We start from the raw sequence: 115,870 nt of genomic DNA, 5'->3' as shown, positions 1-115,870 counted from the left end.
GTCTTCGCTGCTGCTTTACCACAGCATCGAGACCCTCGTCGAGCGTAGTGTGTGTACCGTGCGATACACCCACGCACACGTACGAGAGCAAGCGAGAGGGAGAGAGAGAGAGAAGAGACTCGATCGATCGCACGGCGGACTGACCCACATCCGCGCGGCGGCGGCGGCGACGGCGGTGGTAGTGGTAGTGGCAGCGGCTTGCGCGATCGCTAAAGAAAGAGAGAGAGAGAGAGAAGCGCGCAAGCTCTCTCGGCCGAAAGCACCCCTCCACCAAAGGGGGGACAGAGACAGCAGCAGCAGCAGTATAGCAGTAGTAGCATTAGAGCAGTATAGCACAGGATAGGCTCGAGTCGTCGAGTGTGTGTGCCTGAGGTAGTGCACGTATCGTTATATAGGTATAGTCGTGCTTTTTGCCGTCGACAAAACGAGCGTCGAGGAAGCTGGCGCCCTCGCGCGGCCCAACCAACACCACCACCACCACCAGCGGACTCGCAAAGAGTAGCAGTAGTAGTAGTAGTAGAATACGCGAGTACAAGAGAGAGAAAGAAGGCACACATACACACACGAGCAAAAAGTCGACCCCCCCGAGCTAGTAGCAGCAGCAGCAGCCCCGTCTCTCTCTCTCTGCGCCGAGTCGAGAGATCGACGACGCGACTCTCACTTACTCACGCGCGCGACTCTTGTGTGTGTGTGCGGCATATATACAGACACAGACTGGTTATATGTATACATAGGTACGCGAGAGGGTGAGAGAACACGGCCGAGTGCGAGAATGCAGTGTGCACCGAACCTATTCGCAAGAAAGAGAGAAGCGAAGCGAAGCTAGAGATACGCTCTCTCGCGACGAGAGAAGAGAGATATATAGCTCTCTCTGCTAGGCGCTAGCCCTAGCTCGAGCGCGTATGTAGTGAAACCGCCCTTGTGACTAAACTCGAACGACGACGACCAAACACACACACACGTACGCGCGCGAATATATACAGTATATAGTATCAAGTTAGTCGAGTCGAGAGAGAAGCGCTTTTGGATCGGGCCAGCTGCAGCAGCGAGCAGACACACACACAGTTCGCGCGTATTGTAACGCGAGGAGCGCAGTGCATATAGTGTAATATAATGTGTGTGCGTCCGTGTGCAGTACTACTGCTGCACATGTATACACACGTACACACGTCCTAACGTAGAGTTTAATAATGCGAGCAGCATCAGCATCGGCAGTAGCTATGGAGCAGCAGCAGCAGCATCGGATGGTGCATGAGCAGCAGCAACGTCGTCGTCACGGCTGCGTGTGCTCGTCGTCGTTTTCGTCGTTGTCGTCAACGTCGCGATAGTGCAAGAAAAGGTGCTGGTGGTTGCTGGTGTCGCAGACGTGTCTAAACGCCAAGTGTGCAGTGTGTTACGGATATAAGATACCGAGTTTCGAGCACGATGCAGCGTATCTACGATATTTCCTTCGTCTGCTCGTAATATAAATAAATAAAATAACGAGTGCTCTCTCTCTCTTGGCGCTCCGCAAGCTCGCTCCGAGCTTGTGAGTGCGTGTGCAAGTGTGTGTGTGCAAGTGTGTGCGTGTCTCCCTATATATATATACGTGCGCGCGTGTACATCATCGCATACATGTGTCGACGACGATGATGAGCAGCAGCAGCACATCGACGTGATAGAGAGAAGTAATACAATATATATAATGTCGTGGCCATGTACGCGCTGCCGCACGAGCTACAGCGACACACTTATTATCATTGTACCACGAGTGCTGCAGCTAGCGATATAATACGAGTACGATGGTAGTGCGTGCGCGACGACGACCGTAGGAAATAATAATAAAGGTGCAGTTACGACGACGATAATAACGAGATCGTCGTCCAGTGCTAGTGGTGCTGGTGGTGGTATAAGGTGCCCGTCGAGGCCAGCCTACAACTACTCCTCGAGCTGCAGAGGCCAAGTGGCGCCGTCGCCAACACGCCAACCTGGCCTGCCACAATCCCTTCGACTCGGTCATCGTAAGTCTCACCCTACTTTCTTTTCTTTTTTCTTTTTTATCCGAGCGCCTATCGTGTACGTCACGTTGTAATGCGTGTGTGTCGTGTACACGTATATACATATATACCAGAGCTCCGCTGTCATAGTTATATACGTTATATATAAGGCGCGTGTTTTCTCTCGCACGATACGCGCGAATGTCTGGCCGGTGGTTATATATACACGTATATATAAAATACAGCAGTAGCAGTAGCAGTAGCAGCAGCAGCCGTGGTGGTGGCCCTCCCCCCAACCGACAGAGTGTATACGTAGCGTCAGTTGGAGCGAGTCGATCCGCTCTCTGCTGCTGCTGCTGCTGCTGCGAGCTAGACGAAAGATTGATCGATATGAAATACAAAACGTGACCCATGCTGCGGCTGCTCTCTCTCTCTCTCTCTCGGCAGGACGCTGCTTCTTATAACGAAGGAAAAAATTGATGTATCATAGGGGGCTGGAGTATACTGGGCAATTGGGAAGCGCGTGTGCGACGAGGACAGAGAGCGCCATTTTGGGTCCTCTCTCTCTCTCGCTCTCTCTTGGTTTGGCATAGTTTTCAAATGTAGCAGCAGCAACTCGTGCACGCGCGCCTCTCGCAAGCTCGCAAGCTCGCGAAGAGTAATAGAGAGAGAGAGAGACCGTATAGCACAGGTGAGTGCCGCTCGACTCTCTCTCTCTCTCTCTCTCGTCGTCATTTATCCGTGTGTGTGTGTGTGTGTAGAGTCGGGGTGCGGGCGGTACAGTTTACACACATACACACACTCGTACACACAGGCTCTGGCTGTGCCTCGTATCTATATTTATACTGATCCGACTGGAGCGAGCTACGCACGCGGGTTACGTTTCATACGTATAAACACACGTACGTATACGCGCGTAGTGGGTACACACGCTCGCGCCTCGTACGCCTCTCCGTGCAAACGTCAGATTATACGTGTATGTGAGCGAGCTTGCGATCAGCAGCAGCAGCAGCCAGTCCAGAGCTTGCGGCGATGACGCACGTACAGATGTGCGAGCTGGCAGTGCTCGTGTTGTGGAGCACGATGCAGGATTCGCAACTGGCTATAGTGGCTATCTGCTGCTGCCTACTGCGCTGATGTGTGTACGAACGCGCGCGCGTGCTAACTTTTATCTATTCCGCAGTATTACATATATATATGTGACGTATACACAGCATGTGTGAGTTACGTGTGTGACATTAGAGCGAGAGAAAGACATGGACTCGATGCAGACCGGCTGTGCGCTGCTGCATAAGCCTGCAGTGTATACGTCGAGCGATCGATATATTACCCGAGCGACGAGCTATATCATATGCTCGCGCGCGCGCTACCTTATGTACGCGTGACGGTTACGCGCTAGATTTATAATGCATATATAGCTAGTACGTGTAGCGCATCAAGCGGCGTATATAAACACGTCGTGGACCGCGCGCGATTATTTTATCCAGTTCGTAGTCGTCGTCGTCGTCGTCGTCGCAGCCAAAGATACGTAACTCGCGGCTGTCCAGGTGTGCGCCTAGGCTATATCTCGTGATTTCTCGTATCATACTGCATATCGTCGCAAGCGCCAGCCCGACGATAATGATGCGTATCGATTAAAGTCCGTCCAAAGCGAGAGCTAGAGAGCTCGCACAGCCGCAAGCAGGTCGGAAGCGGAGCAGTGCGGGGCCGCGTTACGCACAGCCAGCTGCAGCTTTCAATGGACCATCGATATGCTTGCGAGCGTAGTAATGAGTAGTATACGTACGCGAATACTACGATTACTATTACTACTACTACGCCTGCTACTACTACTACTACTACTTTTACTACTACTGCTGCTCTTGATCAAAACTTTTTTTCCTCGCTCTACCCTCGGCATATTAACCCTCGAGAGTCGAGCTTTTTTTTCTCATTTCAACGCGTAACTCGAGTGAGCTTGCGTCGTCGTCGGCAATGTGATTGACGCACGAACAGCAGCTCAGGCGGGGGATGATGTTGTAGGCGTCGAAAAGCTCGCGCGTGGCCCCCCGACCAACCGAGACAATCTCGAGATATTATATACGAGGAAACCAAATACGGCTATTATTATATTATATCATTATATATAGTGCGATTCTGCATAGCTCGCACTCGACGACGCCGAGAGTAATACTTGTATTACTTCAAACGATTTCGTAATATAATTACGAAATCTCGAGGTCGTCGCAATTATACCGTACTTCGATTAATTTTTCGGACAAGTGAAACTCTCTGGTGCAGCTGCAGCGCGGTGTACGTATTATAATATGCGCTATATACAGGTACTGCACGAGAGCAGAGCGAGAGAACAACGTGCTTTCCCTTTAATTGAAACAATTTGGCAACTGCGCTGCCAAAGAGAACGAGAGAGAGAACGAGAGAGAAAATGAAAAAAAAAAAAAAACGAGAGAGAGAGAGAAAGAGATCAACACTCGTGCATGCGGCCGTGAATGAAGGCGCTTCGTCCGTGAGCCGCTTTTCCGAGGCTAAATAAACGCTCCGTTCTCTCTCTCCGCTGTATACGACTTTTCAACTCAATGCAGCAGCGTTTTGACTTTTTCCAATCGTTTTGTGCTGCTGCTGTACAGCGCTCGCGTACGTGCACACGCGTTGGGAAATTGTTCAACGAGTCGAGCGATTTTCTCTATATATACACGCGGCAACCGATTTTGCGATGGATTAATTTTTTTCGTTTTGTTTTTTTTGTATCGTTTTGTTTTGCTTTTTTCGTTCTTTCATTCTCGCCGATCGATCGCAATATATGATGCGCGCGCTCGCGCGAGTATAAAAGTTCTTAATAGGTTCATTGACTCGTTTTCTCCTCTGGCGTATCGAGGCACGTTCAAGTTCAAAATGCAGATCGTGTGCACACATTTTTCCCTTTCGCGTGCGCACAACAGCGGCAGTAGTAGTAGCAGCAAAGCACCGCTATTATTTATTCAAGGCGATTGTTTGTTCTCTCGCGGCGAGCGCGTGTACACGCGTACACACGCACACACGAGAGAGCGAATACCGAATTTGTACGCGGCGCCGTCCGATCCACCATGCGGTGCGTTCGTCACGCGTGTCGCCGAAAAAAAAAGGCTCGGGGCGCGCCACGAGATACACGAAGTACGCGAGAGGTCAGGGGGTTTCGTGGCGACGCGAGGATTAAGAGGAAAAAAAAGGTGGAAAAGGTTTATACTGCGGCTATAGCGCACATCCGGAAATCGATGGTATCAACTTTTTGGCCGGCATTCAAGCCGTTCTTACAGTTTCGAAAGTAGAGCCTCTCCCTCCCCAACGTCGTCGTCGTCGTCGTAGTCGGAGCTTGCACAGGGCAGTAGTTATATATATCGCTGAATAGTTTAACGAGTCCCGAATCTCCGAGTTACGGTGTATACGTGCGATTCTCGCGGCGCGGCGCATCGCAAGCACATCCCGACGCGCGAACTCGAGCTCAACTCGAATTCTCTTAATCGATCTCCAGGCGCGAGGTGTGCTGCTGCCCTATAAAAATCATAACGACCGGGATATTTTCCGGACGATCTTTAATCAGGAGCCAGATGCGACCGCGCGCGTGCCTGATAGAGTACCAAAATCTTTGAGCTTTCGTCACTCGTCGCAGTTATATATTTAATCGCGCGTACGCATAAAAATAAGGGTGTTTATAATAAGCACTCGATGAATGCTGCAGGCGCGCGAACGTCTGGAAAAAAAAGCTGATATCTCGAAATAAAAAATGAAAAAAAAAAAAAATGACTTGGAGGGGAGCAGACGGTGCACACACGCGTTATATATATAGATCGGCAATCGAGCGAAAGGGTAAAAGAGTACTACTTCTATACTATATATACGGCAGGAGAGGGTGGAGATAGAGCAGCGGCGGCAGCAGCGGGAGGGGATCTCTCGCGGTAAATTATCATTTCTGCCGGAGTCATGTACAGAGAGAGAGAGCCGAGGCTCTCTGTGCAGATTCCTCGTCGCGTCATCCCTAATGAAGCGGAAAGACCGAGCGAGAGAGGGAGGGAGGGAGGGAGGGAGATCTACTGCAGCTGGCAATTATATAGCTCTCGTGTACGTGTGTGCCTCTGCTGCGAATGAAGCTGCTGCAGCGGCGCTTCGCGCTCGGCATTCTCGATGTGTTTTATATACGTACATCTATATAGCGAGCAACGCGTCTCGTCGGTGATCGTCCTCGGCTGCAAGGAAATCTGCCGCTGCTGCACACACGGTACAGCAGCAGCGGCGCTATTATATGCTCTTACTACAACTACTACTACTAGTATAGCCGCAGCGCCACGACGAGGACGAAGGCCACTTTTACTCGTGCGGAAATGAGAAAAACTCGACACAGCCGCACGTACACGTAGGATAGTAGCTATAAGTCGAATCGAGTATAGCCCGTGTCTTGCAGATGCAGCATCGGACATTATTACATTATACTAGATGTGGCTGTGTTACGCGTTGGTATGCACATTAGCATTTGCGAGCGCTCGAGAGAAACGCATCGAATGATATTCACGTTATTGTCTCTCTTTCTATACGGAACGATGCATACCCGTGGAGATTATACAGCGAACGGATCAGTCATGGCTCGCTTCGACCTATAGTCGCGCCTATCGTATAGATTTCACACTGTCCCCCGGCGTCCGCAGTCCACGCGCAGCTATACAGCACCCAAAAGCTTCGACGATAGAATTTCGTCATAGTTTATCGCGTTTCTTCGTTTTATTTCGCTATTAGCATGGCTCTTTTTGTTGACGTATATACGCGTACGCGAAGAAAATTGAATGATATTCGCGCGCTACATCGCGGGCTGCAGGTGAATCGTGCGTGCGCGTGTGCCGGTCTCGCGAATAGGAAAAAGCTCGCGCTTTAAATTCAACCGGCGCGTTTGTGCGACTGCGAGTATGAAATATTTATACGCATATTTGCGCGAGTTTTATATATATTATATATATACGCGTCATGTTCATGCAATCTACATTTGCCTTTTAACATCTGCCCGTGTGTACGTGTGTGTGCGAGTGCCGAGTGTTTTCAGTTTTGGCAAGCTTTACTGCTCTACGTGCGAGCGACCGACTGATTGTGCAGCAGCAGCAGCAGCAGTAGTTGCATATACGCGCGCGTGGAATACGATTCATAAAAGAACGATTACGCGTCGGGGGCGGAGGGCGGAGGCGGCCGCCGCCACCGCAAATCGTACCACGCGCGCGTATATATGCGATATTTTTCAACTCGCCCGAGCATCGATTGTTCAGCGCATACATATACGTATATAAAGATCACTTGCATGCGGTACGCGTGTGCTATTCTATCCTATGTATAAGTGATTACAGATCGAGCGAGCTCCGATCGCGAGAGCCGCGCACCAAGTATATGGCATTATACAGATATTTAAAGGTGTATTATCTGCCCCGTGCGAGCTTTGGTTTTACTTTTGTAAAAAAAGCTCGATTTCCAGCCCTTTGTCAAAATTGTCCAAAATCATACTTCAAAAGATCCTAACGCTCCGATCATAGCGGTCATTTTGGATTTTGCAGTCGCACACATCGCTACATTGATTATGTCGTGTGCACAGAGCGCGAGATTATCCGCGGATTATTACTTTCTTCGATCATTTTTAACCTCGAGCTGGCGTACCTAACATATATACATATGATACGCGGATGTTTGCGATATATAAGAGGCTTTATTTTCAAATATATGAGAGAGGACACGCCGCCGCCGTCTTGCGTCATTATGTACGCGCGGGCACGTGAGCGAAGTTATAACGTAACTGCACGACACACACAGACACAGAGTCGTGTGGCACAGCTGATTCTCTTGTAAGCCACACTGGTTAAGATTTTAACGATTTTTTTTCTGTTCTTTTCGAGGGTCTTTTGTATAAAATTATATTCCAGCATATATATTATATCGTGCGCTCGAGCGACGACGTCCTATACACACGGATATACTATTAATAAACTTTTCCCTCGAAACGCGAAACTTCATTGATCAAAATGTATACATTATAATGTAGAAAATATAGAGCTCCGAGAGTTGTTGCTCTATATACTTTGACGCGGCTTTCGTTGCTGCTGCTGCTGCGCCTCGCAAGATGTATCGTGTATATGTATGCACGCAATTGTTTTCTTGACAGAGAAATCAATTGCGTTTCTATGTATATATACCACTGACTTTTCGTTACATTGAATTCTCAAACTCGGACACTACCGAAATGGCTATATACCTGTACGGCACGATCGATATATTAAATTTGTTCGGCGAAACTTTGATTTGTGCCGCCAACTCGAGGCAGAGCTCGTGTCAAAGCTGCGCGATATTTATTATATAAACAAAATTATGGCTCGTTACGCGCATTACTTTTCAATCTCTGTTTCTGATCGTTTTGTTTTACACGCATGCTGCGTTTTACATCTACATGGTTTAATGAATTGCGCGTACATACGTCGCGCTCTGTTACAAATACATTTATTTCTCTATTTTTTGTTGTTCCCAGTAATAAATTTTCAACCTCGTCCACCCGAAATCACGCTCGTCCGATCTTTTTCTTTCTCTCTCTTTGCCCCCTTCCCTCCTTCGTGCACACGTGTCACTCTTAGCTCGGTGTATAATTTTTCGTTCTCCTTTTTTTTTCCTGAGAATTTCTACGACTCGCTTCGAACGGCAAAAAACACTCGAACCCGAACAATATTTAACTCGGTTTTGTATACGTATATATAGTTGCGCGTGGCAGTCACACGAGGGTATATAATTTCGTATACGTACGTATATCGCGCGACACACGAGCAAGTTTTAATTGTAAACTTTCTGAAGCGCGCACTCGAACGGGGGGCTGTGGCAGCAGTCATGGGTCTCGCAAGCTCGCAAGCTCACTCTCTCTGTACCTGCTCCGCATTGACCAAGTATTATTATTACGTAATCAGCTCGCGCGCAAGCACACGTACCGTATATATATAAAGTTAAGTTATATATACGGCAGGATTGCGGGACGTATGGCGGGCGGCGGCGCCGCGATGCAAAACAGATAAATACAACATCGTGATCTCTCTCTTTCCAGCCCCCTCGTGAACACACGCGCGCGCGCGCGCACACGTGAGAGGTAAAATTTATAGACGCTGCAAAGTGCAGGTATTGCCCTTCATAAATTACAGCCTAACTTAGCTTATCATCACTTAAGACTTTCGTGCGTGTGTGCCTGCTTGCCCGTATGCGCGCGGGTGAAACTTTCTCATGAGTATACTGCTGCAGCCACCGCCGCCGCTGCTGCTGCTGCTGCTGCTACTGCTGCTTTCTTCCCCCGCCCTTTTCTCGACACATATATATGCGTGTGTGTGCAGTAGCAGCTACTATTCCCTGCGCACACACCCACACGTATACACACATGCCGTTCGACTGTGCAAGTGTCTTGTCTTTGACGACAAAGTAGGTACTCGCTGCTCGCGAGCTTTTGTAGTTTGCGCTTGTTACAACTTTGAACTTAATGTCACCGTATCCCTCCGCGTATATACCTACGCTGCTGCTGCTGCAAGCTCGACATTTGCTCGTCTCTCTCTCCCTCTCGCGAGTCGAGATTCCGCACGCTGCCAAGTGAGTTCGCAGAAGTTTTGCACTTGGCCAAGGCGCGGTGGCGGCGGCGTCGCTCTACAAGTGACACGCGCGAGCTTGCGAGCTTGCAACTAGGCGGCTCTCGCGCGCGCGCGAAGCATTTATTTCTCGCGTTTATATTATAACATGCGAGCGCGTACATAAAGCGACAAATCGAATTTACACGATGTGAGCGCGCGTCGATATATAACGACGCGCAGCTGGGCAATTACGAGCTCGCTGCATATGGCTACCTAGCGGCGGACTAGGCAGTTCCGCTGCTCTTTATCGCGCGCCAGCCGAGCTTTTATATTACGTACTTGTGCGAAGCCTACATAAACTTATATAGCCTCGTGTGTGAATGTACACACGCAGTACGAGAGAGAGAGAGAGAGACGACGGCTGTACATTATACAGCAACGAGTAGTCGTACTTATATACCCCTCGGCCCGGCGCACTTGTCTCTTATAATGCAGACATATTTACACGGCGCGTTGGCCGGAATAAAACCAGCTTTATTAAAACACTTATTGCCGACGCGCGCGCCGAGTAGTTGACAAATTGTTCGCCCATGCCTATCGCTGCTCGCGCGCGCACACACACATACGCACTTGCTTTAACTAACACGAATGCATTCGCGAGTTTCTCTCTACGTATATATGTATAATTTCTCCGGCATTATCCCGCTTATTTCGTATATATACGCGAGGCTCGGCCTAGTGATTTACTAGCAGCGCGCAGAAGAGAGCGAGAGAGCAAGGGAGCGGTTGCAAAGCCGACGCGCAGCAGTGACGTACCGTACGGTTGGCACAATGGAATAAGAACCATTACGGCGAGCTCTCTTCGCAGAGCCATTAAAAATTAATATCTCTCGCTAACGCGCGCGACTTCGTTCTTTTTTTTTTTTCCCCCTTCTTTCTATCTTTCTTTCTTTGTGAGCGCGCGCGTATATATAAAACGCGTCGTTTTACCGCAATTTGAGTACGCGTGCGTATATATAGAGAAAGCAAGAGCTCGAGCTTCGTTGTTTTCTTTTTCGTTCGCTCTCGAAGCTCCGTGAGCGCTGATGCCTGGATGTATATAAAGTAAACTCTTACCCAGGAACGGCACGCGAGTGTTTGACGAGAGCACACTTTTTGATAAAGTTCGATTTTGCCTTTTGGCTTGCGTATATAATGAAATTACGCGTACGTTTGAGCTTGCGAGCCGACATACTCGCGCACTCAACGAGCTGCCTGCGACAGAGCGCAACAAGACGAGCTGCATCGAGTGCATTTTTACTCGAGCCATTTATGTATCGTATAGCACATATTTTACATGTATGTTGTGAAATGGTGCGCGCGAGAGAGGAAACGAGAGTTTCAGAAGTGGAACGTCTCTTATTCTCCGGCAGCTGAAAAATAGAAAAGATGTACGCTCGGTGCGCGGGTCAGAGTTACACAAACGCAGGAATCAATTCGTGCTGCGAGAGAAAGAGATGGATAGACGGGCTTTGTACACCGGAGACAGAACAAATATATCTATATACAGCGTCTATACGCATGGATATATATTCGAGTTAGTTTATACACATATAACAAAAAGCAAAAAAAAAAAAAAATATATGGGGGGTTCGCCGAAAGAGGATAGCTGAGCACAAAAAGTCTCTCTCTCCCTGCACAGCTCTCGCGCAGACTTTGATCCTTTTCTTTCTGCGTGTATGCTTACGTTACGCGGAGGGGGGAGGGGGGTGGCGGCGCAGCTCGGGGGGGTTTGTGGTGGCTTGCATCGAATTTTTTATGGATATATGCGTACGCGTGTGTGTGTCTGTGTGTATGTAACACGCTCGAGAGAGCTTTACACTTTGAAGAGTTCGTTTTTCCCTCACTCGACTACCTAAGCCGGATGATTTTTCTTTCCCTTTTTTTCCCATCTGTTCTCTTTTTTTTGCATTTGACCCTTCGATATTACGGCAGACGAGTCTTTAATTTTTGCCTCGTTTTTTTATCTTTACCTTTTGGGTTATAGTCGCTTTGAAACCACAGCTCGGAAGCCCGTAATTTCGATGGTATAAGGCAAACCCGTCAGTTATGTTTTAGTAGATACGCCGACAGATGAGATCTTTCGGTTTATCGTTCTTCATTGTGGTTAATTTCTTATCTGGTTAATGACTGGTTAAAATTTTATACACCATCAAAGTTAATGCATTTTTGAGATTGCAAAGAAAAATTTACCCTTTGTCCCAAAACGCCAATTTGTAATTCTCATATAACGATGTATATCTAACTTTTGATGCTGCATCGTTAAGGGCATGGCGAACATTCTTGTCACTCCTCCGAATATTCGCAATGAGGAATGTGTTTATTCAACGAAGATACAAAGTACTGCATTGGATATACAAAGAGACAGTCTGTGGCAGCGCTATAGTGAAAAATGGTATTTTTGACGTAAAAAAAGCTCAGCTTTCGATCCGGTTGTCTGTATTGCATTTTGCGTTCTTGTTTCACACTCGATGCATCGTCGCGAGCGAGGAAAATTAGCGTCGCTCTCGTTTTTTGTGCGACAACAATAATCGCAGCGAAGTCGGGCGCGCGCGCGTGTAAAGTGAGAGCTCTCGTCGCCGCTTGGAAAGTCTTGACTGCGTGCTTTTTTTTCAGTACGTTTTCAACCTTTTTAATCATTCTCTCGTTCTCTCGCAAACTCTGTGATCTTTGCAACGATATAAATACCGTTTTGAATGTTCGTCAATTTTTATTGCCACTTACTGAAAATTCCAGCCCGCATAAAGCGCCTCCACAGCTATACAACTCATCATGCAACATTTTTCCGCTTATTACTGTCGAATTTTCATCCCCAAGCCAAGTTTTTTCTTTCTCTCTCTCTCTCTCTCTTTCTCTTTCTCTTCGGGTGACTCCTGAAACTCTCAAGTCTGTATTTGTACCGCTGCTTCATGCTCTTGACACATATTTTTTTTTTCAACATGCTTTTTTCTCGCTCTCTCCCTCGCGCGCGCCCTGGTCGTTACGTGTGCACCGCAATTTTATGTACTTTTCGCTTGTTCGTGCCTTCGCCATTCTTTGCTAATTAGTTATCGAGCTTTTTTTCTGCCAAACTTGTGATTTTGCAGCTTTGAAGCTCGCGCCCGTGCGGCGGAGGCGGTAACGGCGTTTGCCTCGAAAGTTATATTAATACTCGAGTCAAAATTGTCATTTATATTTTCTCGTGCTCGCGCGTACGTGCAGGTTGAACGAAAAATTCTGGATACCAACCCCATTCGAGTGTGCGTATGTAGCTCGTGAAAGTATATATGCGTAACGTACGTAAAATCTGAAATTCGAAGCGCAACGTACGTATATACGTCGCTATAGCAAAATTAACCGCTGGAAGGTATTCCGTATTGTGATGCCACCGACTTTTGAAAAGAATAATAATGTTGTTTGAGCTCAAAAGCTTTTCGTTTAGTGAATAAAAACGTTGAGATAGAGAGGGAGGAAAAAAAAGTAAAATTGTTACTTCAAAAGAGCCCACTTGCGCGAGTTTCAGGGAAAAAGTTGATTGTGTTATTTAAAGAGACATATGCACAACAAATTGCTACGACTGAATTATTAATGTAAGCTCGGAGCTTTTTGATTCAATATCTTACGTCGGTGAATAACTGCGCGAAAATATACACAACATCAATCAAAGAACAATTTTTCATCCTTGCGTATAATAATAGCTTCTTCTTCTTCTTCTTCCTTTTTTTTGTCGTGTACGTATCTCGCGTAACATCGTGACGCTTTATTTACGGAGCTACACGAAAAAAAAAAACGTTATTATATCTTGCTAAAGTGGCATGGTTAACTGCCTTGTACACAGTCAATTTATTACTTAATTTTCTTTCAATCGATGCGTCGGCATTATTCTCCTTCTCTCTCGCTCGCGATATTAAGCGACGCGTATATAAGTCTACGCGAACAGGAGCTGAAATAATTAATCATCATTCGTCGCTATTGGTGAGAGCAAAAAAAAAAAAAAAAAAAAGAAGAAGGAAGAAAAGAGCCGAGAGAAGCTGCAGTCAAGTTGGGTATTATAATTACCAGAGCGTATCGATTGAAATGGACGCACTGCAGCAGCCCATGGCACGGAGAGAGGAGCTGGGCTGTACTTATCTTTTTATCCTATATATATCTTATAATGAGTTTTTCATCGTGGCTCTCTCTCTATGCGGCTTGATCTTTTTCAGCTGAGGCTTTATATAAGAATCCGCTCGATTCTTCGTGATACATAGCCGACTTATATACTGCGGCATATATCGAAGGTCAAACTAGCAGAGAATAAAAAAATGACTGACGAAAATAAAGTAAGCAATTTTTCAAAGGTCAACGTGTCTCGAGCGAGCACGTGCCCATATACAAACACACGCGCGATGTATATGTGCTGCTGCTAACTGCAAGCTCACACCGAGGCCTGAAAATTAATCGAAAAAAAAATTGTCATCGCGCAGTGCAGCACGTGATACGAGTTCCGAATGCGTATATAGGAAGAAAAAATATATCTCAAGCGGATCAGGCCAGCACCCCGCTGGACATTTGAAATTATTCTTTTCCTATAGGCTCTCTCTCTCTCTCTCTCTTTCTCTCTTGTTCGCTATAGCGTGCCTCGTTTTCCTATCTATCCTGTGTACGTTTCATCCAGACGTAGGCACGTGCAGCCTTTGAGAAAAGAGGGAGTCTCGAAGGATTACATCACACAGCCGCGCGCTCGCGCCACCACCACCGCAAAAGAGATCAAAATTTAGGTCCTCCTCCTCCTCCGCTGCTGCTGCTACTACTACTCCTCCTCCCTTTCTTCGTCTCTTTTCTTCTCGATATTTCATTCTTTTGCAATTTCAATAGCTTTTTGAAGCTACTACTTATACCGCTCGTAAAAGGTGTCGAAAGAAGAAGAAAAAAGAACTAGCTTCTTATTCCTGTTGTTTCTCTCTTTCATACCGATAAATAGGAAAAACCATTTGTAGTTTCTTTCTTTCCTTTTTTTCCGCTGATGAATGAAAACTCTCGATAAAATGAAAAATATGCATCATTCGTTGCTGAGGATTTTTTTAAAGGGCAAGGTCACGACAAAGATCATATAATTTCCATGGATTCAGTCGTTTCCAAATTTACTTTTTTTTATTTAAAAATTATCGATTACAGGCATAGTTTGTTAGAAATATCTAGGACTCGGAAAATTCGCTAAACCAGTCACGAAGATCTTTGAGATACGCGATTAATTCGATCCACGAAACGAGAGTAGCTGTCGGTCAAAATATCACAGAGTCAATGTTATTTTTAGTTTCTGACTTGGAGAAGCGAAAAGTGATCCCGTGTACAGGCAACGATCGGTCAAAAATGTTATAAAAACGGATACAGATCTTTGGTCAGTGTGTGACGCGCTCGAACTTTATATCGGAGCCGGCGTAATGCCGCTTTTAGAAAACCTCTCATTTATCATGCACGAGATAATGCTCATATAAGACTGTCGAATATCACATTTATACATGGATATACACACACGAGTCGCGAGTTTACGAGTTCGAGCTCGTAAAGGTGTGTGTGTGTGTTTGCAATGGATGATGGTGGTGCTATTTTGAGTAAATTTCGGGCGAAAAAGTCGTTGGCGAAATTTCAATGACAGCATTTACGATGAGAGCAGCATCAAAAGTTTAGGAAGAACACGGGAGAGCAAAAGGAAGGAAAAAAAAAACTATGGATTTTATGTGCGATCGCTGACACGATTCCGAAAACGCAATGGTGCAACGACAAACCATCGCGCGCGGCCGGGGTAATAAAACAAAGTCGAAACGATCTGGAACGAACGAACGAGGGAACGAACGAACGAAAAAAAAGGTAAAATAAATTTCCAACGAAGCGCGACTCACGGTGTCACGGCGGTATATATATGGAGGAGAGAAAATCTTGGCGCGAGAAAAAATGAACTGTCGATAAATGATGGATAATACGTGCATTATCAGTGTGACAGCTCTCGTCGTCGCCGCCACCGCGAACGAGAAGAGAAAAAAAGGGGTCTCGATGCTCAGTAAAAACAAAGAAGAAAAATAAATAAATAAAGATCGCATACGCGAACAGGGGGTTGAGAGCTAGTCGCAAAAATCTCAAAGTTACGTGAGGGTATATACATAGAGGGCTTGAAAGGGCCGCATGTTCGAGCTTGCGAATGCGCGCCACGAAAGAGAAGAGAAAGATAGAGAGAGAGCGAGAGCGAGAGTGAGGTGGGTATATAAGGAAGTACATATATCCGAGCCGCCGTGAGGGCATATACACACACAGAGAGGAGGGATGTGGTAAATGAGAGGAGGCGAGAGAGAGAGGGATAGAAGGCGCCAATTAATTAAGATTGCTTGGGGACGATAGCACTCGGTTCGACGTCTCCCTATATAGTAGTAGCATGTATGTATACAGCTGTGTGTATGTGTACACATGGGTGCAAGCTCATACTCACACACACGTGGAAAGGTGTGCGGGTATAGATCAATAGGTTTGACGCTGCTGGCCTGATGAGAGCCTATGTATATAACACAATACATAAGTATTTTACACACACACACACACACGTAGACACGTGTCAGGAGGTGCGCGCCTGCGACCATATAATATATGGAACGGGCTGCGCCACTGGTTTCTCTCGTTGCGGTTTTACCCATTGCTCTGGGCGTTTGCCCCGTTTTAACGAGCTCCACGCACTTTTCCTACTCTTTCACGTCACGAGAAATCGATCGATGTAGTAGCAGCAGTAGTAGTACGCGACGCGAAAAGGCGCGTTACGTATACGTTATAGATTTTCCCGCGCGCCGACTTTTATTCATATTTACAGCACGATGATTTACGCGATATTACACGCATATATATATCGATGTAATACAAATTTATCGTTTTTTCGCATGTGCCGCTGCGCAGTGCTGCGGCGTCGGAGGTGGCGCGTCCACGGCACCACAACCAAGCCAGCTGCTGGCCACTGGATCCAACAACCTCGGGGCAGCCGTCAGCGCCCCAAGGCCCGCCAGCAGCATGCAGGACCCAGTGCTCGAGAGCATTCTCGAGGTGAGTCACAAACAACAAAAAAAAGAAAAAGAGAGAAGAAGAGCGTCGAGTCGACAGTTTTTCTTCTTTCTTATACATTTTTTCTCTCTCTGTCTGTCTGTCTCGCTCTCTTTTTTATATCTCAATTTTTTTTCTAATATATTACCTCTAGCTTGACTTTTTTGCGTTTACCACAATATCAGCTCCGATAATCTCGTCTGTCATATTCAAATTCAGCATATCTCATCATAAAAAAAGCCGATCGCATATGTATAACAATACACGCGCGTCTACGAGAGCTTCTCCGTTCATCATATATATATAATATTAGCTTTCCAAGAGTTAGAAAAGATATAGTGCCTTGAGATGTGCGCAGCTCTCCACGAACGCATCGCGTAATTTTTTTCATATACACTGTTAAAAATATATCATTGAAATTGGTGTAATTTGAATTAGATTAGAAAAAAGTAATGATTCATTAAGCTAGAATCTTACATTAAATACGGGGTACAATTCGTTAAATTTGATTCAGATAGCATTAACTTTATTCTTTTACGTGAATTTAGATTAATATATGAGCTAGAAAAACTTTTTCCGCCCTTATTGTTTTATTTTGTTGTCCACGTTTTGATTGAATGAATGGTAGGATTTACCGATTTGTGCTATGATTTATATACAATTATTTTCACTTTACTACTTGCAGATTTTTAGATATAAAGGTACTCGCCATCTAGTGGCAGAGACTCGCATTAATTATCATTGAATTTCTTGAATTTTCGAGGATTAGCGCAAAAAATAAATCAATACTAAAACATTCATTTCCTATGAAAATTGTTTAAATTCAAGTATGAAATTGAATCTTGTTCGTTTATTTTTGTTTTCAAATTTATGTATATGATTGAACTGCATTTTTTGTGCAGTTTATGTAAGAACAAAAGTCAGTACTTAAAATTAATTTCCAACGAAAATTTCATGTAAAAGTACCTTAAAAAATGCAATATTGCTTGTATTAAATTTAATGCTTGATTTCATATTAAATCTGCATTAAATTTAAGGTTTTTTTTAATAACAGTGTATATAATAAAAAGTTAGCGTTAATGCGGTTCTTCTTCACTTTTACAAAAATATCAATTCATTTCAACACCTCTCAAAGATTTGCACCTATGATCTCGCACGCTTCCATTTTATCATGACGTTTACAAAAGTCTAGCTTTTTTATTCGATCTGCAATCACACACGATCAGGTGCACCATATCGTTTCGACGAAACTAATCGTTTTCGGCGCATTCAACCGTGCTTGCGCTTCGCGTATCAATGAAAGCAGATAGGGTTAAAAAATGGTGAAATATCTGCCGCGCGTTTCTGAAATATGTACTCGTTCTTTCGGGCAGAAAATGAAAATTATACAAATTCGCCAAAGCCAGCCTTTACCAGCAGTACGCACGAGTAAAACTATTTCACGCCCTTCGCGCGTGTGTACAAAAACTTACTACAACAACAATTATTACTATCGCTACTACCACACGGCTGTATACGGTATTTTGGGCCTCTCGTTCGGACGTCACCCCGCCCGTGCACTGCATGCTCTCGAACGCACGGCATACTCGAGAGCAGCTGCTATACAGCTGGGCTCTACAGCGGCGGCGGCGGTGGCGTTCGGAGCTTGTCTCTCCGCTGCTGCGAACACCACTCGAAGCTTTGTTTGTAATAAGTTTAATTGGAGTGTACGCGCGGGGGTGCGGCTCTCTCTCTCGAGCTTTTCATTGAAAACTATTGCGCACGAAGAGTAGAGTATTATAAGCAGCAGCCATGTGGTAGTAGCTCTATACGTATATGGTCGTGCTCCGGCAGGCAAATCCGCCGCAGCCAACTTATTTTGTATAACGTACACGTAATAATACCGGGCAGCAACTTTTCTGCGTCGCGGATATACACGCGCGGGAATAAGCTCGCGACGCAAGTTTTAATCCAACGATAAATCGCGCTGAAAATTGCGTACGTACAATTTGTACATAGAAAAGCTGATACTCTGATTAACGCTCTGTGTGTGGATCGACGAAAAAAAAAAAAAAACAAAAAACTGAAAAGATGACTGACCCTCGGGGTCCCCCCGCGCCTTTGTCTTGTCTGTCCCCATATGGCTTCTTCTTCTCCCTGCACGCAGCAAATGCAAGACACGGAGCGGAGCCGCGCCGATCTGGAGCGCCAGCACGCCGAGGTGCAGCACCATCTGCGCGAGAAGCTGGCGGGCCGCTACCAGGGCCCGGAGTCCGTCGAGGCGCTCCAGTCCAAGATACGCGAGCTCGAGAAGAAGACGGAGCTGCAGCAGGTGCGCCAGGAGGAGCTCAGCCTCGAGCTGACGAGCTTGAAACGAGCCCGCAGTCGGGGTCCAAGTGCCCTGAGCCATGCCACGCAGCAGCAGCATATCATCACGAGTAGTAGTGGTAGTAGTCAGCAACAACAGAGTAGTAGTATCGGCGGCGGCAGTGCGGCGCTTGGCTGTCATCAAGCGCCGCATCATCATCATCATCATCTGCATCATCAAACGATGCCGGGCATGGCCACGGCCACCTGGCCCCCTGCTGGCTCAGAGATCGATCGGCTCATGGCTAAAATCGAACTGGACAGGTATCGCACGTACGGCAATAATAATTCTTAATCTCTCTAACTATCATATTTGTAATACACTTCTAGCCCGCAATGCGCGCCCGCAGAGTTTATATATTTATAATCACGAGTCGATTGTGCGTTGTGTGTGTGGCATATTGTGCAGCGCGCGACAATTGCCCGAGCGCCGCGCGCAATGCATAACGTGAAATATTAACGGCCCAAAGGCGATACGTAATGATCCATACGATAATTATGCTCGCGCGAGCTAGTTTACATATAAACACACACGCAGAGAGCTGTAATTATACACAACGTTGCTGCGTTTAGGCAGACGTTTAGCTGCTATTATATTACATTATACAAGCCTTGTACATAACGTTAACCAACATCATACACGTATACACACGTACTTACACACGCGCACAATGCAAACAATTAACAGTCGGTATACACGGTATATATAATAATAATATAATATAATAAATCCACCGATGCAGTTTTGCGAGATCCTCGGCGTATATATATAGTAGTATATAAAACAGGGAGGGTGTGTGTAAAATACGCTCGGCGAGGGCATGCACGTATTATACACAAAGTACACGCTTTTCCGAGCTTCGCTATATAATATCTCTAGCCAGCTGAGATCGTGCTTTTATTCGAGCGAGCCAGCTTGCGCGAGAGAGCCGAGTGCAGAAGCGAGCCCACCCCGATCGGCTCTTATAGTTGCGCTCGCTTCGCAATAACATCGCACACTGTATTAACCATTCTCGCTGCTGCTGCGCACACACACAGACATACAGCAGACTTTCGACGTTCGCAAACGCGCTTTCAAACAACTTAGACTACATACACGAGCTTGAGCTTGTCTTTTTGGCCTAATTCGTTACATATTATTATATAAATATTTTTTAAGCTTGCTATTATGGATAATTATTACGTGCGAACATCGAGCAGACATTTATTCATACTCGTCGAACGATATCAAATTCGTTTCTTTCGTTTGCGAGCAGAGAGTCGAATTACGCACGATTTCCGCCTCTCTCTCGTATAATGAAATTGTAAAATCACTCGAGGACACGGAAGTAATGGCAAAAGTGTTCTCGAAGCGTACACCATTACACATCTGGCGCGCGCGCGCGCGTACTTTTTGATTATAATACTTTTATTCTCGTCTCTCTCTCTCTCTCTCTCGAGCGGTACCTATAATACGTATACGCGCTCGGCTCGCAAGCTCCCGTCTGCCGTGCTTGCGCGCGAGATTCCTCCGCGAGTTGCAGTTTTACCGCAGCAGAAGCAGCAGCAGCATGCGGAGAAGGGGAGGGGGCTGCTCGAGAGAGCGCGCGCGAAAAGTGGTTCTGCAAGATACACTCGCGCGGCTTAAAGCCCGCGTATATAGAAAGAGAAAAGTTTTGTATCAGCTATTATAACGTCGACGACGACGGAAAATGCGCGCGCTGCCGCGGGTCGCGAGTTGCAGTGATTAAAATGAAGTTTCTGAATCTCTCTCTCTCTCTCTCTCGCTCTCTGCGCGAGCAAAGTTTTTTTTTTTTGTAATTTCTTTCTCGTTCGAAATATGATATATAGTTACGCCAAGACGCAAAAAATATAAGAGAAAGAGAAGGAAGAAAATAGCAATATCATCGGATGTGCTTTCGAGCTTCGTTGAGAGCTTTGTATTTCTCGTTCATATATACAGCCTCGGCGCGGCGAACGTACCGTTGTTGTTCGTGGGATTACCTCGCGAATTTATAATTCGTACAATTATGTATACGCGCGCGAAAACGACGAATTAATTCACGCGCACGGATCCGAAAATATTATTATGACGCGCGCGCGTATCCGTGCGCACGATCTTCCTTTCGCACTTACGCACGCATACGTTTATATATAGTCGCAACGAAAACGTGTACTGCAGTTTAACGGTGACGTGTAAAATTTTTTGTCGTCGTCGTCGTCGTTGTCGCGTTGACCGAAAAGCATATTAAATCTATCGCCTCCGGTGGTGGTTCGTGCACCCAAAGACTCTCATTAGCAGCTCCGTAGTCTCTCTCTCTCTTCCTATATACATATACACACTAGTATCGCTCGTTAGAAAGTGCAGTTAGTCGCAGAGTCGCATAGCTCGACACACATAATACACACACATAATAATATACAAAATAGTGGCTCATATTAGAATAAACATAACATAACGTTCGCCATATAGCAAATACCTAAATCGTTGCAACACATATACCATTCGAATATACACACACGAGTTCTCTGTAATAAACACGCCGTGTAGAGTTTTTAGCCTATTTTAAACAACGTAGACGTAGGATTATTATAGACATAGAAAGTATTTAAATATATATTATAAGTATATATTTATACGTTATACACCCACTACGAAGAAGGGCATATTTATATGTACACATGCCCAGCAAATATCGCTATGCGTACATGTATAATCTCCCTCTCTCTCTCTCTCTCTCCCTCTGGTAAACTGCATAAGTCGTCGACGACAAAGCGACGAAAAAAAAGTTATACCCAGCGAGAGAGAGAGAGACACGAAAATAGGTCGCTGCTGGAATAATATTTCTAACTCTCTCTCTCTCTGAACGCGAGCGCTACATGTGCACACGTAACATGTACTTGCACACTGGCTCTGGAGTTTAATACCAACAGCGGAAAAAACGTAAACACAGCGTAAGTACGCGGGCTCTCTGCCTAAATGCCCAACCCTTCGTTTGGCATATAGTGTTATCGTTGCGTACACGAGTGCGTGCAGTGCAGCCCTGGCTACGCTGGATTTACGTTTTTCTTGCGGAATTAAATACTCACGAGCCGGTGTACAACTACGCGCGTGGATATACACACGATAGTTTCAGGCTCTGACTGAAGAGAGAGAAAGAAATATACGCAAAAGCTCAGTGGGTTATAATTGTATAAGTATGAGTACAACAAAAGCACACCTTTATGATATTATTATAGAACACACACACACACTAGCGTTATACGTCTATCAGCCTATATAATTCCTGTATTACATATGGCTGAATTCGTATAATCGCGTAAAAATTCATATAATTAATAACGACGATATTAATCGGTGGCGCATCGGTGCCGGGCGTTCTTTTTGTCTGTTTGTGTTTGCGTAAATCCGGGGGTGTGTGCAGCAGTAGCGGGAGGATACTGCACGACCTCGATCACATGCGTAGCGGCGGCGGCGTGACGACGCAGCAGCCATCCTCCATAAGCCAAAACGTGCTGAGATCGAGCGCGGAAAATCTGTCGAGCCTCGTTCAGCATCAGCATCTGGGACACAGCCACGTACGTATCTATCTATGATCGATCAAAAAATTTCTCTATATACGGCCCTTTGACTATCTCCCTCTATATTAATACGTGTATTTACGCATGCTTTATTGTGGTATTACTATTATATAATCGCAGTATTGGTAACTGTGTATGGAAATTTCGAAATCTTTTAATCTCCATCTCTCTCGCTAACTATTTCCGAGCCATTCGTGAATCTATTATACACCGCGAGCCTCGTAACTATATTACACGGGATAAGTGGCGCATCGTTGTAATAATAAAAAAAAAAGATCTACACAATTTTCTTTATTGAATCTTGTATCGCCATGGAATTTTATCGATTATGGCCGCCGCAGTTAAATTATTACCCGAATAAATTACCGATGCAAATCGTTTCGAGGACTGCGTGTCGCGCGGCCGGTGCAGTGTCTACTGTAATGCCGCGGAGCTCTGCCAGCGCATATCATTTAGCGGCAACGAGGTGTACACATTGTATATAATATATAATAACATCTGTTGTGTACGCGCGCGCGCGCGGCTTTAATTTGCTCGCTGCTATATACTACTGTTGGTCGACCGAGCTTTTCCGTCGATACGTACGTAGTGTATAACACTCCATCAGATTTTATCTCGCGCACACGCGAAGATGGAATATTGCGTTGCGTAGCGATCTCGAATGCAACGAGAAAATCGCATCACCTTTAATGCACGTAATATCGAGAGCTTTCTCTCCGCGTCGTTCATTTATTCACTCGGAGCATCGGGTCGCGATCGTCGTCGTTTCTCCAGCTGTGCTCGCGGATATTTTTACACTTTCGCCGCATGCGTATCTAATCAGGCTCGATGTATACGTTCGTCGTTATATTAAGCTTTGTTTTTCCTGTCAATCTCTCCGAGCAACTGTTTCGAAAACTTTGATTCACTGTCTCGCTAATAAAGTTTGTTTTGTTTCATTTCAATATCGATCTTTTTTCCTTCTCTAAATCCAAACAGAGACTGTTTTTGGTAATCGTTATTTTTTAAGCTCCTTCTTCTTGCTATAAAGTTTAACTAAAAAAATGTTAAAATATTTTTCGAAGCAGATACTACTGTATCTAATTTTCTAACTAACCAAGGCATGAATCGATTGAAACTTGAATTTTTGATCTTGCATAGTAATTTGTTTGTTATTTTCCATAAAACCCAGTATATAATGCATCGTTTGATTCGTATTTTATTATAATCTTACTTGTGAGCTCGTCCCCTGGTATATTGATGTCTACCTTCAGTATTTCGTATATTAAAAATTCATCACGTAGAGACGTTGATTCATCATCATTGTCATCTTCATCGTCATTATCATCGACATCATTCATCTTCATCAACTTTGTTGTACTCGAATAAATTTTCCAACGAGTAGTAGTTTTGGCTACCCTCCGAAACGATCTTCATTAACATATTCCCCTATACTAATCGATGTAACAATTTGGTACATAATCATCATCTTCCATCTGTAAAGTCGTTGCTTCTCTCTCTACATATCTGCATTATAAATTTCAATGGACTCTCTCCTCTGTCGCATTGTGGTGCTGCTGCATGCGCGCCCCAGAAATAAGTCTGAACATTATCTCGAACATTATTAATAATGTAACGTATATGGACGGGTGGGGGTGACCGCAAAAATCGTAGTACCCTACGTGTCAGTCGCCGATGCCGTTAACGCCGATGCTGCAGCAGCAGTCGAGCTGCACGTCTCAAACGCCGAACGGGCCGTTATACCACTGCAGCGACCCGATCCCACCAGCGCCCTCGTCCGCACTACCGAGCAGTCAGTCTCATCCCGCGTTTCAGCAGACCAGCAGCAGCAGCGGCGCAGGCAGCGGTGGTCTGACGTCTACGAGCCTCAACAAGCCTTACCAGGACATCGTGCCGACGCACAGCAGCCTCGTCAAGTCGTCGGTGTTGGGCGGTACCAGCAGCGGTCATCATCCGACGCTCACGCACGCCCCGCACAGCGTCAGCGTGAGCAGCAGCTACCAGGAGAGCTATCCGCACACTCACACGCAGTCGTCGTACGCGTCGCACCTGACGGGCGGCACGGGCACGTCGTCGTCGGGGGTGGCGCAGATTCACGCGCCCATCAGCTCGCATCATCATCATCAATCGGCACTCGGCCATCAGCAGCATCACACGTCGACGGCCGCGGCGGCGGCTACGGCTGCGGCCTCGTCCTACCTCAACAGCCAGAGCGGCTTGACGCATCACCAGCCCACGGGTGGCCTCACGACTCAGAGCTACCAGCTTCCCGGTACTCAAACGCAGGTACGTGTACGACTCTCGATTTTTCACTCTCCAATCGATATACAATTTTTAACTTTTTGTTCTCTTGCACACAGAGCACGACGTATCCAGGCCTGCCGATGACGTCGCTACCCAACAGCAGCAGCAGCCTCCTGACCGGGGTCAGCAGCTCGATACAGGTGCCGACGAGCTACAGCAGCGCCCTGATCGGGCCCCACAATTACACGTCGTTGGTGAGCGGCGGTTCGTCGAGTCTTCCCTCGAGTCTGCCCTCGTCCGGTCTGCCGGCCTTCTCGAGCTCGTCCTATCTGGGCACCGGCGCCGGCCATCATCTCACCAGCAGCGTGCCCCAATCGGTGCTTCCCTTCTCCACGGCAACGACCAGTAGTACCTTCTCCACGGCGCCGGCCAATACCTTCTCCACGGTTGGGACCAATGCCTTTGGCGCCTCGGCCGGAACCACTGGTGCGTATATAAACGCATTGTGCCGCTGCATTGCGGACTTTTATTATACGCGCTGGTCGATTTATGGACGATTCGCTCGGCATACTAATGTCTTTGGCATGATAAATATGTGTGCGCAGGATCGACGGGTCTTCTGCAGACGCTGGGCGATCCTCTGCAGGCCATGCAGCAGCTCTCGGTACAGTCGCAGGTGAACCAGCTGCAGCAGCAGGCGATCATCCAGCAGATCCAGCAGAGCCTGAGGACGAGCTCGCCCACGCCGACGCCGGGTGGCTCGGCGGCCGCCGCGGCGGCGGCAGCGATAGCCGCCGGCGTCGGGACGCATCACAGCGGCTACCTGAGCTCGGCGTCGACGCGACAGATGCCCAAGCTGCCGTCGAGCATACTCGGCGGCCCAGCGGGCACGAATCCGCTGGATCGGCTGAGCGCCGAGCCGAGCCACCTGCTCGACGGCCAGGTCGACATGCTCGACATACCGGGCAAGGGCCGCTGCTACGTGTACATAGCGCGCTTCACCTACGAGCCGTTTCAGCACTCGCCCAACGAGAACCCCGAGGCCGAGCTGCCCGTACAGGGTGGCGATTACCTGCTGGTCTGGGGCCAGCCCGACGACGACGGCTTCCTCGACGCCGAGACCCTCGACGGCAGACGCGGCCTCGTGCCGGCCAACTTCGTGCAGAAGCTCGTGGGCGACGATCTGCTCGAGTTCCATCAGGCCGTGCTAGGATTGCGCGACGTCGACGACGCCGTCTCGACCAATATTCCACAGGTATCCGTCCGTCCGCACTATACCGATACCAATACTGCGCCCCGACCGATATATACGAATGTTTTTATATATTTATATACTTTTCTTTCCTGTGTTTTTTTTCTCTCTATACACGTATATGTATATACGAGCGCGTTGCCAAAAATGATGCTCGACAAAATTGGTCTTTTTTCGGGTGATTCGAGTGAAAAGCACCTCGCGGCAATTTGGCAACGTCGGAGTTCGAATAGAAAAAAAAACTCGGTTGCCAATCTCTCTTTCTCTCTCTTTTTGTTGTACAACCTACCCTTAAAACATGCATACGTAATTCCTCGTGAATACACACGTACTCACCACCACCGCCCCTCACTGCGAGCGAGCGCACGATGCGCAATAATGCATATTTTTGATTTGTTTTCTCTCTCTCTCTTTCTCTCTCTCAATCTATCTATCTCACGGCTGAAATTTTTTTTCTCAACACAAAATATAAAATATGCGCAATATATTTATATAGACAATTATTAGCATCTAAGTTCATACAAAAGCGATTCTCTGGTGATTCATATACGGCTGGGCTTGTGTGCTTCAGTGTTACTTGCAGGACATTGATTTAGAATTAGCGGCGCTGGAGGATCGCGATCGGCAGGTGCAGCTGTCGGCCTACGCGGAACTCGACAGCATCGCCGAGGAGGACGAGACGGAGCCGCCAGGTACGTTCTGTTGCGCCCCGTTTTTACTTAATAATCTCGATGGGCAAAACGAAAGGTGTCCTTTTTTTTATCCGCTTTGTAAAAAAACTTTTTTTTCGTTAATTTCATTGCAGGTATGCTTTATATTGTGTTGTGCGATATTTTTGAAATTATTCTGGATGTTATTTTTCTTTGACTACTTCGAATATAGGTATAGCATAAGCTGTACGAATTTTTCTTTTTCCGCAAAACGTTTCGGGCATAATTTCTTACAATTTTATCAAACGAGCAGCTCTTATGCAAATTAGTCCGTTTCGTTGTATGTGTGTGTGTATATATGGCATTCAATTTCCGAAGCGGCGACATAATTACCGAAATATCGCGTTGCACTCGCGCGACTTCAATTGCACTCGATGTTAAGTGAAAACTTTTATTTTCTCGACGAGTAGTACGCGGCAGATGTACTATAGACCGACGAGCTTCGGTTGTTCGCACTTTGTGAAAATATAATTTCTGGCTAATTTTCTCCGAATGTTAAGATAAAAAAAACGAACGCGTTAATCGATAAAATCGACGCGACGAATCGATGTAAACACCATTGTTCGCGTTTTTACACATAGTTGTATTCATGTTTTCAATATACGATGTGGAATGCCGCTACTCTGTTAATTATGGAGCAAAAAAAAAACTGTTGCACACTCGACCGCAATAAATAATATATTCGTTGTGTCGAGCATTACTAGCCGAGGTTCGAATTATGATTAGCTACAGCGTAGGCCTCTACCTTGTTTTGTTTTATCGATTCCGTTTCTCTCGTGATCCGTGTGATGATGAAGAAGTGTGCCTGTTTTCGGACCTAGTTCCCGCGCCGCAGCACCTGACGCTCGAGCGCCAGCTGAACAAGAGCGTGCTGATCGGCTGGACGGCGCCCGACAATCCGCACCAGATCGAGTCCTATCACGTGTACGTCGACGGCGTGCTCAAGGTCACCGTCAAGGCCACCGAGAGGACGCGCGCCCTCGTCGAGGGAGTCGACTCCAACAGGGTAAGCATCCATCTAAATATATAATACAAAAATGTCTGTAATGTCTCTATGTGGCATCGTTACAAAGCGCTTCCATGCATCCGCTTTAAATATCGTTAACCGGCTGCGAATTCGTTGTTTGTTCTCTGCTCGTTGTTTCGATGAACGATACGATAATATAAGCGAGGACATTTGTACGGACAGCCCCATCGGATAAGCGTGCGCTCGGTCACGCACTCGAGGCGTACGTCGCGCGACGCCGCCTGCACCATGGTCATCGGCAAGGACGTGCAGATCGGTCCCACTGCGGTCAAAGCCAGCAACGTCACGGCCACCTCGGCGGTGATATCGTGGCTGCCGAGCAACAGCAATCATCAGCACGTCGTCTGCGTGAACAACGTGGAGGTGCGCACCGTCAAACCGGGCGTCTATCGGCACACGATCACGGGCCTGGCGCCCTCGACCATCTACAGGGTCACGGTCAAGGCCAAGAACCTGAGGGCGACGCACTTCGAGGACCAGCAGGTGCGCGCGGCCAACGATCAGGCCTGCCACGTGCACTTCAAGACGCTGCCCAAGGGACTGCCCGATCCTCCGGTCGATATCCAGGTTTGCGCCTAATTTCCAAAGCTTCGCCTGCCTTTTTGTATTATATATATATAATAAATGTATATTGTTATATATGATCTATGATGACGATATACATTGCGCCTGCGCGCGCGCGCGGAGACTCGCGTTGCGCGACGCACTCGATGATGACGAGAATCACGATTGCAATATTTATAAAAAAAAAACACCGAGTTATTGTTCGAGGCGACGCGCAACGTCTCTCACTTTTGCCGGCGCTGCATTTTTTATATACATATACGACCGAGCGCTTCGAAAGTTTCCAACGAGATTCGTATAATTCACCGGCGGGGGTCGTTGCACCGCGCGCGCTTCGACGTAATACTGAAATATATGCGCTCCGACCGTGTACTATAGTACGTATACACTTTATATCATTTGCTTGATTGCCTTCGTTGAAGATAACGTTACTGTAATTTTTTTCGAAGCATATGCTTCCAGTCACGAAAGCTATACACGTATAATACGGCGTACATGTATGGAGCAGTGCTCGAGCTGAAAATGCAGGGCTGGCAAAAAGCCGATATATTACACGCGACAAGCAGCAGCAGCAGCAACGCGTCTCTCTTAGATGTTTTCCATTATTATATATTCTTTAAAGGAGTCTCAATGACACAATGTGCACACTGTTTTTGGCTTTTTTCTCTGTCTTGTATTCTAACGTTATTCTCCAAACTTATCATATAGTGATTCAAGGATCGGGTTCAGTTTGGATGTCGAACTTTCCAAGCTTTATAGGATGACTTAGAAAATATATACTTTGAAAAAGTACCGAGATTTCATTTTGATCGAATACCTTTTTTTTTTTTTGAAAGTAATTCAAACTAGAAACTGAGTCAGATGCTCGGATTTTGACCAACTTTTTGTAACGATTAAAATTAAATTTTTTCAAGACTTTTTAAAAATTGAAGACCATTTTAACGATTGGAAAATTTCATAAACAAAGTTTGATTTTAGTATCGACGAATATTTTTCTCTACGATGGATATGGTAAAATATTGCATGCATTATTTTCTATACTTTTTCCCTCTACTTCTTTCTTTCGTGCATTTAGAGACCTGCAATAACGATCGAGCGACAATGTGTTTGCGCAATGATTTCGAGTACAGATGCAGGGCTCTAAATTTAGAAAATCAAAAAATCGTAGCTCATGGAAACACCAGGAATATCTAAAATTAATTTACTATTTATAACGTTTCAGAGCGTTGAACGATAAACGATATATAACTAATTTTAGATAATTCTCATCCTAGTTATACATTGATATAATGAAAGCTTTTTTGTGACATTAACTGCAATTATTTTTTGCACCATTTCAAACTTTCCTACCACACAAAATCACTTTTCAAATAATTATATAGTGTATATTGTTGAGAGGTAGTACTCGAAGTACTCTGTGCGAAAAAGTGATCTGTCTTGCTTGAATAAATGTATGAAATCCGAATTGAAAAATCCGCTAATTTGGCATTACAATGAAATTTCCAAATGAGAGGAAAGAGAGATAAAAACGACAAAATTAATAAAGATCGTTTTGATAAAATCCTTACGCGTATGTGTGTGTGTATGTGTACGAGTGCGTAAAAAAGAGAAAGAAAGAGAAATCGATGTGGCAGTCGAAGCTCGATAAAAAAAAAACAACCTTAAGCTTAAATCCGAATGGTGTAAGAGAGCCAAGGGCCCGGCCATAAGGCGTTTGGGGGCTCACTCATTTGAGCGGGTATCTGTGACTCAGGTGGAGGCTGGACCGCAGGACGGCACTTTGCTAGTCACCTGGCAGCCTGTTGCCCTACACGGTTCGGCAGTCACCGGCTACGCCGTCTACGCGGACGGCAAGAAGGTCACGGACGTCGACAGTCCCACGGGCGATCACGCGCTCGTCGACATACACAAACTGATGGGCCTCAATCCCAAGCACATCACCGTGAGGACCAAGAGCAGAGAGAGCCAGTCGAGCGACAGCTGCGCCACCGCGATACCCTGCAGCGTTCTCAGAGGTGAGTCATAAATATAATACTCGATCGTTTAAAAAAAAAAAACTTAACGTAATTTCGTATAAAATTGGCACGTATTACAAAGTAAAAGTGGGACGTGCAAAAATTATACTTACCTCGTAGATGTGGCGATACTCGTTATACTCATCGAACACGATGTAACGAGCCACGAAATAGTTACAAAATCGTGGTACCGATTGTACCTGTAAGTGTCATAGATTAGAAACGATAAAAATGAAAAATGAAAAGAAGATGAAATTTTTATACGCAATCTTATAGATTATATTAAAGGAGATTCTCCGATGCTTGAAAATATATATCTAGAGACTGTGCCAGGCTGCTGCATGCGCACACGGCCAGTATAGTAGTATTCTATATATAGTATAGAGTGGAAGCAAAAAGACCTAAAACGTTAAAGGCGAGCTCGAAGGTTTATCCGACTTGCAGTCACGCAGCACACCTCTCGCGCGTTCTCATTTCCGCTCCACATCTATTTTATCAACTTTATATACTCTCATTCTCCTCTCTCTCTCTCTCTCTCTCTTACTCAATCTCGCTGTCTCTCTTTTACTCCCCTCCTCTTTCTCTTTACTTCTCTCTCTCTCTCTCGAGGGAGAGAGGCATAGATAGAGTTTAGAGAGAGAGAGAGCGGCGGACGAGAGATAGAAAATCTTAACCGAGCGTATTTATACGGTCAGAAGTGCGGAATTTTAATTGCTTTTGCCTCGGCGCTCTAGCCCCCTCCTAACGATTAACTATGGCGTGTAAAAATTCATTTATTTTAACCGGCTAGAGTACATACACGTATGCTTGCATATACATATATATATAGCGATGCTCGCGATGCGATATGCACGTGATAGTTTTGTAAATACCGCTTCGCGCGCTAATTCAATGAATATTGAAGCGTTGATGTGTGTCTGCGCAGTTTGTGTGCATGTGTGAGTCGGGGAGCAGTGAAGTATACACACGACGCGCGTGTACATTATAGTCTACTACCTAGCTCGCGAACGAACACGAGCGAGCGAGGGACGACGACGACGACGACGAGGGCTACTTTTGTTATATATACGTTCTCGCGCGCTGGCCCACTCTATAATTCATATACAATGGCGCGCGCGCACGGATTAATTCGACGACAATGGCTTATTTATGGCCAGTAGTAAAGATATGATCGCGGCGTATAGATTGCATTATGCATGGTCTATTTTGCACTTAATTTTATAATAATGCGCGCCACACACAATATTGCTTTACAAAGTATATAGAGCTCGCAGCCAATGAAATTGATTCGGCTCGATTGTCGGATCGAGCAAAAGGCGGTTTGGCGTAATATTGACTTGTACTACTTGGCTGGTATGCATAATTGATCGCGGTAGTGTTGCAGCTTAATTATCAAATTGCACATTTTTGGATAGCCAATGAAAAATCATCGAAAAGAAAAATAATTTATAAAAATTTTATTCGACATAAATTTTGTAAAATGCTTCGTATATATACAAATCCGAGCATTTTTTGTCACTTGCGGATTTACGATACTCCATCTGTCGATGGTATCGAAAAGCTCAAAATCAAACATGTCTCTGAGGAGTCTCAATTCCTACGATTATCTCTCTCACTCGTTTTTCACGAACAAGCCCCCGCTATACCAAATGTCCGATAAGAATTTCAACTAAAAACGAAATTCCGTCACGCAGGTGGTGCGATCTATCAGGCCCAGCATCAGCAGATGCATCAGCTGCCGCAAGACCCGTCGATGCAGATGCAGATGCAGTCGCAGCTGGATCAATCCGGAATGATGGATCCGACGATGCAGCAGCAGCAGCGCATGATGCAGCAGGGCAACATGCAGGGCAACATGCAGGTCGGCATGCAGCCTGGCATGCAGGGTGGTATGCTCAATCAGAGGTATCCCAACGCCCAGCAGCAGCAAATGCAGCAGCAGCAGATGCAACAGCAGCAACAGATGCAGCAGCAGCAACAGATGCAGCAGCAGCAGCAGATGCAACAGCAGCAACAGATGCAGCATCAGCAGCAAATGATGCAGCAGCAACAACTAATGCAGCAGCAGCAACAGCTACCGCCGCACATGAGGCGGCAGGGTCCGATGAGGGTGGACGCCCACGGTCAAACCATCATCGAGACCGACGAAAATTTGTCCGACAAAGAGATCTATCCTGGTCAAATGGGTAAGTCCTCGTTTTTTATACTTATACCCGACGACCCTACATGGTCAAAAGTAGGCTTAATTACGTATAAAAAAACAACATTTATTTCTTTCAAAGTCGGTACAAATAAATACTATCAACCGTTTCTTGGAGTAAACAAGTAGTAAATGTCGGCCTATGGTCAGACGCCGTGCTCGGCTTTCTCTCACACAGATACACTGTCACACAGACTCCCGGTGGACAGCCGTACTTTTTTCTTTCCCAACTACCTCTTCCAAGGTCGCTTCAATTACAATTAGCAGAAACGGATATGATCCGTGCGTCCGTAATATATATATATCGACGCAACCGACTCTCGAAGCTTCTCTTTACCCTTGAACCTATCTATCTCTATCTCTCGTTCGGTATCGAAGCCGCCCCCGCCCACTTCCACCTTCGTTCTTCCCCTTGTACACCCGCTATCGCGGGTATACGAAATATACTTAAATATGCACGCGCGAGCGTGATTGCCCCCGACCGTGCCAAAAACAAAAGAAATTGGGTGTTGGCATCGCGCAGGGGTACCTGAAATCACGAAAGACTCGGCGAGCGAGGCGAACTACAGCGAAGACGAGGCGGACGGCGCACCCGGAGCCAACAACAACAGCAACAACAACAATGGACCAGCTCGACGTATCAGCGCCGATCGCGACAGTTTTTCCGGCCGCCTGCCGTCCCACGATAACAATATGGGTCAAAATCCGCAAACGCCGCAACAGCAGCAGCCGCCACCCCAGCAGCAACGTATGCATCCGCAGCAACAGCAACAGCAGCCACAACAGCCACAGTCGCAGCAGCAACTTCAGATGCAGCAACAACAGCAGCAGCAACAGCAACAGAGACAGGCACAGGCACAAGCACAGGCACAGGCTCAGCAGCAACAACGTGAGCAACAGCAGCAGCAGCAGCAACGTTACGGACCTTCGGGTCAAGGTCATCCCCAGGCTCAGGCGGCAGCGCAAGGCGGCCAACAAGTCCGTAGACCTCAATCTAGCGGTCCTAGACCGCCGCAGCAGGAAGCTTATTTTGAGCAAGCGCCACAAGGTATAGCACAGTATATACTTGGAGGCTGCAACCAGTGTGTAATTTTTTATGTCTTTCCCTTCTTTCTCTCTTTCTCAAAATATCATTGTCTATCTCTATCAAAAAAAAAAAAAAAAAATAATCACATATCTGTCTCTGTCTATGATTCTCTGCTGATTTTTTCTGCACGTGTCCATTGGTCAACGACCCTCTAAAATTCTCTTCTCTTCCTCTACTACTAATATACATATGTTCATATACTGTCTGTATAGCCTCTCGATGAGAGATAATATCTTCATCTTGGGCCAAAGCATCATCTACTTTTACAAAATATTTTTAAGTGTTCCGATTGTGTGTTGTGTTTGTTTTTCAAATATATATTCTAAAATTGACGATTTATGAATTTTTGTGCTTAAACTACATATGAACGTTATAATTCTCGAGGAAAATCATAAACTCACGAGCACAATTTCATTTTCTCTCGTCGATGTGTGTCAACGCTTCCTATTTAAGTGAAAATTATTAGTTCAAAACTTCTCTAACTAAATTTTTACGCTGCAACTTGCTCTTCTCTTTAATTGCATCATGTCCTTATACTCTCGTCTATATATATACTTAAAATAATTGCTGTTGTCGTATTTTTGCAGAACATTTTCTTGTTAAATATTCTATATTTGCCTTTTTTCTCTGATTGGAATTCGGCATTGGCTGCTAATGCTATCATAAACGCAAGTGTTCTCTGTCGTAATGATCATTCACTTCTATTTTCTATCTGCGCAGCATCTGAGAAAAATTTATTAAAATTACATACTCACGTGAAGCATTTGGCAAAATAATATATTTTGTGTTTATGTATGAATGTTGTCGTTTCTCCTTTCCTATAATTATAATGTCGTCGTTGTATAATTATAATACTGTGTTTGGAGTGTAGACTTTTTGTAAAATAAATTCATATTCAATATCGATCGAATGCTGCGCTATTGACATGAATAAAATATGAATTTATTGTATTAATTACAAGCGACGAGTTTTCCACATGCGAGAGCATTGCAAAAATAGCACACAACTACAAAACGTCGGTACTGGTTTGTGACACATATATTTGTCCAGAATAACAAATGTATCATACACGCTCACGACTCACCAATTTGAACTTACACTGTGTTACCGATCGACTGGATTTTAAGCATTGAAAAAAAAAGTAATAATGGAAAGCACACACCACGTCACACCACGAAATGATTATATATAAATTTTGATAATTATATATAAATCCGCGTCATAATCAGTCTACCCACTTTGTGATTTTCAATGGCCATTATCTTACGTGCACGCCAGTAACTCGGCAGAGGCTTAATTATACAGCTGGTGTTGTTTGATTTGCAGGCAATCAAAGGGGAAGAGGAGGACCCATGTACAGAGGCCCTGGTCCGATGAACCAAGCCCAAGCCGGACCTCATCGCTCGCCCGCCATGCAGCAGGCTAATAAAAGACTTAGATGGTTCGTTGCTCTCTTTGACTATGATCCAATGACAATGTCACCAAATCCCGATGCCTGCGACGAGGAGCTGCCTTTCAATGAGAACGACATCATAAAGGTACGGAAATCGCATTACAAATATCACATTTCGCAGTTATATGCGAAATTCGACGATATTACCAAGTTGGCAATTTCTGACGTATAATACGATATATACAGGTTTTTGGAGACAAAGACGCCGATGGCTTTTATTGGGGCGAGTGTCACGGCAGACGAGGCTACGTACCGCACAACATGGTCGACGAGATCACCGATCCGAATCAGATAAGACAGCTGCAGGGCGGCCAGCAGCAGCAGCAGCAGCAAATCGGCGGAGCCGGAGTCAGGCGAGGCGGACCCGGCGGGGCCAACGATCGCTGGGGCGACATCTACGCCAACATGCCCGTGAAAAAGATGATTGCCATGTACGACTACGATCCGCAAGAGCTGTCGCCCAACGTGGACGCCGAGGTACGCGCGTAACGCGATTTTCAATTTCGCGATCGCGTTCGTAAGCAGTCTTTCTTCGTGGATATTAACGACGATTTTTTTGCTCGCCCACGCAGCAAGTGGAGCTCAGTTTTCGCACGGGCAGCGAGATCTACGTCTACGGAGAGATGGACGACGACGGCTTCTACATGGGAGAGCTGGACGGGGTGCGGGGCCTCGTGCCGAGCAACTTCCTGCAGGAGGCTCCCGGCGGTCCCGGCCAGCTACCCGGCCAGATGCAGGGCGGCATGCAGGGCGGCATGCAGGGCCAGATGCCGCCCGGCGTCAGAAGACAGATGGGCCCGCAGGGGCCTGGAGTGCGGGGCCCGCCTCCGCCCCCTCGCGAGATGCCCGGTCAGCATCGTCGTAACAAAGGTAATATAGTTTTTAAACAAATATATACCAAACACACACTGACGAACTGACTGACAACTGCCAGGACTGTATATATTTATATAAGAAAATATATATGACTGACGTGACAATTTTGAGCGCCCTTCACGACTCGCCCCCCCACTTGTGTTTTGTGTGCTCCGTTTGTTCCGTATCCATTTCGGCTCTGTCTCGCTGTATGACGAAGGAATCGATCCGTTCTTACAATATTATATGAGCATTATACATTTGAGCTTCGAATGCCCATCATGGGTCACGCGACTTGCGATACGCGTGCGTATATTATATACGATCGATTCTTCGCCGAAAGGGATACGTAAACGAACAAACGAAATGATCAAAACACGACGCGCGACTCATGACGTGCCGTAGAGACGATTTCGGCACACGTATATATGACGCAGATGATTTGTTTTATTTCATTTTTTCTATCACGTTTTCAATCCAATCAATTAAAAAAAGCAATGGATGTTTATTGCAAAAATCAATTGTTGAGATTTTGGGATATGATCGTGTTTGGCACCGACTATATATTTACGTGTGTGTATGCGTCTCTTCTGCATTCACGAGTTATTATTATTATATTATTCCACACAACACAATGCAATCATCGAACCCAAAAGAGCAACAGCATCTGTTTATATTAAATATATATTTTTGTATTGGACGATGTTTTTAAAGTCACACGATCGATATCACTTTTAATATTATTATATACATGTGTACTCGTATAGAAATTTGGCTGAAATGCTGTATAACGCGTATATAATAATAAATAATATTTTTTGAATATCATTCAAAAAGTAATCGCAGTTTTCAAGAGAGAGAACGTTTGTTTCATTGTCATTCATAAATATATTGTGGCCATCGACTGGTGACCGAAGCGAGAGAATTCTTAATCGCACACGAGCATCATAACACACGATGCTCGATGGTTTTATTTGATCGATTGATTCTAGTCGTTCTCTTTTGTACATGTTTTTTTGTTTTTAAATTAAAACACTGGAATCGATGTATCATTGGAAAGAATAGAAGATGAACGTAAACTGATGATTTGAGATTATAGCGCGTTTGTTATTAGTACTCGAACCGCAGGTTTAAATCAAGACATGTGTTATATGGAAACTAAAGAATAAATTTCACTGGCATTTATTTATTCATTTGATTTCGTGTTTTACGTGAATATGTCATAAATATACAATGAAAATAGGTCAACACACTTGTCTTTATATATTGCAACAAACACCAAGCTGCTTTCAGTGTATATTCTATATTAACTATATATATATAATTTATATACATATATTATATATTTGTCTGTCTCTACATCTATCTATTTCTATAAGAGCGCTATCAGCTCCATTACTTCTCTCACACACTATCTCTCTCTTTATATATATATAAATATATATATAATATATTGACTGTTTTATATTCATATATAGTGTTTTTTACATATTATTATATTTTATAAGCGTACATAAATATATAATATGTATTTTTGCAAATGTATATTATGTACCTCTTTCTACTACGTATAAAAACTTAGAAAAAATTGATTTTGATACATGAAATCAACTATCATTACTGAAATGCCTCCTTTTTCTAAACGGCAAATTGCTGATAGTACATAAAAATACTATTTTATCATATTTTTCTATATATTTATATATATCAACCATATGTGAAATTGCTTCTCTATAAATGAAAAAAGAAAAAATATATATATAAATATATAAAAATTTACCGGCAAATAATTTGTCATCTCTGTGTGCCTGAACTGGTCGATGGTCGTCGTGTCACAAGATTGTCGTTCGTGTCGTGTTGTCATGCTGGCCATTCACGTGCATAATAACTTTAATTACAAAGCTGTATCTCTAATTGAAAAAAAAAAGAAAAAAATTTACACGCTGATGAATGACAACGTGTTAAAGTCAAGTTGATCCTGACGAAATATATACATATACGTTGCCGACGCATATAATACAAGCCGCGAATGGGCATGAGTAAAAGGCAAAAGTACAATAAAAGCAAAAGATAAATATAAAGCCGCGGGAGTGGATGCGCCACAGTGCACATGGCAACACGATTCGGTTACTAAGTCTCTGTTGCTAGATGCCTGCATTGTGCCTGTGTCTGTCCCTGTCTGTCACTTAGACTTTAGACAACTACAACAACCACTAATGACTAATCAAGTACAACCACATCAAGTACAACAATATCAACAAAACAATTCACCGCATCTAGCGTACCAACAAGCCAACAACTACACGTCCAATCAGTACGGTCAAGGCTTACCTCCAAATCAAAGCGGGCTCATGGGTCCCCAAGGTCCCCATCAGCCCGGCCAAATGCCACCCCACATGCAACAGCAGGTAAGTGCACATTACTTCCTGAAAAACTGCTCTCTCTCTCTCTCTCTCTTTCTATGTTCGTTTCAATCTATCCTCCACATAACTATGATACCTTTGTAACTTATCGTATAAACTGGTACTATGCATTTTTTCTGGAATACAACATTTCCTACAGCTCTTGTGCTCAAAGGCTATATACATTTTTCAATGGATGAACTCTCCTATTTTTGTGCTCGATATTTTTGACCGTTTTGTTTGTTTGTTTATTTTTTTTTTAACCTTTTGCTGTGTCTTATGTACTTATTGTGATAACACATGGTGTCTAAAATATACGTAGTTTGTGCTTTACATAGTACATCAAATTGCTCACTTAAGTTTCGAAACCTGCGACAAATGACGAAGCATGTAAAGGTCTATGACGAAAAATATATGTCTGATTTATCAGGACTAACTCAAGATTGCCAAATTTTTGCATGGTTTTCGTTGTTACATTCGAAGACTCGAGTAGTATCATCGAAATATAACATAATTTACTTTACAGGTCATGTAGAGGTTTTTTATAACATAGAATGAGTATAATGACATTTTGTTGTGCTTCTAATTTAGTCGGTTACATGAAAAGCCCAATAGAAATTTTTTTCATAGACAAAAATCAATCTTAATTCTTAACCTCGTTAATATACTAATTAATATTCAATAAATAAAAGAATTTGGACTGATTTCTTGATTAACTGGATGTTATTCCTTCTCTGTCTTCTATCAGGTAGATGAAATGTTTACGCTTACTGCAAAGTACACAAAAGTGACCTTTTCAATATACAACATAATAGTTATTATTTTTTTATGTTCAATTAACAACTTTTAATTAGATCGAAACGAAGCAACATGCCTAACTCGTACAGTTGTCCGCCTTGCTGTACCCGAATTCATGACAAATGAAGCAGAATTCGATGAATAACTTTTTCAGGCGCCTAATAATCATTTTGTGTAGATAAAGCTATATGACACATTAGCTAATATTACCTTTGTTATCAATTTTAGAGCTTATAGCTTAGAAATTTGCGTCATCGAGCAAATAAAATAATAAAACTTTTTTGAATAGTTGACAGAATTGATATACCAAAGCATTATACAAGCATACTTTTATTTAGGATAGAAAAGCATAAAACCGTCTGTATCAATAGCTGATCATCATGTGGAGTTTTCCAATTAATATTGATAAAAACTTATTTTGGAACATTGCAAACGAAATGTAGAGATTTTTTTTAGTAAAACAAGAATTTGGTTTATGTACTAACATACTTTTCCCCAATTAATTGGATAAGATCAAATACTCAGTTCCAAAATATGTTTATCATTATTAAGTAGGATGTTTGCATCGATTGAAGTTAAAAAAATACGCTAATGCTTTTCCGATTTCACTTTACAGGGGAGGGGGAGAGGCGGGCCCAACCAGGTCGTTGGTAGTAGCATGCCGGGTGGCCCGCAGGGTATGCCGGGCCAAATGCAGCAGCAGGGAGGCCGGGGTATGCCGGGCCAAATGGGCCAAATGGGCCAAATGGGCCCGGGCGGCCCTATGCGCCCCGGCCAAATGGGCCCCATGGGCCAGCAAGGCCAGATGGGAGCCATGCAGCAAGGCCAGATGGGATCCATGCAGCAAGGCCAAATGGGCCCTATGGGCCAGCAGGGCCAGATGCAGCAAGGTTCTATGCAGCAGGGCCAAATGCAGCAGCAGCAGCCGGGCCAAATGGGCCCCGGTGGTTTCCCCCAGCAGCAGGGCCAGCAGCAGCAGGGCCAGCGCGGATCTTTCCAAGGCCAGATGCCCGGCCAGGGCTTCGGGCCGCAGGGCCCCCAGGGCCAGTACGGCCCGCAGGGCCAGCAGCAGGGTATGCAGGGTATGGGCCAGCAGGGAATGGGGCCCCAGCAGCAGGTTATGGGCCCCGGTCAGCAGCAACAGCAGCAAGGCCCGTACGGCCCGATGGGCCAGCAGGGCCCTGGCGGAATGATGGGCGGAATGCAGCAGGGCCCGCAGGCGACTAAGGCGCAGATGATGCGCGGCGTGCCCGCGGTCATACCCAACGCCCAGGGCATGGGCCCGATGGGCGGTCCGCAGCAGATGCAGCAGGGCCAGCCGGGTCAGCCAGGCCAGCCGGGCCAGCCGGGTCAGCCGGGCGCGGGCGGGCCGAATCTCATGCAGAAGTTCACGGAGATGGCCGGGGCCAGCGCCGGCGGCGACATTCTGTCGAAAGGCAAGGAGCTCATCTTCATGAAGTTCGGTCTGGGGAAGTGAGTTCGAGCCACGCGCGGCCCGTGTGACGACTACGACTACGAGGACGATGCGACGACGGACGGCGCCTACCACGTCTCGCGTCGCTCGGGATCATCGTCAGCGGCGGGCGCGCGAAAGACCAACGAAGCTTGTTTGCCGATCAGTATTATTAATAATCATAACTTTAGCGTTTCGCGTATCGACGACTACTCAAATAATAATGAAAAAATGATGACATATCGCGTTCCTGGCCGTCGACCCGGAAGCTAATCCGACCTTACACGAATCGTTGAATTGCGTGCGCCAATTAGGTTATTTACATACGTAATATTGTATTTTATTAAATTAAAACTATCATCGTCATTATTGATAAATATATCGCGCGACGTCGTATACAGCATATAGATTATAATATAAAATCATACATTATTATACATATAAACTCGTTTATATATGCAGGAAGCTCAAAGTCGAACCGGTGCTGTATTCGAGAAGCAGCTTGATGCTAAAAAAATATTAACTAAATATTCAATACGTGGTCGTCGTCTATATCCTGCTCACGATGTGTATAAATTTCGAAAAGCCAGAGAGAAACGCGTATCCGGTGTTGTGTTGTACTATCCGCGAGGCTCGTTTTGCTTCTAAAATGACGGAAAAAGAAATGAAAAAAAAAAAAAAAACTGCCAAGTTTCGTCGGGGGCTCTCTGCAGTCGTCCGCACGAGTTGTCGCTGCTGCGGTATAACGACGTTGATTGTGTATATACAACAACAACGACGCGCGCGGTAGCGACAACGGCAAAATCGTCGCCGCAGTGTACATCGCGAGGGTGTGTGTCCGTGTGTGTGTGTGTGTGTACGAGCGCGAAACGAGTACCCTTCCTCCGCGTAAGTGTCACTTTCCTACTCTCTACCTCGATTCTAACGATGTGCAATTGCCACGGATATATATACGTAAGACCGAATCGCGCGCGAGTGGGCGAATCTAATTTGCATATAAATATATACACACACGAATGTACGTGGTCTATTTTCTGCCAAATTGAATGGTCAAAAGATTTTTTTTTCTTACGTTAGAAATGACCTGAATTTCAGGAGAATTTTTGGGTCCTTTTAAGAACTCTTTTTAAAAGTCCCAGATTGGCTCTTTTTCAATGAATCTGAATTCTTTGAGAGTTTATTAATAAATTCGAAAAATTTAGAAAGTATTTTTTGAATTATTTTTTGGTGAAAAGCTTTATCTAATTCGATTTTAAGTTGTGTGTTTGGAACAACTACTTAAAAAATATAGTTAGGCTATTCGATTTGACAGAGAGTCAACCATGTACACAGATGTAATGACGACTTATTATTTTATACGTTACTCACCGACTGATACTTATTGATCGACTATAAGCAACCAAATATATATTATAGTATTATAAAATATAGAATAACGAAAAAAAAATACCCATGTTTATGCATATAATACCGAGAGCTCGTCATTCACCAATCGATTGTAAGTATATCGCATTTAATAATTAGTCCTTAATACGCAAAGATAGTTAGGAAGCATAAAAAAAATTGTGTACACATGAAAAGTCGCGATCCAGGCAACGTAGAGAGCTCCATTGAGCATTCATAAAAAATTTAATGCTAAAATTGAGACGTGTAAAGGTTATTAAAGCGCAATGCAGCTTCACATGCAAATAATGGATTCTTTAATATATCTATACCAAAGTGAATCATCGCATCAAAAAAAAAAAAAAAATGTTACGAAATAACGTAACGTACATGTGGGGGCCGATATAAAATAATAATATATGAAAAAATATATTGACACGTTGGACGGACGTTTCACTGTAGTTATTGACTAGAATGTGACATATTCTAGAGGTATAATAAATAGAAACAAAAGATAAAAAAAAATTGAAGAAGTACGACGAACGAGAGGCGGGCGTGCCTTGAGATACCTCAAAACCTGACACAAACAATAATCATATCTCAAATATAAAGTTAAAAAAAATGATGTCAGCAAATACAAATAATTTAATTATATACAAGGCATGGATATATCACGTACTAATTATTCATGCGAAATGGCATTACTAAATAATTGTCATTATTGTATTTACAAAAACAAAAAAAAGTATAAAGCGTATAAACATGATGTATTATCAGTTAAGAATATAAATATAGTATATATCATAGCATTTATATATATCTGCATGTACACATGTAATACGTATGTGCATGTATAATTGTTTCGAATTGATTCGTGTGTGTGTCCCTCTTCGAGTGTCGACGACTGACTTGGTAACTCATAATTTAACAATACCAAAAAAAAAAGTAAATAAAAAAGCTATATCCGTAATAACAAATAAAAGTACACGTGTATCGGTATGGACAAGTTAAAATAAGTATAATCAAATGAAATATCAATGCAAAAATACGTGTTGAATAGACGTGTTAAACGATGTGCGCGCGGGCGAATGAGGGGGAAAAATCGACGAGGCTGGCGACGTCACTCTCCGCTTCTAATATATAAACTACAATACAATACATAAAAATATAGTACGTGAATACGATTAAATCTCAATATGATATTTATTTACTCGAACGAGGAATATTTGTTCTCTCTTGATCGCGTCAACGAATGCCTTTACAAACTTTCGCTAGCGCAAATTTTTCTATCTACTTCTCATCTCTTGAATATAAAATTATTAGGTCGAAACGAAAACGAGCTGCAAATATTCAGCGGAAAATTAGAGCAAAGAAGCGTAATATATAAACTTGATACACATTAGGAGAAAACCTTATCTTATAAATACTATTATAGTCTCCGGTTAGTCCGAGATTTATTCCAGAGGTAAATTTGTTTAAAACATTTCGAAAACTTCGCAGAGCTCTATACGAAATAATTTTATTGTGTTACGTTGATAAAAAAAATTGTATAGTTCTTATATAAAAAAAATAATTATATTGTACATTTTATTAAAACAATTGTTGTGCTAGATATGTTGTGTTATCGTAATAGGTATTGAATCAAATGAATAGTACATATGTTAGATGTGTGTAACGATAATAATTTTTTCCTGCGATACAGTATGTGTAATATGAAGCAAAGAATTGTTTTGACGTTAAAATTAGAATAAAACAACAATGTGATGTTATGATGAAGTTTGGCACACGAATCTGTGTTTGATTGTTTTATAATTAGCGAGTGCATAGCTAAGGTATGTTTATGTTAACGCGTGTGCAAAAGTGTTTAAAAAGGTGTCAAATTTCCGATAAAAGTGAACATTAATAATAACAATAATGATACGAAACAAAATCATTTCTGTAATTGACCTCTCGAAATGAATGTTAAATGTAATATCATCATGTTATCATAAAAAAAGTGAATTTATCGAATCCTTTGGTCGGATAGTTTTATTTATATCAAATATCTTCGAAATCGCGAATTGATTACGTATAATGTACGGCACGACGCGTATGAAAAATCTACATTGCAAAGTTGATGATAATTTAAAAAAGAAAAAAAAATGACGTTAAAAATCTATTGACAAGTGAAGTTTTCGATCGATTGATCCCGTTAAGTATAAATAAAATTTAATATTAAATATATACATAAATATATATTTAGTCTATACAAACGATCATCAACTGCGATACGTTTGTGCGGTCGTTTACGCACGCACCTATTATATAAATAAAATGAAAAATTCAAATGATTTATATATACATATGACAGAAGACGATTTCAAAGTAATATAAATAAAGCTATATTCGTGAAAATATATAAATATATACATATGAATAAAAAAAAATATATAAATATATACATACAAACGTATACACATTATACATATTATACATACGTATATATATATTTAACTATTGCAAAAAATTGTTGTTACATCGCTACTTGTATCGCATTTTGTACAAAATATTCTCTAAAGCCGTAGTCATTATTTGCCCAGAGTGAACAATCACGGTGGGAAAAAATATGATCAGTATATGTATAACGTACGCATATGAAATTATTATTGAAAGAACAAACAAGAGGGTATAAATATAATGATCATTTAAGATAAAAGAAAAATAGAAACATTTGAAATTCGCCGGCGATTTAAAGGGGGGGTAAATGTTTGAACAACTAATAGGCTTCGATGATCATCTCGCTGAAAGTTTCTTAAAGTGTAAGGATAAGTGAGAATAAAAGTATATGATGATGTTGGTTTTCACGACTCTTGTTTCAAAGAAATACGCAAATTGATTATCGATCGATAAGTTGTAATTATCAAAACCAAATATTGCTGCTTGGAGTTTGAATGAATGTGTGCATAATAAAAAAAAAAGGAAATAAGCTGGTAAACCATAAATATGTATACATGATCTCAATAAAATATACCACAGCTAAATCACAAGCCAATGTATATGTATGCTAAAAAAAAATCAGTACATATACGCATTGTGTATTGAAGGGAGAATCCTCGTCAATTTTCATGAGACGTTCGATCAACTTTTTGACGCTACATACGTACACAAATGAAAAGTGAACATTATTTCCACAATTATATATGCAAGTTATTTTGAGTCGTAATATATGTCGTTGTATATACTAACGCTCAAATGTCGGCACCATTTATCATCAAATTAATAAAATCTTAGACAATTATAACATGAACCGTTTTGTTTTTATTTTATTACTTCTGTTCTTTTACCTTCTTTGCGATTAAATTTTATCATGATTTTTTTAGTTTTCAGAAACCAGTACTGCGTGTTTGACTTATTAATCGAACCAATCTTGATGAAGGACTTTCGAGCTTGATAGCAAAAACTTTTCCGTTTCTGTTGTCGTTAATATTTTTTTCATTGGTGAGATCGAACGTCCTGAATGACGGGTAGTATACTTTCAAAATTGTAAATTACGATACGGTAATAATTAAATAATATAATATAGTGTCATAAACTCACGTGTCATTTTTCAAATCTGCAAAAAGAAATCGTGTACGCCGGTAGTTTCGTAAATTAATGCTGTCGTCTTTCTATAATTTAAAGGAAAAAAAAAACCTGGGACGAGTAAAATGTTGTCACGATATAAATATATATTTATAATTTTTTAAAAGAAATTTGGAAATTCGAATCTTACACCGAACACCCAAATGAAGAATCATTGTTCAAGTATTATAATAACGAAAAAAAAAATTTTTGTACTACTGTTAAACTGCATGTAAATTTAGATATGTGCAATCCTCAAGAAAGTGGATGATTTGCTGGTATTCAATTATGCCTTCATAAACTATTGAATAGTGAAACCTTTCCTCATAATTCTACGTCTAATTAATATTTAATATTTGAGCTACTTGATCTTTCATTTGATAAACAATCCGATTAGAAACGAGTATGGCTTTTTGAGCGGAGCTTATTAGACTACTAATTTACCGATGAAATTAATGACATCATTTTGGTAGTAAAGCAGGTATGTTGAGTTCAATTTTATTGTGAAAATGGCTCTACTGCTTTATTACACATCTATAATACTATTAAAATTAATAAATAAGAAAGGTATTGATTAGATTTTATATTGAGACAAACTTCAAAATAAGTAAAGCATTCTATTAAAACGTAGCTAGATCAATTTTTTAAAAGAATTTTAGCCGCAAAAATAATTCAATATCTTATAACATGGTATAAAATCTGAAGAAAAAACGATCAAAACAAATGTTCAATAAGGTAATTTAAATCGGATTCTATCAAATTCAGCAAATATGAAAAATATGTCACAAAATTTATTTATCTGTACTCATATAATATTCATTTTGTAATAATTTCATTGACCAAATGACTATAGCACGTAGCTCTAAAAAATTGCATCGCTCATCGGAAGCTGTAATTTATACATAACAAATATTGTGTATAACCGTATCAGCTTTTTGTGAATATAACAAGTACATATTATATGAAAAAAAAAGAAAATTTTTTGACAGTCTGCATCAGACTTCCTAAAGGATAATCTAGTTTTCCTACTTCAATGATAGAGCATTTCAATAGGAATCATGGTCACACCTGTTTACATTTGAACGTTATACATAATGCCAGCTCGTAGATATGGTTAATAATAATAATGAATTATAAAAATCCATCAGTGAAACAAATGAAAAAAAAAGAAAAATAAACACCCACAACATTAACTATATAAGCAATGTGCACTCGTGAAAAATAAGTTAAGAAATAAAAAAAATGAATCAACTGTAACTGCGAAACTGATTATCATAAATTCATATACTTTAGATTCATCTTGGGATACTTAAGTCGTATCGCATCCACACCATATCAAATAAAGTAAACAAGTATAAGAGAATCTCGCCAGCTACGTTTCCTATAATATATGTATTGAAAAAAAAACAAATGTATGTATCCGACGCATTCGATGGCTCTATATTATTATCATTGAAGGGATGAAAAACATATTGAAAGCTCAAGTGGAAAACTTGCTCGAGGAGAGATAAGTTTGATCTCTTTCTGTACTCGTTGAAAAATTATTGATTCTTCTATAGATTTTTCCTCTCCTCATTCACCTCACTGATGAAAAAATAATTGACAAAGCGACGTAATTATACGAAGAAAAAAAATATAAAATGTGAATAATAATGAACGAAGATGCTGTTTTGTGCGTTGAGAAATTTGAAGGCAAAAGAAAATCAACAATCGACGCATTAATCGTTAATTATTATTACAAACAAAGCGACGACCAATCGATCGAAACGCTATGACATACATAAAAACCCTAAGAAACATCAAGTCAAAGTAAATCCAATGAGTTACATAAAAAGTGAGAGGATCATGAAAAAAAAAGTGATTATCGTGCGACGAGTCGCAAAAATAAAGTAAATCAAGAAAAAATATTGAGAAAGAGATTGATTAAATAAAACAAAAAGAATAACATGTTATGATGAAATGATTACTTAATAAAAAAAAGACGAATCTTGTCTATTGTTACTTCTAACGCTCCTTGTTGTACTTTGATTTCTCACTTATTTCGAATTTCAAAGAGCATGGAAATATAATTAATTTTGAATTTGATTATAATTATTAAGGGTAAGTAAATTGATTCAATTTTTATTTCAGTCGGTTGAATAGTTTTTATTTTCTTGAACGACAATACGAATACTTTATTTCATCCGCTATTTCATAGACGAGATTACAATAATAAATCAATAAAAAAATGGAAGAAAAACTGGTCGACTCGGCACGCACAGCCCATTTACGTATCTTCCTCCCAGACGGTTTCCGTAAGTATGGCTATGTTGTCCAGTCCTCGCATCGGCGCGTACTCGAGATGCCACATGAGATTCGTGAATACCACTGTCGAAAACGAGGATCAAAAAATGAATTACGCAAAGTAAGTCCCACATTAGCGATTCGTACTTACGCATTTCACCCTGATGCAAGTCGGCTATGAGCTCGGGACAGGAGCTGTTGCAGGGATTGATGGGGGTGAGGCGTAGCTGGGTGGCGCCCCGGAACTGCGCCAGGGCTATCAGGCCGGAATCCAGCTCGACCCGCTTGTAATTCGGACTGCTGTAGTCCGAGGACATGAGGACCCAGTTGAAGTGGGCCGGCGACACGGTGCTCGAGAGGAAGTACGGGCGCTGATAGTACTTGCGCAGCACCTTGACCGCTTGGATGTCGCAGTTCTGCCAGTGCACGAACCACTTGGCCACACCGGGGGTGTGCACGCGGCGCAGAAAAGCGGCGAGATCCGACGAGCCGGTGCGCAGATTCGAGGTGAGGGCGCAGGGCACCGTCTCCATCAGTCGCTCGTTCTCCAGGTACAGCTGCAACAGGACGACGTAGACGACGTTGCTGATTACGGATATACAGACACAAATTTGTTGCCGAATCGATTCGAGGTCAAACCGATTGAGATCGCCGTGTGGAGATTGATTAATTATAATTATTGATATGCGTTGAGTGTACTAACGTGGGTGATGTTGTCGAACCAGAAAAAGTCCGTGTTCATGGCGGCCCAGGAGCTCATGGCGTCGGTAATGATGACAGGCGCGTCGCGATTCAGATAATTGTCGACCAGTTGACGGTAACGCACGTCCGACTGCCGATCGATCGTTTCCAAAGCTTCGCAGGCCTGCGTAAAAAAAAAATCCCCATCATTCGAATTCGCATATCTCTTTTACAATGACGATGAACCGACCACGCAATCCTCCTCCGTGACGGGATGATAGTCGTTGTAGAAGGGATTGTTCATCATGCAGTTCTCGTAGTAGAGCGGCTGCCAGTTCCACACGGGCAGCATCTTGATCATGAAGAGGCGGCCGATGGCGCTGAAGTGGGTGCCGACGAAGTCGAGCTGGGCCGCCAGGCAGCACAGTGTGCCCAGTGCGACCAGCACGAGGGTCGCCTGAAAGACGAGCTGCAGCCAGGAGCGGCGCATCGCCGCCACCAGCGGCTGGCAGATGATGTCCATCTCCTCCTCGGTAAATCCGGCTTGTTGACAATATCTGCGGATAATACGTGATTTATCATACGATTCTCTTTCTCCTTTATTTTTGTCGTCGTGTGGAAGCTCGTTGAGAGATATCGCGCGGAAGAAACTCGCGGAAATATGTGCTGCCGGAGAGGCTCACGAGTGGTCCGGAAAGATAAGCTCGGCGCGCGCCAAACCGTGAGTTATGTGTATCCATGGGCCATACAATCGATGGTATATAACTATTTTTTTATATCTTTTTCGAGTTTGCATTCGTTTATTTCGAGAAATGTCAATGAACCGGAAAATTACAAGCTTTAAAAATCCCCATTTTTTATTCATAAAAAGCTCATAATATGCACAAACTAACTTGTAAAAAGCGTTGAGCTCGTCGTCGATGAGCTTGAGCTTCTCGCCGTGGGTCATCTCGTTGGGCTCCTTGGGCGGCAGCTTGCGAGCCGGCTTGGTGCTCTTGCCACTCGACATCGTTGCTATTGCTGTTGAGCTTTTTTTGGCTTCTTAACGTATGTTATATTCGCAAGCACAGACGGTAGCACAGCTTTTGCTCTCGCTGCTGCAGTTCCAGTGACTGTACTGTATGTCCTGAGTGTGTGTGGCGAGTTGCAGCAGCAGCAGCAGCAGCGCCTATCGAACGACAAGCAGCCCGGCGTGCATGCGTGTCAGAGCGCAGCTACTGCTGCTGCTGCTGCTGCCTCTTTCTCTGTGGCCCGAGTTGCTGCTGCTTCTCTATTGATTTTTCGCCGCGCGCGCTGTGCACTCTATGTTGTCCTGTAGCTGTACTGCAAGCTCGCTGTATAAATTTTACAGCGTAAATGATAATGTGTCCATATGATTCAGGAGCTTGACCGTTTGTGGCTTTTATTTTCAGATGTTTCATACTTCAAATTTTATATTAACAATAAATAAAATAATACCAGTAAACTTTTCTTCATCCAGCGGAAATCTTGTGAAAAAAAATAAGTTTTTTTTATCACGGGACCATCATGGATGAAACAAATAATCAGCACAATGAAATTCAAAATCTAAATTCTCGCCATTAAAATTTCGCCTCGTCTTTGTAATTTCCAAATCAAAAATACGAAATTCCCGGTGCGCCAATGCCATCTTTGTGCGAACATTGGAAACTTTCATTAATTCGCTACTGTCACGCAAATATTCGCGATCTCTGCGAATTACGAAATACACATGAGATGCGATCTGCTGCGGCGTCGTCGTCGTGCGTGTTTTCAACTCCGTAACTTGCGCAAATAATAATAAAAAACACAGCCGACGCCGCCGTAGCCGCCGTAGCTGATCTCGGCTTTTAATAATCGGGGGATGCCGTCGAGTCGCTCCCTGGAACTCGAGCCAGTAGTAGTGACATATCGCTGCATATTGTAGCGTAGTGTACCGGTCCCCGTGCAGTATACAATCGATTCGGTGTGCAGTGATTTTATTTTATTTTTTTTCATTTTTTTGAGAAAACCGAGGACTACTCATAATGTTGGGTAAGAGGAAGGCAACAATTATAATTTCACAGAAATCGAGGCGCAAAAAAACGCTTGGTCACGGTCAATCTGTTTGTGATCAACAAAATTATACTCGATGAGATAACAAATATTTCTGACGATTCAAGTGCTTTTCGAGCTTTTTAGAATTTTAGATTGGTCTTGGAATGTGTAAAATATTGCTTGTTTAATTGAACTTTTTTTTAAATTATATAATTTTGACAGGATTTCAAAGAGCAGTGGCCAAAGTATGCGGGCGTCGACATATAGCTTCTCTTTCGGCCCTGTCGGAAACTCATCAGATGCTCTACAAAACATGCAGGTATTTTTCGATTTTTTAACAAATTTCTTTCAAATTATCGATATTAATAAATGAAATTTATGAGAATAAGCATTGAAAAAAAATTATATTCACTCCGATATATTTTCTTAGAGACTTTGCAGAAGGAGAATTGAAGCCAATTGCAGCCAAAGTGGACAGAGAACATCTTTATCCAGCAGAACAAATAAAAAAAATGGGTGAACTTGGGTTGATGGCCATGGCTGTTCCTGAATCCTTAGGGGGAACTGGCCTTGATTATTTGGCTTATGCTATTGCAATGGAAGAAATTTCCCGAGGATGTGCAAGTACCGGAGTGATAATGAGTGTGAATAATTCTTTATACCTGGGACCTTTACAACAGTTTGCCAATGACAAACAGAAAGAAAAGTACATCACTCCATTTACAAGTGGTGATCAAGTTGGTTGTTTTGCCCTCAGCGAGCCTGGCAATGGCTCGGATGCTGGTGCTGCATCGACTACTGCTAAAACTAATGGTGATAAATTTGTCCTCAATGGCACAAAATCTTGGATCACTAATGCTTTTGAAGCTAAAGCAGCTATAGTCTTTGCTACAACGGACAAGTCCAAAAAGCACAAGGGAATAAGTGCATTCATAGTTGATAAGCCATCGGATGGATTTTCACTTGGCAAAAAAGAAGATAAACTGGGAATTAGAGGAAGCAGCACTTGTTCTCTTATATTTGAAGATTGTAATGTACCAACAGAAAATATCTTAGGAGAACCTGGTTTAGGTTTCAAAATTGCAATGATGACATTAGGTATGTATTTATAGTCTATAGTTTTACAAATACTAAATTATCACTTCTTTATAATAAAATTTAATGCAACAGATGCTGGAAGGATTGGAATAGCTTCACAAGCCTTGGGAATTGCTCAAGCCTCTTTAGATTGTGCTGTAGAATATGCCCACAAAAGAACAGCGTTTGGCAATTCGATTTTAAAATTGCAAGCTATCCAAGTTAAATTAGCAGATATGGCAATGAAAATTGAGAGTTCTCGACTCTTGACATGGAAAGCAGCTTATTTGAAAGATCAAAAAAAGCCTTACACCAAAGTTAGTTTCAATCATTTTAATTCTATATACATTCTAAAATAGAGTTATTAACAATTTTGACCCTGTTAGGAAGCTGCTATGGCAAAGTTATCTGCCTCAGAGGCTGCAACATTCTGCTCTCATCAATGCATACAAATTTTGGGAGGAATGGGCTATGTGACAGATATGCCAGCTGAACGTCATTACAGAGATGCTCGCATAACAGAAATTTATGAAGGTACCTCAGAGATTCAAAGACTAGTGATTGCAGGAAATCTAATTAAAGAATATAATTTATAGAATTTTTAATATCCACAAGTAATCTTTAATAATGAAAATTCTGAAATCGTTGATTGATTACCTTTTAACAAGTAAAATCATGTAAATTGCACTTGACTTGTGCAGTGGTATATTTATACAGACCTAGTTTTTAAATGTAAATATATGTTCAACATATTTTTATGTTCTATACAAAAAAGATGTTTTTAATATATTTTTTCTAATCTAAAAATGAATAAATTTTATATATTATTATCTGGTGGTTTTATTCAACTGTATGACTGACAGTATGTATACTAAATTTCCTCATATATACATTAACATAAGTTCCCTTTGAATATACGTACACATTTTTATTCAAAATTGAATGAACTTAAGAATATTCATCCACATGTTGAGATTTTGTCTGTATATTAGATCAGAGCCCTTTGGCAGCGCTACAGGGATTTCAACCCTGTGTAATACAAGGAACAACTAACTTTTATAACTAGATCAAGTAGTCTCCATTAGCATGTAAGATAGTTGTTTTTTTAGAATACACATACAATGAAATTCAATAAGATAACATGTGTCGCGTAAGTATTGAGAACCATTGTTACTTTAGATAAAACACTTTTATAACCTTGACACTTAGTAACATATAGAAGTATTATTGATTCAAAAGTATCTATTAAACGTTTTTCATTAGCATCTATATTTCTGCAGATTTATTTGTGCAAAAGACAATTGATAACAAAATCAAAAGAGTAATTGAATTAGTTTGTCATAATACAATTAAAATTAAAATGATCAACATCTTTGCAAATTTAATTGTGAAGCATCTAAAATATCTAATGCAACTGACTTTAAAAAGCCGAGATTTCGAATTAGGCGCATTTAAATTTATGTACACTTTCTACAATTTAACTTTTCACTTGAATAAACAAAACTGTATTTTCATAAAATAATGTACAAAGTAAGTAGAAAAAAATTTATTCAAATAATTGAAATCATATATTAATGTGAAATCATTCAAGTTGTAATAGAATTTCATTGTATGCATCATTTATTTACAGTCAACACATCCTAAAATTAAATGCCCAAACTTCGCTGGTATCCAGAGTCTAAGTTTCTTTCTACATGTAGGTCTAAAACATATCATCTATATGTTATTTAGTTTATTACATTGAGCAATGATGACTGTTGTTTCATTAGAAACAGTAGTCTAGTTTTATACTCGAATACTGAGACTCGAAATTTTCATATTCTAACAAAATCGACGCTTAATAAAAAAAATTATTCTATGCACAAGCCATTATCCATATTATGATCAAATGATCAATAAAAGATGCTTAATGCAAGTGAATAACTTAGGTGTACTTATTATTCGGGTTATATCCGAGATTCTGAGCAAAACATCGTTAGAATTGCCTCGGTTCATAAAGTACACAAAAGGTTTATATTTAAAAAAATGACGAGCAATTTTCTAAGGACATGGCGCAAAATTTTAGGAAATTAAGTGCTTTTATTATTATTATTATTATTATAATTATTATTATTTTATGTTGTTTGTTTTCTTTTATACCATATTACTTTTAGTTTGTAACTTTGTTGCATATCACACACTAGCACTTTCAAAATACACATAGTTTCATTACATTCAATGTTAGACCACAATTTGGGCTTTCAGTGTAACCATTCATTAATTATCACTTATGCGTTTGCGGCAAGCAAGTGTTCTTTGCTTGTTAACAACCATTAATAGCTAATGTCATTGACTACTTTTTTTTTTCAAATGATTATTTAATGATTAAGTCATTTAGATAATCTAGAATGCATTTTCACTTAGCCCTCGCCACTCGAATTTCTATTAAACGTCTCTTTATGCTTTACTTAGTCTTTTAAAAACATATAACTGCCTCAAGTCTTTGTCAGTATCTTCAAATTTTTACTTTTAATTATCATTGAGGAGTGCGCCTCGCGCTCACTCTGGCTTATCAATACAATAAGATTTCCTGACAATAATTTCATCTAAAAATTTTTTAAAACCAATTAAAAGTAACGTTGCAAGTAGACACTGAATTTAGATGAGAAAAACTCTGGAAACTGCCCCGATCCGGCAGGACCACTTATGGCTTTAGGTGTAATTATACAATTCTTTAGGTGGATAAGTTTGACATTTGCAATATTTTGAAATTTAATTCAGTAATATCATTAACTTGTTTTAGTATGATCTTTAAACTTCAGCTTGCATTCCTCGTACTTCACCTTTGTGTCTTTGCTGCAAATAAAAAATACAGTTTTTAAGAATTAGAACAAAAAATTATGTGCTAATTAAAAAAAAATGCCTTTAATTCAATGTACTGAATTGATAATGGAATACAAATATAAGTAAATTACATACCCTATCCAATTCTTCCCTAGTAGCATCTTCAAGTGCACGAATATCTTCCATAGTGAGTCCATGCCAACGATCCATCCAGCAGAATACTTGCCGGTGGAAATTGGTGAAAAGACGCCTTTCAGATTTTTGAATAAAACTTTCAACACGAGTTTGTAAACCAAACCATTTGAACTCACAGGTAACAAGTTTATAGCAAGTCATTACAGGATTGACAGAATGCTTCCAGTCTTTGCCGACCAGCGGTCCTCGACCAGTTTTTTCAGATTTAAACTTGCTAGGGTCTTCATCTTCTTTATAATCTGCACTAGCTACATAATCATTGGAAATATCTATGTGTACAACCTCTCTAATTCTAAGCTTATCTGCAGGGAGTTCATGAACCTGAAATAAAAATAAAAATAATGTAAATAACAGATAATTTGACTTGAATTATATTATAATTATAACTTACATTATCTTGATCACCAACATCTCCAATATGATAAGATTCTATTACAATCATGAAGTTTTCTTTCATATAACCAGGATTCTGAAAATTTTCAAACATCCAGTTCATAACAATTTTTAAAATATGTTATGTATTCTTTTAGATTTATACTTACAGTAATAACAGTTTTACAATAAGGGTATGCATTCCATGCTTCTTCATGAACTTCTAAAGAAGTTTTAGGTAAAAGCATACGAATGAAAGCAGGCACTTTGCTCGCTAAGTGGTAAATTTTATATGTATATTGGCCGGTGGAATATCTTCCTCCAAGTAAAGGATAGTCTGTGAAGGGTTCATTTTTCAAAACTTCTATTCCCTCACCTCCTCCTGTATTGTTTTTACTTGCCTCTGCTACAGAGTACAATTGAGCTACTTGGTACTGTGAATCAATAAAAAAAAGTAAATACATTAACCAGTTTAGTAGAATCATCATTTAGAAATTTTTCCAAATGGATATTATCAATGTTTTGTTCCATTAAGATAAAATTGGGCAGTGACTCATCAGTCATTTTTCAAAGATTTGTGCATATGATTGAAACCATGAACCAACATAAGTTTCTACTGCTCTAAATGAGAATTTAGCCACAAACAAAATTTAAATCCAAGTATTCTTACATCTGCTATTTTCTAAGATTTTTTGAACATGTAACACTAAGTGGGAGGCTTCTAATGACTCACAAGTTAGATTTAACAGTGTTAATTATACCGAGGCAATAAATGGTTGTTAGATGAATTGCAATGCAATAAGTGCAATCTCATTGGAACCAAACATACTATTGACAGCTAGACCTAGACCTTGAACACTTAGGCCGACATGTATACATACCTCTTCAACAGTGAGGGGCAGGGTAACACGGCTGTAACAGAGAAAAAAAAAACGCATAATCAGAATAATGGAAATTGTGCAAAAGTAAAAATAAAGATAAAAAAAGGATAAATAGAAAGGCAGAGGAAGACAACGTAGAAAGAAATTCGCGCGTTCGTCGCGCTACTTCGTGCGTTGACCTTGAAAGAGAAAAAAGATAGTTTCTTTTCTTGTTTTTCTTTCTCCTTTTTTCTGTTTTTTTTCTTTCATTCACCGTTGCGAATTCAAAAGTATAATCATTGCTTTCGATGATCCGCGACGGGAGCAGCCGTGTGTTTCTATGTTTGTGTATAAATGTGTGTTAATGTGCTGTGCATTTCACTTCAAGGCCCTGCTGACTGCGAAACGAAATTATCGATCTCTCTCTGCACATGCACGCGGTGTTCCTTGGTCGTCGTCGTCGCTGCTGCTGTCTTGCCCGCGATGCGATGTGCTGCAGCTCGCGCGCGTTCGCGGGGGCTGCTGCTCCGTTTTTTTGGCATCGCTATCATCATCGTCGTCAAAATTTCCACGCGTTCGAAAAACGAAGCGTGCCAGCTATCGTTACAGGAAAAGCGAGACGTTAATTGCAGGAGGTCGCGCGCGCCTGTAGGGGTAGGATTTCTCTCCCTTGGGTGTGACGTCATTAACTTGGTCCGCGTCGAGCTATAATATCCTCTCGAGGATGAGGAGAAGGACGACGGGACGTTTCGTCCTCTTATCTCGGGGCGATGTTGCATAGGTGTATATAGAGATAGACGATGATGCACATGCCTCTCGGCGCATAATATTTGTATATATACGTGCATCGATACGTGTATGTATACATAGGCGTCGAGCTTGTGTGTGGCAAATACATACGATATACGAATATATGTGCCGTTGTGCATATGTAAAAGGCTCCGCGCTCGCGTGCATGCCCGATTGATTGCTCACTGCCTCGAGCTGCTGCTGCTGTGTGCGAATATATATACATGTATATAGAGACGTGTGTCCGCGAACGAAGACGAGAGAAGATAGGTTATAAAATGCGTGTGTGCGAAGAAGAGTCAAAAATTGACTGTACTCGAGAGACTCGAGAGACGAGGAAAAGCCTATATCGTAGTTTCATTGAAAAACAAGTGGTTTTAATGTAGTCGCGGCGGCGATAAGCATTTCGTGACCGAACACGAGACAGCTCGTGCTTCTCTCTCGCTCTCTCTTATCGCGTTCGGTGTGTAAGGGTTTTGAAAATCAGACCATACGACACACATATAACACTGGCTCGAGGCGAGAGAGAGTGATAGAAGGAGAGTAAGAGTGAGAGAGAAGGAGAGATCGAAAACGTCAAACGTTTTACATCACGATGACTTGATCATCCGTTGTGTGTGTTGTTTTCGTTCTAGTAATAGAGAGAGAGAAAAGAGCAAAAATAGACGAGTACTCACTATTCCTTGATGAGCATCTTGTTGGGTTAAATCTCAGAGTGCTGGCTCTCTGATGCTTCTGCTGCTGTACATGCGGCGGCCCGGACCTCGACTGCTTTGTACACCACAACGACAGCTCGTTTATATATATAATATAATATAAAACTCGATCGAGAGACGACGAGCACACACGGAGACAGACGGACACACGACGACTCGCTCGAGTCGCTCGTTCGCTCGCTTGCGATCGCTGCCTGCTGCTCCTCGGGAGAAGCTATATACTATACTATTTCGCCTAGCGCACAAATATTACAATTGCGCTCGCTGCTGCTGCTGCTCTCGGCTCGTCGCGCACTGCGTGTGCTGCTGCGTGTGTCTATATATGCTAGTGTGTGTGTGTGTGTGTGTTTTGTGTCCGTTGGTTGGTTGCTCGTGGCGTGTTGTGTGGTAGTACAAAATCGTATACTGCTTCGCTCGTACGACGACGACGACGACGTATAAATAATAATGATAATAATGCACGCGCGCGCGTTTATATGGAGAAGTAGGTATATAACGCTTCACGCTCACACGCGCGTATCAAGTGTGCGCGAAACTGCGGGGGCGGCCGCGCGACTAGAGCGACTGCTGTGTTGTGCAGAGAGTAGTAGTAGTTGTGTGCTGCTTCATGCACACATCACTGAACCTGCCAATTCGGAGCAGCACTTGTACACACGCACACACACACCGCGAGCCGAAAATCAAAATCGCAGGAATTTTCTGCTCGTCGCGTTTTGTCGAGGCTCGAGACACGCGCGCGCTCCGCTTCTTCTTCTACTTTAATACCACCACCGCTCGGTGCAGGACTCTGCGCTGCTACTGACGGAGCTTTGTAACTTTCGTAGCCGCGATATATAGATATCGCTCACGGAGGGACTCCGTATATGCAGTTTGCTCGTGTGTGCGCGCATATATAATATGCACAAGTACATAGGTAGTAGTAGGTAGGTAGGTATAGAGGCAGCGACGACGCGGCTGGACGTGTGGCCTCTGCGCGCGCGGCAACGACGACGGGCCGACGATTCTCCGCAATCCGCATGGCCAATATATCGCAGGCGTGCACAATATCTTCCGTCTTCGTTCGACCCGTTTCGAGCACATGTACGCGCGCGCGCGAATTGCCTGCATTATAAGATTCTCGCGCGACTGCATTTACATTCTTATATTCTACTACGTGCATACAGCGCCAAGCCCTTGTGCTTCGCAGCCGCCCTCGCCCATATACACTTCTATTGCCAATGCCCCCGTGCGCGAGCTTGAATTTTCGGAGCTTTTACTCGACACTACGGCCTACATGTAGAAGCAGCTGCAAATATAATGCGCGCCTTTTCTTTTGTACACGTGTACGTGTGTGCGTAAATAAACGCGCAATTTTCGCGCTATCGCCACGATGACGAGCGAGCAGGCACCTTATTCGGTCGCGACTATATATTACATTGCGTATACGTGTTTACGAATGATAGGCGGCAACGTGGCGCTCGGCTGCGGTCTCGCCTACATATATGCGTATACCGTACAAACTGCACAAATTCGCGCGACGACGACGCGCTCCGAATTTGCAATTACCCACATATTGTATTATCTAGCTTTCCGTCGTTTTCGCGTTGTTGTTATTATTGTTACGGAGTCACGTTAACGCCGTTAATTGGGAATTATCGAAACGAGCGATATTTTGTGGGTCTGTGTGTACCGATGATCTAGTAGCTCGCGGATCATCTGGTGACCTACATATACATCGATTGCAAATTATTCACGGTCGCGTGAAAAGTAAACAGATTTCGTTTTTCGGCAAATTACGCTTCTTAATCTTTTTTTTTTTTTCTTCGTTCGATACGTGTAATTTTATCGTTATAAAACCTGCTGTGCCTGGATTAGGCATTTAAAATTCCGCGAGTTCGGACACACGAGCGATCGATGGGCGAGCAGCACACCGCGCGGCCGAGGGACACGAGAGACTTGCGCTATTTGGTGTTGTTGTACCTTTAATTATGCCACTGGTATATACCTGCTTTTTTGCTACCCCTCGTGTAGATATGCACCCACCCACCCAAATGTGCGCGCCTGCAGTAATCCATATAACTACACAAACACACACACAGGCAGACTTTCTCAATGCTGCGAGCTGATACGCGCCACTCCTGACTCTTTATATATAATATATACACCCAAATATACGGCGCGTGCAACATCGTGTCGCGCTGCTAACTACTACTACTATATAATATCGGAGCATCGCGCGTCCTTGTCTTTCTTTTCCTCGTCTCTGTTTTTATTCTTTCTTTTTTTTATTTATTTTCGTAACAACAACTTTTCGCCTTTATTACGAGTGGAAAGAGAGAGAGAAAGCCTATTTACGCTTTCGCAGCAGCAGCAGCGAGTTGCACGTGTCCGTCCGCACACAATGTGCACGCGAGCGGGGGGAGGACGAAGTTTTTATGCATTATATATATTGAAGTAGTTCACTCGGTTTGAATCATAACTGTTATTGTTGGCGCGTGACTTTATTCTTTTCTTTCATCATCATCGTCGTCGCATTATTATACTGCTCTCGCGTCGGACTCGATGGTGTGACAATCGTCATCGGACAATTAAAAAACACAGAGAGAGAAAGAGAAGAAGAAGAAGAAAAAAAAAACGGTAAACGCGTTCTATAGATGAGCAGTAATAATAGAGCGTAAGAGTCATGTCAGCTCTAGATACATTACTAAACGCCTCTATATATTTTGAATGACGTTTTGGTTTTCTGCGCGAGGCGCGCAATATGTGTACTATATAACGAAGCGAGCGGCTTAGCGAAAAAAAAAAAATGACGAGCGATAAAAAAAAAAGTAAAATCGAAACTTGATACAACACTACACAGGCCAGACACACGAAAGCTTATCGATGACCTCCATGATTTTTACACACACGCGGCTCGAGTTGGAAAAAGTGTAACGAACGGGGGCGGTTTTCTCGTAAAAAGGTGAGAAAACTTCGTGTGCATAATTTACGCGCGAGTCGTGCATTTTTCGTAACGTCGTATACACACGTACCTAGGTAGGATATAATAAAATATTATAGATTGTCACGGCTGACGACGACGACGACGGCTTAGGGCTAAAGCGTTAAAGTGCCTCCTATATATATCGCAACGCGACTTATGAGCTTGCGGTTGCCGCCTCTAGCAGGGGCTCGAGAAGTCGATTAACTGCTCTGGCTGCGCTTGCGAGCGGGGTGCAAAGCTCCGAAGCTCCGGCGCGCGCCAAAGAGACGAAAGCTATGTATACGCCTTGCCGCGGGCTTGATTGCAATAAGAAGATTAAGTATATCATAGCGATCTCTTATAAGCGCGATATATATATCTCTAAGCTCGCTCGTCGATACACATCGTATCAGGATGCAAAGAAGCGAGTTCGTCGGGCTCTAAACTGCATCTCCTGCGACGATATATACGCGCGCCTTGATATGCCTCTACTGCTGCTGCTGCTGCGGGCCAAAACTGTGCTATATAGACGCGATAAAAGTTATGTCATCACCTGCAGGCTCGACCTCGAATTCTCTATCCAAGAGAGCCGCTGCCACTGCCACTGCATCAATTTTGCACTAGGCTTTCGAATATAGATGCGATCGGAAAAAAAAGGGAGAGAAAAGCTCGAGCTCGAGCTTTCGTATATCGATTCCTTATCCATGATTGGTACACGCCTATATATCGCTGTTCGATCAGCGTTACGTATTATTATTATATGAATTATTTCGCGTGGATGTGTATATATGATTGCCGCGAAACACATATGTATCGTTTTGCGAGAAAAAAAATGTCGGAGAATCGAAATGTGTATGTGTGTGATATGCTGCTGCTCTGTAAAAATATTGAAAATTTCGATAAGCCAACATCGAGTTTCGGGGATAGATCGAGATTCGCCGCGTCTCTTCGCTCGTGTGGATGTGTATTATCAGTTGTTTTCTCAATCGAGATATGAATACGTATTGAACGGGCTGGGATAAGACAAAAACATTAACCTTCGTTATACCTCGATCGTATCGATATAAATGAAATATTGAAAATTGTTTCGCGAACATTTTTGTCCGAAATTGTTTTATTCATGCGATTGCCCGTATACGCGAGCTGCCCTGTGCTATTTTTACGAAACTGGACTAGACTCTGCGGGAGAACGAGTCTAGAACTGAAAAAAAAGCTCGAATACATTACCATTTTCATCACGTAGCGTAGCGATGTGTACTTTTTCGGAACTCGCGAGCTCTCCTCTCTTGGCATTCGAATTATTTTAATGCCAAGAAAACTCGACCTTTACCGAGTGCCTCGTATACTTTTCTCCGTGATTAAATAAAGATGCTCGTTCGCGATTACTTATCTTTACGGTTAATGATTTAAAGCTGCTCGTTTAATGCGTACCAGATATTGTATTTATGTAACTCGAGTGTACACGTTTTACAAATATGTTAAATAGTTTGCTACCCGATAAAGAGTATGTGCGCGAAAAGCAGATAAAAAAAATAATTTCAGGCCGTAAAAAAATTGTTCGTTTCCGAAACAAATTCGCTGCTGAATTGTTTAATTCTGCAAGAAATATCCTGAAATCGTACCTAGTCGAAGGGAAACCAATCGATTTTTCGAATCAAACAGCCCACACGCGTTGGTATCCGTTAACACAAATATGACCTCGATTTCGAAAATCTGGGGCGCGTTATTTTGATTATATATATATTCGACGAACGCTCGAAAAAAAAATTAATAGTTACCGATGCAGATAACGAAGGTACGATTCCAAAATTTCAGTTTACGAATTCGAACGCAAGATGTCGGGCCAGAATAGAGTGGATCGCCGAAATAACAATTACCAACACGTGTAAAAAAAAACAGCCAATGTAGCAATCGGCTGACAGCTGTCGCGCGCAGCGTTAATTTATCTCTCTTCATACTTTTCCCAAAATTTCTGCGGCGTAATACACAACAAGTCATCGAGGCTTAGAATAGATCGATCGTTATTCGTTCCCCCCACATTCGGACCAAAACAGTTCGATTCCGGCGAGTCCGATGGAGTTGCGTCAGTCAGTGTTTTTGTATGATAAAATAACGAGCTGGAAGTTGTAGCTGCCAAATTTTTGCGTGCGATGCAGCTACGTTTTGTGAATTGAACGAATTTCAACGGTTAATTCGTGACACGTGTATACGACAGATAGTGCGTGACATTATTACAGTTGACAGGCGAACTTTTGTGCGGACTCCAACATGTCTCTGTGGCAACACTTTCATGGTAACATAAACTTTGATTGGTGTCCGACTTTTAAGAAAAAGTCACGTCGCGCTACGAGGGAGGATCCAGATGTACCAGGCTTAGAATCGAATATTGGCAACGACACGCATCCTTACGCGGAAGCCGAACCTGTTCCTAGGTTTGCAGATGATTTCGAAGGCTGGAAAAAATATGCATTAGATAACTGGAGACATAGGCAAGATAGATTTCTAGGAGATCCGGATGATTATTTCAGTTCTCAACATAATCACCTAATCGATGCTTTATGGGCGGATGATACAGCAACCATAAGTAGTATCGTGGACGACTTCATAGTAATAAGAAACCGACGTATCGCGGAACCAGCGCCGAGGAAAATTGAAGATCCATCCTTGAAATTTGAAAAATTACCGAAATTACAATTGAAAGACATCTGTCCGTATACAAAAATTACGGACGAATTGGCTGAAAAACTCGAAGAGGTTTATGTACAAGAGGTGAATAAGTCGGATCGAGTTTTCAACATTCTTTTGGTTCTTTTCGTGTAATTAATATCGATTTATTAAAAAAAATGTTGTAGGCCTATGAAAAGTCATCGGATGACGGTTACGAACCATTTGAAAAGGTCAAAGATTTTATAAATAATTTAGAACCTGGAAGTTTACTGCTGGACGTAGGTTGTGGCAAAGGAAACTATCTGAATGTAAACCCAAATATCGTCACAGTGAGTAGTGTTTATTTGTTTATAAATTTATAAGAGTGCAGAAACGTTTGTTTTAAAAAGCTGAGCTTAGTTAATTGTTATTGGTATCGATGAAACATAAAATCACACTACTATATGTTTGTAACGGCATACTTACATACAAATTACCCAAAAATAACATAAACGTCAAAAATATGAAGTGTCAAAAGTTTCAAATCGATCGATTAAAAACCTTTCGAATTCTCGTATGACAGCGGGATACTCGAAAATTAAGGAAACCAGCCATGACACACAGCTTCTCTACGCTCAGCTTATAATAAATTAACCTTTCGATTTTGCACATCTCAACTTATATGAATGAATAATAACATTGAAATTATTTTTTTCAGCTCGGTTTTGATCATAACATGGAGTTCGTGAGAGAATGCCGCAGGCAAAACCATCAAGTTGCTCATGGACAATGCTTATATTTACCTTATAGAAAAAAATCTCTCGACGCTGTGATTTGTATAAATGTGCTGCATCATTTATCGACGGAAAAAAGACGCAGACAGGCTATCGCCGAAATCATGAGAGTGTTACGACCTGGAGGCAAAGCCCTAATTTACGTGTGGGCAAAAGACAATGGAATTGAACGAAAAAGTGACAAATGGTTAGACGAATTACAAATAGAATTGCATCGAAATTTTGAAATGTCCTTATTGATGCCACTTTACAAAAAGAAAATAAACTTTAAAGACATCGATTTATTAATGTCAGAAGAAAACCCGTTATTTCATCATGTTTTCAATCAAGAAGAACTGATGAATTTGTGCCTAAGTGTTCCAAAAACAACGGTGACTAGTTCCTATGAAGATCAGGGTAATTGTTGTGTCGTTTGTGAAAAAATGGATTGATGTAGTCAAATATCTTGATCGTAACGCATTTAAGCTGGTCATAAACAGCAAATTCTGTTCTGATGCTGATATATTATCGAACAATTTTTTTATAATTATATATGAGTGTTGAGAACAATAATATTTTATATTTTATGATATTGTGTGATTATGTACTTTGAATTACTTTAATAAAATATTGTGAAAAGTCAAGAATTCGAATATGATAAAAATACTTTTAAAATAATCATAATTTTATAACATCAAATCTGATTCACAAATGATAACAAAGATTATCTTTTATTCATTTGTTTCTGAAAAATGTGAGCTTAAACAGAGAATATGAATCTTTTGTTTTCAATTGGACTTATATTAAAGTTATGTCAGTAAAAAAATGTTTTGGACACTTACCTTGATCCAATTATTTCGACACTAATTTCTAAACACTTTAAACTAACTCATTTTACTTTTTAAATTTTAAATTAAAAATAATTAAAATAATGTATCGCTATTATCGTCATCAATCATAAATTACAGAAACTTCATAGATGTTTTTTTTTTTTCAATATTTAATTTCCATTTGATACAAGTTTATATTTCTGTTTTTATTATTATAAAAAACGACCATTCAAAAAAGCGCATGGTCTTATTACCAGCGTAGACAACAAAAATTCACAAATTAAACGTCAGGTGTCAGAGTAGCACAGCCACTCGAGAGTTGCGTGATTTGAATTTCGACTACGAGTTTACGAAATTACCAACAGAGTGCGCGCGCAGTTGAAGCAGACGATGTCTCGAGCCCGATGACATGTGCTCCGTACTTCGTGAAATCTAACTTGTTATGTATACACTTCCTCAATTCTGATAATATAATCATAAAATAGGTACAAATAACTAATAAAGTAGTGAAGAATAAATTATCATTAGTCACAAGATTTTTTCATCACGCTATAAAGTATTTTTTGTTCTTTGTCAACAGGATTGACAGGTACATAGGCAATGTAAACATCAAGCACGTGTGAATGTATGTGCATACGCTTAAAACATTTCAAACAACTGTCACACTCTACGACATTTAATTTCACCACTGACCAGTAAACACTGTCCATCCTCATGAATTCGGAAGAGTCTTTGTGGTCAAAAGCAGATAAAAAATTGAACCGAGCTCGAAAAAGAATGAGTCACTTGGCTGAATTTTCAATAGAGCCAACCAGGGTAGGTGAAAAAAAAATTCTGCGGCTCATTTGAAACATTTAAATAATAATTTATTTTGTTTTACAGAAAGTAATTCTTTGCAATCTTGGATTGGCCAATGTGCTGGAAAAAGAATGTTTCGAGCAATATGTATCACAGGCATTACCAGAAATTAGGTATACGCTGAGCATGCCAGCAGGAGAAACTTATTGTTTCTTTGATTTTGATTCTGTGAAAGAAGCTCAAGACTTTTATAGTCAAAGTCATGGAAAACTTAAATTTGTTGTTAATGAACGCAAAGTGCCATTCTGTCTAGGTTATGTGAAATCAGGTATGTTTTTATTATAAATGTGGAGTTTACGAGAAATTCAGAAAAATTCAATGAATTAATTTAATCAAATAGTTGCAGATAAAACATTGAATCATTGTCCTCCACCATCCCATTATCCAAATGGTTTGAGACTAATAAAAAACTTTGTTACTCCGGATGAAGAAAAATTGTTGCTAGATGATCTTGATTGGAATGATAATGGTAACTTATTTAACCTTTATAGTTTTATCTTTGAAAATAAAAAATATTTAACTTCATAATTTTAGAAGAAAAATCTATTCTTAAGAATAGACGAGTTAAACATTTTGGCTATAGATTTTGTTATGATTCTAACACAGTAAAGAAAGATGCAACAGTGTCTCCAATACCAGAAAAATATGGATTCCTGCTAAAATCTTTTGAAGATTTAATGACTGAAAATGTTGACTATAATCAATTAACAATTAACAGATATCTCCCAGGACAAGGTATTTCAAGCTATTTTCATTTTTAAAAATCATAGTGTGTTTAAATTAATTTTTTTTAAATATTTTTTAGGAATTCCAAATCACGTAGATAATAATGAAGTTTTTGATGAACCAATACTCTCGCTTTCACTTAATTCAAGCTATGTGATGGATTTTTGCAAATGTGATTCATTAGAACAAAGACAAAAAGTATCTATTGATTTGCCACAAAGATCTCTTTTAATCATGAGTGGTGAAGCATTTAGAGAATGGACTCATGGTATTGCTCAACGACAAAATGATGTTGTAGAAACTGACAGTGGTGATGATGTAAGAAAAAGAGGCATTAGGGTTTCATTTACTTTCAGAAGAGTTAAAAAAAGTTACGATAGTAATGTTGATAATTCATCATCTGATAATAAAGATGATTCAAAAAGTTTGCCTAATTTGATCAATCCAGTTTCAACGATCACAGACAAAGTTGCATCTAAACTTGAAGAAACTTATGTACATGAGGTAAATATCTCACTAGTTTATTACAATTTAATAGTTGTTCTCATATAAATAATATCTTTCATAAAAAAACATTACAGGTCTATGAAAGCATATCAGATCATTTTAGTAAAACCAGACACACACCATGGCACAATGTTGAAACATTTGTAAAAAATTTAAAACCTGGAAGTCTGTTGTTGGATGTAGGTTGTGGTAATGGAAAATATCTACACGTGAATCCCAATATCTGTAAAGTGAGTTATATTATTGAATTTATAGACAAGTTTTTAATCTACCAAACTTAATTTGTAAAAGAAAAAATGATAATAATTTTTTTTTCAGTTTGGTATTGATCGTACCATGAATCTATTGCAAATATGTAGGGAAAGAAACTTCGAAGTGGCCCGCGGAGATTGTTTGTATTTACCGTACAAAGAAAATTCTCTTGATGCCGTAATTTGTATAGCTGTTATTCATCACTTGTCAACAGAAGAAAGGCGTCGCCAAGCCATCGTCGAAATTATAAGAATATTGCGACCCGGAGGCAAAGCCCTGATTTATGTCTGGGCGAAGCAACAATCGCGTGGTTCAGTTAATTCAAAGTATTTGAAATCTGGTAAAACGAAAAAAGACACGCGAATAAAAGCAGGTGAAAAACAAACCCCAACTAAAGTGATGCATCGCGATAATGAAATTTCGATAACACTGCCAGTTCACGAAAATCGCACAGAATTTGATCACCGCGATTTATTAGTTCCATGGAAAAAAGAAGAAGAATCGTTTTTGAGATTTTATCATGTTTTTCACGAAGGAGAACTCAGAGAACTTTGTGAAACAGTTCCAGAATCTAACATAGAAGAAATTTATTACGATCAGGGCAATTGGTGTGCCATTCTAGAAAAAAAATGACTCAATCAGTTGCTTTGATTTTTATTGATTTAAGCTGGTCTTAATAATGCACTTAATATTTCTGTATTAACTAACGATTTTTGAAAATGATATTTTAATAGTAAAAAATGTACACGCGAGAGCAGTGAATTGTATATTTTTGGACACTATGTGATTTTGTACAGTAAATTATTTTAATAAAATATTACGATCTGTATATAATTGTAAAAATGTGCATTTGTAAAAATTTTGATAAACCTAATACCTTCATAGTAAGTAAAAAATTGAAACACAAATCTAATGAAATTAGCTAGTAATTAATTGTATCATAGTTTTAAAAAACCGAAATTTTTTATCCTCCTCAATCAATGGAATAACTATATGAAAATTCTGCAGCAACGAAAAAAAAAACAAACGGCAACAGTCACTTTTGTAAGTCTCCTTATTGTTTGATCGTTTCACAAGGTTCTGTTGTACGTATATAGTATACAGCTCGCATCCCGATGCAGAATAAAATCCAATCGCAACGCGGACGCAATTCCTCACATACGTAATACGTGTATAAACACAGTCTATACTTTATAACACACGAGTTACAAGTCGTCTCCTTACAGTTGTTGGGTATACATTACACGTCGTTGGAACATAGCGCATCGTGTGCATATAATAGAGGATAGATATGTCAATTGCGTTTCGATTTTCGCAGCAGCGCACACACACACAATTACGTGCCGAGTTTTACTATATTATGTGGTGTACGTCACGAGAGGAGCAGATGAGCCCTCGAGACAACGTAACACGTGCCGCCGCCGATCGGTCTTTTCTCGATAAAAATGCGTCTAATGCTGCCTCGTTATTATGTATCGAGATATTAAGCAAGTCTACTTTTAACAATCGGTCGTTTGAAGAGATGTAAAGTACCATAAGAGGGTTTCAATATAGTCACGAATGTTCATAGTTATTTTTGATAATTGTACTAATTAGCGACGAGATGCGTATGGTTTTTTATGTATAGTAAAACAACTTTAAAATATTTATCTGTTTGTCTGTTTGCATATATTGTCGCTTGAAAAAATTTATGAGTCTTGCTTTATCTTCTGACCGTTTCAGAAGAACCGGTTGATTTTAATTTTAACCATCCCAAATTCTCTTTCTGCACTCAGTTCTTACTCTTATTACAATTCAAAACGAATAAGGAACGCGATATATTTTTACAATACTGAATCATCCTCTTGAAAATATATATTCTAGAAAAATGCAAAAAGTACATTTGAAATTCATTGCATTAAGCGCGCGCCAGAGCAGCTCGAGAAAATGGACGAGTCTCTTTTCAAGGGCGATACGTATCTTCTTTTCAAAGCGTATATTAAAGCGGCACTTTACGTGCACCATAAATCGAGTGAGCACAGGTGAAAATGTTCACACTAGTAGTGGTAAAATGGTGAAAAGAGCATCGCAGTCGTCGTCGTCGTCGTCGCGCTTCCGCGCACGCGAGCGCATAATTCGTATATATACAACGTACACGTGTAAAGCTGAATTTCGAAATAGCTCATTTGCACTCGTGCAGCAGCTGTGAAAATCGTTTTATCGCGCGCAACACACACTCGACGCCGTTTTGATTTTTTTTTTTAACTAGATGTGCGAGTGATGTATTGGCGTTTAATATAATTCAACGTGTAAACGGAGCTGTCGCTACTTATACTTGTTTCATTTTCAAGGTTCCGTATTCTTTTGACATTTTTTTTCCATGTATCGAAGTGACGAAACCATAAGATAGCCAACGAGCTCGCGAACGCATACTTGACTGTATAAGCTCATTTGCATGGAGGTAATTACTGCGAGGATAATACTCGGAGGATAGATCGTCCGCGTTTCGAGACTCTTTTTTTTTGTATTAAATAACTAATAATAATGACGGTGCAACAAGGTATGATAAACATTGCAAGTTGACAGCAGAAGATGAGTCATGGCATTTTCGAAAGTTTTTGGCGCGCGAGCGATATCAATTTATTGAGAAACAAAAATACACCCATCAAAGGTAAATTGATGGATCGTATAATTCTTCGACTCACGAGCCATTCAACGAGTCGAGATAAAAAAAAAAAAACAACGACAAGGCACTCGATCGTTGCAAATTAGCCGTATATAATATTTCTCAAGTCAGAGCTACTCTCTTGAGAATCGTCATATAAATAAATGTATTCGTACAGACGAGAGAGAGCCATTATAAAATCATTAATCCATGGCAATTTTCATTTAACGTCTTTGGTTCGCGGCGGCGGCGTCCAGTCATTCGTCACACTTTAAAGTGTAGCGAAGTAGAGAGAGGAAAAGTCTCTTTCTCTCTCTCCTAAGAGAGATCTTATAAGCAGCCTACGGAGCAATTCGTGCGCGTAACTTTCAACCGGGCAATTAAGCACTGTGCGCAGCAGCCGAGTGTGTGGGCTACCTCTCTACACATGTGCTGCTGCATACAGAAGCATATAGCTCGCGGCGCTTCTTCTTTCGCCGATTGAATAAAAAGAAAGACGCGGACGATGCATTCCCCCATCTTTCATAAGAGTGAATTTACAAAGCTGTACCGTGACTTTGACAAGATGATTGACGCTTGGAAGTATATACAGCGTCGCCGATTTTCCCGAGTGTCGCGCGAAATTTACAAAGACACAGCATCGTCGTGCAGCAGCGTAATGTAAACACGATCTAGAGGAGCTGCACTATGGGATGTCGTTAGTACTACCTGTAATGGTTTCTTCATTGCATATATTATACGGCGATAGCCGATCGTCGAGCGACGACATTTGTATACCGCCGTGCATTTTTACATCGATAGTTTATAATTCCCTTTTATTACCGCCAGCAGAGTATACAACGTTTATAAAAACGAGAAAGTCCGAGAGTTACGAATGTTGATTCAATTTCGCGTACCTTATGGTGGGTCCACCTGTGATGCATAATACGTGTCGATTCTTGAAAAGTCCACGGGATTGAGCAATATATGCAGCCGCAGCAGTTCCTCTCGCGGTCACAGAGCTATATAACATAAATATAATATTCAATTGTCAGGGCGCATTACATATTGGAGAAAGAGATAAAAGCGCGCCTCGTAAGATTTACAATCGAAAGCGCAGCGAACTTCTATATAGACGCACGTAAGATTGCGTTTAATATACGTCGAATCGCAAGACTATAATGAGCGACAGGAGTTTCCGTTTGACGAACTGCGCGCGGCGCGTGTTACAACGTTATTCCAAGAGATTATCGAAGTGCAGAAGACGGCGAATTATTGGAAACCGAGAGTGCGACGATATTCATTATACATATACTCGTATGCAATTCCGCGGTGTACGCACAGACTGGCATCGATATCAACTCGGCATAACCGATGTCCGATTCGCGTCCAATATACATATGGCTACCACTGCGACGTGGCTCGATCGGTTCTTGGAACTCGGTATATAGGCGTTGATTGCTTTTTGCCTCGTCTATATCAAAACGAATGCAAAAAAAGAGAGAAAAAAATCGTATTAGATCAGTTCGAGCTTCCTTGTTAAGCGTATACAGTAGTGGCATAAAGCCAACGAGAGGGAAAGTGTAATATCAGTCGGCGAACCGCGCGCCTATATTATAGTATAAGCGACGCGTAACGCGCACTCGTGCACACGTTCGCGAACGTATTTTTGAGGAAGACCGCACCATAGGCAACGGATATTACTCGTGCGTGTATGCGCGTGTGGTTTAAGATTCGGAAATTGATTAGTATACGCGTTTATGAACTTTTTAATTTCTGGCTCATTATCTCGCGCTGTACACGCGCGATTATAATTCATAATGGTACATCTACTGCGATGAAGCTATGCGCCTCGCGCGGGTGAACCGCAAAATGCTTTTCTCGCGTTTCTTTCTTTCGACTGCAGAGCGCCTCGCACAGGCTCCGATCGTTCATCGCTCATATTTTATATATTTTCGAGTGTATTGTAACGAGCGTTTTTCGAACATCGTAAAAGCAGCGGCGCAGTGAATTATCGGGCTTTAATATATTTTCGCCAGTTTGCGGTCACCTCTGCCGCGCGCGCAAGAGAGCGAACTTTTATTATTATTAATGCAATTGGCGCGACGCTGCAGCGCAGTACGACTCGTTAGTTATAACTGGTTGTGGGTCCCCCCCGATGCATTTTTGATGTTCGACCAAAAAATCGGGCAAAAAGAAATTCTCGCTTCGAAACGAGCCGACGAGCCGTGCGCGCGCGGCTATTAACATTGGCAATGTCAGGGGCTTTCACGATATCGCGCCTTTATATACATTTGTATATGTATATATGTGCGCGTGTGCGAGTAAGTTTATTATACGCACATCTCGCGCGAGTTATCGCCGAATTAATCGTCGAAAAAACAGGTTTGCGCCGAGTATTTTTTTGGTACACAATCGTCGTCGTCTCGAGGACCATTCGGCGCAGAGACAATCGATTGAGAAACTGCAGCTCTCAAGACTCGAGACTCTCGACGACGAGGCTCTTTACAAAGCCATCGGCGAATTGGATAATGGCAATCGCAAAATTATTTTACGTAATTGATAATTGCGTACCTGGACGAGCAGTCGTATATACATATATCACAAGGACCGGCGCGAGTGTGTATACGTTATATCCTCGCGAACGGACAAAGCTTAATCAAGTCTATTTATGAAAAAATTTGCAGTTGTTCGTTAATAAGTTAAATTTTCGTACCACTAGTACCTATGTACATGAATCGAAAAAACAAAAAAAAATAAAATTGATCGAGTGAAAGCCACGCTAGAGACTTTACAAACAACTCTTGTACGCGCGTGTAAGCACATTAATAATTAACCATTCGAGCGTTCGAGATTATTGTAAAGATCGGTATGGCCTTACAGATTGGCCATTACGTTGTATTATCAAACGCACACGATTGTTAGCGGCCCGCTCGTTCGAACCCACATATATATGCAACGCGAAAATATGCCAGGCTGCCGTGTGCGAGCGATGCAGCGCGAAAAACTCGTTGCCGCAGCCTGCGAAAGACCTTCGCAGTGGACCGCGCAGCTCGGTACACGATGTTATTTTTTCTCTTCTTCGCCCCGCGCGTATAATAAATATACATAATACCTCGAGATCGATTGTTTCGCAAAGGCCGTTCGCTCGGTCGAATGCAGTTTACTTGTACACACCGCACCGCGCGCGTCCAGACGCTTTCTGTACATATATTTTTCTATTCGGAGTTTATATTATAAACGCACCGAATTCGCGCGCGCGGGGGGAGATATTGCGCAATCGGTGTTCCAGCCCAGCGTGTATGGGCTTGTATTATAAATGCACCGCGAGATCGCGCGTATACTGTATATATATGTACTCGATCGTACGCGGCAGATAAGAAAGCGCGAACTATCGGCTAGCTGCTGGATAGCCGCGAGATAAGGCCGTGGATATACTATCCACCACCGTCCGTATCGGTGCAGCGCGCCATGTTAAATCGGCTGTAATCGGTTCGCGTATTTATAATACATATAAATGCATGTGTGTGTGCGAGCTGCAGCCGGACTCGAGCAGCCGAGAGAATAACCATTAACCGCTCCCACGAGGAGACACGCGACCGGCTGTGAGTAAAGCAGCCACAGGAATAAGCCTAGTGGGCCGACTGCTGCTGCTGCTTATGATCTACATAGTATATATACCTGTATATACAACATCGGGGCCAGCGAAAGGGAAAACGCGTTCGATCTCGCTCACTCGAGCACCTCGTGTAGCAGGTATATACGGCGCGCGAGCAAACACTTTTTACTTCCCTCCTTAATATCTCTCCGCAACGAGCTGCCTCTGTCTGTGTGTGTATACGTGTGTAAGAGTCCAAGATAAACCGGCCACTCTCTACGGCGCGCGGCTGCCTGGCTCTGGCAGCACCGACGACTGCGGCTGCGGCGGCTCCTTCGGCTTTTTTTCCTCCCAAAGTCGACACTTCGTACCGATCGCTCGACAAAGTCAGATCGGTCCCCCTCGCGAACGATACATATAAAATAACTCGGCGAGCCCGCGATCCTATTCGTATACTCGATATATCTCGTATCACTGCGTACTGCAACGAAGTGCGCGCTCGAAAGGAAGATTCAAAGGATGGACCGTTGAGACACTTTTTTGATCAGTGGTTTTTTTTGTTTTTTTTTTTTTTTTTTGTTTTTTTCTCGTATCGATATTTCAGTTTCTTTGTGCTTGTGCTACTACTAAGTGTGATATAACCGGCTATAACAGTGTGATCTTTTGTGGGTGATTTAAGATTTCTTCGAAGCTCAGTGCAATTTTCCCGGATTAACACCTCCCATTTGGTAAGTTACAAAATTCATCTCTTCGAACGTTTTGTATTTTTGTTACGAGGATAATTAATGACTGTTTTAGTACTACTTGTTATTCTGAAAAGTAAATACGCCTTTGAAATGTTGATGAACGACGGAGTTTGAATGTTACTACTACTTGACTGACTAAAAGTATATTTACAAAAAATCGCAAATGAAAAGACACATTGCTCTTGAATCGCATTTAATTAGCTCAGTATTTCAATAGAGTACATTTCAATGGAGTTTACGGTGAACGAGACGTAAACGATACTTGTTTTCAATGAGAGGTATATATATTATATCACACCTCATTTCTGAAGTCAATCAAGCCTTTTGCCTGTTTACGATTTCCAGATCATCATTCGTAATAGAGTCGAACGAAAGTTATTTTTTTTTTTAAATTGCCATCGCTGTTCTCGATCTTCGGTCATTAAATTAATGTAATATAAGGCATAGTCTTAAAAAACACTTTCTTTTTTTTTTTACGACAAAGTCATTTTGAGAAATTCGTTCCTAATCTTTGTTCCAGAAATTATAAAAAAAAAAAATAAGGATCGACGCTCCGCTTACATATAGATTGTGTACCCGATCGATAAGCGCAAAAAAGAGTGGGCCTTCCGATCGTCGTTAATTGCAATTCGCTCGAAACTGTAAGCGAATTCATGAACAGAGACCTGTGATGTATGCTACCTTAGGATAAAATATTATTTACAGGTAAGGGGTCAACTTCATATGTAATTTGGTAGTCGTAGAAATTTTGTCATTATACATATATTGTATCGCTGCTCTTTGCGGTCATTGAAATGAAAGTTGTTTTTTTTTCTTCTTCGTCGCCAAGTGATTATATTTGTCCGCACTTGTACATCACTCACATGGACTTTCAATTTTTTCTAGTTATGACTCTCCGACGAGTGCATTGTACTTTTACGCAAATTGCATTTATACACGGCGCAGCGTATAAAATGGTCGGTTAAGCAGCTCGCGCGCGCGTTTGTAATTACACGGAATACTTCCTCAAAAAATAAGCAGAACGAATTTATCGGAAGGAGCTCTTGTCCAATTTGTTCCCTGTAAATTTATTACAAGTGGATGACGTCACTTCACTCTTTCATTCACGTATGTATTTAGCGATCGAGCACGCACTTTCGGAATTCTTCCGTCTCGTAGGTCGCGAATTTCAATTATTAAAAAAAAAAAAAAATGGAAAAATAAACTTGCCGTAAATTCTTTGCGCGTGAGCTTGAGCCGCGTGGGTATACTTTCATATTTAACGATTTAACGACTGTATTAAAAAAATGTTTGTTTGAATAATGAGAAGAAAAAAGTTGAATAACCAAAGGCGGTGTATAAGAGCCATGTTTCGATGCGAAAAATAGCCTCTTAAAAAAGGCCAAGAACCAGTTAAAATAGTTTGTTATATTGTTGAAGAACTGTTCCGCATATTATTGGTTACTACATAATGACGTTGCATAAAGTATAAAGCTGGTGCAGTGTCGAAAACACTTCGGTCAGATGAAAAAAAAACGGCATCGAACAATAACCGCGCGTATTTTGCTCGATAATCGACAACAAACGGACTTTTATAGACACGCATTGAATTCGAGAAGAAATTTTTTCGAGTTAGCCCCCCTAACGATACGTAACGTTCCGTCTCGTGTACGAGAGGGAGAGAAAAAAAAATAGAAAAAGAGCGTACGAACACATTCTTGCCGCGAGTAATTTTGTAATAAGCCAAAAGCGCGCAGCCTGTCTGCAGACATACGAAATGCTGAAAATTAGACTCTGGCATCCTATAATGCAGCCAGGAGCTATTTTGCCGATACATACGTGCTCGAGTTAGGCATCATTTATTTTTCTCATATGGCATAGGAGCGTCGTCACGTACGGAATTACGCACGCGCGAGGGGGGGGGGATCATAAATTCGATTTAAATTACAATCGCGATGGAAGTGCATACGCGCGAGGATACATCGATTGAATACGCTCGTTAAGATCGCTCGTTAATCAAAATTAATCCATGGCGCGGTATCGAGCAATTTTCCATTCGTTCGTTAACACCTGCGAAAAATAGCTTTGTGAGCAGCGTGTAATAGATTAGTCGTTTTTTGTTGTTGTATGGATTAAAATATGCCAGACGTAAAACAAGCCTTTCAAAAGATCGTAAGAGAAAGCCTATCTAAAGATTTATTCTTTAATTTAAATTTTTGAAATAATAGTTTTCATTAAAATGGAAACAAAGGAAAAAATTAAACTTTTGTCTTCGAATAGAATACATTTTGCGCGCGCAACGTTGATTGATTCGCGCTGTCCCCGTTGAAATATGTACAAGGACAAGACGTAAAAAGGCCAAAATATTTCCGTGCTATTTTCGATCCCTTAATTACGCATAATACGATCTTCTTCGATCGAGCGGATTCTCGCGAACTCTCACTTTCGAAATTTTTTCGCAAACACCTCGTGCGTAAAAACTCGACCAACTACTCGACGATCTCTCCTTGTCTACCTTCGTCTCAAAAATCATTGAAATATTCGTGCGCTTCGTCGAAAAAATGCACGCGAAAAAATGCGAAGGTTGATAAAAAAAATGAAACAAAAATGGAAAAAGAAAAAAATTCCCCACTTACGCGAGTGCGCGGCACGCGATACTTGCGTTCCATGCATATTAAGCGCTCGCAGCGAGAACAATTCGAGAAAAGGTCGAAAACCGGTATGTATCGTTCCTCGCGACTTCTTCATTACGGTCGGCTACGTAAATCGAAGAGAGAGAGAGAGAGAGAGAAAAAAAGAAGGAATCGTTCGATTTGCATCTGTATAAAAAAGCTCGGCGCGCGAATACGAGAGTACTTTCACGCGCGCGTGTATTTATTTTAATCGGATTCGAGACGCACGAGATTTACGTAAATTTTTTCTTCTCTCTCTCGATCATCCGTCTGACTCATTGCAACACATTGTGTTTACCTGTTGCGAGCGCCGCAGGTTTGTTTGCTCGATAACGAGGCTATTATTGTTTTACCAATCCCGATGACCGCGCAACGATTTCAAAAATATATATATCGATCGATTATCGTTCGCGATACTTTTCCCGCGAGCACACATTAAAATTTGTGCTCTCCAACGAATGTAAGCACTAGGCCATAATAACGAGCAAAAAGAAAGTGGTTCGAATTCGCGACTTATGAGGCCTCGCACATATAGTCGAGCAAAAAAACTGCTGTACTTTATGATTGTTTCGTGCGTGCGCGCGTGTCTGCGCCGTATATAGATTCCAACGCCCGATTACAAATTGAAATATTATTTCGCGTTTGTTTGTATACGATATAATTTGTCAACGATGAAAAAAACCTATAAATGCGCGGCCGCGACTTTCTCCTGCGAGCGCGCGGCGCAAAACGACCGCACCGAACGTAAAATTACGATATGTGTCGCGCGCTATATCAAAAAGATGCTAGAACTTAGATCCAGCTCGATCACGACGAGCTATGAATCTCTGCCTCGTTGTTATATACGGCGCGAGCTTGCGCGCATCGCTTAATCGAGGTGTCGCGCGGCCGCTAGTTAGTATACCTACACACGACGGACATGCTCTCTTTGCTCTCGTTCGCGCGCGGACACGCGCACAGTCACCGCAGAGAGAGATGGATTATACACGCGTATAAGTATATTTTGTCGCGAACTACAAACTTTCGAATCGCCGCGCGCGGACTTTTAAAGGACTCACGTGGACACGGCGCGTGTGCCTAGACAGCAGCGGCGGCGGCGGCAAAGAGCACTGCAAACTACCTATGTTCAAGAAAGTTTTTTTCTTTCAACTTCAATTTTTTCAAAACAAGCAAATGGCTTTTACGTGTTCTAAATCGTGGCGGCGGGTTCTCGCTCGTTCGATACTCGAATGAAAAATCAATTGCGCAATTGCATATAGGCTGCTGCTGCTGCGCCATAAGGGGATCTATTATGGGACACGTGATCCGCGCGGCCTGTGTGTGAAACGGCCGCACACGTCAAATATCGGGGATAGCTCAATTTATTAATCGTCGAGATTGAAAAATGTCCCTGGGCTTTATTGTGAATTTCGGCCTTGTGTACATATTTTATAAAATATATAAATATAGCGTACGTATAGATTTTTCACCGAGAAATAAATCACAAAAGTTTATTATTAATATTCATGGCCTCTGCTTGGTGATGCTTGCAATGTGTCTCTCTCTCTGTCTTACGAAATACAGAAAGTCGTTAAACCACGGCGGATCGGCTCAGCGACTCATGGCAACGGTGGTCGATACATATTACAATATAACGCGCGCGCGCGGCGAGAAAGAAAAACGGTTACATGCACTGCAGCTTATACTGCACTTTACATCGGGCACAAATGAAGGACACTATCCGTACAGCCGGGGCTAAAAATGTCTGCGGTTCTACTATTATCCGTGGCCGCTCGAACGAAAATATGGAACGAGCGAAGCTCGTGCGGCTTTTTCCTTTTTTTTTTGTTCTCATGGATCGTCGTCGACATTCGTTTCGCATACATAAGCGCGCCGCCGGTGCATCGACTCGTGTGCGGTATTTGTGGAAAACGTCGACGAGAACGTAATTGTATTGCGCGTATATATATTTGACCGTATCTCACTAATGTTGAGCAGAGCGCAAAAGCTCACCCGTAAGGTAATGCCTCGGAAAAATTATAGAAAAATTTTTTACCCGATTCGCTCCGAGAGTGCGTAGTTTTTGAAAAGAGAAATCTATTTTGAGCAATGTGCCGAGTCCAGGGATCTTCGCGTACAGAAGAGGTCATTAAGAATTAGCATGCGCGCGCATTTCGTATACGGTGGCTTTTTTTTTGTACACGCTCGAAGCAATTTTCCAGAATATAAAAGCTACGCGTATTTAGTTAATAATACAAGACGCGAGTACAGACCTATACGCCGCGTATTAATTACGGTATTTATACTATTTTTTTTTTTTTTATGTTCGAGTAAAAATTTTACAACCGATGAAATTACCGAGAGTGAGAGGACTAAAAGGATTCAAGTAGTATCCCGTAAATAAGTAATGGATTATCAAATGGACTCGTGTAACGATGTTTTACGTAACCGAAGAAGTCTCAATTTCGTTCGAGAACCATAAAGTCATCATCTCTCCACAAAACTGGGAAATTAATCATAACAAAATACTTACTTCCGTGTGAAGTGACCCAGTAGTGTCGATAGACTCGAAAACCGCGTGAAATTCGTAGTTCATAATAATTCTATTTATAAAAAATAAAAATCTAAATGTGCAAATTTAAATTCCAATACAATCTAATAATCTCGTTACAATAATCCGGCGCATATACACGTATAGCAAAGAGTAAATTACCAACAACGACGCAAAGCTGCCTACGAAATTACGTAACATAGACAGTATATCTATTTTTTATTTATTTATTTATTATTTTTTGTGTGTAAGCTCCCATAAGCTCCGCAGCGTGTATATGTAACTCGGACTCGCTCACGCAGTCATGTATATAAATATTATATACCAACGCTGCTTACGGGTTATTTTATAAATACACACACACACTCGTGGGCTAAAATCGGTCCGATATATATATTCACGTATATACCGTGTGTGTATGCATATGGACAAATGAACAAAGCAATAATGTATGTACGTAGCGCGGGGCGTGCGGACATTGCATTGTAATTTACAAACTGCGGCACACAGGTAGACGTCGGGGGTACTGTGCGCTGCGCACGGGTTTGACGCGTGTGAAAGGATCCGGTTGAGTCCATGTATTGGGCTCTCGATCGGGCGGCGGCGGCGACCGAGAACATCGAGTTTGGACAAAATAACTCGACTTTTTTTTTCATCCTTTCCTAAGCATCGCGTGCTCGTGCGTGCACCAAATACACGCACACACGCACAACCTGTCCGAGGAATTTCCCACAAATGCAGTCCCAGAGTTCGAGTTCTCTCTCTCTCTCTCTCTCTCTCTCTCTCGGTAAATCGGTCAATATATAGAAAAGAGAGTAAAAGTGCCGGTCGCGCCGCGCGGCCTCTTGCGAAATCAATTCGAGAGAGAGAGAGAGAGAGCAAAAAAAATGACACGGCGCGCGGCGGCTGCTGCATTATCGAAAAATCCTGCAGGCGAGAGACCTGCACTGCAGCAGCAGCAGCTCTGTCACAACATGCACACACACACACGGTTATGTTCCATAAGCCTCGGCTCTCCAGCACAGCACAGGGCCCAGGCGTCGTGCGCGTGATACCGAGGCCTCGAAGTAAAAGTGATACACACTGCCGGTTCGAGATCATATACACGAGATTTGCAGTGTACACTGCTGCTGCACTGGAGCAAGTAATACTGCTAGTATTTATATCGCACACACATGCACATGCACACGTATACGTGATACGTACGTAAGAACGTGTTTGGCCAATATAACTTTGCCGCTGAACTCTGTGCCTCAAGGATGTGTAACATTACGACTCGAGCACGAATCCTACCTATATAGACACATACCGGATCTCACATATATACGAATCTTTTTTTTTCTCTTTAATTACGTCCAGCTCGAGCTTTCCTGTAAATCCGATATTCTCCGCGTGACTCGCGCGAGGCTCCTAATTTTCTTCCCGCACCTCGAGTCGAGGACGGATTTTATTATACCCCGCCGGAATATCAATGCCATTGTTGGGCGCCTCTTTTCCATTCATTGAACGATAAATGAGCGACGGGTCCTGTCGTCATTTCGGAGCTATTCAATTATTGAAGTATAGGTACATACGCGCGCCAACGCATAAATATGTCGTTTTTCAACGCGATCCACGTCGTTCTCGTCGTCGTTAAAATTTTTGTCCGCGCGCGCCTTCCGCGATGATAAGGCTCTCGAGGAAAAATGCCCAACCGGATGTAATACTCGTTTATTTTAATAAGGAAAAAGAGAATGGTCGCGCGACTCGAGACAAATGACAGAATGTGTCTCGGACGATTTTTTCACTTTACTTTTTTTTTTCTTTTTTGTCAAGAAAAGAAAAAAATCTCGCGTTTATAATAAAGCGAAAGGACACTCGGAGCGTCCTTGGGTGCAAAAGACATTTGCCCGTCCTTGAATTCCTTAAATAACTTACACTCTTGAGACTTGAAATTTTTTTTGCGCGCGCACTAAAAAAGAGAGCTTAATTGCCCGCGCGCGATGTCGAGCGAAATTAAGTGACAAGCCGCGCGGTGCGCATTAATTAATCATTTTGCTCCACGTGATGCATTGAGCCACCGTAAATTTTTAAAATATTCCAATACGAAATTAAATCGAATAACGAGAATAAAACGTTGTATCTTTGTCATTTTCAGAATGGAGCTGAGATTTTTGAGATGGGCTCTGCTCTTCTTACTACTAACAATTTTAACGGCAGAAGCAGCTCGAACGACTACGACAAAAGTGAGTACGAAATAATAATAATACGACGATGAAGATATAATAAAGTCATGATATACACCGCGTGCACAGCCGCGATCATGTGCAGACACGAGCATGTGCATCTAGTACTAGGTACATATAACACACAGTGGAAAGTATCGAATCGCACACACATTGAACTTGCGCGCGCCCATACTTACGGCGGCGGAGCTATAGGCCGCACGATAATGATCGCGCGGAAAACAATGAGGTTGCATATTTGCGCGGCGCGGGTCATTGTATCCCGCGCGCGCCAGACGCCGATACACGTATGCATATGAATTTATAAAATGCGAAAGTTCAGTCATGCACGACGTCTCCTCGTCGCGGAAACGCCACACACGCGCGCGCGCGCGGGGCACGGTCTAGCCGATGATTTACAACTTTACATATGCGACTTCTGTGTATGTGTGTGTGTGTGGGTCCGTATAGCGCGCATTATATATAGATTTTCGTTTCACTTTCGACGTCGTAAATTATAACCTTTTCCTTGTCGCGAGCGCGCGCGCCCGAGCGTGGGGGTCATTATTGGCAATTCGTTTATAATTCGTATGTGCGTGTGTGCACCGGGGGAGGAAAAAAAAGAGACTAGAGAAGGATTGGAAAACTACTGCGCGATATATATTGCTTGTTCTGTACGTTCTACAAATGCGAAACGATGCGTATTGCGCATTTGGCTTATAAACCATCTTGACATTAAAGAGACCATTCGCTAGTGTCTTCTCTCCGATTTTATTGACATATACACCGCTACTTGTAACTTCTCTTCTTTTCGTCGATGACAAGACACAGCGCTTATGAAATATGCGAAGTACTTGGACAGCAAATAGTGGATTACACGTACGCTATTATGCGCTTCGTATACAATTTTGTGTTCTGTGTATGCAGCCGTCCAACATAATAGTCAGACACGCGGCAAGTGGACGGCGCAATGGCCTCGCATTATGACCGCGCTTACATTCGGTGCAGGATACGAATTATGTACTTGATGCGGGGGCGGGTCCGGCCGCCCGGGCCACGCCTTGCATCTTTATATCATATTGTAATAATGCATTAGCCGACGAATTCGCACACAAATGCATACAATCAAATCCGCGAACGAGAGCCAATTAAGTGAGGCCATACAGCGTATATCGGTAGTCAAATGTTTCGTGGATTTTTGGAGCTACATCGTACGATATAACACGAGACTTTTCGGAATGTGATTATTATTTGCGACCGAGCGAGGAAATGTTTTTTTTTCACCACAAAATATAAATCTGTACAAAGCCCTAATTAAAATAATTAAATTCGCGCGGTGAAAGCAAATCGCGCCGCCGCGTATAGCAAAGTACATACAATAATAAATAAATACGAAACGCGCGCAGACACACCACATCCTCGCCTTTAATTCTGCATCGATCGCGTGCTGCTGCGGTGGCACACGTACAAATTATTTCGATTAATCAAACACGTATTTAATCTCTCGTTTTATATTATATAGATGTAACGGTATAGCGTCGGTGCGGTTTGCTCTCTCTCTCGCCTGCGCGCGTGTGCGGATAAACTTGACTTCGATGCTGCGTGTTTATATTATAATATGTGTTACGTTGTTATTATATTTTCACTCTCGACGCCGGTCGAGGAAGTGCCGATTATCGCCGCGAGGAAGTACGCATTAAAAAGTTCATTAAACGCCGTGATTATAACAATGTACACTTGTATCGGTAATCGTATACGTTGCACGTACTTCCGAGAGCGAGTGAAAAAAAGAAGAGTTATACCGCGCGGAATTACACTCGGCTTTTTTAAAAATTTTCATTACTCCATTGCATGCTCGTCGCCATTTAATTTTTCTAAACGCGGTAAAGAGAAAACCATCCATTACTCGCGGAAGGTTTGAAAAAATGTCGAACCGAAATCACGTCACGTTTCGAGCATTTTTAGCTGCGACAACTTTTTTTCAATTTCGGATTCGAAGCGCGCGGTAAAATTTTTGCAGATTCGAAGCCGCGATGCACGGTACACAAGTAGCACCTATAACGGTGTAAATAGCACACGATTCTCCGCGCCAAATGGAGTTACATAGCGACACGCGGTTAGATCACTTTCTCGCGTTTCAATGAGCGTTTTGTAGTATATAAGTACTACGAGGGCAGTGTACTGCAGCGTGAGAGAGCTATGTATAAGCACGTTAACACATTCGTCTTCGTCCGTATAAAATCCCGAAGAAAGTAGGCACATGCCCACTGCGAAAACATTTTTCGCGCCTAATTGGGAAAGAGTTGGCGCGAGCCACCCGTGCCTGCAGCTACCTATAGCAGGCAGATACTTACCTGTATACGTGTGCGAATTTTCCGAATCCGTGCGCCGCTATATACATATGTGTGTTGGAAGACGAAAAAAATGGACCATACGTTATGGTTGCGCAATTTCTCCTCGCGCAGAGGCGAAATTGTAAGCTCGTAATAACATTGCCGCGCGTGTGTAATGCGACTTTAACACAGGGATATGTAGGATTTTTCGGTACATTATATACTACCACTCGATATCATACATAACGCACACCGCAGCTGAGTATATCTCTGCGAATAACATTTATTAGAGTCCGATCGATTATTATGCCATTTTGATGTATCGCCGCGTACATACGTTATTATATACGCGATCTTATCGCTTTCTCTAGCCGATCTATGCGTACGACTCGCACACACACAGCACACATATAAATTCATAAGATCTCGAGGATGTATCGTAATATTTAATTCTCGTGTGCCATTGCATCGCGGCTGATATGCGTATATAATATATGCGTAGTCTCGAATTTTCATTCGGCGCGTTTTTCCGCGCTTTCGACGTCGAGGAGGAAAGCAAAAGCAAAAAATAGTCTACTGGATCGGGTATTATATATATTTAATGTGCTATACGTATAGCAGAGCAGTGCAGTCGAGCGTTACAGATCTTTCTCTCTCTTACTCCCGAGCTATATGCTGTATAGCCTCTCTCTCTCTCTCGCAATCGACGTTTTTTCGCGGAAAAACTACGCGGATTGCCCAATGTCTTTCATTAGTTTTATTATAGGAAAATGATTTATTAAGGCTCTGTTTTACTACTGATTGATATTAAATGGTAAATCGATTATGCAGCGTCGTAGTGTGTGCGCACTCTTTTCTCTATTGCCAGTTTCTCTTATTTAGGATAGTATATAATATATATACGGGAGAAGAAAATTACGTAAGCGAAACGAACGTAGACGCAGTCACGGGGGCGACTGGTTGTAGCAGTAATATCAATGTCTCAGTTGTCAAAACAATGTAACTAATGCCCTTCCGCGTAGCTTATACATTCAAAGCCGACTCAGTGGGAGTATGAGGATTTTTCTGCCTTTATGTATCAATTTTATGGAAATATTTTGGACTCTATAAGCCCACCCTGCCGCGATATCATTCCGGGTGTTCGATGCCGGTGGACCGATGAAACACACCCGTACACACAGCTGCCTCGCTCGCTCGCTACGGCTCGAGCTTGGAAAACTTTCGTCCGTTGTTTTGTTTTGTTTATTTTTTGTTTTTATCGGCCTCACTGCTATAAATACCTGCTGCGGAGCCGCTGCTGCACTGATTATCCTTTCTTGCACTTTGTGCGCGGCAGCGTCCAGTCGCGAACGCAGTGAAAGGTCCTCCACCGCCGAGCAGCAGCAGCAGCTGCTAATCGTGATAAAACATTATACTTTTTTCCGTATAACCTTGTTGCCACGTTTATATCCTTTCGCTAGAGCTATCGTATATATATACGTACGCCATTAAATCTGATATACAATGTGGTATATTATATCTGAAAATCGATTATCGTCTCTCTTTATGAAATTTCGGATTTATTCTGCATTCATTAATAACTAAAAACCGTTTTCTGGTTTATATGTATGCAGATGGATGTGTATATAATACGGAGCTCGCACAATTTTGCAGAAAACTTTCATTCGAACGTTTTTAAAACCTTTCAAAATCGGTCGATCGCGCGCGCGCGCGCCACGGAGCAGATATATCTTTGAAAGACATCAACTTTCAATAATAATAAACTAAAAGCGGCTTTTAAATGTTCCTGTGCGGCTGGCCTGTCTGAGCTCGCGGAAAAAGAAAAATATATATTATACATAAGTAGATCGCTCGGGCCCACAGCAACAGCTGTGTGTGTGTTACTACTCGATGATGCATATCTATAAGCACAAGAACGTATTATTCAAGTTGCGCGACTCGGTGTGTGTGTGTATATACGGTTGTAAAAGCGGCTTATTTCGCTACAAAACAATTTTGTATACACACATGCGCGAGGAAAAGTACAAGCTTCCGAGCTGCCTCTAACTTAATTCGCGATCTTTCGAGGCTTGTATTACGTTGTATATCGTATGTACGGCAGCAGCTATTACGGGCGACCGTTTGCGATTCGTCATTTTTCTATATAATATGAAATACATCAATTTCTCGCATATGTAATGCATTTATTATTATATTATATTGTGTGTCCAAACGCCCTGGCGTGCGTGCCGTCACCACGCAGCAAACGCACACATTTACGCAACTTATTACCGTCATACATAAATGAGATTTTACAATATAAACAATATACGGCGAGAGCTACGAAATAATACACGCACGAGCACATTTTGCTCAATATCGCAGAGAGATACGCGCGTGCATTATGTGCACAATATTCATTTAAATATAATTGCTCTCGACGCGGCTCGAGGTATGTATGTATATAAAACAAAAACGATCTTCCACGCACCGCTGGGCACACGCCGTATAATAGTAGTAGCTGCAGTTTCATTTCTGCAGTCGAGCGCGCGATTTATTTATTTATTTATTTATTTATATAGAGCGCTTACTTCGTTCCTTCGGAAATGCGCGTGTAACTATATATAATATGCCAGCATGACAAAGTGTCGTGTTCCTACACACCATATAATATATAAGAAATATATTTTTCAATTATCAACGCGTGTATACACGTACGCACGTACGTTTACGCGTCACAAGGGGCGTTTAAACAAATTGCTCCTAAAAGACCGTTTATACGCCGCGTATACGATTGCGCATTTTCTCGAGCTTATATGTGTGCGGCGCGTTTATAATGACGCGCGTAATGCGTTTAGTGCTTGTGCGGCAGTTTTCTTGTGGCACTTTCGCTCTGCACTCCGCGGACGAGTAAATCCATATGGAAAGTCAGACGCGCGCATTTATATGTATTTTATACATATCTAACGCGAGCATCGAGTTTGAATATTTTTCTCAGGCTCCAGTAGTCGTTGTTGTTGTTTTTTTTTTGCAAATATATATAATACACGAGTACGGGACTCGATGCCGAGGCAAAAAAGGTATTATATGGGTGTAGAAAGTTTTGCATGAATAGTCGTATAGAGACACATTCGTCCTCGAAAGCTGCAAAGAAGAAAAGCAAAAGAGATAAAAAAAAATGCCTGAGGATCGATGAACGCGACGATATGCATAAATATAAACGTGCGCATAACTTTACCTCCGAAGGTGTGAACGGTCTCGTATCGATAGTCACACACACACACACAGGAAACGAGCGCGAAAGATCGCCGAGTCGTGTGTGCGGTGGCCAAATAAGCTCTCGCGAACGTCGAGTGTATTATATGTACACATGGGCGAGGTACAGTACGCAACCCGACCGAAAACTTTCTCAAGGAAATTGCGACCATTGTATAGGAGCGATTGTCAAAGCCCGAAAAATGAAGAAAAAAAAATAAAGAGCGACCGTTGCACTCGAAATGTCAGAAATCGTCCCGATGCGCAATCGGCTCGATGACACGTAGATTCACTCGCGCGTGTAGAGAAAAACGCGCGTACGCGCGAGTGCGCAAGCTCAGCAGCACCGAATAGCAGCGGACACATCGTATACATTATTCCAGTTGGATATAATCGCGCCGCATTAGTTGGCCGTGATTGGCAACTCGGTTTATATATCGTAGACGAAATCGCATCGATGGAATTCGACAATGCAACAATTGAATTGTGTCTGATTAATGGGCTACCCAATTTTTCTCTGATCATTTGTCAAGTCGATCGAACTGCAGCCAGTCATATTCGCGAGTATCAATTATCATCGAGGCGCTTCGCATCCGGTCGTCGAAAGTAGAATGAGTGATTTTTCCGCTCCTCTGCGCGAGGCCAATGCTCGCGTTCGCGTATACGTATATATACACACATAAATACGAATAAAAAACTGGCCGCGCGCGCGAGAGAGAGAGAGTACAACAATGCACATTGCAAATAATAAACGCTCTTTATAATTTCACCTGAAAAATTTCACTGCATATAGCTCGAGCGAGCGGCGCCTCGCAACGCACGTATAATATTATGTTGCAGGCAAGCGCGAGATAATTGAAAAGTTGAATTTTTTTCGCGCGCGTTTAATGCGCGTAATAATGTTTCGGGTGTGAAAAAAAAGTTGTGGGGGCAGCAGCAGATACATCTCGCTTCTGCGTGCACGTTTTACCTACATGGTGTTCTGTATATAAGCGACACACAAAGCTTTACGTAAGCGCACGCTCGTATATAAAGCGCCAAAGTGTACCGCGACTATGGATAAACGTATTCTCTCTCTCTCTAATTGCACGATTAAACACACACATTCACAAAAGTGCGGAGTTGGTTTATCTCCGACACCTCTGGTTCGTATGTATAGTAATAGTGGCTATGCGTACACACATCGAGTCCGTGCGAGCCTATTGCATAATTCGATAAACAGATACTGTCTCGGCGGCTACCGAGAGAAATTATGCCGCCCGCGCGCACGCTTGATCTCTTCCGCACGCCTAGTAGTATACCGCGACCGACCAACCGACCGAGGCATATAACCGTGCTCGAAAGCCGTGAAGAGCACGTGCTGCATCTGGTGTGTATGAAAAAAAAACTGCGCGAATTTCACGCTTATCGCACCCGATGTGCACGCGGCTTTTTTCGCTTTCTTTATATACCGCGGCACGAACGGTTAATTTATAAATGTATACGCTTCGGAAGACGATTGTAAAAGTTGTGCGCCAAATCGGACTCGTATTATATATATTATATCATCTACTGTGCGAATTCGACAGAAAACAACTTCTCTTATTTGCGTGCCTCGGTGCAATTATATATATTGACTTCGCGATCTGCTTCGGGGCTACTTTAACGCGATACACGTTTCGCAACCTCTCGCGAGGCAGTTTAGTATTTGTAATAAATGCGAGATCGAATAATTATACGAATATACATTTTTATATACAACTTATCGACGGGTATAATTGAGCAAATATATATATTGCATTATACGTCGATTCGCGACATTCGTGAAATAATTTCGCAGAAACGAAGTTATTTTAACTCCACGCAGCCGAACGATCTCGTCGATTATATTCACTCGTACTATGAGATATCCCACGAGGTTTGTCCGATCGTCCACGCGAGCTTTGATGTATTTTTTATCGTTTTTAAACGTCGAGTGCTTTTTACGTTCCTCTACGAGTCGTCCGTCGAGCATAATATACACACGCACGCACGTTTTGACATTAATATGCCCAGTTTTCGTTACAGCTGTATAGGCAGCGGTACGTATCATATGTCTCAACTTGGAAGTCGCGAGTTTCATCGAGATGAATGATCTGGTCTCTGCCAGTCGATGGCTCTATAATCCCCATGCGCTAAACGAGACTCCGATACATATGCTACATATTTATTTAAATTATATGTGTAGCGCGACTTAATTTGCGCAAGCAAAAATGCCTTTTTTCTGCACCTCGCGCACACACACACACACAGATACGCATATCCAAGCGACCGAGCGATCAGTGAAAGCGCAAAACACGACCTGACACGAGCTCGCGTATGTGCGTGTATACATTCAGTATCACTCTGCGAAATTTTCTGGTTTTTCGCAACGAGATCGCAGCCGCGCTTAATTAGTTTTCCTTGACGCGCGCCGTTAAATACGCACGCCGCATTTTGATCCCTATACGGGCAGTTTATCAGCGGTGACATTCGTGCGGTTACAATTATGCATACGCAGATAGTCATCTTATCCAGAACGGTTGCGAGCACGAGAGATGACGGAAAAAATCGCCTCCATGTGTAAGTGTGTGTGACATTGATATTATCTACCGATCGCCGCGTGGCTATATTGGCAAAATCTAGTTAAACTAGTCTCATTGATAACGACGATATTTATAACGCGCGTCGCGTGCATATAAATATCATAATTTTTTTTATTCAACAGCTATGGACGTGTATAACGCGTTTCGCAAGATTTCGCGTTACATTATGAAACCCATTGGGCAATTAAATCTTCATAATAAAATATATATACGCGCGCGCGCGAATCGATGTCGAATCTGCAAAATGTGTGTGTATGTGTATAAGCGCCTCGAGTTGCTCGCGAAGATGTCGCTGATATATATTTTTACCTGGCTCGCGATGCATTGAAATGCTGCTGCTGCTGCTGCTCTGCTCATTGAAAAAGAAATCGAGGCCATCCCTTCGCGGATTTATTCTCTTTTCACACGATTTGTGTGTCTGTGTGTGTACGTAAAGCCGCGCATGCGAGAGAAAACCTTCTCGTGCTCCTTGGACGATATTGATATTCATGCGCAGCTTTAACGCCACTCGTGCAATTGGTTCGTTTTTTTCCTCCTTTTGTGTTCGTTGTGTACACCTCGTAAAAAGATTTATTAGAAAATCATAGGCGACGAGTCGTTGTCGAGCGGATTTATGTGAATCGGCTGTGTTGAAAATCGATGCACTCCAACTTGTTATATTCCGATACGACCGAGACTGTATTATATACGAGACATTGTGTGAATTGTATCAATGAATCCTTGGCGCTGTGAATTGCTTGTTAGTTCCAAGTCGAGCATTATTAATAATCGTGCGGTACAAATCGAATCTATCATTTTCACTTGAACAAAAAAAAAGAAGGAAACATACACTTTTCCTTTCTGCAATTATTTTCGAAAGGCTTCGCTCCGCGCTCGCACTGCTCAACATTAAGGTCACTTCCTTCGAGATAATTGACCGAAGGACCCTGAGGCACATTATGTGCGCTCGCGCGAGAGGGATGTTTATCATACGCGACTCCTTTTACTTTCTTTCCTCGCGACTTTGCCGGTAAACCACACATACGTACGAGCTGACCACACCTTGCACGAACATTGGCTTTTTTTTTAGGTCACTGTATCACGTGTTTCTGTGCCCTTAGGCGCCCCGTCCATATTTATCGGATCAATTTTGACATTCGTTCGCGGCAAAAAAAGGGAATAAATTAATGTACAGCTTCTTTCGCGATCTTCTTATGAGCGAGGAATCGAATTGTGTGAGAGAGATTTCGTCAATAAATAAAACAATGTGCTACAACGCTGCGTCCGTGATACCTATATATATATTTCAACGGAATATATCTTCTCGAGTGCTGAGAAATGCCGTAAAAGTGAAAGGTTTTTTTTAAACGAAGGTAGACCACTTTTTTATTATATTACATATAACGATCATACGTGTACACTTATGTCATTTCGTTCGTAGCACCTGTTACCATCTCTCGAATGATAACGCGCGCTCAAGGGAGAGAGAGAGAAAAAAAGTCAAGTTTGTGTAATAACGATTTTTCGCGCTCGTCGATATACAATAATTAGCAGAAATTTGTAAATATCGCCTCGGAATTCGCACGCTAAACGAAAAATATATAGATCGGGTCAATTATGTGCGAGTAGTGCGCGCAGTTTCAAACGTATTTATATGTATTTATCGCGTTTAATTAAGTTGTCCGACTCCAATAGAAAAATACCCCCAGCGTAATGTATGTCGGTCACACACGAAGAACTTTACGAGTCGGCAATTTATACAGGGGGGGGGGGCCTATAATGATTGTCCTCTGGGCTTTTGCCACACGTGGAAAGGATAATTACTCTCTCTCTCGCTCGGCGCTTCAATTAGATAATGCCGCGCGGCTTTTACGGCTTTCCGCGAGTGCCCCTGAAAAATAGAGTAACGCTTGGAAAACATTTTTCCCCCAGACGTATATAATACGTACGTATACTCTTGCGTGCCAATACGCGAGCTATCTAAAACACACGTGTGTGTATGTGTGCGTCTTGAGCAACTAGCCGCACCGATCCATTTCGTTCTCATGTATAAGAATTAAATTAATGATTTCTCTCTCTCGCGTAAGTGTGTGTGTCTGCCTGCAGCTGTTTTGATTATTATCGATGATGACTGCAACCTCGAGTCTCTCGAAATATCGGTCGAATATTAATTTTTTCCTCTTTTCGAGTTTACGCGCGTTGTAAATTCATCATTCGAGAGGATACACACGAGCGAGCGCGTATATTGCATTAATGAATCACAGGCAGCTCATGCAAATTTGTGTTCTGTCTTTCGCGCGCGTCAGCTCGAAAGAAAGAGAGAGAGAGAGATGTGTGCAGGGCAAAGATGAAGCAAAAGGTAAGGTGATTACTCGGCTCCTAATGCACACCGAGATAGATATTCTGAAAAATCATTACTTATGTAAGTCGCGGCCTGCGCATTGCGCATAGATGTAATGAGCCCTTGTATACGTCGCAGAAATGTGTAAAAACACAAGATTCATCTTCGATTTTTTCTTCTCCGATCTATAATACACTGAGTGCGGGTTTCAAAATCGAATGAGATATTCGACCGAGATTCTAATTATAAAAATTAATCAATCTACTTCGATAATGCCGTTAGGTAATGGAAAATAACGTACGATTGAAATGTATTTTTATCGACGATAAAAGAAAACTGTCGCTCGCGTATACGAGTACATTATATTCTCTCAACCAAGTCGAATTCGTACGAAAGTCACGATCTGTCTCTCCCCAAAATGCGTCCCGACAATAGAGCTATCCGATGTAAAATTCTCGCACACGAGTGAAAATTCATCGACACGATTCGCGTACGGTGCAGCGCATGTGCTGCCGTATAGAGACTCGTTGTTCAGCGTCGCGAGCCCGAGGCATTGTGGCGTGGTCGGTACTACGCTAGACAACGCGACGTTTGAGTAACAGAACGCGCAACAGCACACGAGTTCCTCGTGAATACGTTTTATTTTATAATATATATATATAAAACACTTTTACTTTCCTACGATGCATGTATTATATCGGGTAGTAGCAGCTAACACGAAGATATGGTACAAAAGGGATACGTATCGGCTCTCGGTGCTAGGCAACGTTATCGCGGCTGCTGCACGAGGAGAAAGAGAGACGTGGGAGATTTTATGTATACGAGTACACTGACCGCGAGGCAACTTTATACACACGCGTAGAGCTCGATAAAACGAGAGAGCGAGGTAGGATGTATCGCATTTTCGATTAGGTACATATGTTTGAAGCATGCCACGGTCTGCGTATATATAAAGTCAAGGAAGTGTACGGCGTTTACAAGTACGCGAAGTAGGTATACGCGCGTGGGGTACGCGAGCGAGTTAACTCCGAGCCGTGTATAATGGATATAATGTAACGATCTTTGGTGCGAAGCACGTGCCAAACGCGAGAGATCATCGCGGATATGAATACACACTGCCGAGCATTATTATGCACGATCCGCGTTGCATATTTTATTCTGTTTTTTTTTTTACTCGACGCTCCGCACACGATACAAATAAAAAGGCGCCTTATTATTTCTCGAAACCAAACAGATGTAAATCATTATGCACTTCCGATACAGCAAGTTAAACTCATAGATGCATGTATATATGAAATAATAAAACCGCAGGTAGCTGCATATACGCGCACTCTTCCTTTATTTATACGGGATATACAGCAGCGATAATCGGCGTAGAACACGTTTTTCTGCATCGGTTATTGCATCACCGCGCCGAGGGAGAGAGAGAAGCCGCTCATCGATGATTCTATTAGCGTTTGATTTATCAGCTCCGCGTGTAATACAAGTCGGATCGCGCGCGGTACAAGGAGAGAGAGAGAGAGAGAAAAAAGACGCGAGCACGCGCACTGCATTTATCAAACGAAATTAAGGAAAACTCATGAATCTAAATGCAATTGTGTGCCCGATCTCGCTTCTTCTCCATACGTATTACATACATATTGTTGTATTCCCATCGCGCGCGCGAAAAAAAAACGTGACGGAATTTCCCTTCGATCTGTATAGATGGGTGCATATATAAACACAATGTGTATATCGCGAATCGAATTGCTACACAGCTCCTCGCGCGCGCGCGCGCGGCGCCTGACACAGATGTTCCGGCTATAAATATTAATTCAATGGAGCAGCAGCTGTATATGTACTTGTAAGAAAAAATAAAAAAAGAATCGCGATAAATCAGAGAACGTGTATATGTATGCGCGAATCGTCAGATTTCGTTGAGCCCGGTATGTGTGTTGTACTTTTCGTGCGATAGCCGATAATCTTTATCCGTATCGTTGGGTGGGTCTTGTAACCGTGGATATTTATAGGATCCCTTAACTGATCAAAGTTGGCTTGTTATTCAGGACTCGGCAGAAAATGTCGGTGGATCTGTATCGGTGATAATTTTTTGAACAAGACTTTTTTCGATTTTAATTCATTTCAGCGGAGTGATTATTAATTTTGGAGCCAAAAGTACGTTAACGCGCGTCTGACTATGATTTGACTCTAACTACTGACTTATTAAATGAATGCATTACAACTTTATTGAAATATATTTCAATGTAACAGACAACCCTTTAATCTTATACATAAGCGGGCGTAATCTTAGTACTTTTTGGTAATAAACAAACAAATTATTATCTTATACCTTATCTATGTACTTTAATAGCCATTCAACGAAGATCAACAAGTTTTTTTGGTTAATTGAAAACAAAAGCAGATAAATCCGTAAAAATCGCGCGTACACACTTTCTCCCAGCAATTCTTTATAATTAGTCTATAGCGTCATTGATGCTTTACATTCGCACAATCATGACTGACTAAAATAATTGTACCTTGCGTATAATTTTGGTGAGCTAACACTAAATACTCTTTACTATATTATTAGTTTAACTTTCTCGATTTTTATTTCACGGTGCTTTCGTCGAGAATTTCATCCCACGATTTCTCACGAAAAACAATGCATATTATTATGCATAAATAAGAACAAAAAGCAAATTAATGAATTTAATTTATTTTGAATCATTTGAATGATAAGAAAAGTCTGACACACTTGACAAAAGTAGACTTTGAAACTGATTGCAATTATGTTTGGCACCATTACGAGCTTTGGTTTGTAGCCGCTATGAAAATATGACATAAATCTTGGTTCATCAGCTGGTCGATGATCTTTTCACAGCAAAAAATCGGTAATTGTTAATGCGTCAGCTCCATGAGAGGATCCAGTGCCCAGCGCCAGAAAAATCCTCTCGATTTTTTCTCGCTCAGGTGCTCAAGCTGCAAAATAAAATACGCTCCCAAAAATGTTTTGAGAACTTTAACCTACGCATGAAGTCGTAATAGTCATTTTGTGTGAGTTGTTTCGGGGCTTCTTTGGGTCGCAATTGCAGCATGATGTATTGCAGTGGTGCGACGCCGCTGTGGCCTGCCATCTTTATCGGTTTCGGGCTCGTCTTTGTAGCCGGTTCTGATAAAAAATTTAATAATGATTGGAGCTTGCCTTAAACTACGGGGGATTTCTGGCTTATCCATATTCTTCACTTCCTGCGTAATAATCCAATCGATTTCCTCGCGCCTAAATATATCTCGGAGATTAGGAAGTCGGCCCTTCCCATTTCTAATCAAGGTAATGAGTTTGCGAAGAAAATTATGACGCTCTACTTTGACCTCCCAATTGACCTTTTCATGCATCTTCTTCAGTTTTTTCAAACATTTTTGATTTTTTCGGGTCATAGTTTTACCCACTACCACAAACAAAATCACTTACAAATCGATGATGTAGTTTTTAATTTTTTCACTAGAATCACTTACCAAACAGGCGCAAAATACGCGTTATCGAGTTTCAGTATATTTTCTCGCTATTTGTTGTTACGTTACACCGTGAATTGGTTGGGTAATGAAATTAAAATAAAATTAAAACACGAAAAATTTAAATTCAAGAAAAGTAATGAACCTCGTATATTTTTAATGTATTTATTTCAATCTAAAACATTTAATGATACAGACATAACAAAATACTAAAATTAATTTAACACAATTACGAGCTTGGACTCGCAGCCGCTAAGCAAATATTACATAAATCTTGATTCATCAGCTGCTCGACAATCATTTCACAGCAGAGAATCGGTAACTGATAGCGCGTCAGCTCCATCAAAGGATCCAGAGCCCAGCGTCGAAAAAATCCTCTCGATAGTTTTTCGCACAAATTCAACTCAATAGCTTTTACATATTTTTTGCGCAAATAGATCCAAAAAGATCCAGAATACAGCAACTTGTAGAAGTCCTCATATGTGAGTTGTTTCGCCGCTTCTTTGGGTCGTAATCGAATCAGGTCGTAGAGCGACAAATTCGGACTGATCGTTATCTTTTTTGCCTCTGTCGCGAACTTCTTCGCCTCCACCTCCTCATCTTCCTCATCTTCCTCATAATAAGAATCATCTTCATAATGAACATCACATCGTACAATCAGTAACGTCTCGTTCTCGTACTTGAATTCTTCAAAGAGTGCCGGCTTTTTGAACGCTCCGTGTTCAACCAGAAATGTCATGAATGTGAGGATGTCGCTTCGGTTCAGCTCGTATCCTCTATTCTCCAGACGTTCGATGACACATAGAGCTGCTAACGTCCTAAAAGCACATAATTCCTGCTGTCCGTCGTACCGATTTTCTTCAAAGAACTCATCGAAGTCACTCGCAGAAGGGAAAACGAAGCTGGACAAATCAGCGCCATGATCCAAGAGCACATCAATACACGACGGACTAAAATTCGCCACAGCCCATTGAAGAGGTGTCCGACCTAACTTGTCCTTTGCATCGATCTTTACGATCTGATTTAGTTCGTCATTCATCTTAAAGAATAGCTTCGCAATCGTTGAGTGATGGTCGAAACATCTCATGCTTATAAAATGCAGAGGAGTCGCTCCGTTCTTGTTGGCCGAATTCGAATCGGCGCCCTTTTTCAGCAACATAGTGGCCAACTCCCCGTCGCCGCGAGACACAGCAAAGTGCAATGGTGTGTTGCCATCCTCGTCCCGGGCGTCGATCTGCAATACCTGACATCTTTCATCGTTAATCCTGAAGAACACTTCTGTAACGGCACACTCGTTTATGAGGTGAAGGGGAGTCGTTCCTTTCTTGTTGGCCCAGTTCGGATCGGCACCGTATCTCAACAACAATTCGGTCATATCCTTGGAACGGTACTCCAGAGCAAAGTGCAGTGGGGAATCACCTGTTTCTGGCAGGAGGATATTGGGATTCTGGCCGAGTTCTAGAAAATTTTTGACGACGTCGTTACAGCCTCGAGACATACAGGCCACGTGGAAATGCGTCAATCCATCTTCGTCGATGTAATTCACGTCGAACCTGTTGTATATTTGGAATAGACAATCAATCAGACTGAAATTTTTGCGTCTAAACGCCCAATGAACTGCAGTAGTACGAAGCAGCAATGGCTTGCCGTCTTCGTCTACGTCGGGCTCGTCCTTGTAGCCGGTCGCGAGCACAAAGTTGACGAATGAATCGAGTGACGAAAATATCGAGTTAATCTTCGTTACGCAATCAATAATGAGAAAATCAATTTCTTCGCGTCGAAAAATGTCTCGAAGATTTGGAAGTTGACCCTGCCAATTGCGGATCAAGCGATACAGTTTACGACGAAATTTTTCTCTATCTAGTTTGTCTTCCCAATTGACCTTTTCTCGTAAGGACTTGAGTTGTTCCAAGCTTGAGCCTTTCGTAAGATGATTCGCACTTTCAGAATCGGAATAATTCTGGCATTCGTCTTCGCTATGGTAACTCACGTTGGATTCGTCGTCGGACGCCATGATTCAAGATATTTTTTACTTTTCTTACGAGAATCACTAGATACGGTCAATTCGATCTTCCTGTATTTAGCTGTTTACGTTGCGGCGTCGTAACGTGTACTGAATACACTGAGATCTATCTATACATACTGGGTCAAATGTGTGCGAAGCTATAAGAAACACGAGTAGCTTTAGGTGAGCAACAAATTGCCTATTTAGCCGCTGCTAGCGATCGTAGAGGTAGTCTCATGAATCGTCAGACTAATACAGCAAATTCGCTAGCAGCACACCTTGAACTTTCTGCATTGAAAATTTCATATCGAGTTATAAATGCCTGAATATTTTATATCGATTCTAAATCGAAATTCTCTGTCGTATTTTTATAGTGTAGTTCAAAACTAAACTAAGATTTGTGTAAAGTATCTCACAAAGCAAAATATTGTCGAAACAAATAATTTACGTTTGCTTACAGGCTCCAAAAAATAAGGAACAAAGTACGACAGTAGCGAGCCGTAACTCGCCTCGATTCACGCCTCGAAGCGCAACGACAAGAACCACCACCGAAGCCTCGTCGCAGCAGGATGCGACGACCATCAAGAATAGCCGTCAACGGGCCTCGAGCTTCAACCGCAAGACCACCCAGCTGAGCCGTACCAATAAACCAGCGAGCACCACCGGCGCACCGCAGCTCGACAAAGACTCCTCGAGAGCCAATAACAATAATAACGAGGCCGCCGTCGCATCCACGTCGAGGCCGACGCCGCGCAAGGCCCTCTATCATCAGCCGTCGAGGCTCGTCTCACGCAACAGGCTGATACCGAAACTGCGCCTACCCGAGACTGAAAAGGCGGCCGCCAACGCTACCGCCGCGGAGTCCGACGAGTCGGGCCACGACGCCGGCAAGAAGTCTTACTCGCCGGATGACTCGAGCGACGATCACGCGGCCAAGGCTCAAGCCGACGAGCCGTACGAGGGCGACGCCGCCGCAAAAGTTCCTGATGTTCAGCGAGTGGGTGGTCGCGCGAGCGCCGGTAGATCCGCCGCTACCAACGACGACAAACAAAAATCGGACGCGGAGGCGGCGGCTCCGTTGGCCGAGAACCAGCGCGCCAGAACCGGCCGCAAGATTCAACAGCACGTACAGATCAGACCCAGACCGTTGAAGGGTGGATCCGCTCTGAAACTCGCCAGGGAGAAGCAGCAACAGCAACAGCAACAGCAGCAGCAGCAACAAAACGAGGACTCGGAAATGGAATCGACCGTAGAAGTGATGGTGACCGAGCGCATCACCGACGCCACTCTGAAGCAAGACATATCGGCCTCCGGATCGGAGAAGTTTCACGTGAACGCTGCCATCGACGCAACGGTGGAAGCCAAGAAGCCAACGACCGCGTCCAACGCCACGGATACCCCGCTGCCTAGCGAGGGCTCGAAAAATAGACTGATGACCTACAAGATACGCGGCAACCGATCGACCACGACGAGAAAGCCAGCGAGCACCACCGAGGCAGCCCCGAGCGATGCTGCTTCCGCCGCCAACCCCGCACCGACTCGTGGACCGTTGCGAAGAGGCGGCATCACCAGAGGTTCCTCGCCCACCGTGGCCGCCATTCAGTCCCACGCCAATCGCATCCGCCAGCGTCACAACGAGAGGAAACCCCCGTCGACCACGACCACCACCGAGGCCAACAAAGACGGCGCGACGACCCCGGCTCCAACCCCGAGGAGACGTACCTACTTCCCCAAGCCGCCGCAGAGGACGCACCCGGTAGAGCATCCCCACAAACAACAACAACCGATCGAGAACGGCCCGGCGAGTGCAGCCGCCACCAAGAAGATAGCGGCTCACCCGGTCGACGCCAGAAAGCCCAACAGGCCAAGGAGTCGCTACCGCGCCGAGTTGTCGACCAGCACCGAGGCTGCCGCGACCACCACCAGCACCACCGCCGCCAGTCCTTCCACCACGGCGGCTACTACGACTTCGACGACCACTACCACCACTACGACTCCGGCTCCGTCGACGACCCTAGCGCCGACCGCAGCGCCAGCCCCGGCGATTCTGAGCTCGGAGCCGACCTACGAGGGCTCGTTCTCTCCCTCGAGCGCGATACCGTCGAATTTTGGAATCTCGACGCCTCTGCACGAGGCCAATTTGCCGGCGACTACGTTTCAGCCGGCCATCAGGTGGTCCAGCACTTCGACCGAAGCGACCTCGGTGAACGAGAATCCCATCGAAATTGGCAAACGCAACGACGAGGTTAACGAAAAAGTAGAGGATACCGTCGGAGACAAGCGCAAAGCTACCAAGGAGGATTTTTTTAACCATGGGTTGGGGTTTCGCGGAAGAACGCCGGCAGAACCCTCGACGAATGAAAGTAAATATTATTTTTATAAATTTTTAATGGATATGAGTACTTTAAATTTGACTATTTATTAATTTTTTTTTTATTTTAGCTCCAATCGCTATAGTCAGCTCATCGACATCGGCGCCCACGCTTCAAGCGGACAACGCCCCGCGCGGAAATCTAGGATGGAATCTGAGACGTCGCCCGGGACATTTGAGCGACGACTCGAAAGCGGATGCCGCTCCCGAGCAAGCTTCCGGCGATCAAACCAGGGAAATCACGTCCGTGACCAGCAGTACTTCCAAAGTGGGACGACGAGGAAACAAAGTTCATACGAAGGCCCCGGGATCGGGATCGAAAGACGACGAAACCGAGGGAGATAACTATCCTCCGGAATTTAAAGCGAGATTGGCTGAATTGGTGAGTATTTCAATTTTTCGATAATGGAAAACGATGCTTTGAGTTGGAGTTTTCACGAGAGTGATATTCAAATTACTTTTTTTTAATGAATTTCATTTAAATTATCCTACGCTGTCTTCTATTCGATAAAGCTCTATCGACGAAAGCATTTTTTTTGTATAAAAATTCAATGTTCATCGTATATTCCAGCAAAAGAGTGGCCCCCAATCGAGAACCCCGTTAGAGGTAAGTCGAAACGTTCCAGATTTGAATTACATTAATACCTATTCTGATTTACTATCTATTTTGTTACTTAACTGGAACTATTGACTCACTAAGGGTGTTTTGTCTGTCTCTTAAAAAACTTTTTCTTGGGCTGTAATAACCACTAATCACGAGAGCGCTAACGATGACCGCTTTTGAATGCTCGTCTATTAGGCAGGCATGTCCACCGAGCCAAAAAAAAAAACAAAACGAAAACGTTTATGGTGTATGGATTATAACTACTACTACTACTAGGCTGATTGAGACGGATTACAGTGATCTCTATTGTAAAAAAAAATAAAATTATATTTCAGTAAATTTTGAATCTCTCGTAACAATGTAAGAGTTTTTCGATCTCTTTCTCTAATATTCTTTTTTAATTTTTTCTTTTATAGAAAAATATAGCTTTAACAATTATAATGTTACGTGTACATATAACGAAAAAAAAATCTTCTAGAAATAATATCTATATGTACATAAAATCTCGCTCCAGCCTCGAAAAAAAAGGTGCTAATAACAATGTGTTATTTACTTTATCTTTTTGACACTGTGTTACAGTCTGTTAAAGCTGTATTATTCACGTACTCACAATAGTTAAGTAACTTAAAAAAAAAAAAACAAACAAACAACAACAAAAAAAAAGCGAAAAAAAGGCCACTGTAAAAGCCGCATAAAGTCATGATTTACTTAGGAACCACGATTGCATACCAGCTCGAATGTTATCGATACAACGAGCGCAGACCTCGCACCCGCCTCGTCAGATAGTGCGTACCAAGTGGTAGAAACGACTTACCAAACTCCTAATTACCCAACTGTCTCATTGTCAAATTCGAGCCCCCTGGATGTGCAGCAAGAGTAAGAAAGAAAAGAAAAGAAAAGAAACGAAACGAAAGAGAGGCGCTCCGATGCAAGAAGAGAATAAAATCATTTTATATTTTAGTGAACATCGCTTATAACGTTAATTTATTGTGCAAATTACATGTTTTTGTGTACACGCATTTTGACGACTTCACGACTTTTTTATTTATTTATACTATGGTTTCTTCGTGGAATTATTTATTTACACTTTTTATAATCGTTCATAAACAAAAGAATTGTATAAATTTTGCTTGTATACAACATTTGCTATTTTTTCTTCACTTTTCTTGGGATTTTTAAGACTTTTTTATAACTCGACGATTTTCAATGTCGCATTCGATAGGTCATCGCTAAATTGTACATATAATTTATCCTTTAATGTTGTATGTGTGCACTCTTCATGTTTTATTTTAATCTGCTATAAAATTTAATCGAGCCATGAATTGTATGCAAGTAATCAAATAAATATTATTCCATCTTAAGTAAAAAAAAACAATAGTAATATTTATTTTAAGATTGGTAGTCAGTGTGCTCAAATATTACATTTACATACGAGTGCTCGAAGCAGCACTCGAAAAATTGAAAATATAATGATTCATTGTGATGAAGAAAATTATAAATAAATTTAAGGCGTCGAAAGAAATTGATATTGATAGCGACGATTTTACATGCTTGTAAATAGGTATCACGCGTATTCTGTGATATTTAGAATTGTTCAAATTTTAATACTATAAAAGTAAGTATTTGCAAAAATATCATGCTTGAATGTATTTCTTATCTTAACTCGATCTGTCGCCTCTACAATGCATCTCGACAAAAACTTTAGTCTATAATCATACTGTTGAAAAATTGTTTATGATTCTTACGAACTTTGTTTGTGTATCTTCACATTCGCGAGAAATTCAAAAACGTGCTGAAATTATGTTTCTCTGCCTTCAATTTTGTAATTGAATTTTTTTTTCCTAATAATTGTTTTAAAAACATCTCTACTGTTACACGTCAAAAGCATTCCAACGTATTTTAACTAAGGGCCTAGTTAATATAGTAACTAAGTTAACCTATATACTTCTGATTTTTTAATTTGCTTCCAATAGCAGGAGTTATTTGTATCAAGTGATAGTTTGTTGTAATTAGAATCGTTTCTATGTTGTTTTATTTTAACTAATTAGTTGCACATTAACGGAGTTTCACATTAGCACGAACTTTGTGTTTTAATTCATTAACTATCTGTTTTCCGATGTCCGTAACGCCATTTAAATCTGGTGGGTGACATCATTCCATATATACATTGAACAAATGTTTATTCATATAATAAATGTCACCTAATCATCTCTGTTTTCTAATGTTCATAATATAATAATGGAAATAAATGCACAAACGAGCGTAAACTTCGAAATCGGCGCAGTGTATATTAAAAAAAAAAAATACCGAAAAATGTTTTGGTGCTTTCGTGAATCGAAGTAATATCAACCAAACTTTACAGCATACTATATATGCATGCACACGCACACACACACATACGAACCAGAGTCGGGCAGTTTAATCTAGATTTTGCAGAACCGGTTCGCCATTCACCCAACTTGGGGCCGGTTGACGTCGTCGTCCAATTTCGATTTCGGGTCTCCATATAATACTTACCTTTCATACAGCTCGTGCTCGCGAACACAGAGAGAGAGAGAGAGAAAGCGGCCGACTCGTGTGTGTGCAGCTTTTAGACGTATATATGTGATAGGCGTGGTATCGATGTGTGCGTACGTGCATACGCATTTGCGATATGTATATGTGTACAGGTTTGAATATACGAGTCCGTGATTAAAGTCTCTGTGCAAGTCGCGCGTAGGCGATTACGGTGGATATATATTGTGTGTGTGTGCGCGCGCGCACGGTATATGCGATAGTTTTTTTTTTGTTGAGATGGCGAATAATGATTCCACCACGTAACAATGCGCACATGCAAACGAGAAAACTTTCTTGATGGGATTTTTTTAACGCTACACGCACATACGCACACGTATACACACACACTTAGCTCATAATTCGACGATTATGGCGTAGTCAGTACTTTTAGATTGATTTTGCAAAGCACTCGAAAACATTCGAAATTATACGCACGCGACTATTTTCGTCATAGATAGACACACACACACACACACTCACTCACTCACTCATTCGATTGCGTAATTTCGTAGAGAGAGAGTAAAAAAAAGGTCGATGACAAAGCTTTTCCACTGAGTTGTTAATTTGATCCAGAAATGCAATAATTAAAAACTCGCCACGAAACCGTTAGTTAGAAAAGTTTATTTCTAATCGTAGTGGTCAGAATCATATGGGTGCGTAATCAACGACGATGCGAACGTGTATATAGTAGCATTTCCTGAAACTCGCCTAATTGAACTTTCAGTTTCTGTCGTCTGCGGCAATAACGTGGCTCAGGCTTTTTAGACGTCGCCTCGTGTCATGGACTTCTGCGATACTGCGCTCCGTTTTGAATCTATTCTCGTCGAATTAAACTGCGCTCGATGATTACACACACGCACACGCACGCACGAAACGAAAATTGTTGCAGAGAATGATAAACTAAATTAAAAAATCAAAAAAAAAAATATCGAAGCATCGTACACGAAAAAAAGAGGTATACCGAGTACGAGAATTATCAGATTATTGGGCAGTTGTTGGAAACGCCGAACAAAAAAGCCGGTTCGAAGTATCCGAGTATTTATGAGATTCCTAACTATCGTTATTATTATTTTTCACATTGTTTACAAGCACCTTCTGCCACGCGAGTGAATCTCATCGTGTATAAATAACACAACAACAACAACAAAAATAGAAAAAAAATGTATACCAAAAACAAAACTAACATAAACTCTTTTTCTATTCTCTTTCCTGTAATGCAATGCTTCGGGAAATCTTGGTTAAAAACTAGAATCATAAAGTGTGCAAATGGTGTGGATAAACAAAAAAAAAAATTAAATGTATAGAAAAATCAACCAAACAAAACAAACAATCATATTGGGCTGGGCTCTGGAATGCTTGAGAGCCAAAAAAAAAAAAACAAAGATCGGTACTTGTAAAAAAAAAAAAACAAACAAAGTTACTACAGGGCTGCTCAACACGAAACTTTTGCAGGCAAGCAAGACGTCGTCTGCCGAGCTTTTCGCAGCTAGATCGAGAATGAAATTGGAAAAAGCGCGTAAATTGGTCAAGCCCGAGCTGGTGGTTTTCGACGATCAGGGCGCTGCGTCGCGTCAGCCCGTGGCGGCCAGCTTGATCCTGGAATCATTCGCGGACGATCAGAACGCCGGCGATTCCGAGGGCAACGAGGATCAAAAGATCGTCAAAGTCGCGAGAAAAGTTAACGCGCTCGACGAGAAGGCCGAATCGGTGTCGCAGCAACAACAGCAGCAGCGCAATCGCACCAAGTCCGGCGACTGGAAGCCCTCGAAGCTGCGAAAGAACTTTAAGGAAAACCAAACGAGAATTTCCAGATATAAACAGGCAAGTCCCTACGTTCCTAAGATAAAAGTGCCATCGCCGGTTAGCGCGGAAAAAAATAGCCCGGAGGAGAATAGCGTCGAGGACGATTTCACCAAGTCGGCCAGAGTGGCCAGATACGAGGAGATCAAGCACAAGTACGTGACGAAGCCGAGAGGCAGCAACAAGAGTCGGGGCCCCAAAGCTTCGCCCGACGACGCTGTACAAGACATGATGACGACGACGACGACGACCGAAAAACCGCGAAAATCGTCGTCCTTCACGCCGCGTAAAAACGACAAAAATCACGTGGAGGACATCAAGGCCGTCGCGCTCAAGCTGCGCAAGAGCTTGGAGAGCCAGGAGAAGCAGCAGACGCCAAAACCGCCGAGGAAGAGCGAGCTGGAGGGCGGCTCGACGACCCTGCTGACGACCATGCGCACCGTCAAGTCCTTCTCCTTCTCGACGCGTCTGGTCAAGGACGAGGGCGAGTCCGTGAGCTCGTCCACGGAGAAGATGCTCGACGCCGAGGACGCGTCGTCCTTGTCCTCGGTCTCCACCTCCTCGTCGGTGGTTACCGAGATCGTGACCCCGCGATCGCCGACTTCGACGACGACGCCGTCGTCGACCACTGTCGGCAGCGAAAATACCGCCGACGGCATCGTGGCCCCGATTTACGAGGAGCCGACGACGATGACGCCCCTGCCGGTAGCGGTGGTCGCGTCGACCTCGGAGGACTCGTTGAACGAGATCGACGACGCCTCGAACGCGGTGATCGCGAGCAGCGACGATAACAAGAGCGACGACAATGACATCTGGTCGAAAGCTCGACTGGAGTACCGAGCGATGCTGACCAACGACACGGGCTCGCCGGTATTCGTCGTTTATCCATCGGCAACGGAGAAACCGTTGCTGGCCGTGACGCCCAAGACGACGACGACGACGTACCGACCAAGCGCAGAAATGCAACCGCAGTCGGCAACGCAGGAGCCCCACCGAGCCGCCGATCAGCCGATGCAGAAATCGGCCGGCGATACACCGACCACCAACATCTACAATCCGACCAAGGCCGCGGCGAGCCTCGGCACCGACAAGGAGCGAGTCCTCGAGCAGCTGCGCAGTACGGTGGCGCCGCTCCTGGCCGCGATCGCCACTACTACCACCGACGAGCCGAAATTGCCCAACTACAGCGGCTCCTACAGAAATACCAATAGCGTCGTGAGTATTTTTTTTTTACGACGGCTGTTTGAAATATTTTTTATCGATTATAACGTCGTTTATTCCGTGATTATAGAACGCCACTCCGAAGGCCGCCACCTCGAGCGGGACTCCGCGCAAATTCAGCGCGAGGTACAGAGGTGCGGAATTTTTCGAGAAAAAATCCACCCAATCATTGAATGCCATAACCGAGGTAAGCCCTATATACTTTTTTTTTCATAATGCAATGGATTTGTGGGTGTACATACGATAAGTTATATTCAATCGCACTGAAAAAAAAATAGTTCACTTGTGTGTATGGCGCAAATTCAAATTGTAAGCACCCTCGCTTGAGCATGTAGAAATTATTCATTTGAAATCGTAGAAATTTGTGTAAATTTTTTTGATTAGAGCTTGAAAGCGCACGTTAATTTTTAGAAAACAAAACACACACATCAAACACTTTTACTGTATTTCCATGTTTCACTTTTTCGAGGTTGATTGATTATTTTTCGATGATAAAAAAAATTGCGGTAAAATTATTTGTTACTGTTCACACACACCTACACAAACTGCTTCCAATATCTATTCAATGTCGAATGTCTCATTCGAAAGAAATTGCCTCGTCGCAATAAAAGTACATACAGATCATCACTGTATACAGTGTACAGCACATTGGAAAGCACATTATATTTTTTTATTGCAGAACAACGATCCGGCACCGAATATTGATTTCGACGAATTCAGTTATCGAACGCTGCAACCCGCATTTAGTCGGGATACGATCGAGAGCACGACTCGCGATATTTTTGACGCTTCGAACGACGTCAAGGATATCGCGGAAATAGTCACGCTACCACCGCCGACGATGACGCTCGGTGGCAACGCAGAAGAAGACGACGCCGTCACTACCGTGCAAACGTTTGCTTTTGATTACAAGCGCGAGCAGTCGACGGCCGATTCCACCGATTCCGTTACCGATTTTATGCCATCCAGTACGGAATCGAATGCCGATTTATCGGTGACGATCGGTAATAGTGCGATAACTACCGGCAAATCGGCAGATTTCAAAGTAATTGAAATCATATCGAAACCTCCGACATCGATTAGTATGAAAACAGAGAATACGAGCGATGAGCCAATGACAACGACACTGTCCGCAGATAGCATTGAAATGAACACAGCTAAATCGGATGAAGCTATCGAAATTAATTTGACAAAATCCCAAGACAGTGATAATCAAAATGAATCGGAAGATTCTAGTACTGTAGTCTCAGAAGTAAGTAATTCATTATTTAATAAATATCTAACCGACAGTAGTGATGAATCAAAACAATCGACTCTCATGGAGATCCAGTTAGGCCAACGACCCACAAAAGCATCCAAATTAAATCTAGCGACCGAAATAAATCCAACTGTAGAAAGTACAAACAAAAAATTAGAAGTGGTAGCCATGTTAGATATAAAAACAGAAGAAGTTGACGCAAAAGATGATAATGAGCAGAATTTCAAACATAAAGCGTCGAAAAAAGTTACATCGATAGTACCTGCAGTGAAGTTCGTTTCGGTTCACGAAATGGACGAATCAGATTTATCGACATCTAGAGAAATGTCAGTCTACGAAGAATATAGCAAATATTCTAACATTAATGTTTCAAAAGCACCGAGTAACGACAGTAATTCAATCAATCCGCACGATGTTTCTAAAACATTGGATTTTGAAATACACGTCTACAACTCGATGAATTCATCAATGTCCACAGGTACTAGACAATTTTTTATGACAAAAATTCTCTCAAATAACAAGGACATGGAATCTATTGTTAAAAAACTATCAGTATTCAGCACCGTAACAATCTATTATAACGATCTTGTGACTGAAAAAAAAATCTGAAAAATTCAGCTCGAGCATTTTTTGATTTTTTTTGTAAACGAATGAAAAAAGATAAGACGTGGACAGAGCTCGCCTGATTGTTTTTCCGGCTTTTGGGAAGCTTTTTAGAACGGACCAGTAAGACTCAATCTGTGACTAATGAAAGCACTGTAGACATCGATTCTCAAGCTTCTATAGTTGATCAATCGACAAATATTCTTCGCACCACAATATTATTCAACAAAAAAAAAAATTTGAACCTTCTATCGACACCGACACTAATACAAGAATGAACACTTGTACTCTTAGTTATCCTACCAAATAGTTTAGTCTGTCGAGACCGCAACTCTTTTCCCAATAGTAAATCGCTCCATTTTCAATTAATCACTTGACCGCCTTAGATTTAACCAATGTTTTTGCACCGTATTAGGTTACCACCCGCATGCTTCAATTCTATATAGTAAAAATGCACCTATCGGTATAGTCAATGTCTCTCCCCCACCTCATCCAGTATTATCAAATCCTGCTGCGACAGATTATATGTGTTGTACTTCGCCTGTAGTGAAAAAGCGCCTCGACAAAAATCGCACCTACATACTGGCGATTTTTATTTCGTGTTTCTGCTTTCGTTAGGCTACATTAGAAAATAAATCGTATCGGTGCTGATAAGAAATGGCTCTGACTCATGATCTATCGTTCCAACTTTGCTTACACGTTTCCAGGACACTACGCTTCTTCTTCCAATCGCCCAAAGGACGGCAAATCTCAGCAAAAAGCCCTATCAATTAACGATGAAAACAAAGTCAATGAAAAATTACCCCTTATCATCCGAATACTCCTCAATTATCACTAACCTCCTGAAACCGATTTATGATTCTCCAAATTCAATAGCTCCGTTCGAGACGACGACGACGATCCTGGCCAACGCCTCGACAATCATAAAATCTACTACGAAGGATCATCGACAAGTCGCTACTACTACAAACTATCCCAAACTAACGATGCCAGCGAATAAAATCGTCGACGAACGTCGAAATTTGGAAATAACGAACAGTATTAATCGGAGAGCGAGCTCGAGCACCAGCACCGTAGCTCCCGTCAGAGATTATTTGATTTACGGAATACTTCCCAACAAAACGATCGTCAGAAAACGCCCAGAAGATAACCTCATTGATTCAAGGAACGTCGATAGTCCGTACGTGATCTTTGGAATCTTTCCCGATGGAAAGCTCGTGCGCAAATTTCCCAACGGCACGATAATACCGGATCCGCCCAGCAATCCTGTCGAGGTCGTTTTTTCCTTGACCACGAGCACGACGACCGACAGGCCCAGACTTCCCTTTGATCAGGTTAATGAACCAGGCATTTTTACTCAGAGCAATAATTACCTTGAGACTCGTCGTAGTCCTATTGACAACGTGAATACCCAGAAAGCTCGCATCTACACCCTTAACGAACTAGAAAATTTAAACTCTTTTCAAGGATATTTCAGTGGCAATCGGCCGTTTGATAGGTTCACGAGTGAATCTGGAAGATTGGTATAATAAAGATACATTTTTATTAATTTAAGAATTGCAAAGTACGTTGTACTCACATTCAAGTAATAATGCAAAATTTGTAAATACTATACAGTTTTGAGAAAAAAATTATTTATATTGAAGTAATTAAAAAAATTTCTTTTGAGATATGTAAATATGTAAATAGCTGAACTTGTCTGATCAATATTCAAGAACATATTTTCACCATTAACATTAACTTTATTGAGTACTCGAAATTATCGATGAATTATTTCATTGGAGGAATAAGGAACGTACCTTGAAAAACGTTGCAATTTGTATCACACAGGTATTTTTGACGTTGTTCTCATAGTATACTTTGCACTGTACAATCGAAGTGTGCACATAGTAGCACATTATATATCTGTGGTGTTCTTAGTTAAAGATGGCACTTTTACAACACCAATTCTGAAAAGCAATTGAAAGATTTTGATTCGTAAATTAATTTAATTTAATCATTTAAGTAGTAGTTGATGATTTAATTCATAGGTTACTAAAAAATATTATCCAACTTATTTCATAGGTGACAACGATCCCAAATTTTGAAAATAATTCTAGTCATAAAAATCGATCCAGTAACTCTATTTCTCAAGAAGACAAAAAACTCGCACGGCCTGATATTTTGATAGGACAGGTATATAAATTGTGCAAATTAAAAAATATTTAGATAGCTTAACATGAAAAGTAACAATGGCTCGTAATTTAGGATAAATTTGTCAATTACTGGACGACGGAACAAACTAGCAGTAAGAGTTCTTCTTCCAGTGTACCTGCTACTTCTACCACAGTAAGTTTCATTTCAATATAATCAGTTTCAAGTCCAATAATATTATTTAGTTACATTAAAATCCACACGATAAATTTAAATAATTCAAAAACATCGTGTATATTCAAGGCTGTATCAAACGAAGTGACTCCAAGGTCAAACAAAGTTTCGGACACGATAGCAGATACTATAAACTCCTTGATAAGAATGTCATCTAAAGCAACGACTACGTCAACGATTGCTCCGATTACGACGACAGAAAAACTAGCACGTACTTCGTCGACTCGCGAAACTACGATCGAGCCACCAGTCACTACGACCCCTGCGCCTATGTACATTCGCACCAGAGCCACTACTACCCCACCGAGCACAACGACTGCACGCGCCACTACTACTACTACGTCGACGGAACCACCAACCAAGGTTCCCTCTTTGTCGAGTTCGGCACCTTTTTCCACGACCGCCAGCCCGATCACGGCTAATCCAAATGCCTTCGGCTCGACTTTCGACGATTTGGCTTTCCTCAATGCATTGGTAAACATATTATACCTAGAAATTCGTACTCGTATAACTCATCGATCGCGCCTAAATTCATTAACGAGCCGAATACAAATATTTCCACAGCTGGAGAAGCCGAGCCAAGGAGGTGAGGTCGAGACCACACCCAAGACGCTCACAGAAGTGGAGCAGCAGCTCGCTAATAAGGTGAGTCCGACGGAGCGTATACGCGCGCGCGCGCATACTTACCTTTTTCGAATGGCTTAATTGATAGATATATATGCGGAAATTTTTAAACTGCGAGAGCGAAAAACGAGTCCGCGGCTCTGCGAGTCTAACTAGTCTCAGATCAAATAGGATCGAAATGATTTCTCGTTTCTCGGCCTCTGTGTACTTATACCGATATTAATTGCCTATACATAAATAAGTGTGGAGCGCGCGCGCGTGTAACACCTCATCATTTACGGCTGCACTCGTATATAACGATTTCGCACGTACACACACACACGTAATATAATAATTCATCATCTTTCGCTCGCATATTGTGTGCGCACGATCGTAATGCCAAAGTTGTCATGCAGTAGCGCCCGCGCCTCGCGCGCAATTCGAGTTAAGTTAAGTAGTCGGCAACTACGCTGCAACTACATGCGCCGCGCATCGTGGATCGTGCCGCACTGATACTCCTCCGCAGAGCACTTGATAATATATAAACTTGTAGTGTGCCTATTGACTGCGATAATTAATTTGTACATTATGGAGTGCTGCTGCTTAAAAGTGTGGCTAATTATTGCCTCGCGTCGCGAGTACGTGTACTTCTTTTTTTTTTTCTTATTTACGTATAGAATACGTACTTGCGCGCGAGAAGTAGAGAGAGAGAGAGCGGCTACTTTTAACCCAGAACTACATTCGCCACTACTCTTCTTCGTGTTTTATCTGGTCTAGCTCATTATGGCTATTAGACCAAAAATCACTGTGGGCGCTAACGAGTAATTGATTTTTCCATAAATTTTGTTAAACTTTTTGGAGACTCGGTACGAAATAGCTGCGTTGAAAATCGGGCCTCGATGTAGGAATTGATTTATTCCACACCATATCACACAATAAGTTTCAACATACATCGCGTGTACGCGTATGCATTATATGCCAAGCATTTGTCAGTGTTTTGTCAGAATCTCATATACCACCATTATGTCAGCGCGTCGAATTGTTGCCGTTCAAATTTTTCTTTATTAACCCTTCCACGTAAATATATGTGTGTCTGTGTGTGCATGGGTATGTCGTCGCGAAGCTGTATAGAGACACGTATTCGCGCCGCCCGTATTATATGCAGTCGCGATCTCGAATATATGTTTCTCTTTCTTTCGCAATGCCATATACCTGGCGCTATAACTTATTCCCTGCGCACACATACACACACACACACAAGAAGGCGAATAGTTTCTCTCACTCGCTCGATTCGCTTTTGTGCGCTCGCGGTTTAGCCCTCATGCAAATTCGCGTAGTATATAGCGACCTCGACGCGCGCAATGCACATAGCGCAGCTAAATCCAGACACGATCGCGCATATTTTCTCTCGACATCGATAAGGGCCGAATAATATAATCGATGACGTGACTCGGAGTACTGCAGCAGCAGCGCAAGAGCTTATATAGTGTATAGAGATTTACAAAGAAGATGATACTTGGAATGCTCCGCGCGCGGCATGACTTCCCATTGCTACCGTTCGCATTGTTCGCCGCTGCTGCTGCTGCCGATTCTCTTTCCATATACCAGCTGAAAAATCGACAAGTGTATGAATGTAATGTAGTCTCACCTATGCCTGCATAACTATGCACGATACGAGGCACAAAAAAAACAGGCGGCTTACCCTGTATCGGAATGCACGTGTAATACACGGAGAGTACGATGGTATTTATTTTCGAAATGAAAAGTAAGATGAAAAAAAAATCAAAGGCCAAAGGGGCGCGGGAGAGGGTATTTAATTTATTCATACCATGTAAAAACTACGCAAAAGTTACGAGAGCGACAACGAAAAATTCTCCTCCCGCGCCATGGAAAGATTTACGAGCGAACGCGTGTCGAGTTATTTCATTAATTGAGGAAAAAAATGCAAACAAGCGCGTTATAATATACGTCCATCGCGCAGTGGTGTACGCGCGTTTGTGCAACAAGTAGTAGTAGTAGCGTATATATATAAAGGGGGGAAGCGAGAGATAACTCGAGTCGAAAAATTGCCGCGCGCGTTCATTTAAATATTTTAGAAGTCTTTTAAAGGGACACACACGCGTTTCCTGCCTCTTTAAAATATATGCACACACACACACACTACTGCCTTGTGTTTACAATGCGCTGCACGTGGCGCGGTAGCAACAGCGGCAGCAGCACGAGGTATGCGTGTGCAGCGGGCCTAGACGGAGCATCGGCTCTCGTATACCGCGCGGTGGGTATGCGACGACGACGACGACGACGACGACGACTGATCTTTTTTGCCGCGCTCGCGCGAGTCCGATGACACGTTTTCTTTTTGTCCGCGGAGGAGCCAATTATAAACTACAAGTGCACACTTTGCTCGAGCGCATCGGGAAAGCTCGAGCGTGTGTGCAGGACACGAGAGAGAGAGACTGAAAAAGAGATTCTACGCGAGCTCTGCGGCAGCGTTACATCGGTATGCCGGGCTCGACGAATATACAAGCGCGGCACCTTATATAAACTGTACATTACGTCGACGCTACGTAGCTGACGAATGGAAAATTAATGAATTTCGCAGATCTTAGCCCTGGCTCTGGGTCGATCGGTATCCGAGATCTCGACGCGCACGCCCAAAGTCATCAAGCAGCTCGACGGGGCCAATTCCATTGGCGGCGGCAAGCAGACCACCGCCGGATCGTCGGCCGAGCCGATCGTCATCGATCTGTCGACCTCGTCGTCGACCTCGACGACCACAACTCAGCGTCCCACCACTACGCCCTACACCTGGAAACCCGTCCGAGCTTACTCGAGTTACGACGCTTACACGACTACGACGACGACCACTACCACCACTACGACTACTACCACGACTACGCCTAGACCTCAGAGGCGCAGGCCGACGACGACGACGACGAGCACGACAACGGCTGCACCCGTTTTGATAACCGCCAAGCCAGTGAACAGGAGGCCGAAGACCACGACGCAAGCTCCACCGCCGCCGCAACAACCTGCTGGGCCTTTTGGTAATTTATAACGATTTTTCCATTATTTGACATTTGTTTGACATTTACTTTTTGGCACAGGTTTCGCCGGCAACATCTTGAGAAATCTCTTCGGCTGGCGCAATCCGTTCCAGCAAGTTCAAGCTCAGACTCAGAGGCCCACCGTCGCCGCCAGGAGGCCGTCGACGACGGCTCGACGAGTCACCACTAGCACCACCACGACCGAGTCTTATCCCGAAGCGGATCAGCTCGAGTCGAGTCACACGCCGAGATCCGTGCGCTTGTCCAACTCGGCGACGCCGCGAAGTAAACTGTCCTCGACGACTTTTTCACCCGAGGACGATGCCAAATTTTTGGAAGCTCTACTGAAGGCTACGAGAGAGACCAACAGTCAGTGTTTAAAAATCTCAATCTCGATATTCAAAGGTCCATTTAACTCATGTCGATTGTTATCTTTCAGGCGATGGTACGAAAAAATTGAATCTGAGCAAAGACGACGAGGCATTGTTGAACGCGATACTGGTGAGTCAGATGAAATTGCCCGCTGGAGGTGGTAACGATCAAAAAGATGCCGCCGCCTTGGCGGACTATTTGAAAATCCAAGGGGTACAACCGTCGACGCCGGACACTTTGGCCGTAAGTTTTTCATATCGTACAGAAAAATACGTTTTTCTTTCTGTTCTGTTGCAGTCCGACTAACCGTTGTACAAAAAAAAAATGTTTAACAAACGACCCGTGATAATATTTTTTTTTTTTTACTAACAAACACGAGCGCACTTTGGTTGGATTGAACATTTTAATTCCCCGCTACTGTAGAACTTGATCAAGGAGGCGCCGACGAGACGGCCGACGCAGCGAAGAACAACGACGACGACGACGACGGAGGAGCCCAGATCGACCTATCCCAGGCCGTTCTTCAACAATTTCGGTCCGTTCGCCGCCAGTGCCGGCTTCGGCTCGGCCAACAACAACAACAACGGCGGCGACGGCAACGCCGCTGACGACGCGAGAGGCGCGATTCGCAACCAAGTCGTCAGCGCCGCTATTGGCATGACTCGAGCGGTCGGCCAGCTTTTCGGTGCTGTTATCAGGGTCAGTTAATGATTTTCATGTTCTTGTGTTTATCGTATCGTTCACTTTCGAGTCATTATTTCGTCATTTCGATGTAGCAGACTGTGTGTGTGTATTTTTTTTTTATTGTTTCTTATCAAACACGTTTTGTAAATTAATAAAAAATGTATGTAATAACAAAAATTTTAATGAATGAGTAATATTATCGATGTTTACGCACTCTTTGCAAAGTTCACTCTCGTATCTAATAACCATCGGATTCGATAAAAAAAAAATAAAAAGTAAAAATATGTGTTTCTCATTTTCAGGGTGCTGCTCACTCCATTCGGACATTCGTCAACGGAAGCGGCGGTCAGCGGGACAATATCTAGTTAAAGTGTCAATAGTGAAATTACGACGTCCTCTCGAAGGAGCCGCGATATGAACTTTTCCGTGTGAAATTTACGAATTAAAATTTATAAAAATTCTGGGTTATTGATGGTATTTTAAGGAGCCGTTGTTTTTGATTCCTGTACAGTCATTATAATAGCGTAATGTTAAAAAGTACGAGAACTCTTGAAATCATCTCCCTCTTTAATAATGATGTAAAAAGTGTAGATGATATTTTCTTAGTTCAATTTAACTCACTTTTATTAATGCAAACTATGTAATTTATTTTTCATCGCATCACAGTAATTATCCTACTTTACCGATTCAATTGTTTCATGTAACAAATGACGTTGGATTATCGAATTTGATAAAAAACAAGGCGCTTTGCAAACGTTTCTAGGGTAAACCCTTCACTTCATTTGTCGAGCTGACGTTACGAATGAATTATTTGAAAAAATTATTTGTATCAAATAATTTCTTCAATGATGAAATTTTATGTTCAAGCACGATTACGAGTCAAAAAGTTGTCTGGGTGAATTTCAAGCATCGGCAGTAGCAAGTATGAGAAAAGAAAATCATTAGGTGTGGGAGTACTCGTGAAACATTTGTAACGTTTGTGACGATTATTTTATTATTTGCGAAGGAACACTATTTCACTGTAGTATCAATGATCTTTGTACGACTCACACAAAACCCTTTGAAAAATAAGTAACATTGAGAAACT

General features: G+C 42.3%; 7 protein-coding genes across 8 annotated transcripts; 5 read left to right on the top strand and 2 right to left on the bottom strand.

Moving 5' to 3' along the window:
• The first annotated feature begins 1,897 nt into the window (after window positions 1-1,897).
• LOC106654061 lies at window positions 1,898-42,943 on the top strand. Its single transcript, XM_023458883.1, has 19 exons — window positions 1,898-2,000; window positions 16,508-16,651; window positions 18,795-19,258; window positions 22,402-22,552; window positions 24,209-24,841; window positions 24,916-25,285; window positions 25,405-26,054; window positions 26,623-26,743; window positions 27,583-27,767; window positions 27,951-28,355; window positions 30,106-30,367; window positions 32,062-32,553; window positions 33,091-33,358; window positions 33,413-33,615; window positions 34,981-35,192; window positions 35,294-35,584; window positions 35,680-35,977; window positions 38,111-38,370; window positions 39,779-42,943. Exons 2-19 carry the CDS (start codon window positions 16,619-16,621, stop codon window positions 40,637-40,639), a joined length of 6,159 nt encoding a protein of 2,052 aa, XP_023314651.1. The 5' UTR covers window positions 1,898-2,000; window positions 16,508-16,618; the 3' UTR covers window positions 40,640-42,943.
• Window positions 42,944-47,693: 4,750 nt separating this feature from the next.
• On the bottom strand, window positions 47,694-49,733 carry LOC106654165. The gene is made up of 5 exons (XM_014373891.2): window positions 49,456-49,733; window positions 48,813-49,119; window positions 48,585-48,746; window positions 48,033-48,438; window positions 47,694-47,965 (listed from the first exon to the last, which is right to left on the bottom strand). The coding sequence occupies exons 1-5, from the start codon at window positions 49,569-49,571 to the stop codon at window positions 47,865-47,867; spliced, it is 1,092 nt and encodes a 363-aa protein (XP_014229377.1). The 5' UTR covers window positions 49,572-49,733; the 3' UTR covers window positions 47,694-47,864.
• An 86-nt stretch (window positions 49,734-49,819) lies between these two features.
• On the top strand, window positions 49,820-53,590 carry LOC106654163 (short-chain specific acyl-CoA dehydrogenase, mitochondrial). Its single transcript, XM_014373889.2, has 5 exons — window positions 49,820-50,593; window positions 50,819-50,915; window positions 51,027-51,694; window positions 51,767-51,990; window positions 52,060-53,590. The coding sequence occupies exons 1-5, from the start codon at window positions 50,587-50,589 to the stop codon at window positions 52,267-52,269; spliced, it is 1,206 nt and encodes a 401-aa protein (XP_014229375.1). The 5' UTR covers window positions 49,820-50,586; the 3' UTR covers window positions 52,270-53,590.
• Window positions 53,591-54,415: 825 nt separating this feature from the next.
• Window positions 54,416-58,214, bottom strand: LOC106654166 (phosphatidylinositol transfer protein alpha isoform). The gene is made up of 6 exons (XM_014373892.2): window positions 57,390-58,214; window positions 55,945-55,975; window positions 55,234-55,497; window positions 55,083-55,160; window positions 54,632-55,012; window positions 54,416-54,508 (listed from the first exon to the last, which is right to left on the bottom strand). The coding sequence occupies exons 1-6, from the start codon at window positions 57,404-57,406 to the stop codon at window positions 54,464-54,466; spliced, it is 816 nt and encodes a 271-aa protein (XP_014229378.1). The 5' UTR covers window positions 57,407-58,214; the 3' UTR covers window positions 54,416-54,463.
• Window positions 58,215-62,276: 4,062 nt separating this feature from the next.
• On the top strand, window positions 62,277-64,429 carry LOC106654164 (alkylated DNA repair protein alkB homolog 8-like). Its single transcript, XM_014373890.2, has 3 exons — window positions 62,277-63,138; window positions 63,222-63,365; window positions 63,734-64,429. The coding sequence occupies exons 1-3, from the start codon at window positions 62,638-62,640 to the stop codon at window positions 64,238-64,240; spliced, it is 1,152 nt and encodes a 383-aa protein (XP_014229376.1). The 5' UTR covers window positions 62,277-62,637; the 3' UTR covers window positions 64,241-64,429.
• A 592-nt stretch (window positions 64,430-65,021) lies between these two features.
• Window positions 65,022-67,772, top strand: LOC106654162 (alkylated DNA repair protein alkB homolog 8-like). Of its 2 annotated transcripts, none has more exons than XM_023458820.1 (8): window positions 65,022-65,103; window positions 65,199-65,434; window positions 65,501-65,744; window positions 65,817-65,945; window positions 66,083-66,211; window positions 66,282-66,706; window positions 66,784-66,939; window positions 67,028-67,772. In XM_023458820.1, the coding sequence occupies exons 2-8, from the start codon at window positions 65,333-65,335 to the stop codon at window positions 67,592-67,594; spliced, it is 1,752 nt and encodes a 583-aa protein (XP_023314588.1). In that variant the 5' UTR covers window positions 65,022-65,103; window positions 65,199-65,332; the 3' UTR covers window positions 67,595-67,772. The 2 variants fall into 2 exon arrangements, with proteins under 2 accessions (XP_023314588.1, XP_014229374.1); XM_014373888.2 differs by having other exon boundaries at window positions 66,011-66,211.
• Window positions 67,773-96,904: 29,132 nt separating this feature from the next.
• Window positions 96,905-115,148, top strand: LOC106654060 (mucin-5AC-like). Its single transcript, XM_023458882.1, has 19 exons — window positions 96,905-96,988; window positions 97,758-99,660; window positions 99,740-100,050; window positions 100,240-100,275; window positions 100,985-101,148; window positions 104,286-105,258; window positions 105,361-105,843; window positions 105,920-106,036; window positions 106,529-107,671; window positions 108,418-109,233; window positions 109,775-109,885; window positions 109,958-110,038; window positions 110,147-110,551; window positions 110,642-110,722; window positions 113,283-113,727; window positions 113,788-114,096; window positions 114,167-114,342; window positions 114,523-114,798; window positions 115,086-115,148. The coding sequence occupies exons 1-19, from the start codon at window positions 96,905-96,907 to the stop codon at window positions 115,146-115,148; spliced, it is 7,977 nt and encodes a 2,658-aa protein (XP_023314650.1).
• The last annotated feature ends 722 nt before the right edge of the window (window positions 115,149-115,870 follow it).

This window comes from Trichogramma pretiosum, unplaced genomic scaffold (genome assembly GCF_000599845.2).
Source record: "Trichogramma pretiosum strain Unisexual culture from Peru unplaced genomic scaffold, Tpre_2.0 scaffold25, whole genome shotgun sequence".
NCBI lineage: Eukaryota > Metazoa > Arthropoda > Insecta > Hymenoptera > Trichogrammatidae > Trichogramma > Trichogramma pretiosum.
Note: the sequence above shows the minus strand (reverse complement) of the source record. Positions and strands in the feature narration are given on the sequence as shown.

What these genes read in the sequence shown, in the direction of transcription:
- LOC106654165 (XM_014373891.2), bottom strand. Translation starts at nt 49,571, where the DNA reads ATGTCGAGTGGCAAGAGCACCAAGCCGGCTCGCAAGCTGCCGCCCAAG. An exon ending in GGTTCGACAACATCACCCAC is followed by an intron (nt 48,439 to 48,584) that starts GTTAGTACACTC and finishes GTCCTGTTGCAG; the next exon opens with CTGTACCTGGAGAACGAGCG. An exon ending in CTTGCATCAGGGTGAAATGC is followed by an intron (nt 47,966 to 48,032) that starts GTAAGTACGAAT and finishes CGTTTTCGACAG; the next exon opens with TGGTATTCACGAATCTCATG.
- LOC106654164 (XM_014373890.2), top strand. Translation starts at nt 62,638, where the DNA reads ATGTCTCTGTGGCAACACTTTCATGGTAACATAAACTTTGATTGGTGT. An exon ending in AAGAGGTTTATGTACAAGAG is followed by an intron (nt 63,139 to 63,221) that starts GTGAATAAGTCG and finishes AAAATGTTGTAG; the next exon opens with GCCTATGAAAAGTCATCGGA. An exon ending in TAAACCCAAATATCGTCACA is followed by an intron (nt 63,366 to 63,733) that starts GTGAGTAGTGTT and finishes TATTTTTTTCAG; the next exon opens with CTCGGTTTTGATCATAACAT.
- LOC106654162 (XM_014373888.2), top strand. Translation starts at nt 65,333, where the DNA reads ATGAATTCGGAAGAGTCTTTGTGGTCAAAAGCAGATAAAAAATTGAAC. An exon ending in TCTAGGTTATGTGAAATCAG is followed by an intron (nt 65,745 to 65,816) that starts GTATGTTTTTAT and finishes TTAATCAAATAG; the next exon opens with TTGCAGATAAAACATTGAAT. An exon ending in AAGAAACTTATGTACATGAG is followed by an intron (nt 66,707 to 66,783) that starts GTAAATATCTCA and finishes AAAACATTACAG; the next exon opens with GTCTATGAAAGCATATCAGA.
- LOC106654163 (XM_014373889.2), top strand. An exon ending in AATTGCAATGATGACATTAG is followed by an intron (nt 51,695 to 51,766) that starts GTATGTATTTAT and finishes TTAATGCAACAG; the next exon opens with ATGCTGGAAGGATTGGAATA. An exon ending in AAAAAAAGCCTTACACCAAA is followed by an intron (nt 51,991 to 52,059) that starts GTTAGTTTCAAT and finishes TGACCCTGTTAG; the next exon opens with GAAGCTGCTATGGCAAAGTT.
- LOC106654060 (XM_023458882.1), top strand. Translation starts at nt 96,905, where the DNA reads ATGAACTGCAGTAGTACGAAGCAGCAATGGCTTGCCGTCTTCGTCTAC. An exon ending in AGAACCCTCGACGAATGAAA is followed by an intron (nt 99,661 to 99,739) that starts GTAAATATTATT and finishes TTTTTATTTTAG; the next exon opens with CTCCAATCGCTATAGTCAGC. An exon ending in CGACGCCGTCGTCGACCACT is followed by an intron (nt 105,259 to 105,360) that starts GTCGGCAGCGAA and finishes TCGACCTCGGAG; the next exon opens with GACTCGTTGAACGAGATCGA.
- LOC106654166 (XM_014373892.2), bottom strand. An exon ending in TGCCCCTCACTGTTGAAGAG is followed by an intron (nt 55,498 to 55,944) that starts GTATGTATACAT and finishes ATTGATTCACAG; the next exon opens with TACCAAGTAGCTCAATTGTA. An exon ending in ATGTTGGTGATCAAGATAAT is followed by an intron (nt 55,013 to 55,082) that starts GTAAGTTATAAT and finishes TTTTTATTTCAG; the next exon opens with GTTCATGAACTCCCTGCAGA.
- LOC106654061 (XM_023458883.1), top strand. Translation starts at nt 16,619, where the DNA reads ATGCAGGACCCAGTGCTCGAGAGCATTCTCGAG. An exon ending in TTTTGAGCAAGCGCCACAAG is followed by an intron (nt 33,616 to 34,980) that starts GTATAGCACAGT and finishes TTTGATTTGCAG; the next exon opens with GCAATCAAAGGGGAAGAGGA. An exon ending in ATGAGAACGACATCATAAAG is followed by an intron (nt 35,193 to 35,293) that starts GTACGGAAATCG and finishes CGATATATACAG; the next exon opens with GTTTTTGGAGACAAAGACGC.